This window comes from Apus apus, chromosome 1 (assembly GCF_020740795.1).
Source record: "Apus apus isolate bApuApu2 chromosome 1, bApuApu2.pri.cur, whole genome shotgun sequence".
NCBI lineage: Eukaryota > Metazoa > Chordata > Aves > Apodiformes > Apodidae > Apus > Apus apus.
Genome location: NC_067282.1, coordinates 3,180,471 through 3,309,879, shown reverse-complemented (window position 1 = coordinate 3,309,879; position 129,409 = coordinate 3,180,471). Strand labels below are relative to the sequence as shown.

At 50.4% G+C, this 129,409-nt stretch overlaps 1 protein-coding gene across 2 annotated transcripts; it reads right to left on the bottom strand.

Moving 5' to 3' along the window:
• Window positions 1-49,134: 49,134 nt before the first annotated feature.
• CAPN5 (calpain 5) lies at window positions 49,135-110,131 on the bottom strand. 2 transcript variants are annotated; one of them, XM_051608691.1, is made up of 13 exons: window positions 110,075-110,131; window positions 91,519-91,695; window positions 72,431-72,562; window positions 62,044-62,252; window positions 61,430-61,622; window positions 60,674-60,867; window positions 59,898-59,975; window positions 58,850-59,045; window positions 57,625-57,747; window positions 56,933-57,129; window positions 56,474-56,595; window positions 52,968-53,104; window positions 49,135-52,631 (listed from the first exon to the last, which is right to left on the bottom strand). In XM_051608691.1, exons 2-13 carry the CDS (start codon window positions 91,678-91,680, stop codon window positions 52,449-52,451), a joined length of 1,926 nt encoding a protein of 641 aa, XP_051464651.1. In that variant the 5' UTR covers window positions 91,681-91,695; window positions 110,075-110,131; the 3' UTR covers window positions 49,135-52,448. The 2 variants fall into 2 exon arrangements, with proteins under 2 accessions (XP_051464651.1, XP_051464650.1); XM_051608690.1 differs by lacking the exons at window positions 72,431-72,562; window positions 91,519-91,695; window positions 110,075-110,131 and adding an exon at window positions 67,677-68,760.
• Window positions 110,132-129,409: the final 19,278 nt, after the last annotated feature.

Here is a 129,409-nt window from a genome sequence, read left to right as displayed (position 1 = left end):
CAGAGGAGGGGGACAAAAATGACCAGAGGGCTGGAGCAGCTCCTCTGTGAAGACAGGGGAGTTGGGGTTGTTCGGCCTGGAGAAGAGGAGGCTCTGAGGTGGCCTTATAGCAGCTTTCCAATATCTGAAGCGGGCCTACAAGAAAGCTGGGGCAGGACTTTTTGCATGTAGCGAGAGGACAAGGGGCAATGGTTTCAAATTTGAAGAGGGGAGATTTAGAGATCAGAGATTCTTTAGTATGAGGGTGGTGAGACACTGGAACAGGTTGCCCAGGGAGGTTGTGGAAGCCCTATCCCTGGCAGTATTGGAGGCCAGGTTGGATGGGACTCTGAGCAACCTGGTCTAGTGGGAAGTGTCCCTGCCCATGCAGAGGGGTTGGAACTAGATGGTCTTTAAGGTCCCTTCTAACCCAAACCTTTCTATGCTTCTCAGTGGATTTTATCTCCTGTGAGCACGTCCAGTTGCTTCCTGAAGCTGGGCTAAGTTTTAGTATCCATAATAGGAACAGTTTAGCTACAACCAGTGTGAAAAGCTGTGTCCTTTTACATGTTTCAAATGTTCCACCTCTTTAATTTGAGATCTCTGTGGTTTTGTTTTGGAAGACCCAGCCAGCAGGTGACCCCTATCCAGTCACTCCATGTCACTGGTGATCCTATACACCTTGGTCAGTTCTGATGGGCAGGGACTATCTGCTCAGCAGCTCATGGATATGAAATTACTCAAAATGAAAAAAAAAAAAAAAAGACAAAGCTTTTAAAGAAGTAGACAAATACAAAAGCAATCCCCAAAATAACCCCAAACCAAACTCCCAAGCAGGATCCACACTGTTTGAAACAAAGCAGAACACTGGTGTGAAGAAGTGCTAAAACTGGGAGCCACCTAGTTCACTTCTTCTTTGACATGTTACATCAAGCAAGCAAATACACTTTTTCATGCATCTGACTTTAATGTTTTGAACTTGTAGCCCCACCTAATGCCACGTTCCTGGAGACCAGCTTCACTTGTACCTATTCAACACGATGCAAATGCAACAGCTGCTTTCTGAAATCCTGAGAAAGTCCTGGGAGAAGGGAAGGTGAAAAATAAGAAGGAACACTCTGCTTGTGCTCTGATGCAACCCCTTTCCTGAGCATCCACTACAGACCATGTCTGTGGGCAGAGTATTTATAGATTTGGTTAGACCCAAAGGGCTCATGAAGAACCTTCAGCTCCACTCTGGATGGTGGGAACTGGAGACATCCAGCAATATAAAAGATGGTGAAATATTCACTATCCAAGTCACTGCTCACCAGGACTCCTGAAAGATACTGACCTGTGAGTGCCACAGGGTGGTAAGGCTACACCATGTACCCACACATGGAGGAACACTACACACGAGGAGCCTCCAGGCATTTTGTGGTAGATTCCAATCTTGGCAGCTGCTTCTTAGGTTTCACCTCAGATATCAACAAAGTCATCCTGCTTACACAGACCTGAGGATTCATTCTTTAGTTTAAGCTTTCTTTTCCTCAGAGGGTTGTGCTTTATAAGTATCTTTGAATGCTGAAGACAGGCTGGGAGAATTGGGGTTGTTGAGTCTGGAGAAGAGAAGGCTCCAGGGAGACCTTAGAGCACCTTCCAGTGCCTGAAGGGGCTCCAGGAAAGCTGGGGAGGGACTTGGGACAAGGGCAGGGAGTGTTAGGATGACGGGGAACATTTTTAAAGAGGGGAGATTTAGATTGGATATTAAGGAAGAAATTCTTTAGTGTGAGGGTGGTGAGACACTGGCCCAGGTCCCACCCCTGGAAGTGTCCAAGGGCAGGTTGGATGGGGCTTGGAGTAACCTGGTCTAGTGGGAGGTGTCCCTGCCTATGCAGGGGGGCTGGAACTAGGTAATCGTTAAGGTCCCTTCCATCCCAAACCATCTTATGATTCTGTGATCTTTATCCAGCTCATAAAAAATATATGCAGATCTTTTTCTCATTAACTGCCTTACCCTCACATCTCATAACTTGCTGAAAAAGGAAAAAAAAAAAACCCACACTACTAATGAACACAGTAAGTCATGCACAGGCACATTATAGATCCACTTAGATTAATATTTCTTTCTTAGCTCCTTTCATCTAAGACTGTCAGAGCCTTTCAGAGTGTTCAGCACTGTTATCCTCACTGCAGAGCTGGAGCAAATTTATGCACAGGGTGGGTAACTTGAGCAAGGTGTCAGCAAGAGAAGAGCCAGGTTGCTCAGTCCCCTGCTCAGCAGAAAGTCCCTCTGACACCTCAGCACCTGCATCAAATTTGCTCCCCATCAAGAAAACAAGAACTGCCAAGCTGTTGTTATTTATTTTTTTAAAAAATCTCTACTTTTGATTAGCTGTAAAAGGAGCCAGCTTCACATGTTGTTACCACACAGCTGCAATTAGAAAGGCACCCTGCTCTCTCCAAGGTAAACTGATCCTGTGCTGCCCCAGCTCCTGCTTTGCCTCCCTGATGCACAAAGACCTCATCTCCTCTTAATACTCTTTCTAGACACATTAAAGTTCAGTTCTTAATACTGCTAAAAAAACCCCCAACAAAACAACAAATCTTATGGGATGGGCTAGGCTGGTAAGCTCAGAAGGGTCTGGGGGGGTGGGGATGGTGTCAAAAACTAACTTCACTTGTTAAGAGTGCCAATGTATTTCCTTTCCTTACTTCAATTAATTAGATGTAAAACCCATGGATGTCAATTACACCCCTTCCATTGATGCAACTCCCATCAGATCAGCCCAAAAAGCAGCAGATAAATTGGGGATTTCAGGGCAGATCAGGGTGGTTCATGCATTTACCAGCTCAGGGTGACTGGCTTATAAGTTGCACAACATGCCTGATGCCCGGACTGCTGCAATTTGTTTTCCAACACACATGAGAGCACTGGAGAAGTGAGAACACCACTGGTCACTTTACAGTGTCAACATGGCCCAACTCTTCCTCCTCAGTGCAGCTGCTGGGTGCTAGTGTCCTTCCAAACACCCTGGGTAGACCCTCAGGACCTCAGAAGCTAAGAGCAGTGTCAACCAAACAGCAGTGCAAGAGGAGGAAACACCACAATTAACGAGGGGGATTTTCAGGAGCTTCCAAAGGCAAAGGGCAAGAAGGCTGCACCACAGGGGAGATGCAGTGCTTGGGGGGGGACACACAAAGACCCAGGAGGAGCTGGCGGAAGGAGTATGAGGATCTCATCCAGCAAAAGAGGCTGAAAGCTCAGAGCTGGGGACCCCCTGTCTTACCGCTAAAGTGGTCGTGGGCTTCAGGGCCTGGTTGACGTTGCGGAGTAGCGTCCATTTGCCCTGGTCTTTCTCCTGATCTTCCACCACCTCAGGGCATGGCTGCACAAAAACAACTTTCTTCTTCTTCAGCATCTCCAAAACCTTGCAGTGGTGTTTGCCCCTCACTCTGCTTTCTACATGTGTCCAACCACGAACGCCAGGAAGCTGCGGCTTGTTTGCTTTAGACCTCCAGGGTGACCATGCCTGCTGCTTGCAGGACAACACCTGCCCTGATTCACAAGAAGGCTCTTGGTAAAGGTCTGCTCTCAGCAGAAAAATTTCCACACCCCAGCCATGGTCCTCCAGCTAGCAGGCTTGCTCCGCAGACCTGGTGCTGCAGGAGTCTCAAAGCAAACTCAACAACTTTGCTTCACTTCAGTTCTTCAACTCACTCCAGTAAGGGGGGATACTTCAGAGACCTGAAGGACACTGCAACCACCCGGTTTGGAGTAACAGCTGCAGGATTAACAGGAAACCTTTTCATTGCCCTAGGAATTCTCTCTGTTACCTTCCTTTCTTCTGACAGCTCGAGGGCTTTCAGCACAGAACACACCTGGGTGCTAATTCATCCCCAAATGCAGCCAGTCCCCATGTAACACATGGCATTTAATTAACCTAATACCTTTACATACCAAATTAACCAAAGCACAGTGGGAACTCAAAACCAGAGGCCATCTGCATTTTCTTTAAACTGATCACCTTGAGCAGATCCATAGCAACTGAATTTTAAATAATTGAGTGGAAGGTGCTCAGAGCAGCATGGCCTCTGTTCCTATAGGTGAGAGCAGCACCCAGGCTGTGGGTGAAAATCAAAAGCAGTGTGGCCAACAGGTCACGGGAGGGGATTGTCCCACTCTACTTGGCTCTGGTGAGACTCTCCCTGCAGGGCTGGGTCCAGTTTTCGGGTGCTCAACACAAGAAGGACATGGAGATGTTGGAGAGAGTCCAGAGGAGGCCTCAAAGATGATCAGAAGGCTGGAGCAGCTCTGCTCTGGAGATGAGCTGGGAGAGCCAGGGATGTTCAGCCTGGAGAAGAGAAGGCTCCAAGGAGACCTGAGAGCACCTTCCAGTGCCTGGAGGGGCTCCAGGAAAGCTGGGGAGGGACTTGGGACAAGGGCAGGGAGTGATAGGATGAAGGGGAGTGGTTTCAAGCTGAAAGAGGGGAGATTTAGATTAGATCTTAAAAGAGAAATTCTTTGCTGTGAGGGTGGTAAGACCCTGGCTCAGGTTGTCCAGAGAAGCTGTGGCTGCCCCATCCCTGGCAGTGTTCATTGTAGCAACCCGGTCTACTGGGAGGTGTCCCTGCCCATGGCAGGGGGTTGAAAGTAGTTGATCTTTCAGGTCCCACCCAACCCAACCCACTCTACAATTCTGTGAGGACGATGGAGATAACAACGTTGCATTGACCCTATACCCAGCTGCTAGATAGACCCCACTTCTGCAATATCTTCTTCTATGTAGGGAGGACTGTTCTTGAAAGGACTAATCAGGACTGCTGGCCCAACCAGAAGAGCACAAGACATTTTACAAGCACCCCAGATTTGCTTGTTGTAGTCCTATCTTAGATACATTTGAGATTACTCATTTTCATCTAGGAAAGGCTTTTCTGCTCATGTAGAGAATTTAAGGTCACTGTAACTGAGCCCCAGTCTCTTCCATGGACATCTTGAATCTAATGTGCCATCATTTATGCAGACCAGAGAAATGCATGTCTAGATCATGCTGAAGCTGCTAAGCTCTCCATGCTACTCTCATTGATCACTATTTTAATCCAAAACTCAACTGAAGCCTTGACTTCATGGGGTTTTGAATCCATTTGTCCACAGTGCTGAGAACATATTCTTGGTGGAAAGTTATCTGGAGGAGCTAAGAATTTATAGGTCCCTGTAGCCTTCTCTTTTCCAGGCTGAACAACCCCAACTTTCCCAGCCTGTCTCCAGAGCAGAGCTGCTCCAGCCTCCTGATGATCTTTGTCACCTCCTCTGGACTCACTCCTACAGCTCCATGTCTTTCTTCTGCTGGAGACCCCAGAGCTGGACCCAGCACTCAGGGGGTTCTCACCAGAGCTGAGTAGAGGGGGACAATCACCTCCCTGGACCTTTTGGCCATGCCTTTTGATTTTTATCCACAGCCCAGGTGCTGCTCTCACCTACAGGAGCAGAGGCCATGCTGCTAGGAACACCTTCCTCTTTTTGAAGCTGCACAGGTGGTTTACAGAAGAGGCCAAGTCTCATGGCTAAGAAGGCAGATTATAGGTTAATAAGTTGGATGTCTACAGTCCACCAAAGGAGCAACCAAATGTGTACATGAGATGCAATAGTAATGCAGGGAGAAGGAGACACAGGTCAAATGGAGCAATCTCATTTGCTCCACCTCCAGCATGACCTGAGCACACAGTGTGGCAAATGACCGCATTTTGGCTCCCCTAGGAAGTACAAGATCCATGTCCAATGAAATCTAATCATCAGTGTGAGGATGCACATGGAAGGAAGGACAGAATAAATGTATTTTAAGGGTTCTACCGGGTGGGATATTTGGATTTGAGCTGGGTCCTACAGATACTCCTCAGCAGCCCTTCCCTCACTGCCTTGCCACAGTAACTGGAGCAGTGTGGGGGCAGCAGATCTGAGAAAGAGCAACCAGTGTGTTCATCTCCCTTTGCACTGGAGCAGGCATTATGATCATTGCTCAGCTACGCCCTGAGCTGTATTTCTGAGGCTGTGCAGCTTAGTGTAAACTAAGGAGCAGAGGAGTAGAATGATTTGCCTGAGATTATCCTTGGAGCAAAGAAGGAATCGAAGCCCAGAGGGCTGGACCCCAGCCCTGCAGTCCTGTTACATGTGGTTTGTTTTTTTATCCAGGTGCTGGGGCAGCTGAGGGTCTGTAATTCCACATCTTTCCATTCTCTATTTTTTGCATTGCTGCTCTCCTCATTTGCAGGGCTGTCTGAACAGCCCCAGGACACTGCTTCCTGGGAATAGGGAATCCTATCCCTCTGAAGGGATGTCCAGGCTTGGAAAGCAGCCTCCCTGCTGTATGAATCAAAGGGGCAGAGCAACAGCATGAAGCCTCCTATCAGCATGTTCTTCCTAAGAGAATCATAGAATCATTAACATTGGAAGGGACCTCAAAGATCATTCAGTTCCAACCCCCCTGCCATGAGCAGGGAACCCCACCACTAGACCAGGTGGCACAAAACCTGGTCCCACCTGGCCTTAAAAACCTCCAGGGATGGGGCATCAACAACCTCCCTGGGCAACCCATTCTGGTTCCTCAGCACCCTTAGAGTGAAGAATTTCCTCCTAATATCTAACCTAAATCTCCCCTCAGTTTAAAACCATCACCCCTTGTCCTATCATTATCTTCTCTGAGGAAAAGCCCCTCCCCAGCTTTCCTGGAGCCCCTTCAGGCACTGGAAGGTGCTCTAAGGTCTCCCTGGAGCCTTCTCTTCTCCAGGCTGAACACCCCAACTCTCTCAGCCTGTCAACGTGCTGTGCCTTCTGTGGGAGACAAATGAACACACTTAGGACAATGAGGGGAGGGACATGGGGGAGGAAAATAAACCTTTAGCTGGCTGGCGGCCTGTCAGCAATGCCATCCAGTTTAGATTACTGCTCCCCAGGGTAACATTAGACTCTCCACTGCAGAGATGGAAGCATGAGCCTGAAGAGCCATGCTGGGCCCTGATCCAATGATTTACTACACCCCTGCAGCAGCAGGCACAGCTGAGATCCAGGTCCTGCCCTGACACACTTTGTGCACGTGCATCGTAAGGAGGAAATGCTCATCCTCAGGAACTGGTGTGACCCAGGCAACAGGTTTATGCTGCTGCTGAGACCTCAGCTCCTATTAAGTGCTGCCTTGCTGGTGTGGACCTCACTGCTGGAGAAAAAAGGAAAATGCCATCTGTAGGAAGCACCCTCACAGCAGGTGAACCACCTAAATCAATAAAAGCTTGGCTTTATGGGCTGAGAGAGCTGGGGGTGTTCAGCCTGGAAAAGAGAAGGTCCCAGGGAGATCTTAGAGCACCTTTCAGTACCTGAAGGGGCTACAGAAAAGCTGGAGAATTTTGACAAGGGCATGGAGTGATAGGATAAGGGGGAATGGATTCAAGCTGTAAGAGGGGAGACTGAGGCTAGATCTTGAAAGAGAAATTCTTTCTTATGAGGGTGGTGAGACACTGGCCCAGGTTGCCCAAGGAAGTTTTGGCTGCCCTCTCTCTGGAAGTGTTTGGGGCCAGGTCAGATGGGGATTGGAGCAACCTGGTCCAGTGGGAGGTGTCCCTGCCCATGCAGGGGGGTTGGAACTAAATGATCTTTAAGGTCTCTTCTATCCCAAATCATTATGTGATTCTATGATTTTTTTTGCCCCGTCCTTTTTTACAGACCCACAGAAAACAAGACCCAAAGAAAACAAGACCCAAAGTCACTGCCGTGGCTGAGGAACTGTTCCTGAAGCAGGTATTTTGCAACAATGACTGACAAGTTGAATTATTCAGTGAAACAGGTTAGGTGGGACTCAACTAAGCCAGTGCATGTGTCAGCCCCTGAGCAAGGCATCCAAATATTTGCTAGATGATCATTGTTTGTCCCTTGCAACTGAAATATCCTATCCTATCCTATCCTATCCCATCCTATCCTATCCTATCCTATCCTATCCTATCCTATCCTATCCTATCCTATCCTATCCTATCCTATCCTATCCTATCCTATCCTATCCTATCCCATCCCATCCCATCCTATCCTATCTTATCCTGTCCTGTCCTGTCCTGTCCTGTCCTGTCCTATCCTATCCTATCCTTTCCTATCCTATCCTATCCTATCTTATCCTGTCCTGTCCTATCCTATCCTATCCTGTCCTGTCCTGTCCTGTCCTGTCCTGTCCTGTCCTATCCTATCCTGTCCTGTCCTGTCCTGTCCTATCCTATCCTATCCTTTCCTATCCTATCCTATCCTATCTTATCCTGTCCTGTCCTATCCTATCCTGTCCTGTCCTGTCCTGTCCTATCCTGTCCTGTCCTATCCTGTCCTGTCCTGTCCTGTCCTGTCCTGTCCTGTCCTGTCCTATCCTATCTTGTCCTGTCCTGTCCTGTCCTGTCCTGTCCTGTCCTGTCCTGTCCTATCCTGTCCTGTCCTGTCCTGTCCTGTCCTGTCCTGTCCTATCCTATCTTCAAGGTGAAGAAAGAGGCACTTCTATGGTCACCTCTGCCTAAGGCAGGTAATTAAACTAGGTCAGATGATACTGACCTAAAGGAGTGCATGTAAAGGACAGTTTGGAGGTAGAAGCCTACAGTACAGGAGCCCAAAAACTACCTAAGGTGGCTCCTACCCCTGGCATGGATGCTGCAAGGCCCTGAGGGCTGATATTCAGGTGAATTGCTGAAGGATATGGAAAATCACTGGTTATCAGAGGCTGTCTGTGGGTTCAGGTCAGCAGTGCTCCAGTGATTGATTCTTGCAGCATTACATTTAACTTTTCTAAATTGGGAAAGGTGACACCCTGCAGAATGGCTGTTGATGCACCCAGTGGCCCAAATGTGATCTGTGGGCCATACTTCTAGCAACTGATATAAAAGAACCTGTTTATGCTGCTGTTTGTTTGTTTGTTTGTTTGTTTTTCATGAAACAGGCACAATCACCTGCCCAGGTCTCCTGAGAGCTAGATCCAAGCTGAGGCTTTTATTTCCTTCCTACTCTTCTTTGAAGGAGAAAATTCTTAGTGCACACAGACACAAGTGCAAACACAGGCATTCCCCAAGCTCCAAATTCCAATGTCATTTGGAGAGCAGACTGAAATCTAAAGGTATTGGTGCATCACAGTGTATGATGCCAAAGCAGGACTTCCAACAGCTTCCTGAACCCTTTGGGCAGAGTAATGTCCATGCTCTACTGCAAACAAGCATCCCCCCTGGATGTCACCCCTCTGATTCAATTCAGTTCTGGATGACATGGGTGTACCCTGCTCAGCTTAATGGAGCTTCTCCTGGATCCTCAGCAGGGCAACCCAGGGGAGAATTAGGACTTCTCCTCTTCATTCTTGACACTCATCTTTAGCCATGCAGTAGCTGCCAGTATCAAGAAAAGGTGGGAAAGGAAGAAAAAGCTGGAACTTCTACTTAACAACAAACTGTACTGCAAGAAACACACATGCTGCTAATTAGTGACCCTAATAATCAGAGAATCACAGGATCTCAGGGGTTGGAAGGGACCTGGAAAGATCACCCAGCCCAACCCCCCTGCCAGAGCAGGGTCACCCAGAGCACATCACACAGGAACGTGTCCAGGAGGGTTGGAATGTCTCCAGAGAAGGAGACTCCACAGCCTCTCTGGGCAGCCTGGCCCAGGGCTCTGTCACTCTCACAGGAAAGAAGTTCTTCCTGATATTCCCATGGAGCCTCCTGTGCTCCAGTTTGCACCCATTGCCCCTTGTCCTGTCACTGGACATCACTGAACAAAGCCTGGCTCCATCCTCCTGACACTGCCCTGAACGTGTTTGTAACCATGGGTGAGGTCGCCCCTCAGTCTCCTCTTCTCCAAGCTCAAGAGACCCAGCTCCCTCAGCCTTTCCTCATCAGGGAGATGTTCCACTCCCTTCAGCATCTTTGTGGCTCTGCCCTGGACTCTCTCCAGCAGCTCCCTGTCCTTCCTGAACTGAGGGGCCCAGAACTGGACACAATATTCCAGATGTGGCCTCACCAATGCAGAATAGAGGGGGAGGAGAACCTTCCTTCACCTACTAACCACCCCCTTTCCAATCCACCCCAGGATGCCATTGGCCTTCTTGGCTACAAGGGCACACTGCTGGCTCATGGTCATCCTCCTGTCCACCAGGACTTGTTCCATAAATAAACAAGCTTTTTTTTTCCCAGCTTCTCATAGCACCTCAGGCACCAGCTGTCAGCCAAGGTAACGTGCTACACACAAAGGCTTTCTGAAGCACAGGCAGGGATGCAAGAGGAACTGTTAAATAATTCAATAATCAATGCACAGCTCACACGTTCTGTAACTTTGATACTGACAGGCAGGGAAAAACAACCCACAAACGTGGCACCCACCCCAACATTTCCCCATTTATTGCTGAGGGACAGTCAAAGACTCTGGGAGCAAAAATGATGGATTTAATCAGGTGTGCAAGGGCAGAATCCAGCGTGGTGCAAGGAGGCTGATCTCTGACCTCATCCCAGGCTTTTGGCAAGGAACTTGTTGTTGACTGGGACCTCCCAGCTCAGGATTGGGCATTAAGCATGGAGACAAACAGGGAGATAGAAGATTTAATCCGTGGCTCCTACAGCATTATGGTCATGGGTGAAGTGGAGAGTCTGATGATCCGTTGATGTTCCAAGCATACTAGGCTGGCTTTGGCCAGCACCCACCCAAACACTGCCAGAGCACCATGTAGCAGGTCTCACACACACACACACAAAAATAACAGAGCCTGATGGCCACTGCTTGGGATGTGATTAACAAAAATATCTGCTAAGACTCAGAAGTGTAAGGGGAAATGAAGACTGAGCCTTCGAGCCCCCTGGCTGGCTCCTGTCCTGAGTGGGAAGAAACCCAAAGGAAGGCAGCTGAGCAATGGTGAGATGTAACCAATCTGGAAAACTGGAAAGGGAAAAATTAAAGCAGGGGGGAAAGTGATTTGAGATGGAAGCATGTGCTTTAGTAGCATTAGACCAAGATATACTCCTTTGGGTCCTAGGAGTGGAGGGGTTGCACTGGTACCACACTGGGAACTCTCAGATTCACTCTGAAATCTGTCTCAACAGGCACCCAATTGCCCAGACAGCACCTAAGAGCTCCCTAGTTTGTAAGAGGAGGCACAATGGAAACTGCTCACCCTTAGCAACCCAGAAACAAAGATCTGGGCAGCCTGATCGAGTTTAAGATGTCCCTCCTCACTGCAGGGGGGTTAGACTAGATGAGCTTTAAGGGCTCCTTCCAACTCAAACTACTCTATGATTCTATAATTTTGGGCATCTTCCTTTAAATGCTTATTGTTCTGCATGTCAAGCTTTAGGAAGATATGATTAAAGGAATGTCATCTCCTTCTCTGGGCACAATCTGGGAGGGATGCTGGTTCCAGCAGGTCCCTATGGCTGGACAATCCAGCTAAGCTTCATGCTCCCATCCTTGTTTTTGATTTGATCCCACAGTGAACCAGCAGAGGGAGGTCACCCAGCAGCAACATCTTCATGTGTTTTTGCAAAGTGTTTTGTTGGTTTAGCCCCTAAACTGGCTCATCAGGCAAGCAGCAAAGCCCCAGTGAAGGAGAGCAGGAGGAACGTGCAGCTGAGGAGATCATAGAATCATAGAATCATTAAGGTTGGAAGGGACCTTAAAGATCATCAAGGTCCAACCCCCCTGCCACGAGCAGGGAACCCCACCACTAGATAAGGTTGCACAAAACCTTGTCCAGCCTGGCCTTGAAAACCTCCAGGGATGGGCCATCAACAGATGCTGGTGTCTGCTGTGACATCACCAAGCAGCACTGATGGAGGCTCTGGATGGGCTCTCCCCCCCAGGTGAAGGCAGAGAGCTGCTTGATTTGATTCATGAAAAAAAGAGTCCCAGGTGATGCACACGAGAGCTACAGAGCTCTGTGACAGGTTGGAGGTAATCAGGTCCTTCCATCCAACACTTTTCTGCCTCTGAGGCACAGAGCCTTTTTGGGATCACAGTGATTCACAGCAAGGACACAGTGGGAATCCCAATGGGCAGTGCTGATAAAGGGGGAAAAGAAATCAATTTTTCAAGAGATGAAACACAGAAATGTAAATTGGAAGGGATGTTTTTCATCCTGGCTCAGCAAGGCTGTCCAAAGCTACCTAAAAGCAACCAGATGAATTAAATTGGTTTACCTGATTTTATTCCTGAGGAAACAAAACAGGATTCTTGCACCATCTGAGATAAAAAATCTCTTTTACTTCTCATATGCATTTTGTCAAATTCTCTTTCAGAGTTCCAGTTGATGGAGGCAGCTTCATCTTTTGTGCTCTGGGAAGATCCTTTCTGCTTCATTTCTTCACTTTAGGCTCCATCTTCCCTCCTCCCTGCTTTTTCATAACCTCTCTGAGACCTAGTCTGTGATTTGTTCCTGTGTACCAAAGAGATGTGGGACAACTGCAACCTGCACAGCCACCCCTGCATAATCAGAAGGGTAGACATAGTGCAGAGAAATGCTTAATCCTAGTAAGAAGGTATTATTTTCCTATATAGGAGCAATTTATACTCATGTAAATACCATTTTCCCAGCAGAAACATGCCTGTGCATTAGCCAAATTGGTATGGATATGTCTAGACAAGCCCTATCATTTAAAAGATCATGTGTCATCTTGGGAAATATTGAATGAAAGGACAGTAATGCTGCTTTTCCTTGGCTGCCCCACTGGATCTGAGCAGCTTTGCCCTTCTTACACACTGCTCATCCAGTGAGGGTTGTCTTGGTCACAGAGGAGTGTGAGGGGGGCCTGGAGGAAGGGTGGTTTGCAGCTCTGTCAAGAGGGTCTTGAGGGACTTTGGGATATTTTCAGCAGAGAAGACAGTGATAGGACAAGGGGTGATGGTTTTAAACCTAGAGATTTAGGCTAGATATTAGGAAGAAATTCTTCACTCTCAGGGTGCTGAGGAACTGGGATGGGTTGCCCAGGGAGGTGGTTGATGCCCCATCCCTGGAGGTTTTTAAGGCCAGGTTGGACCAGGTTTTGTGACACCTGGTCTGGTGGTTCCCTGCTCATGGCAGGGGGGTTGGAACTGGATGATATTTGAGGTCCCTTCCAACCTTAATGATTCTATGATTCTATGATATGGCTGCTTAAGGGAGAAGGAGTCTGCTCCAGGGACAGGTTTGAAAAGTCAGATCCTGAGAGGAATGAATAGCAGGAGAAAGCATAATGAAAAAAAAACCAAGCCAAACCAAAAAAAACATGCTGGCAATGCTTGTGAGGAAATCCCAATCCCAATCCCAAACATCTCAATCCCAGTTTTTCTTCCTCGGGCACCAGCCACAGAGATGCAGAGATGCTGCCACTTGAGGAGGATCCTTCCAAAGGTAGAAAAGATATTCCCAAATGTCAAAAAAATCTCAAGAACATGAGGTACCTGGACTTTTTTTGTCGTTAGGAAATGAATAACGAAAAGAAATCTACTAGTATTTATTAAAATCCAGCAAAATGATCCATATTTCATTGCTTGCTTCATAGATTTGAAGACTCCAGGGCTGGCTCCATGCAGGACCCCCCTTGACATGGAAATCTAGACCAGGCTGGTAATTACAGCCACTTGCCTGGATTCTTCAAGCCCCTCAGCCTGCTGTGTTTGAAGAACTTCCCAAATTGCTGGTGGTGGGTTCTTCTGAGAGAGGAGGTGGGTGGACCAGCTGCAGATCTTTGCTATGACCTCCCAGCAGCAAAATGCCAGCCCCATCTGCTGTAACTCTTTGGAACTACCAAGTGCATCAGGACATTTGTTTCTCATGATTTCTCCGTGGATTTTAACTCAACTTTCATGCTAATTGTACCCTAAGCACAATGAGGAATGAAGACATGTGCATTTTAATCCCAAATTTTACACCATCACAGCTGAGCTGTGGAAGGTGTGAAGTTCCAGGAGGCTCTGGAAGAAAGTAAGGACCCTTGAGACAAACAATGTTAATTAAGGGTCTGAAGGAACCGGCTGACAAGTCCAGCTGGACAAGCCCTAACCTAGAGGGTGCAAAGAGAGGAAGAAAATGGAGCTTTTAGGTTGGTACAAGATGATACAGGAACAATCATCACTCTGAGCAGTGGAACCAGCTCCCCAGGGCAGTGGTCACAGCACCAACCTGCCTGAGTTCAAGAAGCCTTTGGATGATGCTCTCAGGCACATGGTGTGGTTCTTGGGGTGCCCTCCACAGGGACAGCAGTTGGACTTGATGATCCTGATGGGTCCCTTCCAACTCAGCAGATTGATTCTATGACTCTTCAAGGAGCAGTTGTAGTTGGCAGGCCCAAAACAGTAGCCTTGTTGGATCAGCTGTGCCCTGTGAATGCCTCCCAACTGTGAGCTTGGGACAGTTGCACAGCTAATGGTTTATAGCTTCTTGGGCAACTACTGAAGAGATTTGGCTTTCAGAGAGCAATCAGAACCCAGACCCTGAACACCAGTCCTTTATGAACACACAAACCTGCTTCAAAATCAAGTCCCAAAAATTAAGCATCTGCCACTAAAAACAAAAGCAGGAGCCACAGCTTGGAAAAGGAGGTTGGACCTTTTCCTCACATGAAATTACCAAGGAGCTGGTAAAATTACCAGTGGGATTAGACTTTCATATGATGTCCTGAACTCTAGTAACTAGAAGAATAAAGCCATAAAAGAAATCAGCTCTGCATGCTCTGGGGACAGCAACCAATTCCCACATTTTTGAACCTTCTTGTTTTCCTCATGTGTATTTTATTACATGGACAGTCCATCCTGCACATACTGCACAGTTTGCCTGGGGGGATGTGGCCTCCAAATCAGTTTTGTCTCATATTTGATCTACTTTACAATGACAAGGGGTTACATTACAAATGAATGTTGTGAAATGTTACTCCTGGAACCAAACTTTTGGGTTCCTTGTGGGTTTGCAAGGTGCCAAGCATGGCAGAGAACCTGGTCCAGGTTGGTGCTCATGTGAAAACAGAAAGAGGAATTAACAAAGCAAGTTCTGGCAGTGAAGAATGCTCACCAATTTTATACCTGTTTTGAGAAACTCAATAACTGCCACATAGCCTGGATTTTGAGACTGCAAGAGTATTATCATACCATATATTAATGATGTATATGTTTCTGCAAGGAATGGACTGTCAACATGGGAATATGGCTAATGCCCCCACTGCATTTTGCTGGATGCAAATCCTGTTTAATTTCCAGCATCTGCTTAATGAGAAAGGGCTGCCTGCCTGCCTTCCACTGAATCTAGCAGTTTTATGGGGTGAAAGGGCAGTAAAATGCCTTTAGAAAGTGATTTGCAGATCATGAAAATGCAGTGGGTGACCTTAAGTGTCATTTGCCAGCAACGGTGCAAGGCAGTCAAATGTCTGGCTGGGTGGTAGGAGATGCCCATAAATTGTTCACGTGGCCTTCACACTGGCTGCACAAAAGGTTTCAGAGCTGTCGTGTGCAAATCATTGGCAAGGCCCTGCCCCAGACAGGTGGGGGTTTTTTCCCCCAATTTTGAAAACAAGCAGCATTTGGCTCTTTCTTCTTCAGCATGCAAAATCGGCCAACCCCTTTTTCTCCTGGGTTCTGCTGAAGTGACTCTGGGGAAAGGACAGAGGGCATCTGCTTACAGAATCACAGAGCCATAGGATAGTTTAGGTTGGAAAAAGACCTTTGAGATCATCAAGTCCAACTGCTTCTTGATGAAAGACTTGAGAGGGGGTAATACTTTCAGCATGTAAGTGGAATAGTTTCAGGCAGGACAGGAAGATGGGTGTGTGAGGCTAAGGTGCACCAAAGGACCATCTAGGGTAGCATCCTATCTTCACCCATCTGGATGCCTGCTTTGTAGAGATGCTTCTTTAAAATACTCTTCCAGTCCAAAAATAAGGGACAACTAACCCCAGTCAGTAGGGACTAGGTTCAGCCAAAAGCAGTGGAGGTGGATGGGACACCTGGAGAAGAACAACGGACAAGTTCTTGGAAGAGAGATGAATTAGGGACTACTAACCAAGTAAATCACATCAAGCCCTGGGAATCCATAATCTAAAAGCTCACAGATGAAGGCCAGGAAATTAACTGAAGGACAGAAAAACACTGTGAGGAAATTACACTATATGCTATTGACCAACAGGCTGTTTGGATGCAGAACCTCAGATGGGACAGACCCGGCTCTGAACAGATACGGTCACTTTATTGATGTTCTCAACTTCAGCACACTGTAGCTCTCTTCAGGATTTTACAATAATTTCTGTTCAGGAATGGAAGTCCTCCTCATTTATAGCTGGTGAAGTTTTCTTCTTTCACAAAATTGCCTAATGGAGGATGAAATCCTTGTAAACTTTTAAGATTGACCTTTCCCCAGGGCAGGAAAGCAGCTCATTCCTCTGCCAATGTCACCTCCCTCATGCAGGGACCAACATGGGTGATTTGGGAAGGAGAGGAAGACTGATCCACCTCATCACCTCATCATTTTTGCAAAACTCAGATCCACATAGATGTGGTCAACAGAGAAAAGACAAAATCCCTTACATTAATCATAGAATCATAGAATGGTTCGTATTGGAAAGGACTGTGAAGACCACCTAGTTCCAACCCCCTACCATGGGCAGGGACACCTCCCACTAGACCAGGTCACTCCAAGCCCCACCCAACCTGCCCTTGAACATTTCCAGGGATGGGGCATTCTCATTAGAATTCTGTCTTCAAAATAATCCTTTAATTCCACTAAAATGATTTTATTTATTAACCGGGTGATGACATCTCAGCAGACATGAGACAGAAATGCCAGTTTTCAATCTGCACTGTTGAAAAGGTCTGTTATTGCTTTCTTTTCCCTGGGCCCTGTCAGATCCTCACAGCTTCTTGAACCTGATTGCAGAAAGTCAGAGCTAAGTTGTATTTGGTTTTGGTTTGTTATTTTCTTTTTTTGTCAAGGAAAACAGCTGTCACATCTTCCCTGTGCTGGCAAATGGTGCTGGGGCTTGAAAAAAGAATGAATTTTACACCAGAATCACAGAATGACAGAATATTAGGGGTTGGAAGGGACCTCCAAAGATCACTGAGTCCAACCCCTGTACCAGAGCAGGACCAAAAAAAAATAGGGAGATCACTCAGAAAGGCATCCAGGCAGGTCTTGAAAGTCTCCAGAGAAGGAGACTCCACAACCCCTCTGGGCAGCCTGTCCCAAGGGCTCTGCCACCCTCACAGGAAAGAAGTTCTTCCTCATGTTGAGGTGAAACTTCCTGGGCTGGAGTTTGAACCCGTTGCCCCTCATCCTATCACAGGTCACAAGTGACAAGAGCTTGTCCCTGCCTTCTTGGTGCCCTCATGTATTTATAGACATTAATTAGATCCCCTCTCAGTCTTCTCCAGACTAAACAGCCCCAGGTCTCTCAGCCTTTCCTCATAAGGCAGGTGTCCCAGTCCCTTAATCAGCCACATCTTTCACCAGTGCACAGCAGGGTCATCCCACAGATGTTCCTGTGACCCCAAATTCATGAAACATTGAGAGCATCTGTTTTAATGCCTTCCTGTTGAATGCTTTCCATTTTGCAAGAGGAATATGATGAAGAGGAAGGTCTTCTCAAGCAGGGAGAGCTGCCTGCCTGTTGCACAGGCTTTTGCACCAGGAGCAGCTGAAAAGTGTGGTCCCACACTCTAGTAGGTGTTGTACCACAAACATTTCTCACAGCAGCCACGTTGGCTTAAATGTCCTGCCTTCTACCCAAATCCCTCCAGCTGTCACTCCCCACCTCTCGTCTGTGAACTGATCTGAGTGAAAATTACTAGGCAAGAAATAGTAAAGGGGTTTTAAAGTATTTGTAATTCATATGATTTTGGTGAAATGATGGACAACATGGTCCAGGTGACAGCTGTATCCCCTAGGAGGGACTGGACACAGGGAGGTGGGTGTGCAGGGATGGGGATGGGTGGGATGGGAGATCCTTTGCTCTGCTCTGTTTGCATAGTTGGGATGAAGATTCTTCCTCTTGCTACAAACAGGAGTCAGGGACTCAACAACTGGAGTGAAGACCGAGGGAAATCACCCCTTGTGTTGATCCCTAGCAGTAGGATAAGGTGTGGCATGGGATGGGGCTGAGCAGGAATGCAGGATTTCTGACCCCCCACTCCAAGTCTCACTCTCACGACAGGGTTGCTGCAAGACCAGCAGCCCCCAGCTCCACCAGCTGGTGCACAATGGCCATGTGAGGGTCAAGATTCACTATAGGTTTTTTTCTTTACAGGAAGTGTGCAGAAACAGCAAGACTACCTCAGAGCCAGGTTATAGAATCACAGAATCATTTAGGTTGGAAAAGACCCTCAAGGTGGTTGAGTTCAACTGCTGCCCCAGCCCTGCCAAGGCCACCCCAACACCATGTCCCTCAGCACCACATCTACAAGGCTTTTAGATCCCTCCAGGGGTGGTGATGCCACCACTTCACTGGGCAGCCTGTCCCAGGGCCTGACAACCTTTTCAGTAAAGATTTTTTTCCCAAAATACAGTCTAAACCTCCCCTGGCACAGCTTGAGGCCAGATAAGTTGGAAAGCTTAAGAGAAAGGGGCTGAAATTTCTCTCTTCTCACTCCAACTTATCACAGCCTCAAGATGTGTCAGGTCTCAGCAAGTTAAAGCCCGTCTTTAAAGGCTCTGGTAGACATGGAAGTTACCATCAAGAAGACAAGATGTCCGCTGCTGTGCAAGAGTTGTCACCAAAGATGCAGATTTTTCCTGGGGAAACCTAAGGTTCCAAGATGAATTCCAGGTAAATTTTGCTGTTGGGTGCTTTGAAGTTTCTCAAAACCCTAAGAAGAATGTCCCATTGCCTGGGTATTTTGCTGCTGCATCTTAAAGAAGCAAAATGAATCTCACACACCTAACAAGCCTCACTCCAAGCCTCCTCTATCTTGAGATCAAACAGATTTAGGTTTCAGTGCATGTATTTTGGGAAGAGAGCTCCTGGGGGGCTTGTCTAAGCTATTGAAAAGCAGGAGGGGGTGTTTCTGACAGGCTCTGGGAGAGGCAGGATATCTCCACACCGGGGCTGAGATTGCTCACTCTACCTTCAATTTGACACCATGTCATTTAGATTCTGCAGCCCTAGCACTGCAAGAACATCCCCCCCAGCCTGCAGCTTCATTTTCTGCACCCAACTACCCCAGCACTTTCATCGTCCCATAAATTTGATGGAGAGGGTTTGATGCAGAGAGCTGTTAAAATGCCAAATGTCTCAGCAACTAATGAACAGCTCCCAAGGATTCACGTTTCAATCTATATGCAAATGTGCCCTTTGGTTGGCTTGTGCTGGACTTTTCATTCCTGCATCCCAGCTATCCAGGGAAGCCTCAGACTCATAGATCAGACAGATACAAGGCATAAATGGGAGAAGACTTAAATTATTCAGTGTTTGTGAGGGAGAGAATGCAAAGAGTGGACTCAACACTTTGCTTTTTCCAATGGCATGATTACAGATCAGCCCTGAGAAGACCTAATATAATGCTGGTTTTCTCCCTCACCCCTTCCTCCTTGCTAACAATTGATACAGCACCATGAATCACTTTGCAAAGCTGAATGCATAATATTCAAATTACCCCAAATAGTGCACGTCAGCTCCAGGTGGAAGTGATGCTCACAGACTGAAAGATTTCAAACTCTGGTCGCTGCTATTCTCACTTCCACCGAAGGAAAACATCTCCTGGAGCATCAAAGGAAGCCTCTGCCAGTGCCAGTGGTCACAAAATCTATTCCTGCTCATTAATGAACTGCACAAATCCCTTTCACCCACAGGGCAACGTGCAATTCTGGTCTTAGCAAGCAGAAATAAAGCTGGAGCAGGTAGAGGAAGGGCTGCCCAGAAGCTTCAGAGGGCTGCAGACCTTGTTTTTCTGAGGGGAAAAAATGGGGGTTTGTAGGATTAGGATCAACTCCAAGGCTAGGAAAGGATCTGACTGCTCTTTATACAAACACCTGAGAAATGACAAGAAGGGGGAAGGACAATTTTATCATACAATCATAGAACACCAGGTTGGAAGGGATTCCAAAGATCATCTGGTCCAAACTTTCTTGGTGAAAGCACAAGCTAGAAAAGATGATCCAGCACCCTGTCCAGCTGAATCCTGAAGTGTCCAATGTCAGGGAATCCATCACTTCTCTGAGGAGATTATTCCAGTGGCTGATTGTTCTCATTGTGAAAAGTCTTCCTCTTGTGTCCAGTCAGAACCTCTCCAGGAGCAACTTGTGCCCATATTTCAGCTAAAAGCCAGTCCTGGCACACGACCAGGAAGCCCCCAGAAAACACAGACATGAACATATCGAGGACAGTCTCATGCATGTAGGACTCTTTTTACTCTGTTTAAAGCTGAAAGAGTGTTGGGGTTTTTATGCTTAAAGAAACGCCAGAGCAGGCACAGCCATGGCAGAATGGATGGCTGCAGAGAGCCTGTGGTGTTTTGGCATTGCTCCCAAAGGTCACCCCATCAGGAGCCCTGCCAAGCCAGGACAGCAAGTCTCTGAAGTGTCTGAGCAAGCATTGACTCCTGCAAAGCTTCACACCAGCTGGAGACACCTTCCTTCCTTTGGTGTTGAACTGAAGAGAGCTTTATAGCATGAAGCATCCGCAGTGCTTGATCCCTCAGGACCTTAATTTCTGGCAGAGCTTTGGTTTCCTTTATCTGCTTAGTTAAGTTCTCTGCTGTTTCTTCTCACCCCCATTTCTACTTCTCTCCTGATAACCACAGGAGCAGGTTGGGGGGCCTCTAAGACAGTGAGAAACCCACAATAGCAGCAGTGCTCCTCATGTGGTCTGGACGTGATCAGGAGACCACAGTAAGACAGGTAAAATCTTCTTGCCAAGTCTAGTTTTGTGGATGAGCTTCACGGGATGCTGAACTTGGTCCTACCTCTCCTATGAAGACAGGCTGAGAGTTGGGGTGTTCAGCCTGGAGAAGAGAAGGCTTCAGAGAGACCTTAAAGCACCTTCCAGTGCCTGAAGGGGCTCCAGGAAAGCTGGGGAAGGGCTTTTGACAAGGGCATGAAGTGATAAGAAGAAATTCTTTACTCTGAGGGTGGGGAGAGCTTGGCCCAGGTTGCCCAGAGAAGCTGTGGCTGCCCCATCCCTGGCAGTGTTGAAGGGCAGGTGGGATGAGGCTTGGAGCAACCTGGGCTGGTGGAAGGTGTCCCTGCCCATGCAGGGGGGTTGGAACTAGATGGTCTTTGAGGTCCCTTCCAACTCAAAAAAATTCTGTGATTCTGTGATTTGCCACTGGGTTAGTGGTGGCCTTGGCAAAGGTGCCCCTTGCCAGGCTGTGTGGTCATCTGTGGCCACCACACCCTCCTGGTCTCCACTCCAGCTCTGAAAACATCTCTGCTTTAAATAAAGGACAGAAGATGAGGGAAGGAGCTTCCACTGTGCTGTGGAGCCAAACCAACTCGTCAAGCTGCCAAGGCAGGAATTTAGAAAGCCCTCCTTTTTTATCCTCCCTTTCTTTGTGCAGGGAAATGGACTTGCCAGGAGCAATTTGCTACTGACTAAAGCTGATAAGTTTGGCTCCCTGCAGGGCCCTGTTGGGGAACAATATTGGCTTTTCTTCTGAATTACTGAGTGGAAGACACAGGGCAGGAGCTCTGTGTGTTTTCTCCTCCTTGCTCAGGGCCATGCGCTGCTCTCCACGTCCAGCTTCCCAAGGCCAACCTCTGAGGGAGATCCTAGTGGGAACCCTTTTGATGGGAGAGTGGAAGGGGTGCAATGCCATGGGCTCATTTTCAAAATTCCTGGATTTCTAGCTGGGTAAAGACAGGAAAACCAAGCTGAAGGGACCAAAAGCTCTGTCCTGACCTAGCCTGACAGATGGGTCGCTCTTTTGGTTGATCTCATCAGATCATCATCTCACCAGGGGAAAAGAGATGGGAGGGGAGGACCATAAGCACATTGTGCACATTCAAGAATGAAAAAAAAAGAGAGGAGAGGAGATGGAGAAGGAGAAGGAGAAGGAGAAGGAGAAGGAGAAGGAGAAGGAGAAGGAGAAGGAGAAGGAGAAAAGAAGAGGAGAGAAGGAGAGAAGGAGAGAAGGAGAGAAGGAGAAAAGGAGAAAAGGAGAAAAGGAGAAGGAAAAGGAGAAGGAAAAGTAGAAGGAGGAGAAGGAAGAATAGACAAAATGAAAGCTCCCTGGAAAGTCACACCAATCAGAAACAGCTCAGATGTATTTCTAAAATCTTTCAGCAAAACGGAAGGAGGCAAAATAAATATATTGCTGCAACTTGCAGTTAAGCACCACCATAAACAGCAGCTCTTTGGACCACAGAGTGCAACATGGTTCAAGTGTGACTCAGATCAGACCTTCAGATGGGGTCAACTGGTATAAAATGACCTCAGAAAGAGCCTGTATCTGGTAACAACCGGGCAACCTCTCTTGTTTCATGATGGTGGGGTCCTTGCTCACCTTAGAATCATAGAAACATAGAACCATCTTGGTTGGAAGGGACCTTGAAGATCATCAAGTCCAACCATAACCTAAATCCACCAACCTTAACCTAATTTACCTGTTCAGTGCTTGAATCATGTCACTAATCACTGTATCTACATTTCTTTTAAACACTCCCAGGGATGGTGACTCCACCACCTCCCTGGGCAGCCTGTGCCACTGCCCAACCACTCTTTGGGTAAAGAAATTCTTCCTAATATCCAGTCTAAACCTCCCCTGGTGCAACTTCAGGCCATTTCCTCTGGTCCTGTCATTACTCACTTGGGAGAAGAGCCCAACTCCCACCTCCCTACAACCTCCTTTCAGGTAGTTGTAGAGAGCAATCAGGTCTCCCCTCAGCCTCCTCTTCCTCAGACTAAACAATCCCAGCTCCCTCAGCCTCTCCTCACAGGACTTGTTCTCCAAACCTTTCACCAGCTTGGTAGCTCCTCTGGACCTGCTCCAGCAACTCGACATCCTTCTGGTAGTGAGGGGCCCAGAACTGGACACAGTGCTGGAGGTGCAGCCTCACCAGTGCTGGGCACAGGGGCAGGATCACCTCTCTCCTGCTGGCCACACTATTCCTGGTGCAGGCCAGGGTGCCACTGACCTTCTGCAGAGATGTCTGCAGTGTGCAAATTCCACACAAACCTGTGGCCCTGCTGTTTATCAGCACCCACTCAGCAGCTGAACCCACGGGGAGAGTTACTCTCAAAACTATGATGAAAAGGCAAGAAATGGAAGAGCTTTTTGAAAACTCCAGGTTGTTTTAAGGGGGTGGAGGTTTTCCTTGTTTAATAAGAAGAAGCTTTAATCCCAAAGTAATGTACAAATATTGTTGATAACTTCTGTGAGTCCACTTGGAGATTCCTTATACATTTTTGACACCCAGACTTTAAGGAGTAAACAAGGTTTGCATGGAAAACCACTGAGATTTATTCTCCAGCATCCAGCTTTCATTGCAGAAATGCAAAGGTTTTTTTCCTTTCCATTGAAACAGCCCAGAAATAATCCCTCAACTGCTAATCTAAGGGCAGCATCCCTCCTGCTCTGCTCCAGCTTCACTGCTGGAGCACTACAGACATGAGAGGTGAAAACACAATCATTCACTCCATTTTCAAACCACACCAACCACAACCTGAGGTTTCAATAAGGACTCAAACCCCAGACTAGATCCCAGCTAAGCAGTGTCCAGCTGGATTGCATGAAGTGCCTTGATGATTACACTGGAGCCACCTACTTGTCCCCCTTGTTGTAAATCACTTTCATGACTGCAGAGGAGAGAGAAGTAAAGAACAATGTCCCTGCACCACAGCTCTCCATTCACAGTTGGGTCCATCTAGATATCAAGTGCTTAAGCTAGCCTTGCTTGGGGCTTAGACAAGGGAGAAGGACATCTCAAGAAAGGAGATCCATCCTACCCGAAGACAGGTGGGAAGGAAATTACTTCAGAAGCACCTTGCCTCCCTGCCTAAAGAAGACATCTTGTTCTTAAACAACCAGGAAGATGGTCTATTTGATTAAACCTCTGCAAAGGGTCAATTCAGGCCAGGTGACTATGAAGTAGTAGATGAACCACAGCTGGGGAACCTTCAGCACAGAGATGTTACAGGCAGCCTGGAGTGATACCACCCTAGACAGAGTTGTTACAGGGTATTTCTTAGAGCCCCAACTGCTGTTCTGAGCTTTCAAACGAACTTATTTCTTTTTAATTTCCACACCCATTTTCTCTGGCATCACAAACTGCATCAGCCAAGAGTTTGTGATATGGAGCCAATCCCTCTGAGCCTTTTGGAAGGAGGACAAAGCTGTTTATCTCCCCTCCCAAAGTGCAGCCTGGTTTTGTTGGGCCACGACAACACTGTAAAAAGCATTTCAGCTGCTCCATGAGACAAAACTATCCTCAGCTCTTCTTGTCATTGCTACAAACCATGTCAGTTCCTGCATGGGACTTCAAAGGTCCAGAGCTTTCTGCCCAGTTGCAGCCAAAAGCAAATATGCCAAGACAGACCCAGAGTTGAGCAGCAAATATTGGGTAGGTTTGCTCCATCACCTCAATGCCAGGTTGGGTTGACTGATTTGAGTCTCAATCTGCAGCCCCAACCCAGGACAAGTGGCAGTGCTGTCAGTCCTCACCAGGGGAGACATGGCAAGGAGACAACCCAGAAGCTGAGAGTGAGAGAGACATGTTATGCCTAGAAACAGGGAAACCACCACAATTCAAAGCCTTAAATTATTTCAGAGTCTACATGAGCCCTGCCATGCAACTTCAATTCCATTCATTTTTTTTTCATGTACAAAAGGAGTCCATTTTTACACAACCAAAGCAACTCTGTTCCTGGAAGCTGGAAAAAACAAATCTTGATGAGATCATTCTTCAAAGCAGGCAATAAACTGTGTTATTCTGCATATCCAGGACTCACGTGCAGCTTCTGGGACATCCCAGATGAGAAAATAGAAGCAGAACACTGCACGAGGCTAATCTGGACTGCACACACAGAGCAATGTTTTCCTCTAAGCCAATCAAGGATTAAGGCTAATGAGCATCTCTGTATCTTGTAACAGGCCTTTTAGGGAAATAGAATGGGATAAAAATAGCCTGATGTGACCATTCCCCCCCCAAAAAAAAGAGACTTCTTAGTCCTTGGGATGTTGGAGTAAAATCAGAACTGCTGAAGAGAGGAATTCTTCACTTACCTGGCGTAGAATGACCATGGTTCCTGTATAAACACATCAGCAATCACCAGGAATGGACCTAAACCAAAAGAAATCAGCAATTAATGAACTGACACCCTGGCTCCCAGACCCCAGCTCAGGGACTGTCCCAACCATGAAGTGACAGAGGCAGCCCCTTGGAGTGGAAGAGGGCTGGGAGCCCTGAACCTCCCAACCCTTTCCTAGTAATAATCCCAGACAGTGAGAGACAATCCTCTAATGCAGCCAGATTAATGCCTGCCCTGTGGTGAATGAGACCAGGACTGGAGGTTGCTTATGCAAGTCATATTTTGTAAACTGAGTCCTAGAAAGTTATATAAGAATTAACCCTAGCAAACAGACTAATGCTGAGTTGTGGAAACCCCATCCCTGGCAGTGTTGAAGGGCAGGTTGGATGGGGCTTGGAGCAACCTGGGCTGGTGGGAGGTGTCCCTGCCCATGCAGGGGGGTTGGAACTAGATGATTTCAAGGTCCCTTCCAACCCAAACCATTCCATGATTCCATGATTGATCAGATGTGTCATGAGATCCTGTGGTAAAGCTCATGGAGAAGGGGAGTCCTGTCCTTACAGCCCACAAGACTGGATGGATCTTCATCCTTCTGTCAAAGGATGCTTTCAGGAGAAAGTACTACTTTCAGGAAAGTAAATTCCAAGCCCTCTACTACAGTCTGCAGCTAATACCCTGGTTGGACTGACTATCTCCACGCTCCCCTGCTGCTTGTTGTGCAAATGGTGTTTTTATGTGATTTACAGATGTATTTTACATGGGAAAGCCCCACACAGCTCCTGGGTTTGTGCTGCCTGAGGTGTGGTGCTCCCAGCACTCAATGGCTTTGGGGTGTTTGAGTGAAAAATGCTTTCCAATGATTGAATGTCTGCAGCTTTTAATCTCCAAGTCATCTTGACAACAATCAGTCATTGTTTTGTTTATGTTGTAGAACATTTTTCACTCTGGTAAAAAACTCTCATGCCTTGAAACCCAAGTGAAAAGGCACTTACAGAGATATAACCCCCATGAGACACGGGGGATGTGAAGGCTGATGAATTATGATCTTGCAGGATTCAAAACATTTCCCTTGAGAGTCACAAAGCAGTCCAGACTCTTCATACAAACCTAAACACTTTGTTTCAGATTTCAGCCATGATTTTGATTTTTTCTGCTTTCCCCACCAACAGGAGAACATATCTTGGGGGTTCAGGAGGGAAGAGTAAAGTCTTTCCTCCTCCCATCAACCATCTCCAGGTGAGATGTCCCAAAGAGACACGTATGGGACAGACTCAGTCTTATAAAAAATAGGAAGGGATAAATCCCTGTGCCCATGTCCCAGCATGATTTCCTCATGGCAAGGAAAGCAATCCCATTCAGTCGTGTAGGACTCAGACTTTGGTGCTGATCCTGCTGGTTGAATTTTCTGCAGCTTCTCAGCTGCAGTAGGAAACAGGGATGTTCCCATCCTAACTAGAAAGGTGGGACTTCTCTCTGTGAGCTCCTGCAGGGACTGCAAAGGCTCGAGAGCACTTCCAAAAATCCTCCTTTCCCTCAGCATGCTGCCTCTACATTTTTACTGACCACATATTTGAGATAACAACCCCACTGAGGGCTGCAAGAGTTTGCCATCTAAAGTGCCATCACCACCTTAATGAAAACACCCAGCTGCTGAAACCATCTGCATGATCCCTCTGCATCACCTGGAAAAGAAACTGGTGTCCTCAGAGCAGCCAAAGCATCCCTGTTCATTAGGAAGTACTCATTAGAAAAAAATTGGCCGCAGACCATATTTAATGAATTAATTTTGCTTTTTCTAGAGGACAGATGACTGGTGGAAAATCATGTGCCCACTTTCATATCTGAAAGGCTGTGAGGCATTTTTTCTAATCCTTAATTTGAATCTCTCCTGCAGCACATTAAATTATTCCTCTTCTCTTTAATTCCTATAGCTTAAAAATAACTTTCTGAGCCTGTCAAGCAGTGATCCCTGAGATGGGCTGCCCAGGGAAGCTGCAGAGTCTCCTCCACTGGGAATAGCCAGTGAAATCTTGGCTTGGCTTAGAGCAGGCACTGGGTGAGGGGCTCCAGAGGTCCTTCCCAGGTCTGTAACATGATGGTCTTAGGGGGAGTGATGAAAACTGGGTTGGGCAGCGGTCTGAGTTCCTTGGTTGAAGGATATTTGCAATGGACAAGTCATCTTATAGTTCCTTGACTCTGTTTCCCTCTGAAAAACAGAGATCTCACCCAATGGGGGAGTTCCTGAGTACTTCAGTCATTACTGATTTGCATGCTAATCAGCCAAATGGCCTAGGTGAGCTTGTTCCACTGAGTGTCACAGAATCACAGAATGGTAGGGGTTGGAAGGGACCTCTGGAGATCATCTAGTCCAACCCTCCTGTCAGAGCAGGTTGCACAGGGTGGCATCTAGGTGGGTTGCAACATGGTGCCCATATTGCAGAAGCCATGGATGGGGGATCTCTTCTCACAGGCTGGGCTAGAGCACCACATTCAGTTCTCAGAACTGCTCCTTCAGCCCTTCAATCTTCTCTTGCTGTAGCAAAGCATTGCCATGTGGCTGTCCCAGCTCCTGGCACAAAAACTGCCTTGTACATGGACATCCTGCTCAAACCTGGCCTGTGGTGATGCTGAGTAGGTGCTCTGCCAAGACTTGAAGAATATTCACATACCCAGCACCTTCTGCTCTTAAACATCTCTTAAACTTTGGTACCCAGAGCCTGTTGAGGTCTTCTGTTGGTTTTCTCTTTGGTTTTAAATTTTCTGAAGGTCATTCAGCCACCAGGCTTGCTCTTGCTCAATGCTTTGTAAGCCCCCTTGTGATGCTGTCACAAGGGAGGTTGCACACAACCTGCAGCCAGCTTTCTCCACCACTTGTTCAGCAGGGAAAACCCCAAAGTGGAAGGGCAGAGGGAGCAGCAGACTTCCCTTTGTTCTTCCCACAGGGGTCAGTAAGAAGGACTGGGCTTGTCTGAGCACCAGGGGGATCAGCTGCCCACTAATTCATAGGAGCCCACATGGAACAAACTGGCCACCTGGACCCTCCAATCCTTGCTGGCAGGTGAGCAGAAGGGACTTCATTCCCACTTTCATCTCCTGCATGAAGCTCTACAGCTGCTTGTGCAACAGGAAACAAGCTGGGATGAACAAAACGTCCCCAGCACTTCTTCCAGGTCACCTGCATGTAGAAACCCCCCAAAAAGTGTATTTTTTGGTAAATTTGGCTAATTTTGCAGCTTTCTGGGCATCACTAGCAGAGCATCATCTGTACAGAGCCTCTGAAGGAGGCAGTGGGGCAAGGCTGAGGAGCCTAAAAGTTCCTTTAAACTACTTGTGGATGCAAAGAGCCGTGTGACGTGCAACTACACACACCACTTGCTTGCAAGCAGCATTCAACAGAAGACAAGGAGTGCTCCAGCACAGGGTTTCCACCATGGTGACCTCCCCCATGGCTTCCTTGCTGGTTGAAGAGACCCCCAAATGCAAGAGGAACCCAACAGAGCTCAACTCTGGAGGGAGAAAGCCTGGGGAACCCTGACAAGGCCATTATCCTGCAATGGCAAGGAAGGGGCTTGCTGCTCTAATCTGTTTCTCTGGCATTTCTGTGCTCCTTGTTGGCACTTCAGGACCAGATCCCAACCACATGACCAGCTCGGGGGATCACTCCCCAGTGCTAATCCTCCAGAGCACATGCTCATTCAGCAGTGGTTAGGAGAAAGTCAGGTATCTCATTCCCAATGCAAATTCTGTTCCTTTTTCCTCAAGTTCCACACCCCACGTGATCCTCTTGTCTGCAAATGAGGCGAAGAAAATTAATAACTAATTAACAGGGTGTGTGTACATATTCAGTGACAGCCTGTCCCTCCCTGCACCCAGGTTGGTGTAGAGTCTGTCTTTTGGAGAACACTCTGGGCACTTTAGAGTGTGACAAAGCAAGAGAGGAGGCTCTTCATTCCCTGCTTCAGGTCTACAGCTCTGGACTGGCAGATGTAACATGTCACAGAGCAAAGAGATTTAACACACTGATGTTCTCTGCACACTCCTGCTTTCATCTCCTGCCCTCCAGCAAAAGACCTGAGCAGCATGAAAGATTTTTGCAGTGTGTTTTATTGCTCATCTGAGAAATGGGGAATAAAAAAGGTCAGATGCACAGCTTTGGAGTGATGTGCCTTTGTCCTTAGCTAAAGCAGCATTCAGATCAGGAAGCAAAACAAGAGTTCTTGAATGAAGTTCAAAACCAACCAACCTGGTTTTGGGATCTCTGAACATTGAGTGGGTGTGACAGTGAGCAGAGAGGAAGAAGGCAATGTCACAACAGGCCACTCCTGCCTCTTGTCCTGCTGGAAGATGGCATGCTTGGGAAGCTCTGACACTTTGCATATTTGCAGTCTTCCTAGAGCCCTGAAGCAGAACCAGGCCTTTGAGTTCTGAAGATATCAGTGTGGATATGGCAGCCATCCAGCTCCTCCTTGGCTAGCAACTGCCTTCCCTGCTAGCTTGGTCAACCAGCAAGCTCTCAGCAGAGACAACCCACTATTTCTCCAGGTCATTATCTCCAAAGGTCACATCATCCATAGTTTGTTGGGTTTTTTTTAAATGAAGTATCTTCTCCTCATCTGCATTTGCTTTCAGTACTGGGCACAGTACTCTAATCTGAGATACATCTGATCTCCTGCCCTCCAGCTCTGCCTAGGACATCCCTGTCTCCTTGGGCTGTACCCTCCCATTTTGCCTCCTTTTCTGCACTAAGGGTGAGTTCTCCCATCTGCTCAGGTTTGCCCTCAAAGTTTACAAGAAATTTGGCTGCTCAGGACTTGCTGAGGGGCAGGTAACTACAGTTAAACTCCCATCTTGGTGGAGGAGAGCCCAGACTCTGGCTAGATGAGTGCTTTAAGTACTGGGGTGTTGCTTAAAACAGGAGCATCTCCCTTGCCTGAGCTTTGGACTGAAGCATTCCTGGCAATGGACATTCACTTGCAGCTTTTCTTCCCGTGGCACAAGTATCTCCTTGGAAGAAGACATAATCATTTCTAACTCCTCCAGTGCAGATTACATGGAGAGTAAAATCCAGCCTCCTGATTTTGTTACCCATCAGCTCTTTTCAGGTGGGAAAAGATGATGCATTCCCATGAAAATCAACAGTATCTCCCTTAACCCAGTGGCCACAGGAATTCACCCACAATATTTGCTGATTTTTCCACCCGCAGGAGGGCACTCCCTGAGTTTTTACAAGCATGAGGCTCTCATGATGGAGACGTGGGGACACTGTCAACACCTCCTGGCCAGCACGGTGCCTGCTGCCCTGCAGAGAAAGTTCCCTTGTTTATGTCTCAATCGCTGCCTCCTCACAGCCAGATTAGCTTCAGGTCCTGCTGACAGGTGACGTGAGGGATGGGAGGAAGCTGTCACCTCAGCCAGGCAGGTCAGGCCAGCAGTGAGCTGCAGAAAACACTAGAATTACCATTTCTCATGTGATCGGAGCATCTGTGACCCAGCCTGCCTGCAGCTCCACATGCCCCAGGAGGGGATCAGCACTGAGCCTGTTTTCCAGGAAAAACTCTGATCCAGATTCACTGGAGGTCAAGAACAGCCTTTCCTACAGCCTTTGGATCAGACAACCACATTTCCAGTGAATGCTGGCATCAGGAGACAGCAGAATAGCTGCTTAAATATTAGATTTTAAAAGAACAAGAAGTGCATGTTGGTGTAAAGGATGAGCTCCTGGTCAGCTTCAGGTCCAGCTGCCTGGACAACCGAGGGCAAAAGAGACTTTCAAGCAGAGCTGCAAGGTGACATGAAAAGGTAGAGGTGATGGTGGGGAGTAAAGCTCCATCACCAAGCCCTGGACCCTCAGAGAGGCTCCTCAGTCCTGGATGCAACACGGGGCAAATAAACAACAGCCTGGGAGGCTGTTTCAGGGAATGTGCAGATGTTTCTCTAGCTGCAGCCTTCAGAGCCATGGGATTAGGTGCTAATTAGATTTGAGGGCACTCCCGTCAAGCTTCTCCTTCTGGTGGGTGGATGCTGCTCCCAGGGAAGACCTGGTTTGTTGTTTGGTTTTATTTTTTACAAAAAGGGACCTTCCAGTCATCCCCCAGTTCTAGGGCCTCCAAATCCAGATGTCAAACCCAACTTTTCCTGCAGAGAAGGACACAGCCAACTTGCCAATCAATTAATCAAACCAAATAGCTGAAGGGAGAAAAGACTGCAGGCACCAAGGGGACTTACTGTAGTAAAAAAAAAACAGGGTTGACATAGTCTTGATTCATGAGATGCACAAATTCTTTGCATTTCTGTAAATTACCTTGATTTTTTTTTCATGGAAGTGGCCCAAGGAAGTGCAGAGTGAATGCACACCACAGTCTGTCATTCTGCAAGTGCAACTGAAACCCAGGGAAATGATGCTTGTAATTGAAACCACCCATAAATAGGGTGTAATCTACTCAATGTGAGTGACAGGGAGAGGTGTCAGGGGTTGTGCAGTAGGTAGAGTTTCCAGCCAAAGACTTCTGTGCCCAAAATCAGGGCCTGATTTTCAACAGATCTCGTGTAGAACCGAAAGCTTCTGGAAAAAAATGGTTTCTCCCTGAAAACTGAGCACTTGAAGCATGTCCTGAGCCTTCCTCACTGGTCAGGTTGACTATGGATTAGCTGAAAATATAAACACTGCTGTTTCTGGGCAGGTGAGTCAGGGAAGCTGTGGCTGCCCCATCCCTGGCAGTGTTGAAGGGCAGGTTGGATGGGGCTTGGAGCAGCCTGGGCTGGTGGGAGGTGTCCCTGCCCATGCAGGGGGTTGGAACTAGGTGACTTTAAGGTTCCTTCCAACCCAAACCATTCCATGATTCTTTTGATCCAGCTAAAACAGCTCACTGGCCCAGCCTCTGGCAGCTGAGATATAACTGACTTTGGTGCTGATTTCCACCAGCTGAGAATCAGGGGGTGATGTCTCCAGAGCCTGGGTATGAAGGGTTTTCAAAGACTGCAAGTGAAAGGAACCTGATCCTCTGTGTCTTCCTCCCTGCCTTCCTCTACCAAGAGCTCTAGGCACTAATCACAGCCCCCCAGGGCAGCTCCAGGCTGTGCCATCCTTTGCTAAGCACCCATCTTGGTGACTCAAGTTCAGCTGCAGGATCTCAGTACCAGTCTCCTAACAGAGTTACCCAAACTCCTTCTTGTTTTGGATTAGGACAAGACAGATGATTCCCCAGTGAGGCTGAGACCACGTGTGTGTTTAGCTATTGTGAGAGGGCAAGAGTGCAACACTCTGAGTTGGCACCATATCTTCACAGGATGTGTCTCCCAGTATTAAAAGGAACAAAACTAACCCCAAAACACTGCAGACATCAGGATCTGATTTTAAACAGACACTGAAAGCTGGAGAGGGATTTTTTACAAAGGCACATAGAGATAGGATGAGGGGTAACGGTTTTAAGCTGAAAGAGGGGAGATTTAGATTAGAATTGAGGAAGAATTTTGTTACAATAATGGTGGTGGGACACTGACACAGGTTGTCCAGAGAAGCTGTGGCTGCCCCATCCCTGGCAGTGTTGAAGGGCAGGTTGGATGGGGCTTGGAGCAGCCTGGGCTGGTGGGAGGTGTCCCTGCCCATGCAGGGGGGTTGGAACTCGATGATCTTTAAGGTCCCTCCCAACCCAAACCATTCTGTGATTATGAAGACACAAGCTAAAGTTTCCACAAGGCCAAGAGCCTGTTGTGTGGTGCAGCTACTGACTAGGAATGGTGCAAAGCTATGCCTGATCTTTCCTTGCCTCCTCCTGGCCACATGCACAGATCAGAAGAGAGCTGGGACCCAGTATCAGTGTCACCAGAGTTTATCCACATGAGCCTGGGGACCACAGGGCAAGGTAGAAGCAGGCAAATTGGAGCTCATTATTGCACATCTGTGTGGCTTTCTGTGCCAAGCTGACACACGTTGTCCTCTCACCAGTGACAGAGGTTTCCTTTAGGTGACTTTGTGCTTCTCAGTCTTTCTTTTGGGCTCCAAGTCCCACCTGACACCCAAACTGGGACTGTCCAGCTGCAGAAACAGCATTTGATCAAGTCATCTGAGATCAGCTCCTTAGCCATGGGGACAAACAGGGGCTTCCCAGAACTGATTCCACTGGCTGTGGGAGAAGTCAGCATTATTCCTCTTCATTGACCCCCGAGGAAACCCGAGCTGACTGGTTTCCTCTGGATGTCCCCTCCTCTCTCCCACCCCTGCGCTCCCTGAGCTGCAGGGAATACGTCCAAAAAACCCACTTAGGTGACTCTGCAGGCCTGGTTTGGCCCTCAAACCACCATTTGAAGGCTCTTGGTAGCGGTGCCACCAAGACAGACACCTCATCTGAATGAGCCCCAGCCTAAAAATAGCTACATTAGAGCAGGAAACCACAGCCAACTCCCTCCTCTGGAAAGGCAGAGGATCAATACGTGGCCTCCGCTCATCCGAGAGGAGCCAGGAAACAAGCATCAATTTTTTAAGCCTCCAGCAGGAAGTTCAATAGATTTGCCCTACATTCAATCCCTCCCAAAGGCCTGGCAGGTAGAAAAGCTGAACAAAAGGCCTGACCTGCTCTCCCTCCCTGGGCTTTCACGTAGCCAGAGCAGAACAATGGACCAGGGTGGCACCTGATCCCTAATACCTGCAGAGGGCTCAGCACAGCCTCCCAAGAAGGGCAATTTCCCTTTGTCCACCAGCCTCTGCCAGCCACTGAGTGTTTTTTTTCAACAGCCACAGGAATTAAACAAACAGAGTATCCTTTTGCACAGCAGTCAGGTGTAATTTCAGCATAATCCAGACCTGGCGGGCTAAGCTGACCCAGCCAAAGCGCTGCACTTGCAGGTTGGCCAAGGCATGTTTGCCATCTGTTTGCATCTCTTCCCTATCCATAGATGAGCTCCCAGGCTTGCTAGGGTCTACAACAAGAATAAACTAGAAATGAAGGCTGTATTTGAAACTGAGGGTGATTTAGCACGTGAACGTGCTCTCAAGACTCTCCTCCTTGGAGCCGGGATGTCCTGCCCGGTGCTGGTGCCCGGTGCTGGGCTGTACTGGAAGGACCCCTTGCTGGTCCTGAGCACACCAGGTTGCTCCCACAGCACTGTGGCAAGATCAGAGTTCAGGTTCTGTCCACCCATGCTCAGGAAAACCCAACCACTGTGGGCTGAGCAGAAGAACAAGCGTCAGTGGGGTCACCATGGACCTGCTCCTCCACGGGCTGCTGAAGCCCTGCACACACACACACACACACACACGTGCTGGTTGACTTCAGGCTGATGGGTTTTACAACCAGTGCATGGATTTGGGAGGAGATCCATGTGTGGCATGTCCTGTTTTGGGCCAGATTCAGGAGGCACCAACCTTCTCAGCCACCCAGGCTCTGCCAGCCCTGCAGCTGAACCACCACCCTTAGCTCAGATGCAGGTTTAATCCTTTGGTTGTGCTGCTCCAGCAGCTACAAAGACTGCATCTATAATCCAAGAACAATTCCATGAAGATCCAAGGGAAGGTGTGCATTTAAGTATATATATTCTACATATAATTTCTTATATATATCCCCTAGATATTTACTCTGCCCAATCCTATATTTCTGGCTCCAGTTAGGAATAACTGGGCCGTGTTATGAAGGAGATCAGACTGGAAAACCTCCTTGACCCTCCAAGCTTTCTATCTCATGAATCTACAAGACCACAGGCCTTGCTCCAAGACAAAGGGCAGGAGAAGCAGCACTGCACCCACTGCAGGCTGGGACCAAGGCCCCAAAATGAAGGGCAGCCAGGTGATTTGTCCAGTGGCACTGGAGCTTGTTCCCAAAGTGGTTTCAGAGGGAGCTAGGTACTAGGGCTCTTTCCAACACCCATGAAGTGCTCCCTTTTAAAACCATCTCTAGATGATCTGCCACCACCCAGCCAACATATGGCTGAGTGAGATCTGAACTCCAGACTAATCACAGTCTGCTAAATTAATTACTGACCCACTGCTGCTTTTTTTTTGCCATAGAAATGTTTGCTAAAGAGTCTTTACTGCAGCCACTGTTTTATCAGTCCCTCCAGAGAGCTCTTATACTGTGTTATTCCCTCACAGTCCCCAGCCTATTTTGGGAGGAGGGGACAATGCTATCCTCATTTGATACAGAGGGAAACTGAGGCATGGGGGGAGGACGTGACTTTCCCCAAGGTCATGCAGGAGAACCAGGAAGGTGCAACGTGCCTCTTGCAGACACCCAAGCCTGTGCCTGTGACTCCAGATCAAAATGCCTTTAGTAAGGGCAGGTCCCCTCCTTTTCCCTGTCCTTAAATTGTCCTAATAAGCAGCTGTCTCACCCTCTACTCTTGCTGGTCCCTAATGGTCTGGCCTTGGCCTTGCAGTCTCTCTCCTTTCAGTGCATTTAGTGTTGGCTGGAGCAGGGCTTCTGCAAGCTGTTATAATCCTGGGAGGTTGTTTTTTTTTCTCAGCATGAACCTCTTTGCTGGGATTTTTGGTGAAATCCTCCCTCTGCCTGCTCCAACACTATCCTCTTATCTCGTGTGCTCCTGGAGAAATTCAGGACAGCCCTTCAGAGAGGCTGGGGTCAGCCTCCAAAGGCAGGATTAAGTGGGTTCAAATCAGAAGATACCAGCCCTGTTTTATCCTGCTGAGACTCCTGCTGGCTCCAGAGGGTGTTTTGCTTGAATAGGGACTGTATAAATTAAACAGACTCTGCTCTGCCCTTCCAGAGAGTCTTTGGTGCAATCACCATCACACCCCTCAGGGGAGCATGAGGCAGTGCTGGGAGACATCAGGCCTGTAATAGCCCAGATGAGAGGGGGACAGACACTCCCTGACTCATTGGCTGCACATGCAAAATGTGATATTAATTTTGTAGATGGGGAAACTGAGTCACAGGGGCTGTTTGCTGCTCTGTGGCTGCCCCCCCTCCCTGGAAGTATTCAGGACCAGGTTGGATGGGTCTGGGAGTGACTTGGTCTGGTGGGAGGTGTCCCTGCCCATGGCAGGGGGGTTGAAATTAGATGATCTTTAAGGCTCTTTCCTGCCCAAACCATTCTGTGATTCTGTGACAGGTCTTGCACAGACATAAAGGAACAGTAAGTGATTCCCCAAGCAGCCTGGATGGGCAAAAAGAACTGGAGCTCCAGGAGGTGAAGTGACTTTGCTCCATGCCACGTTCCCACCTGGTGAAGAGCAGAGCCAGAAAGAATGACACAAGTCCCCCTGCATGTAGCAGAGCTAACAAAAGCTTCCTCTACAACCACAAAGCTCTGAATAGTAAGATTTCTTGATGGTCAATAGGGCACAGTCCCCCCAAGAAGGCTTTGCTGCAGGTGGGGTATCCAGCACAGCTTTCTCACCCCGTATGGGCTCTTTGGTGTCCACCAGGAGCTGGCATCATCCTGCAGGGCACTAGATTTCCCCCGTGCCCACCTGTGCACTTTTATGATGTAGGAACTTGGTTTCCTTGCTACAGCTCTGCCCAATTTCAAGTCACCTTGGTCAGCAAACTGCCATGATTAGGTGACACACCTAAAGACACAGGCAGCCTGACCACACAAACCTTGCTTCCTATGGAAATCAGACTAGATGAGCAAGTCAGCTTTAACCAGGTGCTTAACTTATGTCAGTTTGAATAAGCTGCTCTGATCCCACCCTTTTCTGCAGTATTTTGAGATAGCCCTCTGAGGAAAGGGGTGGCTGTTGCCATCTGTGATTTGCTCTCAGCTACACAGAAGAAACTGGTGTTTGCTGGAGACAAGTGTCACTCCCTGGGCTGAGCCTAACACCACAGCTGCACTGGAAAAGTTGAATTTTAATCCAGCCCTTTTAACTTAATATCTTCCCTGACTGCTGAGCTCAGCCCTGGGAGGACAGGGCCTGGTTTGCTGCTCTGAACAGCTCTGCAAAAAACCCCAGATAAAACAGAGCACTGGGGTAGATCCAGGGGGCTATTTCTAAGAGCCATAAGGTTGCTCAAGTATCTTTCACCCTCAGTTACCCATCACCCTGCTCTGACTGGTACTGGTAACCAGTCACTTCACCTCCTGGAGCTCCAGTTCTTTTTGCCCATCCAGGCTGCTTGGGGATGCACTTGCTTTTCCTTTATGTCTGTGCAAGACCTGTCACAGAATCACAGAATGGTTTGGGCTGGAAAGAGCCTTAAAGATCATCTAGTTCCAACCCCCCTGCATGGGCAGGGACACCTCCCACCAGACCAAGTTACTCCCAGCCCCATCCAACCTGGTCCTGAATACTTCCAGGGAAGGGGGGGGGCAGCCACAGAGCAGTAAACAGCCCCTGTGACTCAGTTTCCCCACCGTGGAGTCTCAAGCAGACATGGCTCTCACAGCCATTTGGCCAAGATCACTGGGTGCTCTCTTGTCTCCCTGCTGATGCTGATGCTTTGGGTGCAGGCGTGACATTTAGCAATGGAGGAAGCACCATCTCAGTGCCTTGCTGGAGTAATCCAGCTTGCATTCCTAGAAACTCTCTTTCTTGGGGCACAAGGATCTGCTCCAACCACCCAAAAGCACTAGTGGCATCACCAGGCAGAACTTCCTTGCTGTTGTCCTGGAGAGCAGCAATGTCATACAAGGGAGGGATGATGTCCTTGCAGTGTTCCTGCTCTGGGAGACCTCCCCAGCCTGAGAGCAGATGGGGCTGACCTGCTCATTCACTGTTTACAAGTCTCCATGTACTGCTTTACTGAATTACATAAAAGGTCTAATGGTTCCTGCCATGGATCCTGATCCCTGGGTGGGCTGTGTCTTGGCACCCCGAGTGCTCTGAGGTGGTTGCTTGCCCTGAAAGCCTGCAGAAATGAAAACAAATCCCAAAGGTCTGTTGGAGAGTCTTGTCCATCCTATTTTTTCAGCTCCAGGGTGCTGTAGCACCACCAGCCTGGCATGAGGGCACATCTGGGAGCTGGAGGTGTATCAATAACACCACTGACAGCTCACGGGGACTTTCAGTAATTCCAGCAATACATTTTCTCATGTCAGTGACAAAGACCACCCTGGGCTCTTGCAGCTCCCCAACACACAAAAATCATGCATAAAGCCACCTTATGCCTGACCTTTCCCTGAGCTTTGCTTCCAGAGACCAACCACAGAAGTCCAGGTTATCCTGGCCCTGCAGCTCTACGGGGATTAAAAGCAGCCAAGAATCTGAGCAGAGGAACTGAAGAGCAAATGAGGATCATTGTGTTTACTCTGGCAGTTCTCTGCCTGCAGCTTCTCAATGGGCTTGAGGAAGGCTCTTGCACAGAGGTCACAGATGAAATCACCACTCCCTTTATTGCTCCAGATAGAAACCTTCTGCAGGCTGTGGGAGGGACAAACCCAGCGTGTGTGTATGTGTGTGGTTTCTGGAGTTTGTCTCAGCCCAGGGTGAATCTCCTGGCCTTGATGGCTCCTGATCCAGCCAAGCTGAGGGCTGAGAGGAAGTGGGACAGAAATAGCCAGAGCAACACAACGTAATGGCAACCACCACTGATGCTGGGAAACATCCAGAGACGTGGACATAGGAGCCAGAGGTTTGATGTGCTCTAGCCAGGCTTGCAGGACTCCTTCCAGCTCACTACAATATGAACTTCCTGTGCCTCTCTGTCCTCCTGAGGGAGATCTGCACATCCTGACAGCCTTGGCCAGGAGAGGGGACCCTGTTTCTAATGACAGGAGGTGTTACGGTCGTGGCTCTTCCCTTTCAGCCCCACCATTATGGTGGAGTTCTTTGGTTCCACATGAACTCAGTGGGACCTTTGCCCAGACTGAGAACTCTGTGCCACCAGCAGGCAAAGCATTTTCTTCTTCCAACCTCCCTCATCAGCATGAATTCAACCTTCCCCACATCATCACATGCTGGGCATGGAAAACCAGCTTGTTGACTTGCAAACCAAACCTCAGGCTAACAACAGTTGTGGGTCAGCTCTGGGAATCTCAGGAAACCACCTGCAAGCCCTGACCTCTGCAGCAGTGATGGAGCTGATCACCATCTTCGTGGGAATTATTAAATGGCCTGCGAGAGATTTGATCTAGAACCTGAAAAAAAAATCCCATTAAGCTCCTCTCTGCATTTGCTGGCATGGAAGTATTTTCAAAGATAAAGGAAAAGAAATGGCTTGATTGTCCTTGACCCAACTCAATACTACTGAAGTGATGAGGCCAACACCTTGTCTTGACTCCAAGACAACTCAGATGTGCAGCGAGGCAAATACCTCAGAAGAACCATTTCAAGGAGGAACCCAGGGCATGAACAAGTCTTGTGAGTGGAAGTGTGAGCTCATGAGCTCCACCTAAAAGGGCCCGTGCTGGATCCAGCCTGTGGGCTCCCCATCTGCTGCATTTCTGCCAGTGGACAACAAGAGGATGCTCAGGGAGCAGTGGGACAGCAGGGTGAAAATTGAGTGGCACTACTTTGTAATACTCCCCCAGACACTTGCAGCTCAAGAACTTCTAAAGCCAAAGGTAGCTTTTGTCTTGAATACATATATTTTATGGCTTTTGAGAGGATTTTCATCAATTAATTTCCCTGAGGGCTTTTTTAACCCTCCCATACTTTCAGGATCTACAGAGCCCTGCAGTAAGGAGCACCACAGGTGCTAAATTGGGTGAATTATTTTTTGCTTTGAACCTGTTCTCTGTTAGGTTTATTTGATGCTCCCTAATGTTTATGTTACAAAGGAAAATCAAGGGAAATTCTCCTTTGCCTTCACTGTGCAAGCAGAATCTTCCAGAATCTATAACATTATTTCCTCCCATCTCTTTTGAGCTTGGAGTTTTGGTCTAAACAATCCTTCCTGGTGTGGGAGTTGTTCCAAACCTCTGACTTTCCTTCCTTTCTCTGAATCATCTCCAGCTGACACTCATCTTTTTGGGGTTGGAAGGACCAGAACAGCCCACAATATTCCAGTTCCAGGCGTGCCAGGGACTCCCAGAGGTGCAATGCTCTTTTGGTCTTCATTCCTCTCCTGACAGCTCTTTTGCCTTTTTTGTTTTGGATTGAGATGACTCAACAGAGGAGTGAAATGTGCTCTCTTATACCCTGAGGAGCAGACACGGGCTTGGACCCAGGAGATGGATCCTGGTCCCAGGTCTAGCACAGCCCACGTAAGGCTCAGAGCACCTTTTCCCTCTGCCCCAGTGTCTTGGGCAGGTGAGTTCTGCTCAGCATTTGCAAACCTCTCTCAGGTGGAAGGTCTTTCACAGCTGCAAGCTTCAAGCACTAAGAGAGTAATCATACAATCACAGAATGGTTTGGGTTGGAAGGGACCTTAAAGATCATCCAGTTCCAACCCACCTGCATGGGCAGGGACACCTCCCACTAGAACAGATTGCTCCAAGCCCCTGCTCCCCATGCTCCAAACTCTTATCTGGCCTTGAACACTTCCAGGGATGGGACAACCACAGCTTCCCTGGGCAACCTGTTCCAGTGTCTCATGGCCCCCACAGGAAAGAGTTTCTTCCTAAGATCTCATCTAAATCTCCCCTCTTTCAGTTTGGAACTGTTCCCCCCTTGTCCTATCACTCCATGTCTTTGTCAAAAGCCCCTCCCCAGCTTTCCTGGAGCCCCTTCAGGCCCTGGAAGGTGCTCTCAGGTCTCCCTGGAGCCTTCTCTTTTCCAGGCTGAACACCCCCAGCTCTCTCAGCCTGACTCTAGAGCAGAGCTGCTCCAGCACTTGGGTCATCTCTGTGGCCTCCTCTGGGCTTGCTCCAACAGCCCCATGTCCTTCTTTTCTTGGGGACCCCAAAACACAATAGTCCAGGAGTCTCACAAAAGCTATATCATAATAGTCCTAAAAATGTTTACAATTACCCTGTGCTGTGGACAGCTGCCTCATCCAGGCACTGCAGATAGCTGCCATTTTCTATTTATCCTCCTTTGCCAACCTTCATCTTGTGCCCACCTTCTCTCCAGCTCTGTCATGATCCCACCCATTTTTGCCTCCTGGGGTGAAGCCCAGCACAGCTCCCACCATACAAACTGGTGTCAGATGGGAAGAGAAGGCAACTTGTGCTTCTGGCAAGAGCAGGATTCACAGAGATTCCCTTCTCCCAACATAGCATAACCTCGGGCATGTCCTCTTGCAAGTCTTCCTTCCTCCATAGATCTTAGAGTTGGAGGCCAGGCTGCTTGTGCAGCAACAGCACCAGTGGAAACCTCCACCCAAGGCAGCCTGTAAGTCTATAATCAACCTAAAGCATAATTTTTAACTCCTTTCATGCATGTGGGAACTCTATTCAGGTCATCTGCACCTGGGGCAAACACTGGGCTCTTACACCAGGTTAAATGCAGCTGAAGGAACATGCTGTGAAAGGCACTTGCAAGGTCTGAGATCCAGGAAGAGCTCAAGGCTTTTCTGCAACTGCTCTGAGACTGCCAATGGGATCAAACACACAGTTTGTGGATCCCTGCTGGGCTGAGGTGGGAATTGGTACCTATGTGCTCGGGCTGGGCAGGTCTGGGTAGCACTCAGCCAAGAAATGAAAGTGTCCCTACAGAGTTTTAGGCTTTGAGTTTTCACCTTTGGCATATTTACTTGGCACTCAATCTACTTCATATCCCTGTTTTCCACTGGGCTTCCTCCCATTGCACTCTCCTTGCAAAGGGGGAACAACAGGCACCTCTGGAAGGGTCTGGAAAACAAACCTGATGAGGAGAGGCTAGGAAAACTGGGGGTGTTCAGCCTGGAGGAAAGGAGGCTGAGGGGAGACCTTCTCGGTGTCTACAACTGCCTGAAAGGAGGTTGGAACAAGGCGGGTAGGTTTTTTTTTCCTCTTCTCACTAGTACCTATTGATAGGACAGGGGGAAATGGCTTCCAAGTTCCCCCTCCTGGGGAGGTGCAGGTTGGATGTTAGGAAAAAACTTCTTTACATAAATGTCATCAAACACTGGAACAGGCTGCCCAAGAGAAGTGGTTGAACCATCATCCCTGAGTGTGTTTAAAAGTTCTATAGATAGGGTGCTGAGGGATATTGTTCAGAAGTGGGCTGGTAGAGCTAGGTTAGTAGAATTAGTTTAAAGGTTGGACTGGATGACCTTACAGGTCTTTTCCAACCTGAATGATTCTATGATTCTCTCTCTCCCAGTATCCTGACTGCAAGAGCTGTTCAGAGCAGGGGCTGTGGGCACAGCTCTGGACCCAGGAGGCTTTGGGGATGGATGGACAGCCTAAACATGGACACTGCTGGGGCAGTCCTGTCCTGAGACCCTTTCTGACTCCACATAGCAGCTCAGCAGGGGGACCAGGCTGTCACTAACACACCCGTATCAGGTTCTCCTTGCACGTTGCCTAGCAGAGAGGAGAATTTCACAGTGCAAAGCTCCCTGACATGCTGTCCCCACATCCTGCCAGCCCCTTGGTACAGTGACACTCATCCCACTCTGCTTTGGGAGCAAGAAAACTCTGGCTCTGCCCCAAACAAACAACAAAAGCCCTGTTTCTCCTCAAGAGGGACAAGCAGAGCTGATCTGGCAGTGAGTGGAGGCAGCAACTCTCCCACAACAGTGGTGCAGAGACCCCAAAAGATGCCTGGGATTGAGAGTGCCTGAAGCCACCTCTCCCATCAACCCCTTTCTGCTGGGCTTGGAAACTGTACTTTGCAGCTCCAGGAGAGGCTTTGGGGGAAAAAAAAAAAATAAATCAACAAACAACCAAACAACAACCAAACCAAACTAAGAGCTGACAATGCCTTCATTAATCACAGCATAATCTTTTCCATGGCAACCCAAGGATTGGGAAGTCACAAGTTAGCGAGCGTAAGACAGAAACGCTGCGCAGAAGCCCGGGCCTGGGGAAACCTCATAGTGAGAGAGGTGAATCTACTGCTCTGAGGAGGGGAAATGAGTTAGAAATACTGCCTGGAAATAGGGGTTCATCCCTGGGCTGGATTCGGATTTCCTGAATGGTTGTGTCAGTGGGAAGCTCTTGTCAGTTCCTGAAGTGACTCCAGTCTCGCCCCCAAAATTCCGTCGCCGCAACTTTTAAAGGCAGTTTAGACAAATGTGTTTGGAAACCAGCAGAGCTCAGAGCTTGCAATGCCACGGGTGAGAACGATTTTGACTGTCAGCCAACAGGAGGGAGGTGCTGTCCTGGTTTTTGCCCTTGTTTGTCCCTCTTCTGCTGGCCCTGGGATAGTTTAGATGCAGGGAAAGGGGGAGATTTGGAGAGGGTCTCACGGGGATGCAGGTTTTGTCTGAAGCTTTGGCAAAGCTCAGTCCAAAGCTGCAAAACCATCCTCTACCTTCACATTACTGATGGGACCTTGTGGTCCCTCACCTCATGGGAAGAGAGACAGGACCCATACCATCATATAATGGAGAAGGAGGGGAGAGGAGTGACCTTGCTGGACAAGCCATGTCCACCCCATCTTGATACACAGTACAGGTTAACCCCATGAGGTTGGTTCTTGGACATCCTTTTGTTTGGACTATGCAGAGAAGCCCTCTCACACCAACATAACAGCCTGGGGTTGTGACAAAACACCACCTCCAGCTCCTGCCAGCTCCTTCTGCAAGAGGTATTTAGCAGCCAGGGGCAACCAGGCAATCTGAGACCCACTGAGCTGTTGTTGCCTTTCAAACTCTCCCTCCATGTTGTCTACAGGACAGGTCCTCCACCTTACATCCCAGTCTTCCCAGAGGCACCAAGAGGTGCTAGTTCCACCTTCATTAGGGCATAATGACTGGAAGTCAGAAAGCCTGGGAGTGTTTTTTGATACCATGCTCAGCTGGTCCAGCACACCCCGTGCACCTGACATTATACTCAGAAATCAGGCAGTAAAATGCAAAGTGCTTTCTGGGAATTGCCTGTCCCATGCTGGGTCTCAGGTCCTGACCAGGGCTACTCCTACAAACTGAAACAGCCTGGGAAGGTCTTGGGCATTGTTCCCCAGCACTGGTGTGACCCAGTATGTACACCACTAAAACCCAGCCTGGACATGAGCTGTGCTACCAAGGGAAACTCCTGCTGCTCTGAAGAGCAGCACCAGCTGCCTGAGAGCAGGTTGTGCTTTAAACACCTGGGTGGTGCATTTGGAGCTGGGTCAGAGCAGGGAGAGTGTGAGGTGGTCCTGGGATGGTTGGGGTTGGGTAGCCAGTGCCAGCAACACCGTGCAGCAGGCACATAGATTCATAGAATAGTTTGGGTTGGAAGGGACCTTAAAGATCATCTAGTTCCAACCCCCCTGCATGGGCAGGGACACCTCCCACCAGCCCAGGCTGCTCCAAGATCCATATTACCTGGCTTTCAATATTTCCAAGAAGAGGGCAGCCACAGCTTCTCCGGGCAACCTGTGCCAGGATCTCACTACTCTCACGCTACAGAATTTCTCCCTCGTATCTCACCTAAATCTACTCTTCTCCAGCTTGAAACCGTTCTCCCTTGTCCTATAAGGACGGACCCTCCAGCCTCTCCCTCAGCATTCCCCGACACAGCCCGGATAATGAAAGGGCTGCGGAGCAAAGGGGTGGGGGGGCTGCAGCAGCAGAGGGAAATGCCCCCCACCCCCCAGCCCTGCTCCCTGCTAGGTGACCTAAGCTAAATTAAGCAGCAGCTAGAAATTACCGAGGCACTAATCCCTGCCGCAGGAGCCGAGCGGGCTGGGAGCTGCTGGGCATTCCTGGCGGGTCCTGTGCTCTCCCCTCCCCACTCCCCCAGCCCAGCCCCTTCCCCAGGGTCGATCCAGCCCGTTTAGCCCCGCAGACCCGGCGGGATCCATCCCATCCCACCCCATCGCTCCTCACCCCGCACCGCATCCCCTTTGGTACCCGGGGGGGGAGCATCCCCAGCCTTCCCCCCGCTTCCCCCCGCCTGCAACCCCTCACTTACCTTAGCGGGGCATGGCCGGGGAAGGGAAGGGACCGGGGAAGGGACGCAGGTACCAGGAGCTGCCTCCGGTACCGAGCCAGGGCAGCGCCTGCCCTGCCCGTCCCTGAGCCTCTTAGCGGGGGAGGAGCCGGGATTGAGCCAACCCCTGGGATGCGGGGGTGGGTGTGGGTGTGGGTGTGTGTGTGTGTGTGCGGGGGTGAGTGTGGGTGCGGTACCTCCAACCCCGGGGGACACCGCATCCCCAGCATCCCCACCCCCCGACCCTGCTCCCCTTCTGCACCCCTGGGGTCCCCCCAGCACCGCGGGGCCCACCCGGAGCCCTGCGGGGAAGTTGCAGCTGCGTTTTCAAGCCCTCTTTGTGCAGGAAGCTCTGGTGGCTTCTTGAGCAAAGGGTGGGGGGTGTGTGGGTGTGGGTGCGTGTCTTTTTGACCCACGCAAAGAGATTCCGGGAGTGCGGAAGGGGTATGGGATGTGGTTATCGAGGTCCCGTGGGATGGGGCCGGGAGCTGACAGGTCTGAGTGCACCCACCTGAGCTTGCCAGTGTGGAAACCGAGAGAGGAAAGACGCTCGAGGAGCAGGAAAAATGCTCGAGGAGCAGGAAACTCAGCCCTGAGGTCTTGCTTAGAAGCTTAACTATGACCTGGTGACTCCCTACCCGAATCCGGGCTAGTGTGTCTTCTCCTTCCTGCTGAGGAAGGTGGGGTTGGCTTTGAATCGTGCTGTGAAACATCACTGCAGCTTCTTACTTGGGTGCAAAGCCAGTGGATGGATCAAAACATGCCTCTTTTTTGTTTGTTTGTTTGTTTTGCAGCATAAACACACCAGGTGATTCTAAGCTCCACTTTGGAATGAGGAGGCTTGGACTCCTCCTGGGGACCAGGCTGGCAGAATTGTTGTTTTTTGAGATACTGCAGAATTAAGGAGCAATAAGAGGGAGCCTCCTTCCTCCATAAGCCACACCAGGAACTCTGCTCAAAAAGTGGGAGAAGTCACATCACAGCCACCCTTTCATTTCCCTGTCCCTTAGAAACTCCCCGCAGCTGCCCAGCCCTCTCATGGGAACCAGCTATAAATAGACTTTGTTGGCTTTAAGCTCAAAAGAGATGTTTTTTGGTCACCCAGGACCATGCCTGGTTTCACTCAAGCCCATCTCCCTGTGCCAATGTGGTTTGTGTGGATGCGAGGGCAGATGTTGGCTGTGCTCTGGAGTTGCTTCTCTCCGGACCACAACTGATGGACACAGAAAGGGTGCAGCCTTGGGCAGCCTCTTCTTCTGCCCAGCATGTCCCAGGGGTGGGTGGGAAGGCAGCAAGGGAGGCTCTGGAGCAGCCATGGGCCTGGACATGCTCCCTGCCTGCATCACTGAGTTTGGAGGAGGAACTTGAAGAGCACGAGGAGGCTTCGGATGACTCCTGCCCAGCAGAAGGGTCACAGGCTAATTCCTGGGTATTTAATACCTGGGACACTGGGCAAGGATGTGGTAGCACCTGAGGAGCTTTGAGGGACAAGGCAATGAAGGCATCTGCTTGCTGAAAGCCATGCTACCTCTGTAGCCATCCTTGCTACTAACCCTTGGTCCTTTTGAGCAGCAGGAGGCTCATAGACTCATTGGACCATTCAGGTTGGAAAAGCCCCTTGGGATCACCAAGTCCAAACATCATCCCTACTCTACAAAGTTCTCCCCTAAACCACATCCACCAACAACACGTCCAAAAGACCCTTCAACACATCCAGGGATGGTGACTCCACCACCTCCCTGGGCAGCCTGTTCCAGGGTCTGACCACTCTTGCTGTGAAAAAATCCTTCCTCATGTCCAGTCTGAACCTGCCCTGGTGCAGCTTGAAGCCCTTCCCTCTTGTTCGGTCACTGATCACCTGTGAGAAGAGACCAGCACCAACCTCTCCACAGTGACCTTTCAGGTAGTTGTAGAGAATGATGAGGTCTCCCCTCAGCCTCCTCTTCCTCAAACTAAACATTCCCAGCTCCTTAAAAAGCATTCTTCATATCCATATGGGGAGAAGGCATATGAGTGCGAGGGTGGGAAGCTGCAGGCTGCAGGGGACACAGAGCCAAGGAAAATATTCCAGCCTCATGGTGTGATGTCTCCATGAAGATGCTCTGAAGGGGAATCTGAAGTATCAGTTTAGTTAGTCTAACACTAGTGACCAGAAATCCCTGGCAGACGGCAGAGCTGGAGGGATGAGGTGATGCTGCGGGATCTTTGGGGAGCCTGGGCTGGATCCTGCCTGGAGCTGTGCACCATTCTACTGCCTGCTGCTGTTCTCTAAACATGTACAAGCTCCCCACATCTCCACATTGATGCAGAGATGTGCTATGAAGACAGGCTAAGAGAGTTGGGGTGTTCAGCCTGGAGAAGAGAAGGCTCCAGGGAGACCTTATAGGGCACCTTCCAGTGCCCTATGCCAGGAAAAGCCGGGGAGGGATTTTTCACCAGAGAGGGCAGTGATAGAAGAATGAAAGAGGGGAGACTGAGGTCAGACATCAGGAAGAAATTCTTCCCCATGAGGGCAGGAAGGCACTGGAACAGGTTGCCCAGGGAGGTTGTGGCTGCCCCCTCCCTGGAGGGGCTCAAGGGCAGGTTGGATGAGGCTTGTGCAGCCTGGGCTGGTGGGAGGTGTCCCTGCTCATGGCAGGGGGGTTGGGACCTTATGATCTTTAAGGTCCCTTCCAACCTTCACCATTCTATGATTCCACGATGTGCTGGGCTCCCACACCAATTCCAGCATCCCTGCCCATGTTGCCAGCCCATGTGGTGGTGTGCATCACTGGCACAGGGACAGGCAGGGTTGCAGAACAACCTCCACTTTCAAGCCCACTGCCCTGGAGATGTGAGTGATCATCCAGGCTTGCACAGACCTTCTTGCACAAGCAGTACTTGGTGAAGCCACCCGGATTACACTGGAGTTCTTGTGCTATATCCAGCAACAAGTATCACAGTCCCATGGGTGCTCAGCCATGTCCCCTGCTCAGGACACCCTCTAGAAGAGTATTAGGTTGTGAGGTTGAGATGTTTGTGAAGCTCTCCCTTAAAGAATGGTCCTTGCAAGCTGTGTCAGTAATGGAAGCAGAGGGGTAGGATGTGTGGGTTTTTTTCTATCCAGGGTTTGGTGACAGTTTGTCCCAGGGGATGATCCCAGGAGAAGGAGGACCTGGATGGGTGCTTCTATCCCCCACCCCCCAGACGCCTGCTCTTGAGGGTTGGCTGCAGAAGGGCACAGCTCCTCCATGCTACACACACTTCAGGTGATGGAGCTGGAAGCTGAGATGGGAGCAAATCCCAGTGCCAACATTTTGGGACCTTGTATTACAGCATCAAGACTGGAGACTCCCATGGGCAGGGACAGGCTTTTTGCTTTTCAAATGCTCCCAACATGCAATCTGCAGGTTTGTTTGCCCCAGCATGGGACACTCTAATGATTCAGTTGGAACAGGGTGCTTTGCCATCTTGTCTAGACCATGGTTTTGCCAAGAAACATTGGACCAGATCATAGAATCATGGAATGTCTCAGGTTGGAAGCATCCTTTAAAGCTCATCTAATCCAACCCCCCCTGCAGTGATCTGGGACACCTCCCACTAGACCAGGTTGCTCAGAGCCTTGTCCAACCTGACCTGGAATGTTTCCAGGGATGGGACATCTATCACATCTCTGGGCAACCTGTGCCAGTGCCTCACCACCCTCCTTGTAAAAAATGTATGATCCTTCAGGTCTCTTCCAACCTGGTATTCTATGGTTCTCTGATTGTTCTTTGAGGGAACCCATCCCAAAACCACATCTTCCTGCTGCTTTGTCCATCATTTATTTATTCTATATTTCTTTTTAACAACCTGCAGAATTTTTCTGAGTCAGGTGAGACTCGAAAAAAACCCAACCCAACCCAACCCAACAAGTTCCTTGCATTGTAGGTGACTCTGAGGCACAGGATGCAAAGGTTTTCTAGTCAGAGGAGGTTACCCTTCCCCTCTGTGGCTCTTCCCAGTGAACACGAGGGTAACCTTGCATGAAACCAGCCTTGACTCAATCTCAAAGTCCAAAGAGAAAATCATTTGAACGGGGTGCAGTGAATCAAGGACCTAAAAGAGGCTCCACAGAGCCACCTTGTGCCCATTCTGGAAGGAGACAGCAGTTTGCAGAGAGAAGAGTCTGAATAAAATATACACAATTTATTTCTAGGAGGTTTACAGCTGTACAAGGTTGGCTTTCTGTTTGGATCACCCTCTGATCTTGTGCAGCACGACAGTGCCTTTGGAGATGAAGACAAGTCACAGCCTGTTGTAACACGCAGACATCCAGAAGAAAAAGGGTATAATGGCAGGCTACCTGCAATCATTGAAATGATTAACAGAAGAAACAGAAAACAAATCAAGAGACATGTCCTACACGACCTGGAGGAGACTGGAAAGTGCTTATCAAACCTGCCCTCCCCTCAGACAGGAAAAACAACCCTGAATCTTTCTGTTTGCTTCATTCAAAGAGAAAAGGCATCAACGTTAGGAATGGCATTTCAGTAAGTGCCCTCCCCCATCTGCTCTACAGACAAGACACACAGAAAACCAGCAGAAAAGGTCATTTTTGATATTCCATTTGAAAGGCAGGAAGAAGAAGGCTTCTGTTTTAACTTCTCAAAAGAAAAAAAAAGGACAAACATGAATAATATTAAGACATTTTGGTCCTGCTATAGCATGATGATTTCTTTTTCTTCAATGAGAAGTTATTATAAAACTGCCTTTCCTCTTATTATGGCTTGATTCTCTCAAGTAGGAAGGAAGGAGGCTGCCCATGGGGACTGAGGCACCACTACTCAACAAGGTTCAGCGTCGTTCCTTGGGGACCACAGGGCATGTTGGCACGTGTCAGGGCACTCCTGGCCAAAGGGCTCCTGTTTGCTGAAGCTCTCAGTAGCCTGATTTCCTGAGAAAACAAGGCTAATGCAAGCAGGCTGGCTATCCCCATCTGATGATGGTGGTGTCAAGCTCCTGTGATGTTCCTGTGATGTTCTCCCTTAGCTAAATAGCTCTTCTCCCTGCCAGGTGAGGTATCTTTGGGCATTACAGTCCTTCTCGTAACGCTCTGAGCATGAGGGCACTGGAACAGGTTGCCCAGAGAAGCTGTGGCTGCCCCATTCCTAAAAGTGTTGAAGGGCAGGTTGGATGGGGCTTGGAGCAGCCTGGGCTGGTGGGAGGTGTCCCTGCCCATGCAGGGGGGTTGGAGCTGGATGATCTTTAAGGTCCCTTCCAACTCAAACCATTCCACGATTCTATGAGCCTTGTGAGCTCTTCTAAGACCTAAATCATACCTTCTGGCCCCACAATTCTGCTTCTGTTTATTTTCAGCCACGAGTCCCATGAATAAAACCAGAATAAAATCAACGTATCTCTGACTCTGAATTCAAGGATTTGCTTTGATCTTGGGGTCAAAATATCACTTTATCAAACTAGGAACATGGGAGCCAATTCTGCAAGATGCCAAACTAAGCTAGGTCCCAGTGATGGCACCAGGATTTGGAGGCTGCTCAGTGCAAGTCAGGAAACATGGGACCTGGAAAGAGCATCCCATGGGCTACAGCTTGCCTCGAAACCCTGAAAAAACAAGACCTAGGAAAATAAGCATTTTGGTCCAAAACCTGATTCACATCCACAGGAGGTAAATTCTGAAGATAAAAGTGGAACAGCAGCCTGCAAAAATCGATGGAGTTGCACTCTCTGCACCAAGAATGGAGCTGGCAGCTAATGAGACTTTGGGGAACACCTTACCACTTTAGACCTAGCAGGTCTTTAGGGACTTTGAGCAAAAATACAGACTTTCAGCACAAACGTGGACATTTAGTAGGACAAACAGAAACCCTGCTTGCTACAGCAAAAGAAGGCTTTTCTGTTCACTTGTCCTTGCAGGCAGAGGACTCTGCTCAGGCTAAAATTTACCAAGATTACATCATATTTATTCATTTCCCCCCACATGCAGGTGACTGCAAAAGTTTTGCTTGATAGAAAACCTGACAGAAAATTCCCTTAACTTGCACCATTTCTAAAGGCACATGAATAAATTAATTAAAAAAACCCAACCAAACCAAACAAACTTTAACAAGAGGAGAAATAAAAATGCTTTGAAACCTGCCCTGATCTGCTGCTGAAAGCCCAGGCAAGGGTTTGTTGTTTGGTTTACCTGGGATGGTTTATAAGAGGCTGGATTCTGCCACCCAGTGGAATAAGGGAGATGAACTCAGTCTGCATGGCAAAGAGCAGCAGAGCGTGGCCCTAGACGTGGCCCCGAGGATGAGTGTGGGTTGTGCTTGTGAGATTGGCTCTAGCACCGTGCAACCCATCCTCCAGGCCAGGAGAATGGAAATTAAAAGTGGGGCGTGGCCTCTAGTAGGAATTAAATATTCCCAGGAGCAGTGCTGCTCTTCTCTCCTCTAGCACAAGCTAAGAGCCCACTGTTTTTAAGAAGGGCTTGGGAAAGTGAGGCACTGAGAATGATGCACTGTGTGCAGCTGTACAGATGGAGCCCACCCAGCAAAGCTCCCCATCTCTTGGACCTGACCCTTTGGCCTTCAGAGGAACTGATCTCCTCTTATCTGAACACCGAGCGGCCCCAGCAGACAACCCACCCCAGCTACTGAGGAGAGCTCCTGGGGCGGGGATGGCATGAAGACATGGAGACAGCAGGCACCACGGCAGTTCCAGAGGCACACACAGGAGCTGAGTCCAGACTGATTCAAAAACTTGACCCCAGGGAACAGTTGTCCCACCATGGCTGTTGGCTTCTTTGTATCCTTCCGAGTTGCACGGGGATGAACGAGACTCGGGATGAGACAGTTTGTCCCTAAAAAGATGGAGCCTTTGGTCTTGTTGTCCCTGTGGATCTGGGACTTGGGACTTGCCTTGGTGCACTATTCTTCCAGTTGCACTATGCAAACCCATATCCAGAAACCACCCAGGAGGCCCCCAAATCTATTTTATCTCCACTTCTCCTCTTTGCTGAGGTGCCCTCACAGAGAAGCAATTAAATGGCAGTTTCACAGGAGACGACTCCACACGCACGACTCTAAAACCAAGCAAAGACACATTGAAGATGCATTGAAGCAGCTGGTGGGACCGTGGTGACCACACGTGTGCGTGGTGGCACGTGTGTGCCAGCCTGTGTAAACAAAGAGCACCAGGGCGTGGTGCTCTGGCTGTCAGGACACACAGTGTGCCCACAGTTGATGCCACGGGGCGATGGGGGCTGCAGGGGATGCCAGCAGAAGGGTGGTTGTGGTTCCCCAAAAAAAAAAAGGCACCATTTTTTAACATTGAAAACACAAGATTGGCTCCTTTGAGTGGAATTCATGCATAGTTCATATATGCTCTGCAGATGGTAGGTAGGCTCTGTGCGTGTATATATATATGTATGTATATATATGTATGTGTGCATGTCTATATACATGTGTGGCACCAGAAGAAGAGTCCTTGAGTGCTTAGATGTTGGTGAGGGTGCTACTGCTGAGCAGCCTCACGGCGATGGTTCCAGGGAGATCGTTGGATCTCCTGTTCCCCTTGTCCTGGAGGTGCAGGGTGTGCACTGACTGCCGGTCGCTGGGATCCCCCGTCAGCACCACCTGGCCCAAGAACTCGTCACTTATTAAGTGGTGGTTCCAGATCTGGGGAAACAAAACGGACGTGAGGGCGGATCCTGGCGGGATGCAGCCAAACTTCATGCACTGGGGAGGAGAAGAGGTTTTTGGGGGGGACTTGCTCTGAGCTGGAGCTGTGGAGGTGGTCGAGGCGTGTGGGGGGTTTGCTCTGTGAAGGAGGTGAAGGGCATGTTGTCACAGCTCAGCCTTGGTGAGTGGCTGAGCTGCATGAACTGATGATGTTCCACCAGCCATGGGGAACACACCGGCTGTGGGCAGTGTGAGGACAGAGCAGGTAAGGGGGGGGAGGTCCAAGTGAGAGAGAGTCTCCATCCCTCAGCTCACTGCTTGCCTGCTGGGTACCTGAACAATGATGGGTTGTCCTGGCTTCTTGCGGTAGAAGAGACCTTTCACGTCAAATTCAGGAGACACCGTGTTCTTCTTCACGGGAGAGCGAACCTTTTGCCCTTCACACTTTATGATCACATATGGGTCAGCTCCTGGGGAGAGAAAAGGGATTTTTTTTTTGCTTTGTTGTAGCTCCTGAAAGCCCTCCGAGCTCTTTTCCAGGGGTGTCATGCAGCACTTTTCCTCCAAACCCCACCAGAGGAGATGGATATCTGCCAAAGAGTTCATCACACCCCTGATGATGTCCATGAAGCTTAGCTGATGGGCTCAGGTTCACTTCTGTTAGGTGACATTGCCCCTGAGCAGCAGGAGATGATGGACTGCCAGAAAATGGCCACCTCTTCCTCAACCACATGTTCTACATAGACCCTCCTCCATCACTTCAAATCCTCCTGACCTTTGGGATAGATCTGTCATGGAAGACACCAACCTCTCCCTTTCAGGATTTGCCCTGCTGAAGACAGGCAGAAATAAAGCTGTGGAGTGGAGAACCAGGCTCATGGAGCTTGTTTCACCCAAGAAAATGCCAAAAGGAATGACAAGAGCCTTCAAACTGCAAAACCCAACTTGTTTCCACTGCAGCTCAAGCACTTCCCCACCAGGATAACCTTGGTTTTACTTTAAGGTGATACTTGGCTACATCAACAGGGACTGAGCATTGGTCTCTTCTCCTAGGTAACAAGTGATAGGACGAGAGGAAATGACCCCAGGTTGTACCAAGGGAGGTTTAGGGAAGGTATTAGGAACAATTTCTTCACCAAAAGGGAAAATATACTTTAAAGACTTGTGAAGAGGTGAAGATGGTTCTTCAGACTTAGAGTATTTGCTGTGGGCAAGAATTCAGGAGGAAGATTAAAATGTCCCAAAGGATCATTGGTGGTAGTGAGAGACATGGGGAAAAGAAAGATTGGGCATTGAGGAACAAGCAGGGGAAATGTGTGGGAAGTGGAGGAGAAAGTGGGAAGGACAAATTATTGCAGAATCCCAGCTGGAAGGAGACACTCATGAGGACCAAGGAGGCCACAAAGATGGAAAGTTATCCAGTTCACAGCCTACCAGCCCACAGCTGGATGGTACCTGGGCCTCCAGGAGAAGGAAAGACTCCCTCATTAGTGAACATTTTCCTCGTATGAAACAAGTGCTTGTTTTGGGAATTTCAGGAGGGAACGAGCTGTTGCTATGGGAATTGAACTGCCAGAATGCAGTTTCTTACCATGAGCTTTAGTGGCTATGATGGAAACATAGACCATGTGGATGAGTCTTCTTGTCCAAGGGGAACGTGGAAATGAGGAGGAACTAACCACCCACTTCTGGGGGCCAGGGATTTAAAAACCACATCTTTGATTGCCAGACCACCTCCTTGCTAGCTTTCTGTTTGGAAGGATCTGGCTCCCCTGGTGAGACACAGCTGCTGGATTTCACAGGTGTTTTTCCAAACTAGCCTTGTCTTTTGGGATGTCCCATTAAATCCTCATGTTCCATCAGCCAGAGCCAAATTCCCCTCAGTAAATCAGTATTTCCAACGTAATGTGAAAGGCCTGGGAAGTGTGAGATGTAACTACACTGGAAAGCACCAAACATGCAGGCTGTTGGTGGTAGGAATTGAACAGCTGGAAAACAGCTGGGAAAAGCCATTCCCAGAAACCTTCAGCTAAAAAGCTGTTTTATGGCTCCAGAACCTCCATGTACCCTTGTATGAAGGAAAGATAAATCTCCTTGATTTCTGTGAACAGTTCTGAGACTTTTGGATCCAGGTTTCCCTGCATTGCTGCAGATACACTCAGCTATTTTGAGTAACCCAAGAAGAAACAACCTGTCTAGTGTATAATTCCCTCCCCAAACACCAGATAGGATGGGAGGACCCCCTTTGTGACATGTCATAAATAAGCAAATTGAGCTTATTGAGGGAAGGACCCTCATCACTTCACGACATGGAGCCCTTGATAATAATGATTGGGTTGCAAAAATATTTTTATTTGTTGTTGTTGGTTTTTTTTAATGTATTTATTTTTTAATTTTAACTTTTCAATTTTTTTAGGCTTTAAATTTAGATTGAAAGGGCCTGGCTAAATCTTGCCACTTTGCCTTATCCCAGGAAATGAGGAAGAAAGGCAAGGATCTGTTCCATTCCCATGGTTTGCTTCTTCATCACAATCTCCAGGTCTTTCATCCCTATTGCAATGGTTGTCCAGTACAAGCCATCACTATCCCTGGGTTTCCTGGTCCAGATGCTCCAGGAAGAGTCAACAACGAGCTGGACAAGAGGAAATGACCTCAAGTTGTGCCAGGGGGTGTTTAGATTGGATATTAGGAGAAATGTCTTCACTTAAAGGGCTGCCCAGAGAAGTGGCTGAATCTCCATCTCTGGAGGTGTTTAAAAGACTCATAGATGTGGTGCTTGGGAACATAGTTTAACCATTGGACTTGGTAGAGTTAGGTTCATTATTGGTAGAGTTAAGTTATGATTGGACTCAATCTTTAAGGTCTTTTCCAACCAGAATGATTCTGTGATTCTGCATGGCTGCAGGCCATGGTGAGACATGGTGTTGCTGCTGCCTCTCATGCAAGAGAAGTGTTGGATGTCCAAAACTGCATCAGAGCATGGTAGAACCATAAAAGGAAACATTTAGAGGACCAAGGAGGGAGACACACATTGAACTGTGCTGGTGGTAATCAGGTGGAGAGCCCTTAGAAGCCAAGGGTGGAGCAGGACTTAAATAGGGAGGTCCTCAATCCACACCATCCCAAAATGAGCTAAGTTTGACCTACTGACAGACATTCATTCAACCTTCAGTGATGAAGACTACTCCAACACATCAGCCTGCTCCATTGCTTCTCTGTCCTTCCTACAACCTTCCTAAAAACTTTTAAATACAATTACTGACAGCAGGAAGCTGAATCAGGGGAGGTTTAGGTTGGGTATCAGGAAGGGGTTTTTCACCCAGAGGGTGGTTGAGCACTGGAACAAGCTCCCCAGGGCAGTGGTCACAGCACCAACCTGCCTGAGTTCAAGAAGCCTTTGGATGATGCTCTCAGGCACATGGTGTGATTCTTGGGGTGCCCTACACAGGGACAGCAGTTGGACTTGATGATCCTGATGGGTCCCTTCCAACCCAGCAGATTCTATGATTCTATGATACACTCAGGAGGAAAGCCTGGATTCTTATAGGACCACTGCTAAAGGCTTTGGGAAAGTTTGGGGAGGATCTCCCAAGCATCTTAGACAACAGCCTAAATAAAACATCTCCCAGACCACGTCCACAGCAAAATGTGAGTTCCATTCTCCACAGACTTACTACCCCTCTGGTATCTGAATCAGGCATGTTCACTGAAAAAAAATATCTTTGGATACAAACAAATCCCAGCAACCTTCCACCTCATGAAGCCACCTCCCCCTTCCCACTGAAACAACTCCTCCCAACTCCTCTGGGACAATACAACAGGCAGGGGAAACCAAGTACCTCCTTGGGTGTCCTGATTCTTGAGCCCCGCTGCGGCGAGGACATGGATCTGGGACACCACTTGTGGGTAACCACACATCCCACTCCAGCAGGTGTGTGGTGGCTCATCCAGAATCAGCTCTCTGCAGGGAAAAATAGATGGTCCTTTGAGAGTTGCCCAGCTTGACCCCATGGGCAGGCCAGAGAGATTGCTTTAGCAAGAAGGAAGGACTATGCACTGGCCACTGTCAGACTCTACTCCCCACTCCGATCTCCTCAACCTGGGTTTGGGATGCTCTTCCATTCCTAGAAGCAGAGTGGGAGCTTCTCTGTAAGACCTGCAAAGATGTCCTGTCTCTTGGTCACCCTTGAACAAAAGCCAAACACCAGCTCCAGGCAAAGTGATGTCCAATTCCAGGAAAACCACCTGGGCTCTCTCCAAATAGCCACCTTCTCCCCATCCCTGCCCTTGCTCCTTACCTGCAATCTGAAGGCACATCCGTGAAAATCCTGAGAAGAAACTCGCCTTCATGACCAGGGTCAAAAGTGGTGGGAATGATGACGTAGCGACCTTCCTTCAGGTCCGTCCTTAGGAAGACGCTGCGGGAGTTGATGTAGATGGAACTGGCCACCTTCTGCTGCAGGGTGTGCATCCGGTAGTTCCTGTTCAGCTCCACCTGGGCAGACACCACAGCGGGATGGTCAACAGGAAAGGGTGACAAGGTATTGGGATCCACCTCGGGAGGCCAGACTGCAAGGACTGACCCCACAGGGCTGGGGTTAGGAGAACCAGCGAAACGGTCCCAACTGGGCTGGATGGAAGACAAGCATGGATGTGGCTCCCCCAACTCTGTTGGCCAGGGACTCCTTCTCTCTTGCATCCCAGCCTGTCACTGGGGTCCCAGCAAACAGCACATAAAGATCAGCCGGTGTTTGGGGATAACAGACTAAGCATTGATCTTAGCAAGGAGAACTTGTCCATCCTCTCATTGTTCACCTCTGAAATCTCTCACCACCTCCAGGTGGGGTCAGGCTGTGCTGAAGGCAACCCAGGGGGACCCAGAGCAATGCTTAAATGAACAATACCAGTGGTCATGCAGGACTGATGTACAGCTCCACCCCTAACAAATTTACAGCGGGATTCAAGCCAACGTGCAGGACCCAAGGTCTACCTTATGGATATCAAAGCCTATGGCCAGGTTCTCTCCTTTGCCCTCCTTACGACTGGTCCTTTTTGGCTTCTGCTGGATGGAGATCAGCACTTCATCCTCTGCCTTCTTCACATCAAACACGTACTACAAGCAAAGGGAGGAAGGTGAGGGAAGACATCCAAGACAAGGTCACTGGGCATGGGTGGGTGTGGACACAGAGTAGAGTCGACCTTTGCTTCTCCTCACCTGCCTCACTGCAGGGACAACCTGGCTTTAGTATCAGCATTGAGAGCCCACAGCCCCTCCTCTTGGGACTAGTCACCATCTTGCCAAGCCAGAGATCAGAGGGCTCATCTTAGAAGAGCCTGGTAAATCCAGTTTTTTAATAGCTCTGCAGAATCCAGGGAGTCTGGATGGTGTCACATATTAGGGAGTTTCACCCCTTGCAGTCTGCCACAAGTCCTCCATGGCATGGAAGGAGGAACTGATCATAGAATCATAGACTGGTTTGGGTTGGAAGGGACCTTAAAGATCACCTAGTTCCAACCCTCCTGCCATGGGCAAAGACACCTCCCATTAGACCAGGTTGTTTGAAGCCCCATCGAACCTGGCCTTGAACACTTCCAGGGAAGAGGCAGCCACAACCTCCCTGGGCAACCTTAGCCAGTGTCTCACCACTCTCATACTGAAGAAGAATTTCACAGAGACCTAAGATGAAGGCTAAAACAGAACTGGGAGCCAAAACCAATTCTTTCACATCCTTGATGATAACTCTTGCAAGGGACTAGACCATATTTCATCTGCTTGTTAGATGAACTTGACTCATGTTACTGAGAAGCCCAGCTCAGAGCAGGATAGGACAGGAGAGCTTGTTCCAGGAGATGAACTTCAGAGCATGGCCTTTTCTGAAGGCCCAGTTAGAAGAAAATCACCCTTTAGACTACAAGAGTCTTGGTAAATTTAACACCGCTCTGGTTTGGAATTTGATCATTCAGACATCCAAATTGTTGGAAGTGGCTCCTAGCCCTGTTTGGCACCACCTAACCCTGCTACTCTGTGTCATAGTTTGGTGTTTGCTTGTGCCAAGACACTCTACACCAGGCACTTGGATGCACTTTCCTAGACAAAAGGCAGAAGGCAAACAGAGTGGGCCTGGCTGCTGGTCCTGCTGTGCCTGGGGTGGAGGAGATTTAACACTTGGAAGCACAAGTGAAAGCTCCAGAAGGTCCTCTGCTCCATGACTCACTTGGGGGTTCTGCAGAAAGGTGTCCTTGTGGTTGATGCAGCCTCCAGAGCGGTTCTTCAAGGGGTCATTACTTCTGGTCCACACCCCATGTAGCACTGCCTCCTCCCAGGTCTTGTGGATGCTCAGGTAGGACGTGTTGATGAGACGGCACTTGATGATGTCTGTGAAGTATTTGCAGAAATCTTCAAAGGTCATCCTAAGTCAGGAGAAGACAGAGTTGGGTCATGTTGATCCACTCCCCCAAACAGCAGGGCAGGGGTGTACTTGATCCCACTGCATGTGGGTAACCTCTGATGCCTGATGAATAACAGAAGAGATGGAGGTGCCTTTCTCCATGCATGCAGTAAATACTTCTTCAGTTTAAGCAACAGAGGGACATGTTTTTGGAGTGGGAGAAGCAGAATAGTGGCCTTTCCTCCACACACAGGGATGTGTATTGAAATGTACTTGGTGAGGCTGTGAAGTTCATTGCATCATAGAATAGTTTGATCTGGAAAAGACCTTTAAAACTCATCTAGTCCAACTCCCCTGCAGTGAGCAGGGACATCTTCAACTAGATCAGGTTGCTCAGAGGCCTGTCCAACCTGACCTTGGATGTTTCCAGGGATGGGGCATCTACTATCTCCTGGGCAACCTGGACCACTGTCTCACCACTCTCATTGTAAAAAATTTCCTTCTTCTATCCAGTCTGAATCCCTCCTCTTTTAGTTTAAAACCAGTCCCCCTTCTCCTATCACAACAAGCCCTGCTAAAAAGTTTGTCCCCATCTTTCTTATAAACCCCCTTTAAGTAAAGTCATAGCAGGTTCCCAGTACCCTGGTGAAATGGTTTGGACCCAGTGTGATGCAGAGCAGCTTGCAGTCCTAGGGTCGTGGCCATCCAAAGCTAATGCCCATGGGCTCAAGGAGGAGGCTTCACTAAAGACCCTAGGGCTTGAAAGGCCATTTGCCCTGGATAGCTGGTTTCATGGAAATGATTCACATGCTTCACAGGATGGAAGGAGCCTGTGGGCATGGCCCATGGTGAAAACCCCAAGAAGGACACTCACCAGAACTCTCCATCATCTTCCACCGTCATCCCCATCTTTTCTCTTTCACTTTTACTCACTTTCTGCCACTCCTCGGAGCTGTGGGGAGATGTACAGGATCATTACTGGGAGCACAAGGGGACACACAAGAATTCAAGAGGCGACTTGGCCTTGGTGAGATCTGCCAAGGGCAGAAGGCCTGTACAAAGCTCCAGCCATGAAACCAGTCCCCAGCCTGCTCTGGTTAGCTCATCTTCCAGTCATGAAGGGAGTGCAGCATGGCTTGGACCTTCAACTTCCCTCCTGACCAGTGGAGCTGAATCCAGCCTGGCAGAGGTTTTGTTTGGCCAGTACAATCACAACCCTCTCAGTGAAGGTCTTCCCTCAGACCTTGGTTCTTCACCCTATCCGCAGACACCACAGCAGTCAGTGGTGGCAGAGGCTGATTCTGTTGGGTGCTATTTTTGCTGGAATAAGACTGGGAACGGAAAGGTGGGCTATAACCATTGTTCGTTCGTGGGAACATGCTGGTCATTTCACCCCAACATCCACCAGAGCCTTTAATGAGAAGGTCTGCCAAGCTCAGCAACCCTCCTGCTAACCTCTAGGGACCCCAGGACAAGGAATTCACCCACCCTAGTGAAACAGCAGGTGTAGGACATGGGTTGAAACAGTTGTCCCACAACGTTGTCCTGCCAGTCCAGATGTAGCCAGATGGTCTCCTGCCTCAAGGCTTGCCCCAGCCTAGCTCTTCCCACCGCCACCAACGGGGGCTGCTGCCACCCCTCCTAACTCACGTGTCGCTCCAAGGGCCGTTCCACTCGCGCTCGCCCCAGGGGTTGCGCATGCGGATCATGTCCAGCTTCTCTGACTTGAAGAAGGACAGCAGCCCGTGGCCCAGGCGGACCTTCCGCACGTCCGTCACCGCGTAGGCGTGCCCCTTCACCAGCCCACAGGCCAGGCGGGCCTCCATGTCAGCCGCTGACGTGGCCTGGACAGGGGGACACAAACAGTGCTCGGACCAGGGGATGTGACCATCTTTGCGAGGGCCAGGGAAGAGAAGAGCTCAGATTTCTCTCCAGGTTTCTCTGAGATGAAGAGGAGAGAGCCAGCGACAGCCAATCGCCTTGGGAGATGTATCCAATGCCATTTTGGGAGCTACTTCTTTCCTGGTCTCTATCTGCTGCATGAGATCTCTGAGCTCCCATACTGTCAACCAATAAAGCTCGTTCTACTGGTTATAATGGGAGCTCTGGCATCCAGTGGTTGTAGAGATGCTCACATGCAGACACCAAAACACCTTTCTCTGGAAGTGAATCCTCTCCTAGCATTTGAAGGCTGGTGGGATGAATTTGGGCTCTTGGACACAGCAATGAGGAATAAAGAGGGTTGGCATCCATCTGATCCTCCCTTTGCCATTCCCGGGAAAAAAAGTAGGACCCCTTGGCCATCATTTACCTGATCTAATTTAGAAGTCTCCAGCAGCACAACGTGACTGCATCCTAAACTGCCCGTTCCCATGTCACCATGACCACAGAGGCAACATGACTTACTTTGATGGAGCAGCTGATGAGGCCTCCTCGGTTGTGTACCTTCAGCACCCGTTCAAAGAGGAGGTTTCGCTTGGCTTCATCAGCAATGTAGTCCCCTTCAGTCAAGTCAATAGGCTCAGAGACCCCACCAGTAAAGTCCACCAGGGCATCAGCTGTGTTACCTCCATCCAGGGCCTCGTAACAGCCTGATAACCTGAGAGAGGGTGACAGGGATGGAGCAACGACACTGGTTTGACATTTTAAGGGGTCTGGGACAGTTCTTGGAGCAACCTGAAGAACTGCAATACAACTTTCAGGGGGTGACAACAGCAAACTAGGGTGAAAAAATAAGAGCCATGCTGCCTGCAGTTGTCACAGGACAAAGTAAAGGGAACTTGAAACCCTGAAGATAGATGTTACTTAAAAAAAATGTGGAGTTGGAGGATATTTTGCTCTGAAGGTAAATTAAAGCTGGAGAAGGCTTTTTTTCTTAGTTTCTGTTGGTGTGAGATACGTCCTATTGCCCCCCCAGGAAAGCTGCTGTTTCCACTGGTGCAACCCAACCCAGGAATGAACAGAGGTGAAGAAGAGTGTGCCCAGGTCCCAGTTTGTTCTGTAGCTGCCCAGGTACCTACTTGGCATAAGCTTTCTCCACCAAGGCACACCAGAACTCGTTCCTGGAGTTGGAGTGGCAGTAGATGAGCTGGCTGTGGAGCGTGGGCAGGCGGTCATCTATCACCACATCCAGCCACTGGCCAAAGCGCCAGAACTGGAAGTGAAAGATCCCCACGTAGCTCTCAGGTTTCTCAGGATTCCACTCCTGCTCCTTCCAGTCTGGGATGACCTGTGAGAGAGGAGGCACAGGCACCCAGGTTATTCCTTTGGGGTTTTTTCTGACTCTCATCCTGGAACTAAAGCAGACAATATCAAGAACAGGGAAGGATATGATGGGGATGGAGTTGGTTACAGCCTGTTGGGGCCAGGTTTTAAAGCTGGTTCCTCCAATGCAGACTTGATTAACACATACTAGTATAGCTTAAACTTCTTCATGCTTTGGAAATGGAGTTAAAGACCTTTGCCCTCTGTAATGGTTTTAAACTGGAAGAAGGGAGGTTTAGGTGAGACATTAGGAAGAAATTTTTCCCTATGAGGGTGGTGAGACCCTGGAACAGGTTGCCCAGGGAAGCTGTGGCTGCCCCATCCCTGGCAGTGTTGAAGGGCAGGTTGGATGGGGCTTGGAGCAGCCTGGTCTAGTGGGAGGTGTCCCTGCCATGGCAAGAGGGTTGGAACTAGGTGATCTTTAAGGTCCCTTCAAACCCAAACAATTCTAAGAGAGGGCACCTTATTTGACCCTCTTACTTGATTCTGGTGTGAGTTGACTGACCAAGTGCTGTATTAATCTTCCTGGTGATAATGAACAGAGACCAGACCTTCTGCATGTCATACAACCTAAATGATTCTCTAATTCTATAAAAGTGGCAAAAGTGAGATCCCACAGCTACTATACTCATACAAACCAGCAGGGAGAGGTGACTCACTGAAAGGAGAAAAAGAGGATGTGGGGTGAAAGAATAAAGGGCTGAGGGAGTGCAAGTTTGGTGCCACTGCCATCTTCACTGCCAGTGGGACAAGGCACAAGTGCTAAAGACCATAGTCCTTCATGCCTGTGGGCACCATCAGCTTTGCTTTGGATGGAAAATCCACCCAATAGCTTGGATGGAAATGGGCACAGCCACACACAGACACTGCAACTGGGTGGATCTGCATTTTATGTACAACGAGGACACAGAAGTGGACAGCAAGGAATTGTCCCACCACAGCTTAGCTTTGGCTGAGGGTGAAGGCAACATGGTGATGGCCAGGGTGGGCTGTGAGGCCATGTATAGTCACTGCAGGTGACAGCTGACAAGTACTGACCAGCTGCAGTAGTGTGACTGACTGTCCATGCCTCTGCTTCTTTACTTAACTGCCCCCAAAGCTTCCTGACCTCAGTGAGGAAAAATTCCAATGGGCTCATGGGGAAAATCACATTCCAATAAACCAAATAATCACTGTCCTATGGAGATACCTATGGATGCTGGGGTGGGAGAGGACAGGACAGGACAGAGCTACACTGAGTAGAAAGAGGCTCTTCAGGAAGTCCTGGGTGATGATGAGACCTCCCTTCATCCTTTCTTGGCCCTTGTCCAGCCGCCAGAGCCTTCTGCTTCCTTTTCAGCTGCCATCATGAAGCCATAACCCTGCAGAGACTTCTCTCTGGGGAGCCCCCTGACTCCTTAGCTACCAGCAATGATCCAGCTCAAGGCTTTTATTTCTCCTACACTGAAATATTAATGAAGCCACCAGCCTTGGGAGCTCACTGGTGCTCCTGAGTTGTCTGGATCAATAGAAGCAGGGCAGACAGAGCCCTGAAAAAGAGCCATTTCTGAAGGGTTTGGGCATTCTCCAGGAGTCCTAACAATGATGCCCCAGACTTCCTCTGGGACAGTGCCAGGGAAGGTCAGACAGCCCTCCATCACTCCCCATCGATTCCCTCCTGCCTGGAGCTCATCCTAATGAATTGTCAGAGAGGACCATTGTGCTAATCAACTTGCTATTAATGTGGGCTGAGAAATGATTATGGCACTGATGAGAAGCAGCTTGTCAGCCAGGGCTGGTAGGGACAGCTTCCAGCTGGCTGGTTCTGAGACTCGCCATTGCTGTCACTGGTGGCAGGAGATATTGATTGGTCCTCCTGTGCCATCCTTCTCTGTTCCTTGATATGGTGACAGTGCTGAAAACACCTGAAGGTAGCAAAAGCTGCCAGCCTCCACATGGGGCAGGATCCAGGAGCAAGGACTGGTCATGTTTCAACATCGACCCAACAGGAACTGAGAGGAGCTTGATCTCCAGAGCCCAAACTGTCATCAACCTGCCAAAGAGCAAGGTGTGAGCTCAAACATCAGATTCCTCTCCCCAGCTCCTTCAAGAGGACAGCATCCCACCCAGGCCAAGGATCGATCCAGTTGATTCTCCCCCTGGATAAGATGTCCATGACTCCCCTGGCTGTAGAGCAGAGGTGGCAGCTCTGGGTGCAGGTCCTATTGGGACACTGCACTTAAGGCACACAGCACAATCCCCACCTGTGACCTGATGCTGGATATAACCTAAAGGATCAACCTGGGGCACATCTATAAGCCCCAGCAGCAGCTCAAGCCCAGATCCTTCCAGGAGATCATCATGTAACTGAGGTCCATGGCTCCCACTCACTCCCAGGAAAACTTCCCAGGACTTGAGACTTGCTGGTCTAGGTCTTTTCCAGACAAAATGTTTCTATCATCTCTGTCTCTCCTCAGTGGATACTGGAGAGCATGCCCATCCCAGGATCCCACTGAGTCCTGGACTCAACTTGGTTGTGGGACACTGAGGCAGTGGGGACCAGAGCTCCTCATTCACCCAACTGTTGTGCATTTTGCTTAGGGGTCCCCAAAATCTGAAGCTGTCACACCTTTTTGTGGGACAAATCCACAGCAAAAGGGCTCAGAGACAGGTAAACTGGGAGCCCAGAAACACCAAGTTCACTTCCCTAAGCTGCTTTAGAGCTTTTTCTCTTAGGAGTGGCTAATGAGAGAAAAAGCAACTGTAACCCTGGAGAAACATCTCAATTAGAAGAAGGAATTGGTAAATGCCAACTCCTCCAAGCAGAGGCTCTTCTGCTGGGAACCTGCTAGCTCAGGAAGGAGAGGGAGGGACCCAGCTGTTCCGATCTGCAGAACCATGGTACAAACAGGGTGGAAATTTCCCTGGGAGATGGGACATAGTGGTGGATCTGAAAGCCTTTCTGGAATGCCAAAACTGGGTAAGGAGAGTTTCAGTGAGTGGTATAAAGTGTCTGGCTCACCTGCCCTGCAGCAGGGAAAAATCACACTGCCCTACTCACATCCCACCCCTGGCTGTGATGGAAAGGAGGATCCACCAGAGGACTGATGGTTTCCTCTCTCTGCCCACCTTCAAACCCCTCCCCAAACCACACAGACCACTCAATGCTCCATTAAGCCTTTCACACCAAGAGAAAAGAAGGTGAATGTTCATGTTACTTTTTACAAGAAATAAAAAGGGTGCTCAAAAATTCCAACAGTGGCTTGAAAATTGGCAAGTGCTGCTTTATTGAATGCAGGATTGGGGCAGCTTCCAAAAAGAGCATGAAGAAGACACACACAGAGCTTCAGTCCTTGAGGGCAACCCTGTTGACTAGGCTTTTATTGACTGTGTCACAGCAACACCCAGCGAGGTATCTGCAGCAGGAACTCTACCCCAGCAACCAGCAACATAGCAGTGGCATCTTGTGAGACCTGGCATGCCAAAACCCCTTTGGATGTTGGCAGTGGCTCCTATCATTTGGTCGATTTGTGGTTTGTAATCAGGAGCTCTGCTCTGGGATGTACAAGGAGGGGTTTCCAATGGGAAAATCTGCTGACAACCTAGAACTGGGTTTGGCCCACAGGAGGTCTACGCTGTGGTCAAACAGGGGTTGATCCACTTTTTCTCTCTCTTCTTTGAGTGTAGAATTTCCTGGGGTCTAACATTAGCTTCTCCAGCACTGCCCAATGGCTGGGCTGTATGATGCAGTATTCAGGGAGCTTTGGTTGTGAGCAGGACTCAAAGTTCCCACCATCTCTCCAGCCTGTAGCTCATCTTCCTGCTTCCTTCTCCTCTCCTCCTGGCATAGCTTGTGCAAATCATTTTATACACTATTTTTGGGTTGGGAAGGGCATGTAGCCTGTGTCTCTGGAGGCTTTGAAGAAGAGGTTAGACTCCTTTTGGGACTGTCCATACCAGTGAGCAGGCCATGGGTACAAAGTACCTTGACCTGGCTTTCCCAATATTGCACTCTCCTTACACATCTCAGGAAAATCCATAACTTGTGCTCACCCACCTTTTGGTGTCATCTTAGCAAAGGACCAATTGTCATAATGCTTGACTCTTTCAAAGAATATTCTTATCTACGGGTCTCAAGAGACTTCACCAAAGTACCCTCCACTTTTTGGTGGAGGAAAAGGGAATGTCCAAAGTTAGCAGTGTATTCACAGTGATGGGATGAACTGGCACAACACATCCTCCTGCTCCTGGACTCGCAAAGGAACCATCTCTCCTCTCTGCTCCCAAGGCCACCCTACCTCAGCACATCAGGAGGGCAGGAGATGCTGCTTTTTGGGGACAGCAGCAGCAGGTTCCTGCTCTGTGGTTTCCAAAGTGCTCTGCTTATAGATGCTTCAGAAGAAATATATTATTCATGGGTGCTTTAAGGCCACAATGATGCACAAATGGTTTTTGCTGCAGGGCACTCACTGCTGACTCAGACCTACAGCCTGCTCTGAGCTGCTGGCTCACTTGCCTGGCTCTGCACACACACCTGCCTGCTCCAACCCATCACAGGATCGACCATCTCCAGGCAACACAAGGTGGGCAACGTGCTGGAGAACATCTCCCTACATTGACTCCCAGCAAGAAAAGGTCACGGCTGTCAGGAAAAGGGTGGCCCAAACTCCCTGCACTGGTTTGTCCAACAGGTTTGCTATCTGCAGAACACAGCATGTCCAAATGTACTTCAGCCTCACAGCAAGGTGATCCTCCATGGGACTGATCTTCAGAGCCACTGAGCAGCCAGAGTCACAGCAAGAGTGACTGAAGCCTGCAAGCACCCAGCACCCTTGCGAGGAGAAGCATCTTCTTGCAAACAAGCCTTCTCTTTTTAATGGCTAGCATGGAAACTGGAAGCCAAGGAAGGCTCTCTCCAGGTTGTCTCTCCTGTTTCTAGTATGGCAATTTCTTATTTTTCCATCAGAGTTTTGGTGTCCAGGTGCCACAGTTGGAGGGCTCAGGGCAGCCTCAGATTTCCAAGCCAGCAAGACCCTGCACCAGTCAGACATGGTGATTCCCTGCTGAATGCACAAACATGCAGTCTAGGCACACAGAGCAGCACCAGCTCATGTTCCATCCTCCCTCCTCCCCATCATTCAGACAGAGGACAGCACATCTGGAGAACACGTTGCAGGGTGAGGGCTCCAGAAGCACCGAGCCGTCCTCCGCTTGTTCACGACGCCGTCCCTCGGTGAAGAACCACTTAAAAACAACCAAGGACTGAGCTCAGAGAAACTAAAACGAAGACATAAAGCACAGCTGGACCAAGAAGGGCTGAGCAAGAGGGGGATCAGGCTTTAAAAACAACAGAGCCCCTCAGGTGAGCTGGTTCCAGGCCGTCAGTGAAAGCAAAGAGGAAATACATCACCTTGCGGATCTGGGCTAACTCCGCTATCCGCTCCCCAAATTCCTGGGCGTCTGCCTCGTTGCATTCCACCTCCTCGGCTCCTGGCTTCTTCCAGAAGATACTCACTGGCTCCAGCAGCTGCCGGTTCATAAGGTTGGTGAGATCAGGAGTCCAGTGCTGGGAGGTACCGGTCACCGTGACCTTCCCAGGTCTCTCCAGCTGGACGTTCCAGCGGAGGAAGCGCAGGTTGCGCTGCCGGATGAAATCCACCCGGTAGACGTGCTCGTTGGGATGCAGCAGCTTCTCACCATCCTGGGGCCTGATGTTTTTTTCCTGCAGGCTCTGGAACCGCAGCTTCATGCACCGGGTGAGCTGGTCATCGTGGATGAAGGGCAGCTCGAGCATCCCTGCCTCTCCTGCCATCGCCTCAGCTGCTCCTCTGCTACGTCCTCGGCAAGGTTTGGCTCTCAAACAGGACACGCAGGGGGGGAAAAAAAAAACACACCAAAAGCCACCAAGCCCCCGGAGCTGGTTCCCCCTCTCCACGGTCCCAGTGGTGCTAAGCAACCCGGGTTGGTGACGCAAAGAACAGGCTCCGGGGCTTCCTCTGGGTGCCCTCTGGGCGCCCTCCCGCCTCTTTGCGGATTCGGAGCGGATGGTGCTGCTGCTGAGAGATAATCCATAGGGAAGGGATGTCTGATGTCAGCCTCCCTGGCAACCTCCCTGGCAACCACGGCTTGTTAGCCCAAGGAAGGCTGGCAGCCAGGAATGTCACCCGACAGGTCAGGGTGGCAGTGACTTTCTCTGGAGTGTTGGTTAATGGGATAAGGGAAGTTGGAAGGGGACTCTGGAGGGGTCCTGTCCAGCCCTGCTGCTCAAAGCAGGACTTCAAGGTTAAATCAAGTGGCCCGGGGCTTTGTCCAGTCCATCTTTGAGTATCTCCATGGATGCAGATTGCACAGCCTTTCTGGGCCCCTGTTCCAGTGTCTGACCGTGCTCATGCTGAACCACAGAACCAAAGATTTGTATTGGTTGGAAAAGACCTTTTAGGATCATCAAGTCCAACTGTTAACCCAGCACTGCCAAGTCCACCACTGAACCATGTCCGTAAGCACCACATCTACAAATCTTTTCAGTCCTTCCAGGGATGGGGACTCCAGCACATCCCTTGGGCAGCCTGAAGTCAGGGGCAGCCTGAAGCAGTCCTGAGGGAAGCCTGATGTTTCCTGAGCTCTTGCCTCACTTGTTTACTAGCTTTAAAACACCTATAACAACAACTCTTGTTGTTTCAGTCCTCGGGTTTTAAAAGTTAAAAAATGCCTTCAAGTAACCCTGGAGATTTTTTTAAACTGAGCTACATGTGGCAATGGACTTTGGTTCAACTGCCTTGGTTCTTTTACCCCCTTATGTGGTGGCAGTAGAAGGAGCAATGACCTTGCACCTGATGATGAATAAACTGTGGTGGGGGTCCAGCCCTCAGGCACTACACGAGGTTCCTCCCCCACCCCGTTAAGGCAGAAGATCAGCCTTCAGGGCCTCCTCAGAGAGCAATAACTAACCCTAGGTTGTAGAAGACCAAAACAGCCTTTGGGAGGTCAGTGCCCTCAGAGCCATCTGTTCACTGCCATCCCATTAAAGACTGTCCTGCTCTCTGGAAGCAACTGATGGGGAAGGAGAGCAGGAGAGGTGGTAAAGATGCAGAACTGTCTGAATCACTTGGCTCCAAAGTCTGTCCCCTGTCCCCAGTTTCTTGAGTAATAGCAATGCAACCTGGGGGAGCACAGGCAGAGATCCAGACAACCCTTCAGGACAAAGCACTGCTGTAAATTATTTAAACCTCCTCAGAAAGCCAAGTTTGTCCTGTGCTAAATCAAAAGACACGTGGCTGGCAGGTCAAGGGAGGTGACTCTTCCCCTCTGTTCTGCTTTGGTGAGACTCTGCAGTGCTGGGTCCAGTTCTGGGGTCTTCTGCATCAAAAGGACATGGAGCTGTTGGACCAAGTTCAGAGGAAGCCATGAAGATGATCAGAGGCTGGAGCAGTTCTGCTCTGGAGACAGGCTGGGAGAGTTGGGGTGTTCAGCCTGGAGAAGGGTCCAAGGAGACCTTAGAGCACCTTCCAGTGCCTGAAGGGGCTCCAGGAAAGCTGGGGAGGGGCTTTTGACACAGGCATGAAGTGATAGGATGAGAGGGAGTGGTTTCAAGCTGAAAGAGGGGAGATTTAGATTAGATCATAAAAGATAAATTCTTCACTGTAGGGGTGGTGAGACCCTGGCTCAGGTTGCCCAGAGAAGCTGTGGCTGCCCCATCCCTGGAAGTGTTGAAGGGCAGGTTGGATGGGGCTTGGAGCAGCCTGGGTTGCTGGGAGGTGTCCCTGCCCATGCAGGGGGTTGGAACTAGATGATCTTTAAGGTCCCTTCCAACCAAAACCATTCATTCTGTGATTCTATGGTTTCAACACCTTCACTTATGAAAATAAGAGCTAGACTCCTCTGAAGGGCCACAGAAAGGCTGTTCTAGAGCCAGATCTCACCCAAAGCCAGGTAGCCAGGCTGAGAGTCAGGAAAATAGAAAACAGTTCTAAATTAACTTCCAGTTCCCCATTCCCCCTCAGTCACTCGAACACCACAGGCTTAGTGGGAATGAGGAACACGGAGGAAGTCTTGGAGCCAGGTGGAAGAAAATGTGTGAATAAAATCATCTCTCAGGATACATGGGGATGTGGCTGACCTGTCCTATTTCCCTGAAGGTGTTCCCCCACCCAGACCATGCTGTAGCCAAGAAAGGTTGGACCAGATGATCTTTGAGGTCCTTTCCAACCTGATATTCTATGATTCTATGACTGATGCCAAGAAAGGTTGGACCAGATGATCCTTGAGGTCCTTTGCAACTTGGTATTCTACATTTCTATGCTTGATTCTATGATAAGCACCTTGCAATGTGTGAGCAACATTCCCTTTTAATTCACAGGTCTCCAAAAGGAGGAATGTGCTGAAGCATGTCTGACCAGATCCCTACAGCAAACAGAACATGACCAGGAGGGAAAGCTTGGGGAGAATGCTGCAGCTTTTTGGTTTTTGACAGAAAACAAACCTTTCTGAAAGGAAAAGGAGGAAGGCAAAGGAGACCCTCTGAGAGTTAAGGGCATGGAAAATGAGAAGTCACAAACACCTGCAGTCAAACTGCCAAGGGAGGAAAAGCAATGCCATTGGCAAACTGAAATAATGAGGTGCCCAAAGGGACTTGGCTTCTGTTCAGTTGGCATTTCCCAGGGCAGGGCTGGAAGTGAATGGTGAAGAGGGAAGAAAACTCACCCACTTGCCCTTGGGAGACGTTGATGCAGAGGAACAAGCTAAACAACCCCTGGCACCACCCCTGTCACACAGCCACCCTGGGAGGAACCTTACCCAGAAACCAACAACAGTTGCTCTGCTCCCATACAGAGTAAAATCACACACAGAATCACACAGAATCTTAGGGGTTGGAAGGGACCTTGAAAGATGATCTAGTCCAACCCCCCTGCCAGAGCAGGATCACCTAGAGTACAAGTAAAATCTTGATTTTAACCGAAAAAAGGGGGGGATGCTGCAGCAAACAGAAATTCCTGAGCTTAATGTTCATGACCAGAAAAGCCACAGGCAGCAGCAGCTGGAAGTACCACAGCAGACAGAGCCACTGCAAAGGTGTAAGGGTGGAGGGACCCCTCTTGGGCCCCTTGCAGTAGGAGGCTGTGGTGAAGCAGGTGATGCTGTCTGCACGCATGCAGGGCTTTTGGTGGCTGCCTTTTTGCAGTAAAATCTTAGGAAAAGGTGCTTGCAGCTTGGTTTCTTGTCCCATCATGAGTTGTCCTGTACCAGAGTCTGAAGCACCCCTGCCCTGGCTTTCATGGGACTGACTTCTTCTGTAGCTGAGGACACGGCTAGGATGGGCACAGACTGGCCAAGGATGTGGCACTCAGCACCTCCTTCCCCTCTCATACTTCTGTGTTGCTCCTCAGGTCTGCAGCTCCTTGCTCTGGTGCAGCTCCTCGGTGGCTTTCTTGCCCCCAACAAAGCCCCTGTGGACCCCACACTAGAAGGAGCTCTGCTACATGGTGCAATCCAGCCATGGGACATGCCAGGGGAAGCAGCAGCTCGGGAGAGACACTGACTCCCTCAAATCACCCTCCCTGCCCCAGTGCAAGGTGTCTCATTGCCAAGGTGGGCATACACTGAGCAGCCCAAGAGAGGTAACCCCATGGGAAGTAGGGAAACAGGGTCAAACACTGCAGCTAAGCATCCTGAATTTTGTTGTTGCTGGTGGTTTTCAGGTTATTTTGGAGTGGGGAGGATCAGATTTGTGCTCTGGAGGACAGGACAGGGCCTGATTCAATGACAGGATCATGGAATAATTTAGGTAGAACCTTTAAGATCATCACTTGATGACCTTTAAGATCATCAAGTACAACCATTAATCCAGCACTTCCAAGTCTACCCCTAACCCATGTCCCTCAGCACCACATCTACATGGCTTTGAAAGCCCTTCAGGGATGGTGACTCCACCACTTCCCTGGGCAGCCTGGTTAAGGAGAAACCAGCCAAACTTTTGGCTTGAATGCAATGGCACTGTAGCTATGATGACTGAATTCTCCTTGAAAGATAGTCCTTTCAGGGAGGTTTTTGCACACAAAGGTTTTCAGGACCTGAAGCATCCTTGAAGAACGAGTTTTTGAGTCAGACAAATACAATGAGGGGCCAAGGGGTTGAAGATGCTTTTCCCTGGCATTAGGAACCACTTACCTTCTGCCACAGAGACTCCCGGGATGCCAGGGAGGAGCAGGCAGCCACGAACCAGCAGTTCCCAACCTGGCCCTGGTGTAAGTCATGGGAGCTGATCCCATCTACAAAGAGATGTGGATCATCACAGATTTCCTGTGGGACAGGAGAGAAACACACACATTTGGTATACAAGCAGACAAGAAATCAGGAGAAAGGCTTCTTGGCAAAGGAAATGTCTTTCTCTTCTCAAGATCCATTTAAATCATAGAATCATAGAATCATAGGGGTTGGAAGGGATCTCTGGAGATCATCAAGTCCAACCCCCCTGCTGCAGCAGGAGCACCCAGGGCAGGTCACACAGGAACATGTTCAGATGGGTCTTGAAAGTCTCCAGAGAAGGAGACTCCACAACCTCTCTGGGCAGGCTGGCCCAGGGCTCTGTCACCCTCACAGGAAAGAACTTTCTCCTCATGTTGAGGTGGAACTTCCTGTGTTGTCACTTGGTGCTGTTTCCCTTGTCCTGTCACAGGCACCACTGAAAAGAGACTGGCCCCTTCTTGACACCCACCCTGCAGATATTTATAGACATTAATAAGGTCCCCTCTTAGTCTCTTCTCCAGACAAAACAGCCCCAGGTCTCTCAGCCTTTCCTCATCAGACAGATGTTCAAGTCCCTTCATCACCCTTGTAGCCTCCATTGGACTCTTTCCAGCAAATCCCTGTCCCTCTTGAACTGGGGAGCCCAGAACTGGACACAATGCTCCAGGTGTGGTTTTACAAGGGCAGAGTAGAGGGCAGAGCCCACCTTTCTGCTGGACTTGCTCACCGTGCTGGTGGCAGGATGTAAGAGTCGATCAGAAGATCAGTATTGTCTCAACATTGTCATCAGTGACTAGACCCCAAAAACTGGACTAACATCTCGACATGAGTTGGCAGTGGCTGCTGCAGATGCAGAAACCATGGAGAAGGGACTGAGGTAGGAGCAGTGCTGGTACCTGGTACGGGTCTGTTCTACTGGAGCAGCAAAGGGCACAACTGCTGTCAAGGAAGAAGATGGATCACATTTGCTGTGCCAACACCCAGGAAGCCTCAGTTGAACTTTCCTCATTATAATGTTATTATAATACAAAACCACACCTCCTGGTAAGAAGCCACCTGCCTCCAAAGCTGCCCAGGCCTCAGAAACTCCTCTCTGGGCATGCGTGGGCATCCAGTCTCACTCCAGACAGGAGGAGACTGACACATTTCCACAGGACAGAGGTGGAGTGGAGGTGGGTCCAAGGAGGAGCGAGGTGTGCTACTCAGGATAAAAGATGGTTGCTTAGGAACTGAACTTTGAAGATCTTCCCCACTGAGAGATCACGATGATGGAGGAAGAAGCAGCGGAATCCTGCTGGATTCGGGACCACAGGGTCACCTCTGGACCCGTGGTGGTGGCTGTTGTCCTCTTTCCCCCTCTTTTTACCTCAACTTTCCTATTCTTTCTTCCTTACGGGCAAGACCAATCAAGTCATTGTGTGTTGATAACTCCCTGGGCCTGTTGCCATTTCATTTTGGCACTTTGGGGTCACACCTTTCCTCTGCCTGGCTCCTGCTTCCACTTAGAGCCTGGCCAGGAAAGTACTTAAACAAGAGGGTGTTGAGCAAGCTTCATGTGAAACACCTTTTGGGGATGTTTTTTATCTTTTCTCCCAGTAACTCCAGTTTGGAAGGTCATGTCCAGTTGGAGGCTGGGAGTGGACAAGACAACTGAAAGAATCTCTTCCCCTTTGTTATTATAATGGAATCACAGAGTGGTTTGGGTTGGAAGACACCTTAGATACCATCTAGTTCCAACCCCTCTGCCAGGGGCAGGGACACCTCCCACTTAGACCAGGTTTCTCCAAGCCCTGTCCAATTAATTTTAATTTACAGTCCCATCCAAATACTTTTAATTTAGACATCCCATTATGTTTAATTCAAAAAGGAGGGAAAGGAAAGCCAGATTTTCCTTCTTTCTCTACATCCCCCAGTTTTCCAGGCTGGTTGCACCCAGAATAACATGTTCCCCCCAAATTTCCACTGCTTCTGCCCATCACAGGGAGGAACAGGAATCCCTGCTTTGGAAGCACCTCCTGCTTCAGGCCTTGAAAATAATCTGAGCTCAAACTGGGCAGGGATCAAACCCAGAGGAGGAGACTAACTCCCTCGCAGCTGCTGGAGCTGCAGGAGGTTGGGATAAGCACTAGAGGGAAGCAAGATGACAGGCAGCAAAGCCCAGAGGCTCCTGTGCTCCTCAGCATCCTCCACACAGAGAGGGATGGCAGAGGGGTGGTGGGGTTTAACTCCTGCTCCACAACACCTGCGGGGGCGATGCACCCATCATTTCTGCCAGTGAGAGATCTGCAAGATCAGCTCTTGGTGATCCTGCCCTGGGGAGGCAGAGCCACAGTGTTCGCCCCATTTGAGGACCACAGCTGCCCTTTCTACCCCTGGGTGAACCTGCAGTGTACAAAAAAAGAAGTCACCTGGTATTATGTAGACATGAAAGCATGAAAACAAACCCCTAACTGGCAGAAGTTACCGTAGGGCAGAGGGTGTCAGATGCTCAGGGACCCTTCCTAAGAGCAGAGCTGCCAGTTGGCCATGATTTAATAGAGTCATAGAATCACAGAATGGTTTGGGTTGCAAGAGACCTTAAAGATCATCTAGTTCCACCCCCCCTGCCATGGGCAGGGACACCTCCCACTAGCCCAGGCTGCTCCAAGCAGCCTCCTGTGAAGGTTTCCCAAATCCCTTAGCCTGGAGCTTCCCAATATTAAATGATGTGGATTCTTCAGCCCCCACTGAAGCTGCTGAGCTGCCCCACGTATTTTGGCCCTGATCTAGACTGCATGGCCTTCCACAGGGATGCCCCATTCCTTGGGTGTTCTGCCTGTACTGAGGAGGTACCAAGGGACCACGACACTGCTTCAGCAAGGCTGCAAGTCCTCCCAGGATTTCTTGGAGTACAATGGGGTCCCACGAGTGCCATGCAGCATCTTCAGGGTGAAAAGCACACTCAGAGCCACGGAGCACTGTGTCCACAAGCAGAGGTGGGTGATGAACTAGAGACTAATGGGAGCTAGGTCCAAAAAAAAAAAAGCCAGGAAAAGCACTGAACTTAGTTTCCCTTGTCCTGCAGACAGAGCAGAAAGCGATAAAGAGCTGGTTCTGCAGCTAGAGAGGGTCCTGGGGTTTGTATGTGTGCAAAGGGGAGAGGCAGGAATGCTGTGATCACAGAAGGTCATCACCTTGGTTTCCTCCCCTCCCTCCTGTGCAGGAGACAGAAACCAGGTGAGCAACAACATTTGTTTACCCAGGTGGGCACTTCTCCAAAAAGCAAACACCACCTCACCCTCCCAGTGCCATGACCCCAAGAGAAGAGGGCAGCACACAAATGCAGACACACACACACAGCCCAGGGCCTCCACCAGCTACCCCAGAGAGCCAGCTCCAACCACCCTGTGGCACCCACGGGTTCAGCAGTGAGTCCATCCTGCCCCTCACACCTCACCACGGCCAGATCCTGCATTGTGGCTGCTCCTGGTCTGAACACAGATGGTGAACAGCAAGGACTAGTGGGGGACAGCCCAAAGTCATGGCTACATGGAATCTGTGGCTTCAGTGGGTTGTTCTTAACTCCACCTTGGCCAAGGGAGCCATCCGTGCCTCTCTACTCCCAAGGAGAAACTCTCTTGGAGGATTTCCAGGATCCTAAGCACCATTACAGATGATCTGCCCTCCCCTCCAAGTGCCTGCTGAAATGTCCACTGAGCTCCAGGAAATGAAATACAACTTAGAGAAAGCCTGTGCAGACAGTCCCATGGACACGTTCCTGTGGGATCTGCTCTAGGAGATCCTGCTCTAGCAGGGGGGTTGGACTGGATGATCTCCAGAGGTCCCTTCCAACCCTGACCATCCTGTGAAAGATACAGCCTGATCACATGGGGAAGTAGTGACTCAATGTCCTGGTAATTCATATACTCCTTCCCACTTCCTTCCTCCTGCAAGGGGTGTGGAACAGAGGTGGAAATCAGAGGTGGGGCTGGGAGGGGACTTTGAGCTCCCTGTCAACGAAAAGTTGATTGCAGAGGTACCAGATCTGGCTTCTGGGAGCCCGGAAGGGATCTGTGCCAGTTTGCTCCCTCTGGCTTTGGGTTATTGAAGTCCATTAAGGGAAAAAAAAAAGAAAAAGAAAAAAAAAAAACCCAATCAATGCAATTATCTTGCACTTGGTGGTGTGATTTCACTTCCCACCAAACAGCACATGGACTTTTCCTCTCCTCTCCCCTTTGGTTCTCTTTTCCCCCAAGACACACAATTTCCTTCCAAATGCATTTAAAGCAGAAAATACCACCCTGGTCTTCTCCAGCGAGTCCAATCCCACACAGGGCAGTAATGAGCAAATCACCCTCTAATTGGCTTTTTAATTGGTGTCTGTCTTATCAGAAATGTTTCCCAGACCAGATTTTCGAGCTTGAGATTCACTGTGGATCTGGATGGTGTCAAACCAGCTGCAGGGAGGGGAAAATGCAAAAGGGGGGAGGATGAGGGAAACAACCACGTGAGACACAACATCTGCTGCGTGCTAGGAGCAGTTTTTGCTAACAAGATTCTGCAAGGAGCAGACTAGTCTAATTGCATTGCAGGGCCTGGCTGCTCCAGGAACAATGTTTTCACCCAGAATTGCAAAATCAGCAAGAAAATCTATTAGCTGGGCTGCTCTGCCCCCCTCCTGGGCCACAGGGAACCGGGAGGACCTTGTGGCTTCAATGTCACTCAGGCAGCCAAGAGAGTAAGAGGTGTCCCAGCACGGGGAGCAACGGTGACACAGGTGACACCAGGGTCCCTGTGCTGCCTTGCTGCAGGTGCAGGGACTTGTGTGGGGATGTGATTTTGCCAAAAAAAGACCAAACAAACAAGGGCAATTCAAACATTTGCAGCAGAGCGACACGGGGAAGAGAAACGGGGTGAGTTTAAAGAAGCAGGGGTTTGTGTCTTCAGAGGGGCTGTTACAGAATGATAGAATCACAAAAGGGTTTGGGTTGGAAGGGACCTGAAAAGGTCTTCTAGTCCAGGGACATCTTCAAGCAGACCAGGTTCCTCAGGGCCCCATCCAACCTGGCCTTCAGTGTTCCAGGATCTGGGTGTCCTGGTAGACAGGAGGATGACCATGAGCCAGCAATGTGCCCTTGGGCCAAGAAGGCCAACGGCATCCTGGGGTGGATTAGAAAGGGGGTGGTTAGTAGGTCAAGAGAGGTTCTCCTCCCCCTCTATTCTGCATTGGTGAGGCTGCATCTGGAATATTGTGTCCAGTTCTGGGCCCCTCAGTTCAAGAAGGACAGGGAAGTGCTTGAAAGAGTCCAGCACAGAGCCACAAAGATGATGAAGGGAGTGGAACATCTCCCTTATGAGGAAAGGCTGAGGGAGCTGGGTCTCTTTAGTTTGGAGAAAAGGAGACTGAGGGGTGACCTCATCAATGTCTACAAGTACGTAAAGGGTGAGTGTCAAGAAGATGGAGTTAAGCTTTTTTCAGTGATGACCAGTGATAGGACAAGGAGTAATGGATACAAGTTGGAGCATAGGAGGTTTAAGGTCAATATCAGAAAAAATTTTTTTACTGTGAGAGTGACAGAGCCCTGGGCCAGGCTGCCCAGAGAGGTTGTGGAGTCTCCTTCTCTGGAGACATTCCAACCCTCCTGGACACGTTCCTGTGTGATGTGCTCTGGGTGACCCTGCTCTGGCAGGGGGGTTGGGCTGGGTGATCTTTCGAGGTCCCTTCCAACCCCTATGATTCTATGATTCTATGATTCTATGATTCCCAGGGATGAGGCACCTCCCACCTCTCTGGGCAACCTGGGCCAGTGCCTCACCACCCTTACTGTAAAAAATTTCTCCTTTATACCTAGTCTGAATCTCCCCTCTTTCAGTTTAAAGCCATCACCCCTTGTCCTGTTGCTACAGGCCCTGCTTGAAATGACACACAGCTCCACATACATCAAGGAGTACATTTGGTTGGTAATGTCTGCACCCCATAAAACAGTTGGTGAGGTTTTTATTGCCTCTGTCAGGCATCCCTAACATTAATCCACCCAGAGTATCTCAGGGTATCTGTTATCAGCTCCCCCACCATGCAAAGGGCGTTGGACACTCCACCCACAGCAAACAGGACTTGCTTGCAAAAGGAAGGCATAAAACACACTTCCCAACAAACACCAAGAGTCCACTGGCCTAGCTCAACAACACATCATGCCATTTGTTTTGGCAAAAGAAAGAGTGAGGACAGTGGTAAACAAGATCTAAAGGTCAACTTGGAGGGTTAGCAACTTTGACGGGTCCCTCTGTGGTTTTATCTTCCAAGTATCTGAAGTACAAAGGCACCAAAGAGGTCTCCATTAAAGCACTGAGGTGTGGAGGACACAAGGTGCTGTGAGAGCATTGCACCTCCCCAGGAGCAGAGAGAGAGGGAGGAGGATGGGAAGGAAGTGAAACAAGTGCAGAGACCTTGGACCCGCTGTTCCTGTCCCTCCCACCCACGGTCTCCAGGGATGTGGTCTTGGAAAGCCTCACCATTACTCAGCCCAGGACTTCTTGGGTCTCCACCCAGCCAAGAGGACACCACAGCCTGGCTTTTAGCATCTCCACACATTCAGACACAGACCTCTCTCCCACAGCAAGTTGTTTTGATGTGACTGGTCGCAGAGCCGCTAAGAAAAAATGCTCCCTGGATACTGGCAGCAGATCTGATCTGCAGATCTCAGCTCCAAAGCAGGAAAGTCTTCACAGGCCTTGCTGACAAACTGGGGGGAGGGATGCTCAGAGCAGGGAGATATGTTCAAAGCCATGTTGGATGGGGCTTGAAGCAACCTGGTCTAGTGGGAGGTGTCCCTGCTCATGGAGGGGGCTGGCTCTAGATGATCTTTAAAGTCCCTTCTAACCCAAACCATTCTGTGATTTTATGACATTCCCCAGCTTAGCCCAGCCAGATGTCAAAATGGTCCCTCTTGAAGTCCCAGCACAGTCCAATCACCATAGGGGCATCATTTCTTTGTGGAAATGATGTCACCTTGCTCCTTTTGAGCCAGCCTGACCCCTACAAGTGCACTCAACTACAGCCCTGCATAGTGATGGAGAGGAATTCTGAGTAAACACAGCAGCTCTCAAGGATGGCTCCACCTGGATCTCCTCCTGTGGTGGTGTAGACCCCCCCTGCCCTGGGCCACACTGAGATGTCAGCAGAAGCCAACATTGTTCTTGCTTTACTCACAAGGACTGTGGACTCAACGTCGTTCTTGGTTTCAGCTGCAAGTGCAGAGGTCTGGAATAATCTGGCACTTTCTGACCTTGCCTACTGGGGCAGTGAGTTGAGACAACCTGGTACCTTCTTGTCCTGGTACAAGTATAGTCAGTTGGGATGATCAGGCACTCCCTAACATTACTGAGAACTCCTGTCACCTGGGAAATGTACCCAAGACCTTAAATTTTCCCTTAAATCTTAGCACCTGTAGGTGTGGTGACTAGGGAGCTACACCAGAGAACTGGAGAAATAGAAACAAAAATAAGCTGCCATGGCTGCTTAAACTTCAACACCACGTGGCTACTGGCCACCTCCTTCCATGTAGTCCCATCTTCCATCACATTCCAGCCTTGAGCCCTCCATGGATTTCCCTTGACCACGCTCCCCTGGGACTTGCAGGGTGAGGAACACCCTTGGTTTGACACCCTCAGGGGTTTAAAATACACCCACCCTCCCAAACCTGTCCTCTCACCATGGCTGTGCCCTCAGGTGCACCAGCACTTCTAGCTGTGGGGTCTAACCTCAACCAGAGGAACTGCTTGGGCTTGAAACTATCTGCATCAGGCCCCAAACTTGTTCTTGGGGAGGTTTTGATAGAAGTGAGGAACCCTGAACCAAAGGCAGGAGCCACGAGGATGTTCCACAGTTTGCACCACGTTGGAGCCATCACTCCCCACCCTGGAGGACACGGTGGTGGGGACGTGCTGGTGGGAAGGGAGGAACCTGTTCAGTTAAGCCCTGGTGTGAGAAACCACAGTATTCTGGGGGGAAATGGTCCAAAACCACCCACTCATCACAGAGCTATTGTGAAATCTTGGAGTGAGCTGGTGTGGCCATGAGCTTGGTTGTATCATTTCTGCCTCCAAGTGACGTGATTCAGGTCTGGCACTTGTGCCTGCTGAACACTGCCTTGTCTGAATCCCAATTCCTGTGTTTCACTGAAAGCCACTCTTCTAAAACACGACTTAGGAAAAGAATTCAGGCAGGAGATGGTTTCGTTTTCTTTGTTGGTTGTTTTTTCTTTTGCTGTAACTATTTTTTAATTCTTTAACTCTCTTAAGAGCCAAGTTATTCATGATAAAAGAACCTGCGAAAGAAAATGACTTCCACCCCGTGCTGTGCATATCAGAGATCAAAATTTCCCAACTACTTTCCACAGGGAATACCTCCCAAAGCCCCTTGGGCCATCCCAGGGTGAGGAACTGCCCTTGGTTTGTGATTGTGTCATATTTATAGCACAGCAGCACCTCCATCCAAGACCTGGACTTGACCCCACCACAGTCCACATCAATCCCTGACTATGCAGTGGTGATGAACAGGTTATGATGAGTTTAAGCCATATAGAGGAGTGACTTCCAGCCCACACCTACTCTGGTTACTCATACCCTGGGTGTAACTTCACAACCAGAGAAAGCTGCTCTATGAGAAAACCACTGCCTAGAAACGTGGACTCATGTGCTTCCGTTAGCTGGGAGAAAGGACAAAAAGGGGTGGTATTTAGAGAAAATGATTCAGTATTCAGCCACCAGGAAAAGGCTGAGCTCCTGCCACTGTTGAAAGAAGGAAGCAGAGAGGAACCTGGCAGCAGGGCTGGCCATGAGCATCCAGTGTTAACTGGCACTGGCTGGTACCTCCAAGGAGGGATTCACCAAAAAAGGTCATGGATCTTCCTCTGAGGCCACTGGCTCAGGTCATGAAACTGCAGGAGTTCACAGAGGCATCAAACCCAAGCAAGCTTCATCTCTCCTTGGTAACATCCCTTTCCCCTGTGGTGATTTCCTCCTGACCTGCTCGACTTTCCCAATAACACCTGCAATTTCCAGACGAGACTTGGAAGTTTTTAACTCATGGTCAGTTTGCTGAGAGACACAATGATGTAGGTACAGCAGGAGCAGCTCCAAGACAGAGACATGCACAAGCTCCCCAGCAACAGGGAACACAAGGTCTCCACACAAACTCACTACATGGTTTCCATCAGCTGTACACAAGATAAACCCATGCATGACTTCTAGCCAGTTTCTCCAGCTATTAAGCCCTCTGTTTACATTTCCCATAATTAATTCTTACATAACTCTCTTGGTGGTATTTGCATCAGACCACAGTCAAGCTTTAACCATCTGTGACCACTCTCCATTAAGATGGTTGGTCCACCCTTTTCCTTCTTGGAGGGGAAGTGGAACGGGTTGCCCAGAGAAACTGGGAAAAGAGGAGATTTAGAATAGGTCACAGGAAGAAATTCTTCCCTGTGAGGCTGGTGAGACCCTGGCCCAGGTTGCCCAGAGAAGCTGTGGCTGCCCCATCCCTGGCAGTGTTGAAGGGCAGGTTGGATGGGGCTTGGAGCAGCCTGGGCTGGTGGGAGGTGTCCCTGCCCATGCAGGGGGTTGGAAACAGATGATCTTTAAGGTCCCTTCCAACCCAAACCACTCTAGGATTCTATGATCCTGTGAACTGGTAGGAATGCATCACTGAGCAGAGGTTTCTTTCCAAAGATCCAGAAATATTTGTTTCATCTCTACATGAACACATGGGTCACCCCTTCCAAGCTGCAGTTTCTTGTCTTGTTGGTCAACACAGCTCCTGGTGGCCCCAGCTCTCCTCCAAAGGGGACAGATGCTTCAACTCATTCTTCTTGACCTTTTGAGATATGTGAGACATCACCAGCCTCAAGAGGTGGGGAAGTGAGGCCAGCTTGGCCCCACAAGGACTGGGAACAGTGCTTGAAGCACTGATCTCCTTTAGGGCACCTGAGAAGCCAGGGCCAAAAAGGGGATGAAGCCAAAGCCTCTGGCAAAATTTGGTGACAGCATCACCCTGGGGTGCTGCTTCTGGCCCTGCTTGCTGTGCCAAAGGACTTTCTAAAAGGGACCTGCTGGTGAGTTTGTATAGAGATGAGCATCCAGATGAGGATGTGAAGTGGTCAGCTAGACACTAGAAAGAATGTCTTTACTAAAAGAGTGGTTGGACAGTGGAACAGGCTGCCCAGGGAGGTGGTGGAGTCACCATCCTTGGAACTGTTTAAAAGAAATATACATGTGGTGACACGATGTAAGCACTGAACAGGTACATTAGGTTACGGTAGGTGGATTTAGGCTATGGTTGGACTTGATGATCTTCTAAATCCTTTCCAAGCAGGATGATTCTGTGATTCTGTAACAGATCACACAGGTTGGCGCTCTACTGTGGAGGCTTGATCCTGGTGAGCTCAACTATGAACACCCATGGTGTGCTCCAGGTCACTGCCAACAGACTTTGTCCTTCCTCAAGGATGCTTTTTGTTCTCCTTTACTCTTCCAGGCGCCCCAGTTCAAGCCTGGTTTGTCCACAGGGGTGCCTGGGACATAGCAGGGAGCTGAGCACCAGGTCCCTACAACCACAGGTGGCAGCATGGCAGCAGGCAGGCTGGGGAGGGGATGGCCACCAGCATGGGTAGGATGGTCAAGAAGGGCAGCACCATCCCAAGGAATTCATCCCCCAGATGCACAGTGTTTCAGAACACACAGGTCCCAGCTATTGCACTGGGCCAAGTGCCTTCACTCAGGACACAAATCACACCCCACCACACTTCCCTCCACTGCACATTTCAGCCTGCCTCATACGACAGGTTTTTAACCTTGGTGGGGCTTTTGGGCAGTGTTTACACACTCTCTGTGCTAAATTATAAATATCAGAGGGAAAAGGGAGCTGTTCCACTTCCTGTCAAATCGCGTCGGGGTTTCATTTTAAAAAGGGATGACTTGGAGGATTTATGTTCCCTACAAATAACTCAGAGGGTGCCAGTCCTCTGGCAGCAAGAAAAGGACAAGCCCTTGCTCTGGGGTGTTTGAGAAGACAGATGTTAGCTGCATTTATGCATCCCAGGGCAACCCATCCATGCTCCTGGACTGAACAGGAGTCCAGGCTCTGCTGAGCAAGGTGAGAAGGAAAGATGATGGTGAGAGGGTTTTGTACCTGTTTCTTTACAGGTATAGGTGTCCCTCTGCCCTGATCACACCTGCATTACAGGGTCACCATCCATCTAAAGGGGTCAGACATCCAGGAACAAGTGCACACAAGATCCAAAGGGTGTGCAAGGGGTGCATGCTGGAGCTACACCAATTCTCACACACACACAAAAAGAAGCTGACCAAGAATTTCTGAGGTGGGAGGGACAGCTCTTTAGAACGAGTGACTCAGAGCCAAGGTGGATTTCCCCTCTCCTGGAAAAACAAAACTGGATGGTGCCTAGAGGAGGCAGGTCAAGTTGAGTTCAAGAGGAGTTAATTCAGGGAAGTGCCATGACCTCTTGATGCTGGCTCCCTCTGGCTTTGAATCCTCCAGATCAAGGAAAAAGAGGAAATGGCTCCTTTTCTCTCCAGCTGCAGGGCCAGCATGGCTCCAGCTTTGTCCTCCTCCCATTTGTTTCTTTCATTAACCATTTCTTGCAGCAGCTGGAGGTTTTACAGCACCTCAGGATTTATCTTCCTTCTGCAAGGGGCAGCACCGTGCCCGACTGAGCCTTTGAAAGGAGACTTTGGGGACTTTCTTTCTTATGCAAGGGCAAAAAGCATTTGTTCCAGCAGGATCGAGCCTGCCCTTAATGCTGTCCTATCACCTCAAAGTCCCATCCTCTCTGAGAGCTCAAGCTGGAGCCCAGGAAGATCAAGCTAAACACAAGGAAAAACTTCTTTCCTGTGAAAGTAACAGAGCCCTGGGATAGGCTGCCCAGAGAGGCTGTGGAGCCTCCTTCTCTGGAGACATTCAAACCCATCTGAATGTGTTCCTGTGTGACCTATTCTAGGGGATCCTGCTCATGCAGGGGGGTTGGACCAGATGATCTTCAGAGCTCACTTCCAACCCCGACCCCTCTGTGACTCTGTGGATAAAAAACCAGAGCTCTCAGGCAGTGCAGCATCTCCCAGCTTGTAACAAGATTAAAAGCCTGAGTTGATCCAGGGCATAACCAGCTCCACAGGCTCTATGTGTCCCTCCAGCACCCCAGAGCCAAATCCAGGATTTGCACCATTCCCTCCCACAGAGCTCAGAGAGGGCAATGGATGCTCAGGACTCCCCTCTGCTCCAATTGTGCTCTTCCCCATGACAAATGCAATAATTTCTAGCCACCAACGTGCAGCTGCATTAAGAAGCAGGCAATTAATCTAATCCACTGATTTTACTGTTGGAATTGCATTTAAGGCCATGTCCTTCTGATGCTGGGGACAGAGCAGACTGGCTGGCTCATTCCTTATCAAAGGCTGCAGTGAGCCATACTCATGCTGGGCAGCTTATCACTCCCTATCCTCACTGGAACAAAGTGGGAGCCTGTGAATGGTGTAAAAATGTGAAAACAAGGTCAATTCAGAGGCTGCATTAAATAGTGACCAAATCTTTTCCTGACAAGGAGTGACCAGACTGGCAATCAGCTTCAGGTTTTGTTGAAAAAGAGAGATATATTAAAAGGCAAGTGGGTCATAAATTCCTAAGCTGAGAAACCCAGAGGTCTGGAAGGACTCTTGACTTCATGATGGATCACAGACAGATGTCAGACTTTGTTCAGAGGAGACTGTCCCCCAGTCCATCCAGCAGCACAGAGGAGCCACAGCATCCATGCCAACCATGAGCACCCTCTGAGCAAGACCAAAAGGGAGTCAGAAGAAAAAAAAGCTGCAAAAAGCTGGTCAAAGGCATTCCTGGAGCACACCAAGGGTTAGTATTTCTGGCAGAAGGTCCAGGTGGGGCACCAGAAGGTTATTGTCCCCTGACATTTTAATTGCCTCTGTGCACTTGCTTCAGGTGAGCTCTCAGAGTAAAGAGCTGCAGGAACTTAACCTCTGTCTTCCCCCTTGTGTTTTTGCCAGCTTCCCAGCCTGCCCTATACACAGGGGAAAAGATTTTTCAATGCAGAGAGTTGTGGGCAGGCAAGTGTTGTTCTTGCTTTTAGTGATTTAGTTCATTGACTCCTTTCCCCTTCCAGGAAAACCCCGTGGGGATTGATTGTATAATCCTCACTCAGCAAGTGAAAAGAGCTAAGTGCTTAATAACACAAGGAAAAGAGGAGCTGAAAGATGCTCTCCCATCCTGCAACAGCTCATCCTCCAAACATCAAATTCAGGAGACACTGGGTATAATGGACAAAACCCCCATACACAAATCAGGCTCAATTTATGTCAGGTCAACAGGGAAGTTGCTACTGAAAAATGGTATTTTCTCAGTTTCTAAAACAAGATTCCTCTTGTCTGGCTAGAAAAAAACCAAACAAGCCAGAGCTGTGAGTGAGAACATCTCTCCCCAGATGCTGAAAATGCCACGGCCCTACAATGTCCTGCTTCCCACTGCCCTTCCCAAAACACCCAGCCTCTCTGTCTTCCCCAAAACTAACTCTGGCTCTCAGACCTTCTCCTCCAAATGACATTGTCTCTGCACTTGGATAAAATAATACTGCATTTAGCAAGAATCTACCTTTGTGCTGCTTAATCAGTGACAACCTCCCTGGACAGTTCTTGCAGAGATAACTCGGTGCTTGCAAGGAAATGCTGGAGAAATATCAAAATCCTGAGAAACAGGGCTGGAGGGTAAAACTCTGGCCCTGGAGACAGGAGGGTGTAGACTTCATCCAAGAGTTTCTCTGGTGGTTGCAACCAGCCAGGCTTGAACTCACAGTGCAGAGGGGCAGCTCAGGTTCAACCATCACTGCACGTCACCTTGAGTCACCCAGTCACTGTGACAACAGCCTGCTTGGAAACCCTTGTGCTTTGTCACAGCCTTTCTCCTTACACCACCTTCGGGGCAGCTCAGCACTGAGTTGCCACCATGTCCACTCCAAGTACCTCTAGGATCTCCTGTCACAACCACTCTGCATCTTAAGAAAAACCATGAGGTGCTTCTGTGAGGTCCTGTGACACGCTGCTGTGGACAGGGAGACAGCACACAGCAGACCTGTCTGTTGACCAGGACAGGGAGGAAAAACCTTCTCCAGGCTTTACCTTGCTCCCTGGGAAGAGCTGAGAGGCCAGAGCATGCAGTTCACATGGTTCAACATCACATCTGTGCATCAGCCTCCCATCAGGCTTCATTTGCTTCCCACAGGAGCAGAGTGATGCCCAAATTTGTCCTGGCTAGTGACCAGTCTCAGCAGCAGGTCAAGGCTTGCTGGACTGAACCTGAAATACACAGCCCTCCTTGCTGCATAGAGAAAGCAAGCCCTGCTAAAGCCCAGGGGTACTGACAACCCTGTACAAACCCCATGGCCTCACTGGAAGTGGCCTGCACCCAAGAAGAGAGTTTAGGACAGTGATGATTAGAAGGGATGAGCTGTTTTTCCACAGGGTAGATGAACCTCTTCCACCCCGGGCCATCACTGTTTTGTTTGTTTGTTTTTTACCAAGGGATCAACAGACACAGCTGGGTGCCCCAGATCCACCCTTATCTCTGTCCCTCAGCTGGCATCTCATCCATCTCCTTCCCTCCTTCCCAGTACCACCCTTCCAAATCTATCTAACTGCCAAAAGCCCAGACCAGCTCACCAGTGCACAGACTAAAACTCCTGTGCCTGCTCTGCTCTGCCAGCATTCCTGTCCCAAACAGGGAGGGCAAAACCCTTGAGGACTTTCTCTACGGATGCTACTACCTGCCTGAGTACAGAGATCTCCCTCACCGTGGTATGGAAGCAGGCAGAGTGTGAGGGAGAACGAGTTTCAACCAAGGAAGCAGGATTTGGGCTCAGCCCAAAAACCTTGGTTTAATTTCTAACGCAACAGCAAAGTGTTGCTGCCAGGAAGAGCCACTGACACTGCCCCAGCCAGCTCCAATATCTGCTTTGGCCAAACAACGAGCAGCCAGATTCATTTGTAAGTGAATGCACCAAAACAGAGATTTTGGGACCCTCTTCTCAGCTCATTGGGATGCTAGGGCTTCCCTCCCTCCCGCACACTCCAGCAATTAACTTCCTGGCTTCGTTGTGCTGCATCATGAAGATGTCCAGCAAACAGGCACCCGAGCCAAAGCCCCATCAGAGGGTTCAAACAGCTGCTCTCTCTGCAAAGATCTGGCATCCAGAGCAGGGCTGGAGGCCAGGGGAAAGCAGGGAGGGAGGGAGGACACCCCGCTGAGAAGAATCAGGCTGAGCTGGTTCCAGGAAAGGCAGCAAGACCAGATCACAGAATCACAGAATAGTTTGGGTTGGAAGGGACCTTCAAGATCATCTAGTTCCAACCCCCCTGCATGGGCAGAGACACCTCCCACCATTCCAGGCTGCTCCAAGCCCCATCCAACCTGCCCTTCAACACTGCCAGGGATGGGGCAGCCACAGCTTCTCTGGGCAATCTGGGCCAGGGTCTCACCACCATCACAACAAAGAATTTCCTCCTCATGTCTGACTTACATCTGCCCTCTTCCAGTTTAGAGATGCAAGAGTCCAGATGCAGAGGGAAGTTGAAGCAAAACAGCTTGACCTGGAAAGGGTTATTCCTGAGCTGGTCCAGCAAAGCCTTTCAGCCTCCCTCTTTTTTCCCCCTGCCCAGAAAAACCCCAAGCAGTGGGAGGGCAGTGTAGACTGCTTTTTCATATTTATTTTTTACCAAAGCAACCTCAGGCTTTGAGAGCACATGGAGGAGCAGAAAGGATGAGGGAGGCTCTGGTTAGGAAGGAAGGGCTGCACACCCGGGGGGTGGGCTGTACAGACCTGTCCTAGTGCCATGGAAATAAATGGAGTTGAGATCCTGCCTCTGCCAAAGCCCGTTCCCATCACCCCAGTGAGTTCACTGCAGTTACTTTCCACATGCAACTGCTTTGCCTGGAAAAATCAGCTTCCCTGCATGGATCCGAAGTGACAGCCTTTCTGGGAAAGTAAACTGGTTTTTAACAGCTGATGCCTTTTTTTTCTACTCTCCACCCCCTCTGCTCTCACAGCAAAGCTGGAGGTGTGACAAGCTTTTGTGTTTTAGCAGTTTCAGCTGAAACACTCCAAAACAAACCATGGCCACGGCCCTGAGAGATAACAGAGGTGTGTACACACCATCCCCACCCAGCAGACAGTGTCCCTCAGACTGGCAGACTCCATTTCTGGGTCAGAAGCTCCCCAAACAACAGCTGCCAAATGCTGGGAGTATCACTCCTTTGGTTTTTCTACACACCAATAAAACGTGATTGCCTGAGGAAAGATTTGCAGGTGGTAATAGGAAGAGGATGCTGTAGAGGCTTAGTGGGGCTTAACTGCACTGTGCAATGACCACACAAGCAGAGCAGTTGATTTGAGCTTCATGGATATTTTGAACCTTAGTGAACACTGCATTAAATGAGAGAAACTGAATAGGTTGCCCAGGGAGGTTGTGGCTGCCTGGAGGTGTTCAAGGGCAGGTTGGATGGGGCTTGTGCAGCCTGGGCTGGTGGGAGGTGTCCCTGCTCATGGCAGGGGGGTTGAAACCTGATGATCTTGAAGGTCCCTTCCAACCTTCACCATTCTATGATGCTCCTCTGTAAATACCCTACCCAGTTTCTTCCATGCAACCTTCAACTGTTGCTTCCAGCTCTTTCCTCACAACCTCCAAGTGTTGCCACTACCTCTGTGAGGGTGGTGAGACACTGGAACAGGTTGTCCAGAGAAGCTGGCCTGGGTGGGCTGCAGAGAATCCCAGAATCCTTCTGGTTGGAAAAGACCTTTAAGATCATCAAGCCCAACCCTTCCCCCAGTCCTGCCAAGGCCACCCCTGCCCCATGTCCCTCAGCACCATCTCCAGGGCTTGGAAACCCCTCCAGGGATGGGGACTCCCCCCTACCCTGGGCAGCCTGGGCCAGGCCCTGACAACCCTTGCCAGGAAGGAACTGTTCCCCAGATCCAACCTCAGCCTCCCCTGGCACAACTTGAGGCCGTTCCCTCTGGTCCTGTCGCTTGTTCCTGGGGAGCAGAGCCCGACCCCCCTGGCTCCAACCTCCTCTCAGGCAGCTGCAGAGCCAGCAGGTCTCCCCTCAGCCTCCTTTGCTCCAGGCTGGACACCCCCAGCTCCCTCAGCTGCTCCTCACAAGTTCTCCAGCCCCTTCTCCTTCTGCTCCAGCCCCTTCCCCAGCTCCCTTGCCCTTCTCTGGACACGCTCCAGCCCCTCCATGTCCTTCCTGTCCTGAGGGGCCCAAAACTCAACACAGGATTCGAGGTGCAGCCTCACCAGTGCCCAGTACGTTCACCCCCATGCTCAAAAGCATGCAGAGCCTTGCTCAGACCCCATGTTCCCATGACAGAGCTGGTGTGGAGGAGGCCAAGGCAGGGCAGAGGGAAGTCAGCTCTCCTCCCACGAGTTGCCCTGTGGGAATCTGGGAGGCTCAGCCCCTCCTGCCACACAGAAAGAGCCACTTCAGCTCTGTCCCTCCCTTCACACAGAGCCCTTTTGTCCACCCAGACAGACACAGCACTGTCTCCTGGAGGGTCAGTGGGGGTGAGGAGGAGAAGGGCAGCTCAGGAGACCCTGCCACCCTGAAATGCCATCAGGCTGCGTGCAGAACAGCAGGGGCTGGGCTGGGCTGCTCCCCCCTGCAGGCAGGGAAGGAGACCCAGGTGTGTCAGATGTCCCTGTCAGGCTGTGACATTGTCCACTCGCAGTTATTGTTGCTCCCTGTGATGCCTTGCACTGCATAAAACCACAGAAGGGTTTGGGTTGGAAGGGACCTGAAAGATCATTTGGTCCCAACCCCCCTGCATGGGCAGGGACACCTCCCACCAGCCCAGGCTGCTCCAAGCCCCATCCAACCTGCCCTTCAACACTGCCAGGGATGGGGCAGCCACAGCTTCCCTGGACAATCTGGGCCAGGGTCTCACCACCCTCACAACAAAGAATTTCTTCCTAAGATCTAACCTAAATCTCCCCTCTTCCAGTTTGAAACCCTTCCCCCTCATCCTGTCACTCCATGCCCTTGTAAAAGTCCCTCTCCAGCCCTTCAGGCACTGGAAGGTGCTCTAAGGTCTCCCTGGAGCCTTCTCTTCTCCAGGCTCAACACCCCAACTCTCCCAGCCTGGCTCCAGAGCAGAGCTGCTCCAGCCTTCTGATCATGTTCATGGCCTCCTCTGAACTTGCTCCAACAGCTCCATGTCCTGTTGATGCTGAGTACCTGAGGACCCCAGAACTGGACACAGTACTTCAGGGGGGGGGATCTCATGAGAAGTGGTCTCATGATCAACCCCAAGCAGATGGCCATGCCAGGGAATACAAATTCTTCAAGACATAGTGCCCTCAGGCCCTGATGTGCATCTTTTGGGCAGGTACTGAGGATACCAGAAGGACAGACAGCACCGAGGACAGGCAACATCACCCCCAGCCCCCCACAAGTGTGGAGGGCAAGCAGAATGCTTCTTGCAGAGGACACTGGTTTGACACAGGAAAGGAAGGATGGGTGAGACCACCTATCTCCCAAAGATCCCCAAACCACTTCATCTACCCAAAGCTTATCTTCTTCTCCCTTTCCAATCAGACCACCAAGAGCATACAGAGATAACCCTTTGCCCTGCTGGACCCACCAGGACCCACAAGAGCACCAAACATCAACCTGGCTGCAAACAGAGAAGTGTCCTTTGCTGCTGGACCTCACTGGGGGCAGAACAGCCAGGACCTGGGTTCAGCAGGTCTCCCTGGCATCCCACAGGCTCACGATGCCAAGCAGAGGCAAAAAAAAACCACCTGCTGGGGAGAGGAGATGTTGGCGGGGTCTCGGCACCCTCGGCGAAGCAGGTGCTGCTCGTATCTGGGGAGACCTGAGAGCAAAGCTGGTGGGGAGCAAGGGGAGGTGGCAAGTGGGATGGGAGTGGAGGTGCAAGGGGGATGGGGGCACTTACTTTTGGCCGCTTCCACTGGATGCCCTGGATCCTTGACTTGTAGAAGAGCGAGTCGTCGTTGGCAGGGAAGAGGGGGTCCTCAAAGAGCTGCTTCCGCCGCTGACACTCCTTCTTCAGGGAGGAGTAGCGCTGGTTCTCGTAGGGCTTCACCGAGGAAAACATCCTTCCCCACCAGCCCTGGGAGGACAAGAGTGAGACGGGGCAAGGTCTGAGCAGGGACACCCCATCCTCCTCCACGGCACCTGGGGTGGCAGGACCACAACTGGAAGCAACCACCCAAGCCTCTGTCTCTGCGTTGCGCCGGAGCCAAGTGTCCTACAACGTGAGGCCCCCATGTTTGCAGCTCCACGAAGCACCACCCCAGGAGGTGTTCAGGGTGCATCAATTTAAACTTGCTGGAAAAAAAAAATATAAAAATCCTCCACCTAAATGAGGAAGAGGTGGATGACTCCTCAAAGCTCAAGCACACATTGCAGATCCCTTGGAGGTGGGACTCCTGTTTCCTCCAGAGCTGGCCAAACACCACCAAAACAGGCACGGGAGGAGATGCTAACTGCTGTCCTGCCTTTTAGTCAATTTGTAAGTTATTGGGGAAAAATCACAGCCCTCGGAGGCAAAGGAGGAGAAGACATCCCCTGCAAGCTGGGTGTGCACAGGTTTTTGGGGGCTGAGCCCTGCCCAGAGCAAACCCCCACCCCGTGCAGCTTCACATCGTGGACAGACACTTCATAATTTCATCAGGGACGCCGGTTTCTCAGTAGGCTTTATCAGATCTGGTTTTAATTAAAAAAAGGCCTCCCGGCAGAGCACCACGTGTTTGGGGATTAATTATTCGGTCTTGACAAGAGTCTGCCTTCCAGGGCAGAGACCTGAATTTAGCAATCCAGAAGCCAGCAGGAAACCATGGCCCCAGTGCCCCCAGAGAGAGCGCATGTGCTGGTTGGGTTTGGTGGGTTTTTTGGTAGCAGGGGAAGGGCCCCAGGGGTGGCTCTGGTAGGAAGCTGAGAAGCTCCCCCTGCTCCAAATCCAGCCAAGGAGCCATTAGAGGGACAACAGATGAACCTCTGCCATTAACATATGAAAGAACTGAGATAAGAGCTGAGCAGATCGAGCAGTTAAAGAAAAAGAAGAGCTGTGAGAAGGAGAGTGGTGCTGGTGGTTGGTGAGGAAGAAGGGGAAGAAGGTGCCCAAGCAGAAGTTTCCCTGCAGCCCATGGCGAGATGGCAGCTGTGCCCCTGCATCCATGGAGGAACGTGGTGGAACATTCCCGGAAGGCACCAGGAAGGGTGAACTTGGCCCCTGGACTTGGATGTTGGTGCCAGAGGATTTGCTGCCTGTGGACTCTGATCATGCAGCTTTGGAAGCCCCCGGGCCAGGGGAGTTTGTTCCCAAAGCAGCCGTGACTCTGTGGGAAGCCCAGGCTGGAGCAGCTCCAGACCTGGTGGGAAGGACTCATGGAGGAGAGGTTGATGGAGGACTCTCTGCCATGGGAGGGACCCCGTGGGGAAGCAGGGCAGGACTGTAAGGAATCCTTCTTCCTGAGGAGGAAGGAGCAGCAGGACCCACCAGCCTGTGACCTGACTCTAAACCCCATCCCCATCCCCCTGTGCCGCTGGGGGAAGGAGGGAGAGAAACCGGGAACAAAGGGATTTGGGGCTGGGAAGAAGGGAGGGGTGGGGTAACATATGCAAGCCCTGCTCTGGGTGTGTCTGTGTCCTGGGTGTGTGTGATTAGTGTGACATTAAATTACTATGTTTTCCTCAAGTTGAGTCTGTTTTGCCTGGGACCTCAATCAGTGAAGATCCCTCCTTGTCCTTTGTCTCGACCCAGGAGCTTTGTCCTCCTCACCCCAGAGTGTGTGTGTGGGGGGAGCTAAGTGAGCAGCCATGGGGCTGGTTCTTTGTGGTCATGTTGGGCCCAAACCATGACAGAGCAGCACCTCTCTATCACTGCTCCATCACCCCTGGTCTTTGGTCACTGGGTACCAACCACTTTGGTCAGGCTGTCATCCCTCTGCCCTGCAGGTCAAGTCACCTTGTCCTCACAGCAGGCACAAGGGAAGGGGGTGCTCTATGTTGTTCCCCTTTAGTAAATCACAGACCTTCCAAAGCTCCTTCCCTAAGGTTTCTCTGTATTTATTTATAACAGTCCTTCTCTCCCCAGAACATGATGTCCTTATCAAAATACTGACCATTAATGAACCTAGTGTGGAAACACCTAGTTGGGCTTCCTAAAGAAACGGGGGCAGGTGTGCCACATCATCTCCAACACCACCCATGGTAAAACAAAGGATGCCCCATCCAGGGGACAGATGCATCCAAAGAGCTGGCCTGAGCCATCATTCCCAGTGAGACGTGGGTGTTGGTCTCTTCTCTTGTGTAACATGTGATAGAACAAGAGAAAATGGCCCAAATTTGCTCCAGGGGAGGTTTAGATCAGACATTAGGAATAATTTCCTCACCAAAAGCATGGCCAGGCACTGGAACAGGCTGCCCAGGGCAGGGCTGGAGTCCCCATCCCTGGAGGGGTTTCAAAGCCATGTAGATGTGGTGCTGAGGGACATGGGGCAGTGGTGGCCTTGGCAGGGCTGGGTTAATGGTTGGGCTTGATGATCTTAGAGGTCTTTTCCAACCAGAAGGATTCTGGGATTCTCTGCAGCCCACCCAGGGTGATGCCTCTCTTGTGGTTCACATCAGGTTTAATTAAAGGCCTAATTGCCCCTTTGCAGAGTCATGTGCAGGTGCTGTATCTCCAGGACACGCTGGGTGATCTGGAGAAAAGTGGGTGGTGGGCACAAAGTGCCCCACAAGCTGCTTGGGTGACTGATCTGCAGCAGCAGAGGCCTGTGGAGCAGCCAACAAGGGGGTTATTTTGGGTTCACTTAAGCTCAGAGTGATGAGCACTTGTGCTGCTCATCAGGCTGATCAATACGGTCAATTAAAACCCAAGCTTTGCTCTTCTGCTTTGCAGAAGTGAAGGGATTTCAGCTCTCCCAGGGGAGAGGAGACTGGGTGGGTGGGTGGTACTCTTGGAGGATGGCACAGACATTGGTTTAGCTCTCAGACGCCTTCTTGCCTTCAGCTAATCCCAGAGATTCATCAACAAGGGATGTGACTCCACTCCCACACTGATGCCCAACTGTAAATGCTCATATAATCCTTGGGATTTGGGATGTTTACAGATTAGCTGCTTCCAATGAGACTTTAGTGCACTTTCCTTGCACCTCTACCTGTGATGAAGTCCCTGTGGATGCTCACCACAATAAAAACAACAGAATCGTTGGATTATTTTGGCTGGAAAAGACCTTTAAGATCATCAAGTCCAACCATTAACCCAGCCCTGCCAAGGCCACCACTAAATCATGTCCCTCAGCTCCACATCTACATGGCTTTGAAATCAGGGATGGTGACTGCACCACTGCCCTGGGCACCCTCGTGGTCACTGGCACTAGGTGGCCAACAAGCCACCTTCACTGAGGTCTCTCTATTCCCATGTCCCCTGTGAGCAGGAAGAACACAGTGACCATTCAGCAATGATCCTCCAGGATTCTGGATTTGGGATTTTACAGTTTATAACTATAAAAATGCCCTCGCTCATTCCAGGAGGTTGGACTAGATGACCTTTAAAGGTCCCTTCCACCTATACCATCTTCACTTGCAGGCCAAAAACAGGAACAGCAGCTCTACCTTTGCTGTGCTGTGACCTGCTAGGACCCTGCCTGCAGGGGGGAAGGTTAAAAAAGTATTAATTCAGACAGGAGCCTTTGCAGGCTGCTCAGCAATGCACCCAGGTGCTCTGGTATAATGGGCTTATAGCCACGCTCACGGGATCTTCTCCTTGGCAGCAGAACCAGTTCCCAGATGCTACAAAAAGGACCAAATGCATCACCTGCCCTCAGAAAAGCCTTCAGAATCATGGAATCACAGAATGGTTTGGGTTGGAAGGGACCTTAAAGGGACACTTCCCACTAGACCAGGTTGCTCTAAACTCCATCCAACCTGCCCTTCAACACTGCCAGGGATGGGGCAGCCACAGCTTCCCTGGGCAACCTGGGCCAGGCTCTCACCACCCTCACAACAAAGCATTTCTTCCTAAAATCTCATCTCAATCTCCCCTCTTTCAGTTTGAAACTGTTCCCCCCCTTGTCCTCTCTCTCCCTGCCCTTGTCCCAAGCCCCTCCCCAGCTTTCCTGGAGCCCCTTCAGGCACTGGAAGGTGCTCTCAGGTCTCCCTGGAGCCTTCTCTTCTCCAGGCTCAACACCCCAACTCTCCCAGCCTGGCTCCAGAGCAGAGCTGCTCCAGCCCTCCCATCATCTCCATGGCCTCCTCTGGACTCTCTCCAACAGCTCCATGTCCTTCTTGTGTTGGGGACCCCAGAACTGGGCCCAGGCCTGGAGGGGGGTCTCACAAGAGTGGAATAGAGGGGGAGACTCATCCGCCCCAACCTGCTGGCCTCACTGTTTTTACTGCTGCCCAGGGCACTGTTGGCTTTCTGGGCTGGCAGTGCACGTTGACAGCTGATGTTGAGCTTCTCATCAACCAAAAACGGTCCGAGATCAAAATCTGAATAATACACCAGATTTGCTCCTTGCAGAAAAGCAGACAGCTTCTCTGAGCAGGCACGCAGCAGCCAACACATGCAGCCACCCTGCCAAGAGGGCCAGGGAACAAACTAGTCTCCAGATGTCCAGGAGAAGAAGGGGATGAAGGACAGATGTCCCCAGGAAGGTCACAGAGATATCTCAGCAGTGAATGAGCTCCTCTCAAGTGACCATCAGGTAGGACTTTCACTGTGACAGCTACAGAGAGACAGGAGAAGCAGCAGTGCTGTGAAAGGCTGGTTGGTAGATGCCTTCTGCACAGACACGACAGGCTGAGATGCTGCTGCTCCCAGCGACGCGAGAGGAGTCGCTTGGGCTGGTGCATGAGCTGGGCTGACAGGCAGGAAAGAACATTTCCACAGGAGGTTGTGCAGAAAGAACCAGTGAGATTTCTTAGGAAGAGAGCCTGGAGAGGAGGGGAGGGAGAGCTGGTGCCTTTCTAAAGGCCACGCTGGGGGCAAGGCAGGAGTCACGGGTTTGATGCAGGAGATGCTGGATGCTGCTCTGCAGCCTGTCCTGAGCCTGAGGGCTGGCACTTGGCTGCTCGTTCATAAAATCACTGCTCCTCCCTGGGCAGCTCTGCAAGGACAGCTTGGAGCTGTGTTTTCCAACACCCCTTTCATCACTGACTTCCACCAGATGCTCTGGGCAACGTCCATCCCTATGAGAACACGTCCTCTCGGCCAAGGAGCTCCAGCTCTTCTTTGCCTGGGGGAACAGGGCCACCTCCTTGCCCTGATATCCCCATCCCACAGTGACTGTCACCTCAGCAGCCACCTGTCCTCACTGTGGGGCTGCTCTCACACGAGAGGACGGGGATGGATTTGAGTTGCAAGGAAAATGCCAAGCAGAATGAGAAGTGATACTGCTCAGGATGATCTTTAGGAAAAAAACCCCAACAAGCCCTTGAAAAAGAATTAAAAGGAAGGGGCTGAGCAGATGTCTTAGAGTAGTGTTAAAATTTATTACTCTCTCTAATTTGCAGCATTTCCTGCTTACCCGCCACATTAAAATGCTCAAGGGCTGTCTAATGACTCTTTGCCTTCTTGCACCAAGCTAAGATGCTCCAGGAGCACAAGAACTGGGTGTTTTCATGCCTGGCCTGAATTACCAACCCTACCCTTGCATGTGTCTGTGTGTGAGCAGGGAGAGGAATCTGATCTCACAACTCTTAGCAGAGCTGAATTTTTGGAAACAGGGATCTGAGCCCAGCCCCAGTCCAGTCACAAAGGAGTTAAACAGGAAACTATTTTGTTGGGAGAAGGGAGCCAGGCTTCTGACTCAGGAGTGTTGTGACTTCCCCTTTTCACCTCCAGCAGAGCCCAGGCTCCTTCCAGCTGGTAATGATCACAGCTCTGAGCTCTGCAACTGGGGAGAAGGACTGAAAGTGTTTGTGTTGGGCAGGACCAACACTTCTTGAAAGGCTTTTCCTTCCTCCCCCACAAACCACTTCCTCTCCTTCCCTTCCAGCTCAGCCTCCTGCAGCACAGCTAGCTGGCATGGGCTCCCCATGCTTGCACTATCCACAGCAAGGAGCAAAGGGCTCCTTGCTCATAGATCCTACAGTTTCCTGCCTCTAGGTCAGATAAAACACTTTGTCTAAAGGGACAGATCTGCTGGTTGGTGTTCCCCAGCTCCATTCTCACTAAACAGGAGTGATCTTCCATATCCTGTTTCACAGGTGTGGGACTGGCCAAGGAGAAGACAATGTAAGAATGAGGTATGTGGTTGCTCAAACCTCAGCCAGCTGCAATCTTATGGGGGCCAGCTGCAACACTGCAGCCCAACAGCAGGGTGCTCAGAGCAGCCAGGCTCTTTTGAAATAATTGTTTCCAGCCTCCTTGGGTGTTTCTATTGCCAGACACTGAGGTTGCCCTCCTGCCTACCAACACAGAAGTCCAGCTCAGTGGAGGAAACTCTGCCAGCACAAGAACAGCTTTATAAACCTTGCTCCAGGACCCAGGGAAGATGCAGCTGAACCACAAACCCCAAACACAAGATAAGCACTCCACACCTCCTAGCCAACACCTCTGTGCACAAAAACAGCCTGAAAAGAGTGGGCTACAAAGTGACAGTCCCACTGAAAGTCCACCAGGACCAGCAGCACAGGGTCCACAGCAGGTCTGAGTTGCATTCCCAAAGCCCTTTCCTGCTCCCAGCTGTGCATCTACCACAGCTTTGCTTCGGACTGGAAGTGGCATGGCCCAGAGCCAGCAGGACCACATACATCCTGCATTAGCAACGTCCACAAGGGCTGGGAAGTGAAGCCACACGGATGAAAATGAGAAAACAAGACATCACTTCTTCTCAAATTGACTGCGGTTAACCAGGGGAGGTAATTCCTATGGGAAGCCACAGGTAGCTCATCTCCAGATGTTTCTGAGCAGAGCTGGATGTCTTTCCAGAGCAGCTGCTTTAGCCAAAATGCAAATTTCTGAGCATTTACAGAGGTTACTTGCTGAAACAAAACCACTGAAGAACCTAAGACTGAATGTTCCTTTCTGGCCTTTATCTCTCTGCTTTACCCGGTGGTGTCTCTGCTCTCATCTGAGAACTAAAAATTTTTCTAGGCCAAAGGGGAAACAACCATTTGTGTTGTTAGTTACAGTTCTATCTGTCACTGATTCGTTGCAGCACAGCTGGATTCTAAACCTTGACACCTGGACACAGCACCCTTCAGCCAGAGTATTAATCTTGCATGTGTGCACACAGAGATGAACTGTCCCCCCTCAAAAACACTCAGAGCAGATGGAGTGAATTTAGTATATACATATATATAAAAAAATATCCTGATGGGTTAAGGGCTGTTGGTTCTGAATGAATAAACCCACAGGAGTGTGCCCAGGTGGCCAAGAAGGCCACCAGGATCCTGGCTTGTGTCAGCATGAGTGTGGCCAGCAGGATCAGGGCAGGGATCGTGTCCCTGTGCTCAGCACTGGTGAGGAGACACCTCAAATCCTGGGGTCAGTTTTGGGACCCCTCAGGACAGGAAGGACATGGAGGGGCTGGAGCGTGTCCAGAGAAGGGCAAGGGAGCTGGGGAAGGGGCTGGAGCAGAAGGAGAAGGGGCTGGAGAACTTGTGAGGAGCAGCTGAGGGAGCTGGGGGTGTCCAGCCTGGAGCAAAGGAGGCTGAGGGGAGACCTGCTGGCTCTGCAGCTGCCTGAGAGGAGGTTGGAGCCAGGGGGGTCGGGCTCTGCTCCCCAGGAACAAGCGACAGGACCAGAGGGAACGGCCTCAAGTTGTGCCAGGGGAGGCTGAGGTTGGATCTGGGGAACAATTCCTTCCTGGCAAGGGTTGTCAGGGCCTGGCCCAGGCTGCCCAGGGCAGGGGGGGAGTCCCCATCCCTGGAGGGGTTTCCAAGCCCTGGAGATGGTGCTGAGGGACATGGGGCAGGGGTGGCCTGGGCAGGGCTGGGGGAAGGGTTGGACTTGGTGAACTTAAAGGTCTTTTCCAACCCAAACTATTCTATGATTCGATAGGATTTTTTGCAAGTATGAAGTATGGCCAGTGCTCCTTGCTGACACCTCCTCCTCCTCTCTGGAGTGGGAGAAAGCATCACCTTCCACCTGCAGGGTTCCCAGCCCTTTCCACAAAGCACACTGAGGCCTGCAGAGGAAGCTGCTGTCTGGCAGCTGGCTATGACTGCACAAACCTCAAGACAAAAGGAAACTTCCACGAAAGAGTTCATTTGCAGCACAGCCAGGGAGGAGACCAGAGTCACTTGTCCTACCAGAAAACAACTGCAAGTGACTCTATCTACCAAAGCCAGCCTGGCTGGCAGTATCTACAACAAAATCATCCCAAGGTCAGGTGTCACATTTGGAGGCTGTTTCCAGTGATGCACGGGGATTTTTATCATGCTTGCTTTATTATCTCTGGGTTTCTTTTCCCTCTCAAACATTGCTCCTTTATGACTTAACAGCAAGAAGATGGCACAGGGACAGACACAGCCACCCAGTGTGGAGGTGCAGAGTTCAGATACTGTTTTTCCTGGGAAGGATGGGGTTAAATGGGAAAGCCTGGGCATCCTTGGATACCCATCTCCTGCTGGAGCCAGCTGGGTGTGATGGCCAGGAGCTCCCTTTCACTTGGATCACTCACACCCGGGATGCCTTTGGGCTCAGGAGTTCCTCAGTCCTTGCAGATATGAGTCACCGTTTGCAAACAGAGTGGATGTTGGAGCTGCAGGAAGAAAGGGCAGCCCTGCACCAACACCTTCATAACCCTTAACGACCCTGTCTTGGCAGCAAGCTCTGCCTGGCAAGGCTTGCAGGCAAAATGTGGCACCAGCCAGACCGGCCCTTCTGCTCAACACAGGCAGTAAGGTCAGATGGGACCAGGCCATATGTCTGAAGGCATCCTGGCATAGGCAGGAGTAACAAGCTCAAAGCAAAGCTGGTGGCAGCATCCCCACCAGGGCTGGCAAATGCAGGAGGTTGGAGAGACTCAGGACTAGCAGGGACAGGGGTGGAAGAAAAGCAAAAGGAGATGGCAAAAGGCCAGACCCAAAAGCAGCAGGAAGATGGCAGCTATAACATGTCACCAGGCAGCCAACCTTGGCTGAAGGAAGCAGAGAGGAGCTGTAGCTCATCTCAACCCACTCATGGGCTGGGGAGAACACAGAAGCTCAGTTTTGGGTACCCCCCCAGCATGTCCCCAGGTGCTGCTCAAGCCCTGAGCCTTGCCACAGCAGACATGGATGGCATTAGGCTTGTTCAGCCTTCCAGGACCTGAAGGGGCTACAGGAAACTGGAGAAGGACTTTTACATGGGCATGGAGTGATAGGATGAGGGGGAACTCAAGGTGAAAGAGGAGAGATTTAGATTAGATATTAGGAGGAAATTATTTGCTGTGAGGGTGGTGAGACCCTGGCCCAGGTTGCCCAGGGAGGCTGTGGCTGCCCCATCCCTGGCAGTGTTGAAGGGCAGGTTGGATGGGGCTTGGAGCAGCCTGGGCTGGTGGAAGGTGTCCCTGCCCATGGCAGGAGGGATGGCAGTAGATGATCTTTAAGCTACCTTCCCACCCAAACCATTCTGTGATTCTGTGATTGTTCCCCAGGCCACAGCAGGGTTAAAAACCCTTGTACACCAGGAGAGGAAAGGTGAATTCATAGGCTTGGCCAATGCCCAGCCCCAGGAGACAACCATCACGTCACCAACCCTTCACACCCCAGCACCCCAACCATGACCCTGGTTAATAATTACAAGGAGCAGCACAGAGCACCAGCAACGAGGAAACACTCCTGAGATCACCCAAGAGTCCTGGGGCTTCCCAACAAAACCATCCTGACAGCAGGAACCCTCTCTGGGGCTCTCCCGGCTCTCTATATTTTAGTCCTATCCGGGAGCAGCAAGGAGATGTGAGGCTGGTATCCTCCAGCAAGGTTCAAACGTGGCAGGGCTCACACAGGGCAGGTTTTCAGGCATCAGAGAAGCACAGCCAAGGAAGAGCAGGGTCATGCATGTAGAACTGAGCCACCTCCATCTGTGGAGCCACAGGGACCTGCTTTATCCCAAGAGGACTGTCACCCCACAGGTGCATCACGTTGAACACAGACCCCCCACCCACAAGGTAACAGGAGCACGGTGGCCTCCTCAGCATCCAGTTTAATCTCTGAGAAGTTATTTATTCAGGGCTTCTAACTGAATATCTGTACCAGCTTCTTTTAAATCCTGTCACACTGACCCCCCTGGAAGCCTTGCACCACAGCCTTCACCATCCTCATGGTCCAAAGAAGAGCCATGAGGATGGTGAAGGGTCTGGAAGGGATGACTTATGAGAAGTAGCTGAGGTCACTTGGATTGTTCAGCTTGGAGGAGGCTGAGGGGTGACCTCACTGCAGTCTGTGGATTCCTCACGAGGGGAAGAGATGGGGCAGGTCCTGATCCCTTCACTCCTCTGACCAATGACAGGACTGGGGGAAAGGGCAGGAAGCTGAATCAGGGGAGGTTTAGGTTGGATATCAGGAGAAGGTTTTTCACCCAGAGGGTGGTTGAGCACTGGAACAAGCTCCCCAGGGCAGTGGTCACAGCACCAACCTGCCTGAGTTCCAGAAGCCTTTGGATGATGCTCTCAGGCACATGGTGTGATTCTTGGGGTGCCCTCCACAGGGACAGCAGTTGGACTCGATGATCCTGATGGGTCCCTTCCAACTCAGCAGATTCTATGACATTAATACACTCACACTGGTTTCCTTGCCAGCTGGGCAGAAACATCATGGTCTAAAGACAGACCTGTACCTCTGTGTTGTGGCTAAAGGAGAGGACAGAAGAGTCACAGGACATAGCCCAGAGAGCCCTTTTCTTGGGCTTTATGGGTCACAGAGATGCCTCATTAAAGGGTTTGAGTAACCGGAAAATTCATTCAGAAAACTCATCATTGGCACAGATAAAATGCAGCACGTCTCCATGCAAATGCTTTGCCTTCAATTGCTGCTGCAGCTTCTGGGATAATTAAAGCAATTGAACTTCAAAAGATGCAGAGATGCGTGCCCAAGGAGCAGCAGAGATAACGGGGCTGCAGCAGCTCTGTAGGAGACTGAGCTGAGGCAGCTGGATCCTCTGAGATCATAAAATAGAGTCACTGAATCACAGATTGGTTTGGGTTGGAAGGGACCTTAAAGACCATCCAGTCCAACCCCCTTGCATGGGCAGGGACACCTCCCAGCAGCCCAGGTTGCTCCAAGCCCCATCCAACCTGCCCTTCAACACTGGGATGGGGCAGCCACAGCTTCCCTGGGCAGCCTGGGCCAGGGTCTCACTACCCTCAGAACAAAGAATTTCTTCCTATGCCCTATTCTAAATCTCCCCTTTTCCAGTTTGAAATCATTCAAACATGAACATGTGAGACCACAAACACAAACAATGAGACCAGAACTCTGCTCCTCGTGCTGCAACTCCAACCTCACCTTCTGGAGCAAAATCCAAAATCCCTGCTCCTCTGAGAGCATCCACTGCCCTGTGGCACTCACCCTCCTGGGGATACCCCTTAGGAACAACCCCCAGACGGATTACAGGCACCACGAGCAGCAGACACCTTACCCAGACAGGATAAAAAGCAGCCATCCACCTGGGTCAGAAGACTTCCTTCTGAGGAGGATTTCATCTCTTTTGAAGAACTCTTGCTCTGCTGCAAGTGGTGCTTGCTCCTGCCATCATGCCTGGCAGCAGGATCCACCACCTCTGCTGTTAATTCAGCAAAAATATCTGTCACCAGTCCCGTGTCTGGCTGGAAACTCTGCCTGAAGCTGGAGCAGACACCAGCTCTTTGCAAGAGGTGGCTCAGGGGACGTTATCACCACATGGTCAACATGGAGCAAGAGAGCACGGGCTGAGCACAGGCCAGGGCTGGAGGGCAGGAGCTCCCGGATGGGGATTAAGCCCCTACCTCCTCTCCCAGCATGTATCCTGCTGGAAAGCCCTTCCTCTTTATCTCTTTAGACACCCCCGTGCTGCAGCAGCGCTGAGCTGGAGCAGCCAGTCCCAGGAGATGCACCCTGTGACATGGGGAAGGGCTTCACATCCCCACACGGGACAGAAACCTGCTGCAGCCCCGTGTCAGACACAATAAATCACTCCCTGCTCCCAGGTGAAGCCCTGCTGGACAGCAGAAAGCAAGACTTGCCAGGCAAGGAGCCAACAGACACCATCCCCATCCAACCCCCAGGCAGCAGCGCGTGGCCTGGCTCTGCAAAACCAGTCTGCAGCTGCAGCTTTTACCAGAGCAAGACTTCCCTCTGCTTGGCAGAGAAATCACCTCCCTTAATCATCCTGGAGCAACCCTCACAGTGTTTACACATGCTCAGATAACTGGTAGGACCAGCTCTGCAAGGCTTTTGGAGCAGCAAGCCTGCAAACACTTCATAGGAAGTTCTTGCTTACCAAGGTGTGACTTGCAAAAAAATAAACCAAACCAACCTCAACCCCTGAGCAACAACCAGGTGTGATTCCTTCTCCTCTGTACGGGGACTGGGGACAATGGTGGAGCAGGTCAGGGTGGGCTGGGAAGGAAGGGAGTCAACCAGAGCCACCTGCATCCTGCACAAAGTAGCCAGGGAACCTTGAGCATGTAGAAATGCAGTGTGAGCTGGGATGGAGGGTGCTCACTGCAAGGGAGGGATGTTTTCTCACCCAGGGAATTTGTTTTCTCACCCAAGGAACTCACTGTCCGAATTATCTGGAGATAAAACAAACAAACAAACAAAAACCAAAACAAACCAACAAGGACAATAACTAAAACACAGTCTGGGAACGGGGTGGGGAGGGACAGAAAGCAGAGCTTGCCCTTTTCACCCAGCTATCAGAGAGACCTGCTGCCTGTTAGGTTGTAACTCCCTAGGAATTGGTATTAGGTGTCCCTTCCCCTGATGGGAAAAGCACAGCCCTGCCCTGGGCTGTCACAGCCTTGTTTGATTAGTTGTACCCAAATTACAGGATAAAGCTGGAAGGAATAAAGCAGGGCTGCAGCCTCCCTCATCCGAGGACGAGCTGCAATCAGCCAAGGAGACAAGCTGACCCATAAGGCACGGAGGTCCCTGCATGGTGGGGAGAAGAAATTCTCTCCCACCTCTCATTTCAGAGCTCCCCATTAAGGTTTCCAGCCTGCCAGCCCGGGACAGAGTTAAGGTGGTTGGGATGCTCTAGAATTCCCTCTCTCCTGAACCTCCATTCTCGACTGCTTGGAATCACAGGACAGAAGAGAACAGGGATGCTGCTGGGATGGATGGTGGGAGGACTAAAACTGGTCATTTTTGGACAAGGGCAAACCAAGGGGCAAGGAGAGCTTTTCTGTGCCAGAAGAATATTTTAAGGCAAAATGCATCAAAGTGTTATTGAATTGGGACGTCCTCCCCCCAGCACAGGAAAGCAGGAGGGGGTGAGGAGCTCAGTCCAGCCTCCTCTGAAGGGCTGGATCAGGCCCAAAGGAGCCAGTTCTCTGACCTACATGCTGCAAACCCCACGGGCTCCCAGCACGGCTTTGCAGGGGTATCATCTGTCACATCTCCAGCACAGGAAGGTCCCCAAAGCACGAAGATCTGCAATACTGGCTGAAAACTGCATCGTGCAGAAGGGCAAAAGCTGTTGAAGCCTCCTTGGCCCCAGAGCGAGGAGAAGAGAGGAATTATTTATTTATTTTCCCCCAGAGGGGGTGAAAAACTCAATGGCAACCATTCCTAGTCTCACCATGACCTCAAGAAGTTACCGAGGCACCAGAATGAGGGGCTCTCCAACAGTGTAACCCAAATTAGCAGGAATAACCTATGGATGAAAAGGCTCCACGGTGCAAAGGGGAGAGCTAAGAGCAGGGGAAGGGTTAATTTTCCAGCCAGACAGTTGCTCGACTGATGAAACAAACAGCCCCAATGAAGCCAATGGATCTGTCTCCATTTTCTGCAGCCCAGAGCCTGGCCCTTTCTCACTGGGTAATCAACTGGAAACGAGCAGAGTGGGAGTAATCACAGCACCTCATTCCCTACCCACCAAGCTGCCCGGGGCCAGGAGATGGAGGAGCTATGCCTGGCCCAAAGCAGGTCAAAGCAAGCCCATAGCTGAGAGCAGGTGAAGGCTCAGGTATGAAGATCCCAGCAAATAAATGATACACAAGTGTGCCCCATGGGTAAAGGACAGTGGATGCCTCTCTGTGGGCTGAAACCCTCCTGCAGGTATGGAAGAGGTTTTACCTCCAGCCATCTGCAGAGAAAGGAGGTGACACCTCTAGAGACTAGTGAGGAGGAGGAAGGAATGTGCCTCATCCCAGCCTTCAAGGCTCAGCTGCATCCTTCACATTTACCAGATAGTAACTTGCTGCTGCCCTGCTTGGAGTAAGTGTTAGGAGAAGGGTCTTGGCACCTCTGGATAAGCCCAAATTATCCAGTAATGAATGCACAAGCATGAACAGATTTGGAAGATGCACCCGTTCTTAGTCTCATCATAGCCCAGCACAAACACTGGCTAAATCTCCTCCTGGGATCAGATCCAAAGCCTTCTTAAAGCATCAATGCTTTGTTATTAATCTGTGCAGCAACCAGGGAAGGGGAGAGCTGGATTGTATTATTTATTATTTTTTTTCTGAGGCAAAAATCAAAGAGAAAAATTAGCTCTGTGACATGGCTGGGCTTCATCTGCTTCGTGCCTGCTCCAGTGGAGAGACCTGCTCAGTTAACACAGCCCTTCCCAAAGGAGATATCAGGACAGAGCATCTGGATCAGCAAGCCCTGGCCTCCTACCTCAACAAGCCTCAAATCTCCTTTATATCACAGTTAAGCACCTTAGCAAAGAGGTGATGTGCCCTAACTAACACTCTCTTACTCTCCACTGCTGGGATGCAGTTGCAGAGCCTCTTGATAAGCCTCCCAGGCTTAATGAATTCACACCCATTTGTCCCCCCACCAACACCTGTCCTGTTTAAACAGCTCTTCTGCTACCCTGGTGTTCACCCCTTGGATGTATTTATAGGCACCAAGCACATCCTCTCCCTGCCTTTGTTTTGCTGGGCTTTTATAGCCTCTGGTATAATAGCTCTCCATCCCTCTGATCAGCCTCAGAGCCCTGATTCCCTGCACCTGCTCCAGGCTGACTTAATCCCTCTCAAGCACCAGATCTCCAAGCCCAGTCCTTCCACGTTAACTCTTCCATACCCTTGTCCCACCAACACCCTTTGCCTGGTTCTCCTCGATTTTTTTTGCCACCCTCCCAGAGGCACCCACGACCACAAATCCCCAGCTGATTCAACCTCCAAACAACAGCACAAAGCCCAGCCATATAGAATCTCACTGATACGTGTCCCAGGGGACATCTCCACACCCTGCAACTCATCCTCAAGGCCAGCTGGTTCCCCCTGGCCGAGCATCTCATCCACCCCCTATGGATGGTGCCTCCGAGCTTGGTTTTGCAGGCAAAGCTTGGCATGAAAAATGAGAATGAGCTCAAATCTCCCCTGAAAGGCTTTAAGTAGATTTAAGCCCTCCTGCGGGGGGTTAATGGGGTGCCTTTGCCACCTCCCCTAGCCCCCAAGCAGAAGTCTTCTCCACTGACATATTCTCACATGCACCAAGTGTGTAAAGCCCCATCAAGTCCAGATAAAGGAAACCTGTAGCATCTCCTTTGCCTGAAAACAATCTCAAAGCTACAAGTGGGTCCAACACAACCCGTTGTGGTGCCAGACCTGGGTTTCCACATCCCTCCACCTGGGGGGGGGGTTTGAGGATTGCCCATGGTAGTTCTTCATGGGCATTCATCACCAGCTGAAAGAGCTCCTTGAGTGGATAACACAGCAGCAGGGGACACGGCAGCTGAGCAGGGATTTTCCTGGGCTTGTGGCACTTCTCACCAGAACAGACAAGGATTGGAGGGCTGGTGGCAGAGGGCAGGGCTGGGCTTGACTCTGCCACAAACCTCCCGAGTGCCTTGTTCATGTCACTTTGCCCTTTTTTTTGCACGTGTCACCCCTGTGCAGCCATGTCCACCCCTAGGACATGGCAAAGGGGCTTGATTTCTCCTCTGAGCAGGGCCTGCTGCAGCAAGCCCCACTGCCTTCCTCAAAACCTGCTTTCCCTTTCACCAATCACCCTTGATCCCCAACTCTGCTGCCAGTGAGAAAGTTTTTCCCAACCAGTTCTGGCTCCTGGCAAGCACCAGAGGCTGAGCAAGCCAGCCCCCCGTGCAGGCAGCAGCATTTGGGCACCTGCACCCACGGCAGGGTGGGAGGTTGAGGCCTCAGATCCAGCTCCCAAGGCTTGAGGGTCTCTTAAAGCACATCCATCAAGCCCTCTTGGGTTTCACAACCCTGGCTCATGGGCTGGAGCTGAGCCCCAACTGATTCACGTTAAAGAGTTCCCGAAATAAGTAGGAGGCAGCTGATATTCCTGGGAAGGGCAGAGGGGAAATGGGTTACAGCAAGCCAGATGTGCCCGAAGCCAGATGTTGCACCAAGCAGGATCGAAGTGGTAAACACTCAGATCAGTCCCCAGCTCCTCCATCCATGCCTGGTTCTGCTGCTTTGCCCCTCCCTGGTTCTTGCAGCCCTCTGAGAGTGACTGAGCACTGTCACGAGCTGCTCAGGGACATGGTGGAGTCTCCATCTTTGGTGATCTGCAGATGCCATCTGGACACAGTCCCGTGCAATCAGCTCCAGGTCCCTTCCAATCCAAACCACTCTATGATTTTTAAGGGGGCACATGGTCATGGCATGAGGGAAGACGGTTTTGGACTGAGATAGGGAGAACTTGGATGAGCTATTAGGGAGAAATTATCGATTGTGGGGGTGATGAGATGCTGGCACAGGTTGCCCTGCGAGGTTCTGGCTGCCCCATCTCTGGAAATGTTCAAGGCCAGGTTGGGTAGAGATTGGAGCAACCTGGTCTAGTGGGAGGTGTCCCTGCCCATGGCAGAGGGCTTGGAACTAGATGGTCTTTAAGGTCCCTTCCAACCCAAACCAGTTAGTGATTCCACGACTCTGTGGTGTCTGTTGTTGCCTGCATCTCTGAGCTTGTCCCTCTTCAACTCACTGCTACCCTGAGCTGCATGGCCAGCCAGGCTCCCTGCATCTGCCCTGGGCTACTCACCACCCACGTGCAGAGCGTGGGGTGGGAGATGCAGCTGCAGGGACCCTGTGTTGCCCTTGCCCCAGCGTAACACCAGTTCAGCTCAGCTGGGCACCAGTCTGAGACCAGGAAAGGGATCCCAGCCCTCAAAGATATGAGAGTGGATGGAGATGAAAGGCTCTCCAGGGCAAGTCTGCAGCACGGTCCTCACTGCAGGCAGCAAGGAAAGCAGCTGAGGATTTCACAGCACTCTCCCTGCTCTCTGCCCTGCTTCCATCTCCATTTGCCACCTCTGTCCTCACTCCCCACCAAGCTCAGAGCTAAGGCAGCTTCCAGGCAGAAATGTCACAGTAATTGGTAACAAATAATCAGTAATAAACCCGAGCATCTGACGTGGGTGGATCTGCAGGGCCAGGAGAGCAGCCTGGGCTGAACTCGCAGCTCCTGGAGCAGGAGGCTTAGGGACAAAGGAGCAGAACCACTTCTGATGGGACACCCCTCACCAGAAAGCACCAGGCTGGTTTCTTAGGTCCAAAAGAACATTTTCAGGGCAGGAAGAAAGGGACAGCGCCTGCCAGCCTTGGAATACAGGAATTGCACTTTCACAGCCCTGCCTGGAATCCCAAAAAGCCATGGGTCTCCTGAGCCCCAGCAGCAGCCTGGCCTGCCCCGGGGGCAGGAGCTCTCTCTCCCCTTAACTTTCCATGCAACTCCTTAACAGCCCTTGGGCTTGTCCCATCAAAAATGGAACAAAGAACAATCCTGAAGCCTCCTCATTTTTTCCCCGACACAGAAACCCTGCTCTCCAGCCAGCACCGGGTGTGTGTGTGTGTGTGTGGAGGGGGGCCCTCCCTGCTGAAAGTTTCTCTCCAGCTTGGCTCCTCCAAGCACAAACCGGGCTGGGAGCAGCTGTGGGCTTTTAACCAGCCGGGACTGGGCTGGGAGGGAGGAGACTTTCAGATGCACCAGCCTCAAGCACCCCGGCTTCCAGCACCCCCAAAACTAAGCCCTCAGCTCTCACCAAAGGGCAGCAAGGGGCAGCGTTGAGGAGGAGGCAGGCGCCAGCTTTTAGGGCTTATTATTATTATTATTATTATTATTATTATTATTATTATTATTATTATTATTATCTCTAAAATGATTTTACACGCACACGGTCTATATATATATATATATCTTTTTACACACAGCATTTCACATGATTTTACACACACACACACACACACACCCCCCTGAGCATCCCCCAACCCGAGGAGGAAGAGGAGGAGGAGGAGGACGGAACCCCCCGGGGCAGGGCTCGGAGCTGCCGTCCCCACGGAGAGAGCAGCAATGGGGGGGGGGGGGGAGGTCGGGGGGCTGTTGAAAGGACAAACCACCCTTCTTTTCTCTCTCCCCCAAGTCCGGGTTGGCCTTACCTGTCGCTGGTTGCGGGGCAGCTCCGGGCGAGCCGGTGCCCGCAGCGCTCCAGCCTCCCCGCAAGCACCGCCCCGACGGGGCGGGCAGCGGCCGCGCCTGCGCTGGGACCGGGAATGGGGGGGGGGGGGGGGGGGGGGGGGGAGGGAATAAATACGTTTTTTAAAAAAAAGGGAAAGCCAGAGACCCCCCCCGGGAATGAATGGGAAAGAGGGAAGCGCTGGCTCTTTCAACCACGGGGAGTGGTCGCCTGGAATTGGGATTGGGTACCTCCCGTCAGGGGGGGAAAGGGAGAGGCAGCTGCTGGTGGTGACCCGGGAGGCTCCCCCCGGGGTTTGGGGTGGGTCTGGTGAGCTGGGAACCCCGCTGGGCAGTGGGGTTTGGGGTGGGTCTGGTGAGCAGGGAACCTTGCTGGGAAGTGGGATTTGGGGTGGGTCTGGTGAGCTGGGAACCCTGCTGGGCAGTGGGGTTTGGGATGGGTCTGGTGAGCAGGGAACCCCGCTGGGCAGTGGGGTTTGGGATGGGTCTGGTGAGCTGGGAACCCCGCTGGGAAGTGGGGTTTGGGGTGGGTCTGGTGAGCTGGGAACCCTGCTGGGCAGTGGAGTTTGGGATGGGTCTGGTGAGCTGGGAACCCTGCTGGGCAGTGGGGTTTGGGGTGGGTGTTGCAGAGGCACAGAGCCTGGGGATCATCAGGAAAATGGGCCCGTCAGTGGGAAGGGGGGAGCTGGCACCATCCAGATGGGGAACTGGGACAGGGAACTGGGGCTGGCCAGGCACCAACACTCCCATCTGGGTACTAGGAGATGGGATCAGTGCCTGGATCACCTGGGCACTGGCAGCAGCCACCAGAACCTCCCAGGCACTGGCACTTGGATCAGTACTGGGACCAGCATCATCCTGGTGCTGGAGGCTGGGACAAGGTCCCACTGGCTCTGCCTGCAACCCAACACCAGGAACTAGGCAAACTGGAGCACCATGCACCTACATCAGGTGGGCACTGCACACCAGGGCCACCCAGGCACCGGGCAGCCAGGATGCAGTAGGACATCACCCATGGAGGGTGCAGGGGAGAGTCATCAGGTGTTGCAGGACTTGGGTGCAAAGGGGACATCCCCATCAGGAATGACATGGGGTGGGATCATTGGGATTGAAGGAGACGTGTTTTCCAGCCCGAGAGTAAAGTTATTCCCTTTTTCTGTTTTACAAGAGGGAAACTGAGGCACTGAGGAGGGGGGATGAGGAGATGGGTGGGTGCTTGGGCCCCCTGCACATCTGTGGAGGTGGCCATGCAATGGGTGTCACAGGCCTGGCAATGTGGCCCAGGTGGCCAGACTGGCTATGCCAGCCCATAAATACACATCCAAGAGGGGAAAAATAAACATGACCCCCCCAAAAGTCCATCCCCCATAGCAGGAAGGAGCCAGTGGGGTTTTACACACCCTCTGTCATGGGCAACTCTGACCTGGAGGTCTGAATTGACACAGGGAATTTATTGGCATCACTCAGGGTTTATCATAAATTAGGGCAAAAAAAGAGATGGTGAGAGAAGAGCAATTCAAGGAAACTGTTGTAAGTGATGGGAATAAACTTTTCACATTCAAAATGATGAGCAATCAGACTCTTGGAGACAAGAGAAAAACCAGGGCTAAGGGTTGGCTGCTGCCTGCCAGCACCAGAGTGAGTGCTTAAGGACATCTGCTTGCCACTTGTGCAGTAATGCAGGGAAATTTCTGGGATAAAATTAGAAAAGAGGCCATGCCTGGAGCAGCACTGGCCTGGCACAAGATCCTGTTCCCACTGAGGTGTCACCTGCAGCTCTATGTGGTCACCATGAACCCCATGGGTGATTTACCCCCTCTCAGGACCAGCCTTTTCCTCAAGTTTCTTATTCCCTGAAACCCTTCTGGACTTTTCATGTTAAAGTTCTTGGTATTTTCCCATTCATTTTATGATGATTTCAATACTTCATCCATTTGTGCCATATTTGTCTTGCAATTCTTTTAACTCATTTAGTAGTTAAAGGCACAGGTAAGCCAGAAAATGGTAGTTCCAGGAATCCTTTCTTTGGCAGAAAAAGGCATTTTTCTCCTCTTTTCTGGTTTTCCCCTCTCCCCTCCCCAGATTTTGGGACTGCTGTGATCTGGTTGTGCTCAAAACCAGGGCAGTGCCAGGGTCCTCATTCACACATCCCTTTTCTCTCAAAAATCACCTAGAAAATAACCCTATAACCCTGTGGGGTTTAGGACTCAATATTTACAACCTTCTATTAGGTCCAGGGCCCATCTGACTGTTTGTAGAGGGGAGGAATAGATCCTACACTGGCCTCCAACCCCAAGCCCAAGATCATCTGTCATGGCCCTAAAAGCAGGTGCCAGGGCAGGGCTGGATGCTGCTGCTGCTCCCTGGGAGGGCAGAGAGAGCACAGAGCTCATGATCATTTGCAATGTGCTCAAATGAGGAGACACTTCACCAGCCTTAATGAATTGTTATCACCATCCATCATTCCTCCCACCAGTAGAGACACCTCCTGACCAGTTTGCCACCCCAGGCTTTAACAGCAATGGAGGTAAATAGAGTGATAGAATCACAGAAGGGTTTGGGTTAGAAGGGGCCTTTAAAGCTCAGCTAGTCCAAGCTATCCCTGCATGGGCAGGGACACCTCCCAGCAGCCCAGGCTGCTCCAAGCCCCATCCAACCTGCCCTTCAACACTGCCAGGGATGGGGCAGCCACAGCTTCTCTGGGCAACCTGGGCCAGGCTCTCCCCACCCTCACAGCAAAGAATTTCTTCCTCATTTCTAGTCTAAATCTCCCTTCTTCCATTTTGAAACCATTCTTCCTCATCCCATCACTACACATGCTTTTCCCAAGCCCCTCCCCAGCTTTCCTGGAGCCCCTTCAGGCCCTGGAAGGTGCTCTCAGGTCTCCCTGGAGCCTTCTCTTCTCCAGGCTCAACACCCCAACTCTCCCAGCCTGTCTCCAGAACAGAGCTGCTCCAGCCCTCTGATCATTGTTGTGGCTTTCTCTGAACAGCTCCATGTCTTTCCCCTGCTGAGGATCCCAGAACTGGACCCAGGACTCACCAGAGTGGAGTCAAAGGGGAGAATAATCTCCTTGACCCCACTGGTCACACTGCTTTTACTGCAGCCCAGGACCAGGTTGGCTTTCTGGGCTGCCAGGGCACATTGCTGCCTCGTGTCCAGCTTTTCACCCACCAGCACCCCCGAGTCCTTCTCCTCAGGGCTGCTCTCCATCCCTTCACCCCCCAGCCTGTGTGGGTACCATGGGTTGCCCTGACCCAGGTGCAGAACCTTACACTTGACCTTGTTGGACTTCATGAGGTTCACACAGGCCCATTTCATGAGTTGGTCCAGGTTCCTCTGGATGGCACCCTCAGGCATGTCAACCTCACCACTCAGCTTGGTGTCATCTGCACACTTGCTGAGGGTGCACTTGATGCCACTGTCCATGTCATTGATGAAGATATTAAACAACACTGGTCCCAGTACAAAACCCCTGAGGGACACCCATTGTCACCAGGACACTGAGCTGTTGAAATGGTAAATCTTGATGTATTTGACCCCAAAGCTGCTCAGGGGCAGCATCTCGTTGCTGGGGATGTGGGGGCTGGGGGGCACACGGGGGAGTTTGTCATCTGTGGGGTTGTGGGGGGGTTGGTGACACTGTGCAGCACTGGATGAAGGGATTAACAGGAGGAAGAAGGAAAAAAAAGAAAGATGAGATAATCACAGAATCACAGAATTATTAAGGCTAGAAAAGACCTCTGAGATCATCAAGTCCAACCCATGACCTGACACCACCACATCTCCAGACCATGGCACTAAGTGCCACATCCAGCCTGTCCTTGGACACCTCCAGGGATGGTGACTCCACCACTTCCCTGGGCAGTCCATCTCAATGTCTGATCACCCTTTCCATGACGAAGTGCTTCTTAATATCCCACCTAAACCTCCCCTGGAGCAGCTTCAGGCCAGGCCCTCTCGTCCTGTCACTGGTTGCCTGGGAGAAGAGCCCGACCCCCCCTGACTCCAACCTCCCTTCAGGTGGTTGTAGAGAGTGAGAAGGTCCCCCCTGAGTCTCCTCTTCTCCAGGCTAAACACGCCCAGCTCCCTCAGCCTCTCCCTTTAAGGCTTCTCCTTACAAAGGTGGGAAAATGGGCTCACCCTTGGCATGAACCAGCAGCAGGAGCCTGGCTTTTGTTTTGTTAAGGGGCTGGAAAGCACTGGGGAAAAACTGGAAAACATCTGGGAAAAGCTCCTCTGCTGAGTTAAGGCAGCAACGGGGTCCCCAGCTGCTCCCACGTCCCCGCAGGGACACGGAGCCCCAGCCTGCTCTCCTGGCAGGCCCAGATCTCCTGGATTCACTTTGTTGCATTTTTGATTTCAGTCTCAGCGGGGGAAGGAAAATGTTGTAAATACAACTTGCAGTGAGGTCTTGTTGCTCCTCGGCGTGATGCAGGGACAGGGGGGATGGGAGGGCTGTGCCCGGGGGTGGGGAGAGGAAGAGATAGCCATGCTTTGATGGTGGACCCCCAAATAAAAAGCAGGAATAAGGTCAAAGGTAAAGTAGAGGAGGTTAATTGCAGCCCCGGATTCCTCCAACAAATGGGTTGTTGTGATTCCTTCCGGGATTTCAAAGCAGATGGTTCAGTGAGGTGTTTTCCTCCCTCCTGCCAGGAATAATTTGTTGTTCTTGCTCACGCAGGGAACCCCTCAAGGTGAGGTTTGGTCCTGGGGTGCTACAAGGTGAGGATCTGCCTGCCCAGGGTGGTGGAAGGTGGAGAACTGCCCACTGCTGCCACCCCTGCTGCTAGGAGACCAGCCAACCTAACCCCCCCTGGGGCATGTTTGGGGTAGAAAAGTGACAAAATGACTGCAGGTGGGTGGTTGGTGCCCATATCCTCATTTTCGTGCCATGGAGATGGAGGGAGAGGCCCCAGCCCAGGTGCAGGAACTGCCTGATGAGTAATTTAAGCACCATTGATCCCATCAGGTTGCAGTCTTCTGCTCCTCTTTGAACATACCAAGAAATGACCCTACTACTGTTCCTTCCATCATCTATTTGCAGTTCTGGGCCCCTCAGTTCAGGAAGGACAGGGAACTGCTTGAGAGAGTCCAGGGCAGAGCCACAGAGATGCTGAAGGGAGTGGAACATCTCCCTGATGAGGAAAGGCTGAGGGAGCTGAGTTTCTTGAGCTTGGAGAAGAGGAGACTGAGGGGCGACCTCACCCATGGTTACAGACACGTTCAGGGCAGTGTCAGGAGGATGGAGCCAGGCTTTGTTCAGTGATGTCCAGTGACAGGACAAGGGGCAGTGGGTGCAAACTGGAGCACAGGAGGTTCCATGGGAATATCAGGAAGAACTTCTTTCCTGTGAGAGTGACAGAGCCCTGGGACAGGCTGCCCAGAGAGGCTGTGGAGTCTCCTTCTCTGGAGACATTCCAACCCTCCTGGACACGTTCCTGTGTGATGTGCTCTGGGTGACCCTGCTCTGGCAGGGGGGTTGGGCTGGGTGATCTTTCCAGGTCCCTTCCAACCCCTAAGATCCTGTGAATGAAACCTCCTTTTTCTGAATTGTTCCAAGCTGTGGGCCCCGTTTGCAGCCTCTGGGATACCAGTCATGCATTTTCTCCTTTCCCCCTCCACATGATTGCAGCATAATCTACTCATTTGATTTATTTAAGCAGGCCTCCAGATGCTCCAGTAATGGGAGTCATTTAGGTCCCTCTGCAGATATGTATTTATTTATTGCTGTTCATTTAAACTGCAGTGCCAGTTGGCAGGAGAGAGACAAGACTGGGGTCACAAGGATGTTAAATTATTCGCTGTCAAAAATAGCTGGTTGAGAAAGTTCAATTAAGCAAGGTCGTTCAAGGTCACAGTCAATCACTGGTGGGAGGAGAAGGCCATTAATTAGCTGTTTTATTTATGGGGGTCATCCCAGCCCCATGGACCAGCCGTTGGTAACAAAAAGGGCAACTGTAGCACCTCCTCTTGTGTTTTTGGCAGAAGCAGCTCTTGGGTGAGAAGCCAAGTTGCTGTGGTTGACCATGACAAAGGAGGTGAGGCTACTGAAAGGCAACGTTGTGGTGGTCACAGAGAACCTGGGCAGCCCCACGGGCCAGGGAGCTCCCACTTGCCAAGTCCATCTTGGGGCTGAACTTGGTGCTGCTCCTCCCATGAAGATGATTCAGCAGTGGCTGGGGAGGTGCTTAGCAAGGGTGGAAGTCTCAGAGGGCACCTGAGATCATAGAACTGCAATGACCCAACCCCTGCTCAGCCCTGTTGTCCAATCATAGAATCATAGAATGGTTTGGCTTGGAAATGACCTTAGATATTATTTAGCTCCCACCCCCCTGCTATGTGCAGAGACACCTTCCACTAGACCAGGTTGCTCCAAGAGCCATCCAACCTGGCCTTGAACATGTCCAGCAAAGGGGCATCCACAGCTTCTTTGGGCAACCTGGTCCAGTGCCTTTCTCTCTCTCCAGAGATACTTTGGTCACTCATGCAGACAGGTCCTTGCCTGAGATTTTGCCACCTCTCTTGGTAGATGGTCCAGTAGCTGCATGTTTTTTCTGTTCATACTTGTGTTTAATTTCCCATTTGATCTTCACCAGCATCTTCTTACAGCATCTTCTTACAGCATCTTCTTACAGCATCTTCTTACAGCATCTTCTTACAGCTATTAGACCTTGCAATATCCTTTCCCTCCTAAGTTGAAGAGTCCCCTAAGATCAGGCATCCCCCCCTTTCCATTCTCCTCCACCATGCACTACCATGGACCAGCTGAAGTGGGAAAATTGGGCAGGTGTGACTTGGGGTCACTGGAAGCCCACACCTTGCAGCTTTATTGCATCACCTTCCACAGGAGAGCAGCATGATCACAGCAGCTGGGTCTGTAATCACAGAATTGTCACTGTTGGTAAAGACTTCTGAGGTGCTGTGTCCAGTTCTGGGCTCCCCAGGTCAAGAGAGACAGGGAACTGCTGGAGAGAGTCCAGGGGAGGGCAACAAAGATGACCTGGGGGGTTGGAGCATCTCCCTGATGAGGAAAGGCTGAGAGAGCTGGGACTGCTCAGCCTGGAGAAGAGAAGGCTGAGGGGAGACCTTCTGAATGCCTGGCAGTATCTCAGGGTGGGTGCAGGAGGATGGAGCCAGACTCTGCTCAGCAGTGCCCAGGGACAGGACCAGGGGCAACGGGCACAAGCTGGAACATGGGAAGTGCCCCTGAAAGATGAGGGAAAACTTCTTGCCTGTGAGGGTGACAGAGCCCTGGGACAGGCTGCCCAGGGAGGGTGTGGAGTCCCCTTCTCTGCAGATATTCCAGCCCCTGGATGCAGCCCTGGGTGATGTGCTCTGGGTGATCCTGCTTCAGCAGGGGAGTTGGACTAGATGATCTCTAGAGGTCCCATCCAACTCTGATGATTCTGTGATCACCATGTCCAACCATCACACCAGAAAAACACCCACCATGCCCCCTAGAGCACGTCCTGAAATGCCACATCTACATGTTTTTTTTAACACCTCCAGGTATGGCAACTCAACGAACTCCCTGGGCAGCCAACGATCACAATAATGACAGCAACACCTGCCAGAAGAGACCCTTCCATCCATAACCTTCCATCCTCAAAAGGCCCACTTTTTTCCCTATTTCTGCCTCAAATTAAAGCTGGAAACTATGAACCCTGATGAAACCCACCCTCGCTCTCCTGGAGAACACATGGGCCGTGGTGTGGGACGTGCCCTGTCTGTGATCCTCACAGCAGGCAGCTGGCAAACAGCTCCTGCTAATTGATAACTCTGCTGGGAAATCCACGCCATGAAATTCTCCAGATGATTGCCTGTGTCAGCCCTTGCACAGTCACAAATCAGGCAGCTTTTCCCCGGGGCCAGCTGCTATGAAGGAAGACAAAAGCCAGCCAGCAAGGAGCTTGCTTGAAGAGGGAGGAAAAGATGACATCAGGGTTGATACAGGGCAAGTGAGGTGCTGCAGCTGACATCAGGGTGGGACCTGTGGGCCAGAGAGATGCTGAGTTGGACCTTTCCCTGAAAAGCTAGCAAGATAAGTCAGCAAGGAAAGGTTATCCATGGGTCTGTGTACAGAAGGTAACTCAGGTTTCACAAATCAAGCTCTGGCAGGGTGGGGATGCTTGAGTATTTGCTCCTCTCCTCTATCCTTTACACAGGTGGGTAGTGAGAGGACAAGGGGCAATGGTTTGAAGCTTAAAGAGGGGAGACTCAGGTTGGACATGAGGAAAAAGTTCTTTCCTGTGAGGGTGGTGAGATGTTGGTACAGGTTGCCCAAGAAGCTGTGGCTGCCCCCACTCTGGAAGTGTTCAAGAGCAGGTTGGATGGGGTTTGGAGAAACCTGGGCTGGTGGGAGGTGTCCCTGCTCATGCAGGGGGGTTGGAACTGGATGATCTTTAAGGTCTCTTCCATCCCAAACCAGTCTGGGATTCAGTGATTCCATGTGCTGCCCAGCCCTGCAGCACTTTGGGGTAATCAGCATTTAAGGAGCTGAGGTTGGGGCAAATGTCCTGGCTAAAGCTCAGCTAGAGAGGATGGAGGAGGATGGAGCCAGGCTTTGTTCAGTGATGTCCAGTGACAGGACAAGGGGCAGTGGGTGCAAACTGGAGCACAGGAGGTTCCATGGGAATATCAGGAAGAACTTCTTTCCTGTGAGAGTGACAGAGCCCTGGGCCAGGCTGCCCAGAGAGGCTGTGGAGTCTCCTTCTCTGGAGACATTCCAACCCTCCTGGACACGTTCCTGTGTGATGTGCTCTGGGTGACCCTGCTCTGGCAGGGGGGTTGGGCTGGGTGATCTTTCCAGGTCCCTTCCAACCCCTAAGCTGCTGTGATGCTGTGGTTTGGAGCCAGGCAGCTGAAGAGCTAAGCTGCTGTGCAGCATGGGGAGATAGCACCTAAAGGGCAGCTTGGAGGATACAGAGGTGAGCCTTTCCCACCCTCTCATCCCAGTGTAATCCTTTCTGGGCTCAGAAGCCAAGCATGAAATGGCCCCTCTATTCCTGGGCTTTCAGAGAGCCTGAAATAATCTTTTTTTTGAGCAGAGAAACCCCCAGAATTTCAGGACTTCCAAACATTAGCTGATGGACCTAGGAACAGGAGAAGACTGGGTAACAGCCAAGGGTACATCTCCATTTTACCTACCATCAATCCTTTTGATGGACTAGTGTAGAAAGCAAGGAGGTAGCTCCCAGCACCATGTCCCTTATGTTCCTCCTTGACTGAAAACAAAAGCTTTCCTGAAAATCCCAATGGGATGCCAGGACCGGGTAGGTAGGTGACAACCTGTGGGTGCTGCTCTCTGCCAAAGCCCCGAGACACCAGCAGAGAGAAGCAGAGGCCAAGAGCTCCCAGGCTTTCTCCTGGCACATGCAGCACTGGAGGGCTTGGAAGTCAATACTATCTCCTGGCCACAAACCCTCCAGGATTTTGGTTCACTGTTCAGCTATGACCACCCAGCTGGAGAGGACCAGGGCTCAGCTGCTTTGGCAGGAATGCACCTGGACTTGGGAGCAGACAGCATCAGAGGGGTTCAGCCCATGACCTTGATTTTTCCATGGGATTTTCCACACTGAGATGCAAGACCATTTGGAAAACAAGCAGGTTGCCAGCATCCCATGGTCCCTGGAGAAGAGAGGAAGGAAAAGAGCAAATGGCACCATGGTCCTCTCAGCTGTTCTTTACTTCTGACAGGTCAGAAGCCAACCTAACACATGCTGACTCCAAATGGTCCTGCCAAGAGCTTTTCAGGCAATTTTCCTGCTGATTCTCTTCTTCACTCCAGAGACACCAAAAATTACAGGTGGTTTTTTTTTCCCCTCCTGTCACCATCTCTGCCTTCAGCTCCCAGCAGATGGACATCTGCAGCTCCTGCTTCCAGCAGCTCCCAGGAGAGCCAGGCAAGGCAGAGCCTCACATCAAGGCTCTTCCACACAACTCTTCTTCCAGATAAGCAGCTTGTTGTGACATTGGGAGAACTTCTGAGCTTGGCTTCACAAGCCTAAGTTAAGGCTGGGATTGGTGGAATGACTTTGGATTTACACTGGTGTAACCAAGGCTGAGTTTTGCTTGGTAACAGCTTCCCTCTGCTTCCAGTCACACCTGCTGTGCAAACTGGTGGCTTGGGTCTGACATCAGAAGGACTCACAGCAAAGCAGGATTTGCTTTTCCTGTGCAAATCTTGGGAAATGTTTCTGTGCTCTGAGTTCCCCCTTGTTTCCCAGTCGCCCAACGACACCACCCGTTCGCACCGTGTGGATGCATCAAAGCACCACCTGGTTCCTCTGTCTGAAGAGACTTTGCCCTTCCATGCAGTGATCCTCAGATGTCACTTTTGCATCTCCCTCCTTGGCTTTTGGAGTGACCAGCTCTGGGGAGGAGGAGCAGGCAAACATTGAACCTTGTGGGAACACTCCTGCCCATGCCCTTGCTATCATGGACGTAGAGCAAAGCTCCCAGGTGATGACAGGGCCAAAGGTGACTCAGATGATCCCCTACAAGAGAAGACAGTAAGATGAGTAGCCAGTGGATCTGAAAGGACAGATTTTCCCAGGGATTGACGCATTTTGTGCAAAATATTTCTGGCTGAGCTAGGTCCAACACCCACCCTGTGGGTTGCCCACTCATATCCACTGCATTTCAAAGAAGCAGAGGTTTCAGAGGGGCTGAGGATCATTGGCCATGTTGGTCAGATGTCCCAAGAGTCCCTTCAACCCCCTGCACCAGGAACCCCCTGTATCAGTGTTTCCATCACACTCATCCCATGAGAACTTGTGATCTGGAAGTTTCCCCACTGTTACCAAGGCAGATATTTTCACTCTACAACCTACTCTCCTTCAGCAAGGAGCACCTCTGGGATACATCCTGAAGGCTTCTAGAGTATTTCCTTCTACATATTTCCTTCTAAGAAGTCCAGAGAGGGCAATGAAGCTGGGGAAGGGTCTGGAGCACAAGTCTTATGAGGAGCATCTGAGAGAATTCATGCTGGAGAGAATTTAGCCTGGCGAAAAGGAGGCTAAGGAGAGACCTTCTCACTCTCTACAGCTGCCTGAATGAGATTGGAGTGAGGGTGGGTTGGTCTCTTCTCCCAAGTAACAAGCGATAGGACAAGAGGAAATGGCCTCAAGTTGTGCCAGGGGAGGTTTAGATGGGATATTAGAAGAAACTTCTTCACTGAAAGGGTAATTAAACACTGGCCCAGGCTGCCCAGGGCAGTGGTTGAATCACCATCCCTGGAGGTGTTTAACAGATGTGTAGATGTGGTGCTGAGGGACATGGTTTAGCACTGGGCTTGGTAGATTTAGGCTACTGGTTGGACTTGATGATCTTGAAGGCCTTTTCCAACCAGAACAATTCTGTGATTCTGTGATTCTGTATTGCTTCTTAGCCTAACCTTGACACCACCATCAGCGTGCAGCAACTCCAGCACTTCTGCTGACTCCTGCACTTGGTGAGGAAGCCAACTCCAACCTCTGCTCCTGGACTGTCTCCTATTACACAGCTCGAGGAAGTTGCTTGAGCATTAATTTGAGAGGTCACCTCTACATCTCAGCTTCATCCAGACTTCACTTCCAGCACTCAGCAAGCAGGAAACCATCAGTGCAATCGAGATGCATTTGCTGCAGTCCGAACTGGCTGGAAAGGTGGAGCCCAGGGTGTGGGAGAACACAACAGCCATGTCATTTTTCATGCAAAACCCAACAGCAAAGCTGTGCTCAGTGTCCTCATCTGACCCCTGAGCTGTAACTCAGCTTGGGAGGCCACAAGAAGCTTGACTTGGGTACAGCCCCTCCATGCAGACTCAGAAAATCATCCTCCTTCCTTGCAATCTTTAACAACTGGCTTCTGCCCTTTCCTCCTCTGCAAGTTTTATATTTTAGGGGAAAATACTGAACAGAAGCCAAAATGAGCCTGGAGGAGAAGGAGATGTTCCCAAATGCACTTTTTTTTCCCAAGAGATCTTTGACACCAGCAGCTTTTTCTTGCTGCCAGTTTGTGAAATGGACTCGACCATCATTTTAAAAGCTCTGGATACACCTTTTTATCATGTACTGGGAAAAGCAGCAATTACCCAGCCCTGCTGCTGAGACTGCTGGTTACCACCTGCATGGTGTGGGTACTCCCTTCACACACCAGGAATACAGGTGACAGTGACACTGCTGGCATCTCTCATGCCTTGACTCCCCTCTTTTCCAAGGGCTCAGACAACAGGGTCCTCCTTATTTTTTAAGGTCCTCCCTATTTTTTAAGAACTCAAGTCATCTCACTTGCTTGTCCTTTGCAGAGACAGGTCTGTAAGAATCAGCCAACAAGCACGTTGTGCTGAGCCTTGGGTAAGTGAAAGTGAAGCCACAAAGATGAGCTTTGCCTTCAGCCCTCAGGGGAACCTCTGGTTTCATCTGGAGCCTCAATCCAGCCCCTGGACTTGCTGTGGTGTTTTCAGTGGACCTCAGCTGGCCAGGGCTGTGGAAGGAGATACTCACTGCTGCATGGGGCCAGTGGGACAGGCTTGGGATGCCTGACCTGGGTGCTGCTGACACTGGGAGTCTTGCTCAGAGGGTTCCCAGGGGGCTGGTACTGTCTCCCATGGGCAGCCCTGTGTTTTAAAAGGGGAAAAGCTCTCTCCAATGGCAGGAGCAGCCCAGTCTGTGCAGCAGTGATGTTCATATCTTCTGAGAGGTCTGGAGTCACCAAATTGTGCCCTTTCCACAAGAAAACCTTTGCCAAGTGCCTGAAGCCAAATGCAACTCAGATGAGCATCTCCTAGGGCATGTTTCTGGAGACATCAAGGGATCACAAACTGTTTAATGTCTTCCTTCTCCCATGATACAGGTGACAGAATGGACAGGTGCAAGGAGAACAGTGGATGTTGTCTCCCTCAACTTTAGCAAGGCTTTTGAGACTGTCTCCCACAACATCCTTGTGGATAAGCTCAGGAAGTGTGAGTGAGAAGAGCAGACAGTGAGATGGATCAAGAACTGGCTGAACAACAGAGCTCAGAGGGTTGTGATCAGTGGTGCAGAGTCCAGCTGGAGACCTGGAACCCCAAGGGGTCAGAACTGGGCCCAGTCTTGTTCATCATCTTCATCAATTGGATGAGGGGATGGAGTGTGTCCTCAGCAAGTTTGCTGATGGTACAAAGCTGGGAGGACTGTGCAGCCATTCAGTGACATCTAAACAGACTGGAGAGCTGGGCAAAGATGAACCTAATGAAGTTCAACAAGGGTAAGTGTAGGGTCCTGCACCTGGGGAGGAACAACACCATGCACTGACATAGATTAGGGGTTGACCTGCTAGAAAACAGCCCCATGAAGAACGACCTTGGGGTGCTGATGGACAAGAAGTTATCCACGGAACAGCAATGTGCCCTTGTGGCCAAGAGAGCCAATAGCAACTTGGGTTGTATTAAGAACAGTGTGGCCAGCAGGTCAAGGGAGGTTCTCCTCAATTCTGCTCTGCTCTGTGAGGCCACACCTGGAGTATTGTGTCCAGTTCTGGGCTCCCTGGTTCAAGGGGGACAGGGATTTACTCGAGAGAATCCAATGGAGGCTACAAGGATGATGAAGGGACTGGACCATCTGTCTGATGAGGAAAGGCTGAGAGACCTGGGGCTGGTTAGTCTGGAGAAGAGAAGACTAAGAGGGGACTTTATTAATGTCTACAAATATCTGCAGGGTGGGTGTCAAGAAGGGGCCAGTCTCTGTTCAGTGGTGCCTGTGACAGGACGAGGGGAAACAGCACCAAGTGACAACACAGGAAGTTCCACCTCAACATGAGGAGAAAGTTCTTTCCTGTGAGGGTGACAGAGCCCTGGAACAGGCTGCCCAGAGAGATTGTGGAGTCTCCTTCTCTGGAGACTTTCAAGACCTGTCTGGATGTGTTCCTGTGTGACCTGCCCTGGGTGTTCCTGCTACAGGAGGGGGGTTGGACTCGATGATCTTCAGAGATCCCTTCCAACCCCCATGGTTCTAAAGAAAGAAAAACCAGGTCACATAGCACAGAAAGACCAATTGCCATCTATGAGGCTGGGAAATCCAACTGCCCAAGGACACACATCCCTCCTCAAGCATCCAGATTGTTCCCTGTTTGCACACAGAGTTTCAGTAACCCCCAGGATACAGCCAGTGAAAGGCCTTTTCATTGCTACCTGCCTTTGCCGAGGGGAGAGCACTGATCCCACAAAGGGTTTCAGAAAGGAGAATTTTCCAGTTCAGCTCTGAAGGCAGAGTTTTAATCTCCACATTGACACCAACCGTCCCTTCACAGCTCACACTGATCTGTGTTTCTTTCTGGGACTGATGGAGGAGACTTGAAACTACTGTCACACCTCAGTGCAGAGCCCTGGGGACTCCTGCTCTCCCTAATTTGCTGACTCCTGCATTCAAGCTGCAGGTGCCACCTCTGACATGATCAGATGACATCTAAAATTGAAATACAGCTTCATTGTCACAGTGTTTCTCCCATTTTGCTCCTTCTCCCTGACCCAAGGTGTCTGAGCAGAAATAGCCAAGCTGGCATGGATTCAGGCAGGAAAACACCAGGACTACATTTGGAATGGGAGGCTGTAGAAGGATGCTCTCCTCCATGTCCAGCCTTCCCACCTGAGGATCTTGCTGCTCTGGGTACTCATCACCACCCTTGCTGGAGGGAATTGCCACCACCACTGTCTCTAGTACTGTTAAATACACGTAAGGCAAGAATGACCAGGGTTTTATGTTGATTTGGGGTTCTGTCTTTAAAATAACGAGTCCTGAGTGGTGTTGAAACACTCATTTCTTCAAGATGTCATCATGGTTGTTGCTGTGCTGGTTGTACACACCTGATGTGAGGCTGAAATGCTTTCTGGAGAGGAAGGGATCTGCTGGAATGTGACATGGATCACGGTACAGGAAAAGGGGCTATTACTCCATCCTGAACATAGAATCACAGGCTGGTTTGAGTTAGAAGGGACTTTAAATATCATCTAGTCCCAGCCTCCCTGCATGGGCAGGGACACCTCCCACCAGCCCAGGCTGCTCCAAGCCCCATCCAACCTGCCCTTCAACACTGCCAGGGATGGGGCAGCCACAAACTCCCTAGGCAACCTGGGCCAGGGTCTCACCAATCTCATAGTAAAGAATTTCCTCCTAATATCTCATCTAAACCATTGTCCCTTGTCCTCTAAGCTTCACACCTGTGTAAAAAGCCCTGCCCCAGCTTTCTTGCAGGCCCCCTCAGGTATTGGAAAGCTGCTATAAGGTCACCTCAGAACCTCCTCATCTCCAGGCTGAACAACCCCAACTCCCCTGTCTTCACAGAGGAGCTGCTCCAGCCCTCTGGTCATTTTTGTCCCCCTCCTCTGGACTTGCTCAAGGAGCTCTATGTGCTTCTGATGTTGGGGGCTCCAGAGCTGGACACAGTTCTCCAGGTGGGATCTCACCAGAGCAGAGCAGAGGGGCAGCATCACCTTCCTCAACCAGCTGGCCAAACTTCTTTTGATGCAGCCCTGGACACAATTGGCTTAGACGGGGAAAACAGAGAAACAAACCAACCAACCAAACCTTGGAGGACTCCAAATGAACCAAATCCAGTTAAACAAGCACTCACAAGTGCTTGGACAGGTCTGCCTGGACTTGGCTGTCCCATTCACTGCTTCTCTTACCTGAGGAGAGCAGGTTGGCCTTGTCCCCAAGCTTCTCCAACACGGCAATATTTCCACAAATCCACCCTGTTCTGCTGTTCAGCAGTGAGTCAACCTGCCAGCCAGGAGGAAGAAGCTGTGCCAAGGTTCCACATCCACGTGGATCACAGCAGATCTGCCAGCCTATAAATATTTGGGGTTTGACAGCAGGTTCTATCAGCAGAGGAACTCAATTAATTCCGTTTCTGTGAGCTGCTGCTCATTAGCATCCACCTGCCTGAACTCAGAGGGGAGGAACCACTGAGTCAGAGCCCTGGATGTCTCCAGGTGTCACTGGGTGCTGTGCTGTGGGTGCTCAGCCCTCAGGAGCTGCACACACAAAGCTCTGCTGGTCCCTGTGTCAGTGCCATTAATTACTGCTAATTTCATTAAGCCAGCGTGTGCCTCTTGCATGCAGATTGCAAAGTCAATCTCAGTGAAGGAGATGAATGAGGTTGGATGTTTGCCAGTGGCTACTTGGGTTGCTGTAGCAGCTGGAAAGTGTCATGCACTGAGACCCTTGGGTGTTGCAGGGGAACAAGATGAGGTGCCCAGCTTGGGGGTGTCTCCCCTCAGAAAGGAATTTAGGAACTAGGATGCTGAATTAACTAATGATTGCAAAATAGGCCTCAAATAAGTCTGTGCAGTTTCTGCTTGTAGGTTGGGATGTTTTGTCCACCACACATGCTGCTCCACACAACTTAGTTGTGTTGGCAAATGCAGGGTCCCTCACATGCACAAGGTGAATCAGGACATCATCCCAGCTCTGTTCCTGCTCAGGGTCAAGGGACCTCCTTGAGCTCCAGCACATTATCTCCTCTTGGCCTCTCAGGCAACTGAGGCCGAATCCAGACATTTGTCCTTGTCCTGCCTCTGTTGATCCTCCCAAGCCCATGACCCTGGTGGAACTGTCTGTCTGTCCTGTCTCCATGGGGACCAATCATGGGAGCCTTGTTGAACCCCAGTCTGGCGCTGGACCTACCCCTTCATGCAACTTAAGTTTCCCCTGTCTTATCTGTTGGAGAAGGGGCTGTTTGGGGAGGCAGAGTCAGGGCAGATGGCCCTGAATATGTTTGCTGAGGACACTTGAGCTCTCCTGGGGAGAATCAAATCACCAACCTGACCTCTGGCCAGTTGAAGTCTTGTTTTCTGTAAGGCCAGGAGATAACATAAGCATGTTCACCAGAAGCATTTGAAGTGCTTGGTCCCTCTGGGTAAGGGCCAAGCCACAATCACTTGGGCTGCTTGAGGTAAATTTGCAGCAAAAAGGAGTCACCCACCAACCCACAGAGGAGACAGATCCATCACAGCTCCATTGATAACTCAAATTATCTCCAAAGCCTCCATGCACATAGCACCAAAGGTCCAGGCTGGGTTGCCAGCTCCTCTGCCAAACTGGCAGCAACTATCTCCACCGTGGGTACAGCAGAGCTGGGTCTCTGGTTACAGCCACTGGGATTGAAGTGTTGCACGTGCACAGCTTCAGTTTTAGCCTTTGAACAGCCTGAATAAAGAATCACAGAATCATGAAGGTTGGAAGGGACCTCAAAGATCATCCAGTTCCAACCCTCCTGCCATGAGCAGGGAACCACTAGACCAGGTGGCACAAAACCTGGTCCAACCTGGCCTTAAAAACCTCCAGGGATGGGGCATCAACAACCTCCCTGGTTCCAGTAAAGAGAAAATAAGGGGGGGGGGAAGGGGAAATTAATAAAGTTGCAAGTAAATTTGCAGTGTTGAAAGGGAATTGTCAGGCTCACAATTGAATTTTCTGGTTGGGAGGAGGCCCTTGAGAGAACCACGGTGTTTTTATCCCCCGGGGAAATTACAGAGCATGACTCAGTGCTGGGGTAGCTGCAGGCTCCAAGTGCAGAGCTGGATTTCAGCCAGCCCAGCACGGGGACAATGTTGGTCTGTGGAGTTTGGATGGGCCTTGGTGTGCAGCACCACCAAGGGGAGGTGGCACTGGTACCCCCAGACATCGACACCGCTGGCTGTGAAGTGTCCTGCCCTGTGCTTTGGCCCCCAAATGTTTAGTTCAAGGTGGATCCTGCAGTGACAAAGCTGCACGTGCAGGAGAAAATGGGGTCAATGAGCAGTACCTGGGAGAGCTGCAAGAAGCAGGAGAAATATCAGATGGCCACTACCTGCCCTGGGGTGGGATGAGACTTGCTAGGGAAGTGCCTGCTGGTCCATGGTTTCTGCCTGGAGAGCTTCTGCCCTGCAGTGTCCTCTCTCACAGAACAAGGAACAGGAAAAGGAAGAGGCAAAGGATGTGCAAACTGCACCCTCCAAGCCCCAGCACATTGACCTGCCTCTTCTTTGCTCTCTCAACTACCTGAAAGGAGGTTGGAGCAAGATGGGGGCTGGTCTCTCTTCCCAAGTAACAAGTGACAGGACGAGAGGAAATGGCCTCAGGTTGTGCCAGGGGAGGTTTAGATTGGATGTTAGGAAAAAATTCTTCACTGAAAGGGTTGTCAGGCCCTGGCCCGGGCTGCCCAGGGAGGTGGTTGAATCACCATCCCTGGAGGGGTTTAAAAGATGTGTAGATGTGGTGCTGAGGAACATGGTTTAGCACTGACTCAGTAGAGGTCAGTAGAGTTAGGTTAATGGTAGGACTTGATGATCTTTATTGATGATCTTGCTAAGGACAGAGTGTATCATCAGTAAGTTTGCAGATGACACCAAACTGGGTGGGAGTGTTGATCTGCATGAGGATAGGGAGGCTCTACAGAGATAGATTGGATAGATTAAATGGTTGGGCTGATGTTAATGGCCTGGGCTTCAACAAGGCCAAGTGCCGGGTCCTGCACTTGGGCCACAGCAACCCCAGGCAACACTCCAGGCCTGGGGAAGTGTGGCTGGAAAGTGTCTGGCAGGAAAGGACCTGGGGGTTCTCATTGACCAGAGGCTGAACATGAGCCAGTGTGTGCCCAGGTGGCCAAGAGAGCCCATGGCATCCTGGCTTGTCTTAGACATAGTGTGACCAGCAGCAGCAGAGAGGTGATTGTCCCCCTGTGCTCAGCACTGGTGAGGCCACACCTGGAGTTTGTGTCCAGTTTTGGGCACCTCAATTCCAGAGAGATCTCGAGGTGCTGGAGTGAGGACAGAGGAGGCAACGAAGCTGGGGAAGGGCCTGGAGAATCAATCTGATGAAGAACCCTTGAAGGAGCTGGGAATGTTTAGTGTGAGGAAGAGGAGGCTGAGGGGAGACCTCATCAGTCTCTACAACTACCTGAAAGGTCATTGTGGAGAGGTTGGTGCTGGTCTCTTCTCACAGGTGATCAGTGACAGAACAAGAGGGAAGGGCTTCAAGCTGCACCAGGGCAGGTTCAGACTGGACATGAGGAAGGATTTTTTCACAGCAAGAGTGGTCAGACCCTGGAACAGGCTGCCCAGGGAGGTGGTGGAGTCACCATCCTGGGTGTGTTGAAGGGTCTTTTGGACGTGGTGTTGGTGGATGTGGTTTAGGGGAGAACTTTGTAGAGTAGGGATGATGGTTGGACTGGGTGATCCCAAAGGGCTTTTCCAGCCTGAATAGTTCTATGAGTCTATGATTCTATCTTAAAAGTCTTTTCCAACCAGAACAATTCTGTGATTCTGTTTTCCTCTCCCACTCAGGCCAAGCACCTGA

Coding starts and splice junctions, on each gene's coding strand:
- CAPN5 (XM_051608690.1), bottom strand. CDS start 68,078: ATGGCAGGAGAGGCAGGGATGCTCGAGCTGCCCTTCATCCACGATGAC. Junction 59,046..59,897: donor GAAGATGATGGAGAGTTCTG/GTGAGTGTCCTT, acceptor CTCCTGACTTAG/GATGACCTTTGAAGATTTCT. Junction 56,596..56,932: donor GATGTGCCTTCAGATTGCAG/GTAAGGAGCAAG, acceptor TTTTCCCTGCAG/AGAGCTGATTCTGGATGAGC.